This window comes from Podarcis gaigeae (genome assembly GCF_964106915.1).
Source record: "Podarcis gaigeae genome assembly, chromosome: 14".
NCBI classification, from domain to species: domain Eukaryota; kingdom Metazoa; phylum Chordata; class Lepidosauria; order Squamata; family Lacertidae; genus Podarcis; species Podarcis gaigeae.
This window is the reverse complement of record NC_139690.1, coordinates 17770782-17914960: the sequence shown is the minus strand read 5'-3', so window position 1 is coordinate 17914960 and position 144179 is coordinate 17770782. Positions and strand designations below refer to the sequence as shown.

Genomic DNA, 144179 nt, shown 5'->3' with positions numbered 1-144179 from the left:
TGCATTCACTCCATAGGACGCACACACATTTTCCCTTGCTTTTTAGGAGGGAAAAAGTGCGTCCTATGGTGCAAAAAATACGGTATACCATATTTTTTCATGTAGAAGACTATATTTTTTCCTAAATTTTTGAAGTTTAAAATAAGGGGTTGTCTTATATACGGGTAGTGCATAGTGCATTTTCTTAATTTGGGGTTTTAAAAAATAGGGGTCATCTTATACATGGGGGCGTCTTATACACGGGAAAATATGGTAAATTTGAATAACAAATGTAACTTTCTATATGAATTTTTTATGATTATTAAATAAAAGGGAACCTGCAAATTTGTTTTATCTGCATACTGTTGCAGAATTCATTTTCACTTTATCCAGAATGTGGAGTGACTTGGTACAAAATAATTTCAGAGCATATACATGCATGTTTGGGCTTTTCCTGTTGTTGTTTTTAGCGGAGACTGTTGTAAAAAGTACCATATCTGAAAGGTTTGTCATTATCATTGAGACACTGAACACTGTTTGCTTGTCAGTCAGGTATTTCTCCAAACAACGATTTCTACAGTTCCTCTTCAGTAAAGATTTCATCTGAGATAAAATTATAGCTCTCTGAATGAGAACAATTTTCAGTAAACACTTTTGAAAGGGTGATATTTCCTGGGTGAAGACTGGAAGGTCTTTCTCATTTTTCAAAATATGGCATCTCCACCAGTTTTAAGGATTTCTAAAAAGGCCCTTGTATTCAGAATTGCATGGTGTCCACCCCACATGGATGGAGGAGAAATTTAATTTAGTACACATTTAAATCTGAATCTATCAAAATTCACGTTTCCTAAACAATATACGAAGATAAACACAGCTGTCCTTTGACATAAGCACTTATCCAAATGTTGCGACACAGTTCTTCCCCCAATGTTTACAAAAATGCATATATTGGGGCAAGTCTACATAAATTGAAACTAACATACAAGATGTGTTGTATTAGGGGAAACATATACATTAGTCAATCCTGCATATAAAAATGTGTTTAGCAGGAAAAAATCACAATAAGATGGTGATGAATTTTCACGAGATTTTTTTTCAAATGCAAATTGCTGCAAAATGTAGAAAACTGATTTTAAGATAAGAATAATGAGAAACTGGGAGAACCAAAATTTACAGAGCCTTCCATCCCTACCACACGACAACATGTATTGGATGTGTTGACTAAAATGTTAGCCCCCTTCAGTACCTCATTCTTTCACCTTTATTAGAACTTGCCAAAAATTGGGAGCGAAGGGGAATTGCTTTCAAATTCAGTGAAGCTTTATTGACTGACGGCCAATGCAGTTGAGAGAGAGGTACTTTAGATGGCTGTGTGGGAAGTTAGAAGGTCTTTGGGGGATTTGACTTGTAATTCTGGTGTAAACTGAGCTGAGGCCTCAATCCTGGGCCAATGTGTTGACCATAACATAATTATCGTCCAGATTTTTGCACTTCTCTGCATTTTGCAATGCAGTTCTTGGCTCCAACGATGAGCCGGACTATGTCAAAAACACTTATTCTGTGATAAAGCATGCTTAGAAATGCACACGTTGAGATAAAATACATAGTGAAATATGACTCTTGTGAAAACCTATATTTATGAATATTTGTGCAGATTTTGCTTTGTTGTTTTAAACTTTATATTAATGCTGAACAACTGGAAGCACATGCAAACTCACCGCATACTAGAAACAAATCGCTCAGTCCATTCCTGTGGGTATTTTGTCTACCCAAGGGAGTGATCGTCATCCTGTGCTTGACAAAATCGTATTCCCCCCGAAGGAAACAGTTGGTCACTTGGGAGTGTTCCAATACAGCTATACGAAGTCATTGCTTGCAGTCATTAAAAGTTTGGGGTCGAATAGTATTGTGGGCTCACTTTTATGAAAACCCCTTCCATTTGGGGTCAGGCACGCCGTCTCCATGTTAAAAGCCCAGCACACACTGAATATGTTCTTTTTTAATCATCATGCATTTTAACTGGATTCTGATTTATTAAATTTTCTAATTTATATTTCAAAATATTCATCTAAACAACTTCAAATAAATGACTTCCCTTTTTCTCTTTCCTTGGTTCATTTTGCATACCACAAATCCCTGCATATTTAACATGAACCAAACCATTCAGTAATCCATTGTTACATCCATCAAAACTTATTTACACTGTTGAATTTATCTCAATGCTATAATCGTTTTTAAATAAATACAACCCCCCCATATATTCAGTAAACATTTTCCAGTCTTCTTTAAACGTACAGTTTAAGCAGCCATTCTTCTTTAGTTGGGACCTCACTCATTTTCCATTTTTGAGCTAACAAAACGCAGGCGTTTAATGATTTTAACTCACATTTCTATTTATTGTCTTAAGAATTTACACAGTGCTTAGGGATGATTGCGATTAAGTGGTAAATAAATCGTCTAAATAAATAAATAATCCTTGCCAGTAGTCGACTAGACAACCTTCAAGGTCACTTCCAACTCTCTCATTCTATGGGGATATTATGGGTTGCCAGTTGGGTACTTGTAACGTGGAATGGTAGCTTCAGTTGCATGGATTCCATGTGCCTTTTCAAGTGAACAGACAAATCCAGGTCTTGCCTTCACCATTTTGCTACTGACCGCCATAGGGAGTGGGTGGCACTGCGGTCTAAACCACTGAGCCTCTTGGGTTTGCTGATCTGAAGGTCGGCGGTTCAAATCCGTGCGACGGAGTGAGCTCCCGTTACTCTGTCCCAGTGCAACCCATAGTTGCCTTTGACTGGACGTAGCCATCCAGGGGTCATTTACTTTTACCTTTACTGACTGCCATCCATCTTCAGGGCAGTGGTGAAGCTGACAGTAACCACAGGAAGCTGGGTGCTATATCTTATTCATATTCCTTAAATAACAGCCATAGGATGCATAGGACAGGGGTAGGCAAACTAAGGCCCGGGGGCCAGATGCGGCCCAATCACCTTCTAAATCCGGTCCGCGGGCGGTCTGGGAATCAGCGTGTTTTACATGAGTAGAATGTGTCCTTTTATTTAACATGCATCTCTGGGTTATTTGTGGGGCCTGCCTGGTGTTTTTACATGAGTAGAATGTGTGCTTTGATTTAAAATGCATCTCTGGGTTATTTGTGGGGCATAGGAATTTGTTCATTTTCCCCCTTCAAAATATAGTCCTGTCCACCACATGGTCTGAGGGACAGTGGACCGGCCCACGGCTGAAAAAGGTTGCTGACCCTTGGCATAGGATATCCTATCCCAAAGCAACTGTGATTTCACAGCATTTTGGGAGCCCTCAGTGAACTTAAGAAACCCTTAGCACAATTGAAAAGGGTTTTTTTTGTGGGAGGACAGTCATTGAATTCTTTTTTTTTATTATTTCAGTACTCAGGTTTCATAGTGAAATCTGACTTTCATAGGCACAAACTCTACAAACGCATTTCTCCAAATCCTCATTGAATGCATTTTTTTCATTTGCGAATTTCGATGTCAGTTGCTTTCTTGGGGTTCAGCTGCAGCTGTAACTTCAACATCATGTTCTAATACAAAATGATGTCTTCTGCTAATTCAGCTGTTGCTGTGTGACTTGCCAACTTATTCTCTCTTCAAGCTTCTTGCATTGAAGAAATTCACATCCCCCCCTCCCTATTATTTAACTGAAGTTCTACTTGCTGTTAGCAGGGAGCTTTCCCCCCTTTCGTGGTAATTAATTTGCCCTTGGCAGGAACCCAATAGAAATGCCATTGTTTCCGTGGGTAGCTTAATATATAATCCATAATCCAATCTATAATGTAATTTATTGCATTCTTAAATCGATGGTGTGTGTCAGCTGGTATCAGTAGCACTTGCTGCCTTCAGACAGATTCCTTGCTCCCTTCTACTTTGTGGGAGAAGCAGGGATGGGGAACACTTTTCAGCCCAAGGCCTTATAAGCAGCCTTCCAAAGGCTGCATGTCAGTGGTGGGAAGGGCCAGAGGCAAAGGTGGGTGGTGCAATATATGTGACACTTACCATACCTCTGTACAGGAAGGAGGCTACATCCCAGTCGTGCAAAGTCAGAGGTCCCTACAGACACAACTCTCTACTGAGGCCAGCAAGAGCTATTATACAGTAGGGTTACCAAACGTCCCCAGTTCCTGGGGACAGTCCCTGGATTTGCAGATCTGTCCCTGGACAAGTTCCATCCCTGGAATGTCCCCAAATTTGCAAATCTGTGCCTGGGGAATGTGGCAGCGGCAGCCTTAGCAGGCCAGAGCCAGCCTGTGAGCGCAGTTGGCTCTGGCTGGCTTCAGGAGCTGCTTGCTGCGGTGGCACCCGCCATTTTTCCTGCACCATGGCAGCAAGCAGCTCCTGAAGCCAGCCAGAGCCAATTGCAGTACCAGACTGGCCCCTCCTGGGCAATGACCCCCTGCCCGTAACTCCCAAGCCTCCCCTGATCTGTCAAAACAACGGGGGAAGGGGAAAAGAGATCAAGGAAGACTCGGAAGTCGTGAGCAGGCGATGCGCCATTGCCCAGTTTTTTAGAAACTGCGCATTTATGTTTCACAGGGTGCGAAAGAAGGTCTTTGCACCTTTATACAATATGCATGTGTGCTTGGGGTCAGGGTCTTTTGCCTCACCATTCCCACTACTGACTCCCTGTTGTTGTTGCTGTTGTTGTTTAGTTGTTTAATCTTGTCCGACTCTTCGTGACCCCATGGACCAGAGCATGCCAGGCACCCCTGTCTTCCACTGCCTCCCGCAGTTTTGTCAAACTCAGGCTGGTAGCTTTGAGAACACCGTCCAACCATCTCATCCTCTGTCGTCCCCTTCTCCTTGTGCCCTCCATCTTTCCCAACATCAGGGTCTTTTCCAGGGAGTCTTCTCTTCTCATGGGGTGGCCAAAGTATTGGAGCCTCAGCTTCAGGATCTGTCCTTCCAGTGAGGACTCAGGGCTGATTTCCTTCAGAATGGATAGGTTTGATCTTCTTGCAGTCCACGGGACTCTCAAGAGTCTCCTCCTGCACCATAATTCAAAAGCATCAATTCTTCTACGATTAGCCTTCTTTATGGTCAAGCTCTCACTTCCATACAGCTTCAAAAAAAAGAAAAAAAAAAAAAAAGAAAAAAAGGGGACCCCCGGATTCATTGAAAAAAATATGGTAACCATATTATACAGTTCACGGACATGTCTCCCTAGAAAAGGGACAACTGGAGCAGGACCAGTGGCTGTTGTCCAGAGGAGGGAAAAATTTAAACACGTTGCAGGGTTTCTCCAAAATTGTCTAGAGGCAATTGTATTACATCTAGCAGAGATTTACTGCTACTGAAGGCAAATGAGCAGAATGGTCACAAATCCAATACATTCAGGATTGGCACTGTCCATAAGAAATCCAGTTGCAGCAGACCTAACTTAAATTTACAAACTTGTAACAAGACTAAAACTTAACACTAAGCATACTATTTACGGAACACCAAACCAGAAGGAAAAGAGATAGAAAGAAAAACCCAGGCTCCTTCTGGCTTTACTTATATAGTCAGCATGACCTTTGATAGAAGAGATAAGAGAACCAGTTGAAGCCAGCTGTACTCAGCTTCTCTGAAGGAATAACCCAAACATCAGGAACCTTCTGCTGGCTTCTTTCACACAGAGAAGCCTCCAGAACCTTCTTGAACTAAGCAGAACAGGAAAGATCTCTGCACATCAGATCCATAATTTCTGTACTAAGAAATGCAAACTGACACTGGCCTGGGAAGAGGAGGATGTGGCCATGGGATGGGGTGTGGCTTAGGGACAGTCTTGAGGGTCAGCTAAGGAGGCCTGGAATACCACATTTTAAAGCCACACAAGATGGTGGCCATCAACACAGCTTGTGGGGGCAAATTGCATGGCTTAACTATGCTGTGTGAAGCAATATTTTCTTCTGCCTGTTTTGCATAGCAAAAGATACACATCAAATACATAGGCAGGTTAATTAACCTATATTTCTTTGTGGGTCTCTCATTGCAATTCAGATGTCTGAAAGACGTCGTTTCCAGTTTGGTAAAACCAAGAGAGAGGACAGGCTTATTGCAATGGGACACTCAGCGGATAGTTACCCATCTGAAGGTTTATGACATTTCTCCTTGGGCTGGTTTGATGGATGTGCAAATTAATTTCCTTTGGGTTTTCTAATTCCTGTTCCACATATCCTTCTACAGCAGAGATGTGATTATGTTCCAAGGCTGGACAATGAAATCTGCGGAATTAAAAATAGTGTTGAAACCAAAGAGACGTTATATTTGTTTACTGACATTTACGAGGTCATTGGGCCGCCGTGTGCTCAGCCCTTAATGAACTCCAGCTCAATTACTTCCCTCTTTGTAATCAATCCAGTTCCTTGTGCACTGGATTATAACACATGTACCATAGTATTAATAAAACCTTATTTTATCAGATGTCAAGTGTCGCTGTTATGGTTCTCTTGCATAACTCATTCTGTTGTTTGTTACCTTTTTCTTATGGGGGGGGGGAGTCATCCAGGCCTATTGGAAATCCAGTTCTCTGTTCTTCCTCAGCTTCTAAGATACTGTTTATTCCCCGGGTTCAGGAAGGCTAGGGCTTGGGGCTCTTACATAAGCCATGAAGCACCTCAGAACAGGACCTTAAATATGGCTTGGAAGGGGGAGAAATTTAATTCAGTTCCTATTTAAAGGCGAACTTACTAAATCCACACTTTTCAAAAGAATATGTGAAACCAAAGCATAGCCATCTATCCAAATTTGAAATTTACAAAATTTTGCAATGCAGGCCTCCAGTCAAACGATATGTACAAAAATGCCCACCAGGGCAGAGAAACCTGTATTGATGGAAATATCATGTACCAAATGTCATTATATTATGGAACACTGCTTTGCAAAAATGTGTCTGCTAGGAGAAATTTGCACTGAAATGCTAATGAATTCTTATGAGGACTAACAGCAGCAGCAGTAGCAGCAGCAGCAACAACAACAACAACAACAGCAGAAGCAGCAACTGATGTGGAATTGTGAAGAGCTGAAATTAAGACAGGGAAAGGTGAGAGAAAGAGAAACTGAAATTGTTGTTGGCCTCGATCTGTCTCTGGAGACAATGGAGGAGTGTGCCTTTGGAAGTGAAGTCCGACCATAGGAGAGTTACAGCGCCTGCTGTGGCTGTAGACACTGATAAAGGAGACACATGTTTTGTTGCAGCTGAGACAGATGAAGGCATCTGGTTGGGCTGCTGCCGTTGCACCATGGCCTCCCTTCTCTCTGTGCTCCTCCCAGCGGTCGTTCTTCCTCTGGCCCCTGCTATGGATGCGCAACCTGACTGATGGTCCCCAGGCACCGCGGTCTTCTGCAAGGGATTCCCACGCAGTGGGATTGTTGTTGCCAACCTTCATGTCATGTTTGTGGACACCAGCTCCCTATATATAGAAGTTGGAGACTCCACCCCTTCCAACATCTCAGGAAACTGCTTCCATGCTTTCTGCCCCCTCCTTGTGTGTCACGGGATAGCCTCTACAGCTGTGGCCAGAAGTTCCTGTTTGGCTCACTGCCTCCTCTGCTCCTGTGGACATGAGGGAGTCAACTCGCAACCCACAAAGCTGGTGTGGTGACTTCTACATAACACCAGTCCTGAAAGACTTGCATTGGCTCCCAGTACGTTTCTGAACACAATTCAAAGTGTTGGTGCAGACCTTTAAAGCCCTAAACGGCCTCGGTCCTGTATACCTGAAGGAGTGTCTCCACCCCCATCATTCAGCCTAGAGACTGAGGTCCTGCCCTGAGGGCCTTCTGGCGGTTCCCTCTCTGCAAGAAGTGAGGTTACAGGGAACCAGGCAGAGGGCCTTCTTGGTAGTGGCACCCACCTTGTGGAATCCCCTCCCATCAGATGTCAAGGAAATAAACAACTACAATGGTACCTCGGGTTACAGACACTTCAGGTTACAGACACTTCAGGTTACAGACTCCGCTAATCCAGAAATAGTACCTCGGGTTAAGAACTTTGCTTCAGGATGAGAACAGAAATCGCGCAGTGGCAGAGGGAGGCCCCATTAGCTAATGTGGTGCTTCAGGTTAAGAACAGTTTCAGGTTAAGAACGGACCTCCAGAATTAATAATAATAATAATAATAATAATAATAATAATAATAATAATAATAATAAATTTTATTTATATCCCACCCTCCCCAGCCGAAGCCGGGCTCAGGGCGGCTAACAATAATCAAATAATCAAACAATCAAATAATCACACATTCAAAATATTCATTATAAAAATTAATTAAAATCAAATTAATGGCAACCAATTAAGCAATATTCTATGCAGGTTGCCAGAGGAGGGAGTCAGGCTGCGCACTGACCAAAGGCCTGGTGGAACAACTCTGTCTTGCAGGCCCTGCGGAAAGATGTCAGGTCCCGCAGGGCCCTAGTCTCTTGTGACAGAGCGTTCCACCAGATTGGAGCCGCAGCCGAGAAGGCCCTGGCTCTAGTTGAGGCCAGCCTAATTAAGTTCTTAACACGAGGTACCACTGTATCTGACCTCTAGAAAACATCTGAAGGCAGTCCTGTTCAGGGAAGTTTTTAGTGTTTGATGTTTTATTCTGTTTTTAGTGTTGTGTTGGAATATTATTTTTATTGTTGCTACCCCAAGAACAGAGCTGTCTCGTTCCAACAGCTCTTCTGGGTCACTGGCAATGTGGGGATCTTCTGGGGGAATTTAGATCCACTCCTCTTTAGAAACCTCATGTTCTAGGTTTGTTCTGCTCCAAACCCTGACAGATTTTGCTATGCGGTGCTTGCACACTATTTTCTCAGTTGCATGGCAAGTTATGGGCTGTCGGTAAACTGAGCTGCGCACAAGCCTTTGGGGGCTCATGAACTCCCCCAAATAGTAACAATGTAGGATCCTGGGGGACTGATATGGGTAGGAAGTTCAACAAATGGTCAGTGGACTTGTTAAATTAGGACTTTGGGGCAGACGTCTAGGGTCCCACTTCTTGACAGAATGACCAAAGGGCCCCCAACAGCTATATAACAGGCACAAATCAATGTGAGTTTTTGTTTCAACAATGTGTCTCCATGACAGGGAAACTCACCCCTATTGGTTGTTTTTTTTAGAAAAAAAACCTGTCAAGAAACTGTTAAAGGCCCAGAATTATGGTTTATAAGGAAGGTAGCAACTTATGAAGTACCTGTGGGAGAGGTGGAATCTGCACACATATAAAAAAAACACTATGAAAATGCTTTTTAAAAAAGTTTTGAAAATACATTGAATTTGGCGTAGCTCAGTGTCGCCTTGCAGTGTCCCATTTGTATATTGCACTTTACAAAACACATTTAAAACATTTTATTTGTAGCTGCATAGCTGAGTCCAGAGACTGCTTTTCTGAAGCTTGTTGTTGTTGTGAACTCAAGAGGGGGAAGGGGGAAATAAAATAAGAGTGGGGAAGGGGAGGGAAGCAAACCGCGATTGCCATGGTCTCTTGACAAATTGGGCTTTAAAAAATGTCCCTGCACCAGGTGACTTACAATCAAATCATACAAACTGGTGTCCAGTGTGCCACAAAGTAGACCAGAAGGATATATCCTCAAGCTGGACAGCAGGTAATTTCATTTATACTTCAGAGAGATCGGCTGTTATGGTTTTCTTAAAAATAATAAAAAAAAGACCACTTCAGTGTTGCTATTGTGTTGATGGATGATCTGGCAGCTTCATTGAGGGTGAGACCTCTGGCTACCACAATCATTTTATTGCTTCTGTTTTACGGGTTTTTCTCCTCTCCCTTCCGCTGCTCCCTCACACCCGCTTTTACTGTCTGTTACAACTTTGCAGCCTATGGGAAAGGGTCAGAAAAGAAAAAAATGCAGGGGAAATGAAAAAAACAAAAGTAGCTTCCTTTTAAGAGTCGTGGAAGGAGACTGACTAAGAGTATGATAGAAAGCCCTCAGTTCAAATGTACAGTGGTACCTCAAGTTAAGTACTTAATTTCTTTCAGAGGTCCGTTCTTAACCTGAAACTGTTCTTAACCTGAAGCACCACTTTAGCTAATGGGGCCTCCTGCTGCCACTGCGCCGCCGGAGCACGATTTCTGTTCTCACCCTGAAGCAAAGTTCTTAACTTGAGGTACTATTTCTGGGTTAGCAAAAAAAAACAAAAACAAAAAAACCCCGAAAAACTGAGTCAAGAATTTGTAAGAACCTAGTAAAATCTGATATTGCAAGTTCACTTTATTTTAGGTAGTTTGTAAGTCTCCATGGCACTCTGTAAGTAATTGTCTCTTTCTCACATATTTGATAAATGGTGTAAAATTATTTTTGAACAACTGTGTGAATATTTGTCGCCAACGTGCTGTACGAGTTGCACTATCTTTATTAGCGGCACAGGTTTTTCTAGTGTACTGGAAGAAGCAAAGATCACCAGTGTTGAAACAACGATTCTTCAATGTCAACTTCGTTGGACTGGTCATGTTGTGTGGATGCCTGATGATCGTCTTCCAAAGCAACTACTCTACTCCGAACTTAAAAATGGAAAGCATAATGCCGGTGGTCAACAAAAGAGATTCAAAGACTCTCTCAAGGCAAATATTTAAAAAGTAGTATAAACACCGACTAAGGAATGGCTAAGGGAGCTGGGCATGTTTAGCCTGGAGAAGAGGAGGTTAAGGGGTGATATGATAGCCATGTTCAAATATATAAAAGGATGTCACATAGAGGAGGGAGAAAGGTTGTTTTCTGCTGCTCCAGAGAAGCAGACACGGAGCAATGGATCCAAACTACAAGAAAGAAGATTCCATCTAAACATTAGGAAGAACTTCCTGACAGTAAGAGCTGTTTGACAGTGGAATTTGCTGCCAAGGAGTGTGGTGGAGTCTCCTTCTTTGGAGGTCTTTAAGCAGAGGCTTGACAACCATATGTCAAGAGTGCTCTGATGGTGTTTCCTGCTTTGCAGGGGGTTGGACTCGATGGCCCTTGTGGTCTCTTCCAACTCTATGATTCTATGATTCTATGATTCTAACTGGGAAACACTGGCCTGTGAATGCTCCAGTTGGATAACAGCCTTTACCAAAGGTGTTATGCATTTTGAAGACGTTCGAACTCAGGACGAAAGGGAGAAACGCACTAAGACGAAGGCATGCTTGGCACACCCTCACCATGATCAACTCCCGCCCAGAAACCTATGTCCCCACTGTGGAAAGATGTGTGAATCCTCAGTCACTTATGGACTCACTGTTAAAACTATGTTTATGGAAGACAATCTTACTCAGTTATGAGTGATCACCAAAGAAGAAGGAGGAGGAGGTACTGCTTTAAATGCATAGTGCAGATGAAGTCTTTTTCTTTCCTTCTGCCAATAGATTTTATTAAACTTTAGTGCAGATGCCGTCTAAATCTCACCAATGCCCCTTGAACAGCCTGCAAGATCCACTCCACCATCCTTTCACTTTGCAATTTAGTATTCTTAATGAAATTGGCTAGAGTGAGGCGCTTAAATTACAGAAGACAGCTGATCTGGCGCTGTTGTGAAAGTGTGCTATCTTAAACCAATCAAATCCAGCTATCAACATTTTGCCTTCAGTCTCCAGGCTTATCATCAATGATACATGCAAAGTCAGGAAAAGAATATGTCTCACCATATATTAGGGAGAACAAGCAATTACGTATTGTCAGGCCCTCAATCAAGACTTTATAAACAGCTGGTGGTGCAGAACTAGCATATTCATTTCAAATTAGAGAACTGTTTCTTTTAAATCAATCTTCCAAAAAAAAAAAAAATCTCCCATATAAAAATATCTCCTTTCCTTCCTTTTTAAAAAAATTCCTCTAACTGAAGCCCTTATTAGTTTCCAGTAAATAGGATGTATTTTTTTCTTTATTTTAAGAAAGGAATATGCAGAAAGTGTCAGGTTTTTTTAAAGCCTTCTGAGGAGAGCTAATCAGACTAGAAGACTGAAATAAGAGTTGCTCTGCAACATTGTTTACAAAATTATTCTCATTTGAATTCTCCCCTTGATTTAGATGTTTTAAAAATGCATGCTTGAGGAATTTGTTTTTTTTTTTAATGATATTTTATTAAATTTTGAGAGTAACAACACACAGAAAAGAGAAAAAGCACATACACAAAAATATAAAATTATAAAATACAAAAATACAAAAATTTAACTTAGAAAAAAAGAAGAAAAAGCACATTCAATAAAAAAGAACACAAAAATCCCTCTTTTTTTAATTCCTCATCTTTGATTCACTTATTTTCCTGACTTCCTCACATCTCCCTTTTTTGTATCCCTTTTAGAAATGAGTTCAGCAAATTCATATCCAATTTAGTTTATCTATTATTAATCCAATCTTATTTTTTACCTTGTTGCTAGAACCCCTTCAGTTCATTTCAATGCCATTAACATTCAAACATTTTACAATACAATATTTCTGTAGATAAATTTTAAATTTCCTCCAATCTTCTTCCACCAACTCTTCTCCCTGGTCTCGGATTCTGCCAGTCATTTCCGCCATTTCCATGTAGTCCATTACTTGCATCTGCCATTCTTCCAGTGTGAGTAGGTCTTGTGTCTTCCAATGCTTTGCAATGAGTATTCTTGCTTCTGCTGTGGCATACATAAAAAATGTTCTATCCTTCTTTGACACCCATTGGCCGACTATGCCTAGGAGGAAGGCCTCTGGTTTCTTGGGGAAAGTGTACTTAAGTACCTTCTTCAGTTCATTATAGATCATCTCCCAGAAAGCCTTGATCCTTGGGCATGTCCACCAAAGGTGAAAGAATGTACCTTCAATTTCTTTACATTTCCAACATTTATTGTCGGGCAAGTGATATGTTTTCGAAAGCTTGACTGGGGTCATGTACCACCTATACATCATTTTCATAATATTCTCTCTTAGGGCATTACATGCCGTAAATTTAATCCCGGTGGTCCACAACTTCTCCCAGTCAGCAAACATGATATTATATCCTATATCTTGTGCCCATTTTATCATTGCAGACTTTACTGTTTCTTCCTCAGTGTTCCATTTCAACAGCAAATTGTACATTCTTGATAGTATCTTAGCATTGGGTTCTAACAGTTCTGTCTCTAGCTTTGATCTTTCCACCTGGAAACCCACTTTTTTGTCCTGGTTGTAAACCTCTCTTATTTGAAAATAGTGTAACCAGTCTCGCACCTTCTCTTTAAGCTTCTCATAACTCTGCAGTTTCAATTTGTCACCTTCCTGTTCTAAAATTTCCCAGTATTTTGGCCATTTTGCCTCCATATTAAGTTTTTTCAGAGCTTTCGCTTCCATAGGTGAAAGCCACCTTGGGGTTTTACTCTCCAAAAGGTCTTTATATCTAATCCAGACATTAAACAATGCTTTCCTGACAATATGGTTTTTAAAAGCCTTATGCGCTTTTACCTTGCCATACCACAGATATGCATGCCACCCAAATACATTATCATATCCTTCAAGATCTAACACATCCGTATTTTCCAGAAGTAGCCATTCCTTCAGCCAGCAAAAAGCTGCTGATTCATAATAGAGTTTTAAATCTGGCAGGGCAAACCCCCCTCTATCTTAACATCAGTAAGTATCTTAAATTTTATTCTGGGCTTTTTGCCCTGCCAGACAAATCTAGATATATCCCTTTGCCACTTCTTGAAACAGTCCATCTTGTCAATGATTTGTAGTGATTGGAATAAAAATAACATTCTCGGCAATACATTCATCTTAATAACAGCAATTCGACCCAGCAAGGAAAGCTTCAAGTTCGACCAAGTTTCAAGATCTTTCTTCACTTCTGACCAACATTTCTCATAGTTATCTTTAAATAAGTTCACATTCTTAGCGGTCATGTTCACCTCCAGGTATTTCACTTTCTTTACCAATGTTAGGTCTGTCTCCTTCTGAAACCCCTCCCTCTCTATTGGTGTCAAATTCTTCTCCAAAACCTTGGTTTTTGACTTATTCAACTTAAAACCTGCTACTTGACCAAATTCCTGGATTACTTCTAGGGCCCTCTTGGTGCTAGGTACTGGCTCCCATGCTTGAGGAATTTGGGAGTACAGTGGTATCTCAGGTTAAGAACTTAATTCGTTCTGGAGGTCTGTTCTTAACCTGAAACTGTTCTTAACCTGAAGCACCACTTTAGCTAATGGGGCCTCCTGCTGCTGCTGCACCGCTGCTGGGGCATGATTTCTGTTCTCAGCCTGAAGCAAAGTTCTTAACCCGAGGTACTATTTCTGGGTTAGCGGAGTCTGTAACCTGAAGCGTATGTAATCTGAAGCGTATCGAACCCGAGGTACCACTGTATTGCCAACTAACTCTGCTCAGTGTAGATCGATTGAAATTTATAGACCCAAGTAAGTTGTGTACTTTAACTTCAATAAGTCTACTCAGTGTAGGACCAATGTTTGTTATCATCCTCAGCCTCTACAAATTGTGTGGAACAGAACGTTCCACTGAATTTTACACTTTGATGAATATTGTACTGAAGTTCAAAACTTCTTAAAAAGGTAGCAAAATTGCATTATAATATATGACTTTAACCCTTGCCTCACTTTGCCCTGGAGACACTGCAGAGTAAACTGGGCCTTCTGCAAGCAAAGCATATGTCCATTCACTCACTCTCATTTTCCCATGTGTGCGAAAGCTACTTAAAATCCATCACTTTTCCTCTTTTTCCATTGTTGAAAACCTAGATCCTCAAAAACCTGCTGCAGATTCCAAATTACTGCCTGGCCATAGATTATTGCCTTCAATGCACAGGCCATCACAGAGCTTTTTATTTTCATTTTGGCAGAGCGGAAGGGTGTATTTTTCCTCTCGTTGAGCAAATTATCAGTTTGCAAACAAAACAAGACGTATGCCTCCAAGCCTAATAACTGCTTGGCAGCAGACTCTCGCAAAAGCCCGAGTTGTTTTGCTAGCCCGTAAACTGAAGCAAAAAAATATTTGTCATGATAAACAATGGGCATTCTTTTCTTTTTAACCTGCAGGGTAGCGGGATTTTGCCTTGCCTCCTTTAGTTGCTGCCACTGAATCAAAGTCAAATGGAGTCTACAAGGGACATAAGAAGAATGTAACTCCCACATCCTCGGCTCACAGTGACCAAGGAGGCATGGGAGGCGTGGGGCTGAAGGAGAAAGCAGTGGTACAAAGGGGGGCTGCAGGACAGAACAGAGAAATGGCTTCAGAAATGGGGTGGGGAAGGTGAAAAGCAAGCTGGGTAGTTGTATGATGTGGGAAGTGGAAGTTCTAGGGCAGAGCTCCCCAAATTTGGGTCTCCAGATGGTTTTGGACTACAGTTCCCATCATCCCTGACCTGTGAGCTAGGGATGGTGGGAGTTGTAGTCCAAAAACAGCTGGAGACCCAGGTTTGGGAAACACTGAGCTGGATGGACCAATGGGAGTGGAGGTAACGCTCTGCTTTGCGAAGACAAACCTCGCACCAGACGTACAACAGTATGTCAAGGAGCGTTGACATGACATTCCCCTGACATTTTACCTTCCTGGCTAGAAAACAGGGAGTTCCCCCTGACCTTTGGTCCTCTCACAATTTGTTTGTTAGACATATCTCTTGGCTGGAGCATGACTGGGGACAAAGATGTAATCAAGTTTCGGGGGGAACATTTTAGGGAAACACCTGCTGACACATGTACCGTAATTTTCACTCTATAGGATGCACCCGACCATAGGACGCATTTTGTTTTAGAGGGGGAGAACAGGGAAAAAAATTCTCCCCCTCTCTGCTCAGTGCCCCTTCAGCAAAGTGGCAGGAGAAACGGAGCCCCTTCCATTTCTCCTCCCGCTTCACTGAAGGGGCGCTGCCCAGAGAGGGAAAACTGTGCAGCGCCTCTCCAGCGAAGCGAAGCCTGGAGAGCAAGAGGGATTGGTGTGCACCGACCCCTGTTGCTCTCCAGGCTTCAGTGAAGGCAACCCAAAGCCTTTGGAGCGCAGCAGGAGCTCCTGCTATGCTCCGGAGGCTTCAGGCTTCAGGCAGCTTCAGCAAAAGCAACGCGAAGCCTCCAGAGCACGGTGGGAATGCTCCCTCTGCGCTTCAGAGGCTTCATGTTGCTATTGCTGAAGCCAAGGAGCCTGCATTCGCACCATAAGATGCACACACATTTCCCCTTAATTTTTGAAGGGGAAAAAGTGCGTCTTATAGAGCGAAAAATACAGTATTTGCTAATGCTGGAAATGTGCTTAGATGAAAATACGTTAAGTTCAGGGTGGTTTCATTACTGTTTCCAATTGTTGACTTCTAATAAAAGGAGCTTCGGCAAAGCTAGCCGGCAACTTGCTTGGAGCATGTTTGCCAGTGTGCTTCTGCACAGCTCACCTGCATCCAACCTCCTGTCTTCTCCGTTAGTCCTACAATTGGGTCTGACTCTGAATAAGACAGCTTCTGATGAATCTGGGAGAAACCTCCATTGTATCTTATGGCATTCCCTCTCAGGGGCCATAGGATCACAGTCTAAAACAAAACAGCAATTCATTTTTAAAATATCTAACATTTTAAACTCCAATATTGGAAAAATATAAGATGGATTCATTTCATTTCATTTTATTAAAATCGTTTCTGGCATTATTTTGCCATTGCACATGTTCCACAAGCGAAACCAGGATAATTCCATTCCCCATTTTGTGAAATCTCTCAGTAAAACCACGAGCAAATTAGGGAGAATGCTTTCCTTCTTCCTCTGTCCACATCACTCATTTGCCTAGCACATTTATTAGTTTCTGGAGTATTCTTAGAGGAGTACATTATACTGGAAGGTCTTAATAAATATTGCAAATTCTCCTGCAGAACTCATCTGTATTCCGTATAGTTCTCTCTCACCTTTCTCCTTCAGGTGTCTATAAAAATAAGAATAAGCAGGCAGTGTTCATCGTTAAAAAGTGGAGATCCTGGAATCAGACTGCTTCCCAGGAGAATTAGGCGGTAGCACTGCCTTGGCAAACTCATTCGCACATGTGCAAGTGAAAGGCTACAGATAATAAATACCAAATAGTTTCTATTAGTGATGCAAATATTTGATAGGGTTGCAGTTTTGAGAGTCAGTCTAAAATAATGATTTTTTGGGAGGGGGGATTAGAAATGTTTTCCCGAAAGACTTTGTGTGAATATTCACCTTTTCGTTCCATCCTAGCCAGTGCCACTGAGTGCCAGGAGTGGTTTAGTGATCCCTGGGTGCCACAGTGGTTTCCCAACACTGGGTGCCAAGTCTAGGATATACTTCAGGATATCACAACTATGACGTAGTGAATTGAGCAGAGCAGAAAGTGAGAGGCAGGGGCGCTGAATTTTGGCACCACACAGGGCGCCACTGAAATTTGAAAACCAAAGTCCACTCCTGCCTCTTCCCAGGGAACTGTGGCTCTGTGAGGGAAGGAGCAGTCTCTTGACAACCCTCAGCACCCTTAAAAAAACCACAGATCCCAGGATTCTTTAGGGCAAGCTATCACCATTTCAAGTGGCATCATAGCACAGTCGTACCTTGGAAGCCGAACACCTTGGGACTTGAACGTTTTGGTTCCCAAACGCTGCAAACCTGGAAGTGAGTGTTCCAGTTTGCGAACGTTCTTTGGAACCCGGATGTCCAACGAGGCTTCTGATTGGCTGCAGGAGCTTCCTGCAGCCAGTTGGAAGCCGTGCCTTGGTTTCTGAACGTTTTGGAAGTTTAACGGACCTCTGGAACTGATTCTGTTCGGCTTCCGAGGTTCCACTGTCCTTTAAATATATGGCCTTATTTAGACATGCCTTTCAGCAGGATACTTGGCTAAATTATTATTGCTGCTGGTGTTTGTTCTTGGCTATCTGATTTAAATGATAGTTTTACCAATGGTTCTTATCTGCCTAAAGGGTCCTGTTTTTTAGGATGGAAAGGCAAGATGCATATACGGAATGAATTTATGAACAAATGAATGGTTTGCCTCCAGCTTTCTGTTAAGGATGTACTTGGTGGCAAATCCACATTTGCCCTTGTTGGTGCATAGCAATGGGGAAGAAATTTGATTCAGTTCACATTTAAAGACAAAGCTACTCAGTTTGCAATTTCCAAAAACAATGCATCAATAGAAACACAGCTATCCTAGAAAATTCACACTTCTTGGAATTTTGCAATGCATTTCTCCGGCCAAGAAATATGAGCAAAAGTTACTTTACCTGAGTAAACAATGCAATCTCTTAGAGGAAATAACTTACAAAAATGCATTATGTTGGGAGAAATTCCTTTGCAAAAATGTGTATATAAGGAGGAATTCGCACTAAATTTGTGATGGATTTTCATGAGGATTTTTTTAAAAAAATGCAAAATGAAGTGGAAATGTGGAGAGCTGAACTGAAGACTGGGGAAATGAGAAATTGAGAGTGACTGAAATAGAGAGATTTGCTCATCTGTTACCAAGTATGAAGAGCCACAGCTCAGGAGTAGAGTACATGCTTTGAGCACAAAAGGTGTCAGGTTCAATCCCTCAGGCCTCCAAGTAAGACTGAGACAGGAGGCTTGTTCGAGACCCTGGAGAGCCATTGCAAGTCAACACAGAGCAGCCATCTCCAAACTTGTACAGTGGTACCTCAGGTTAAGTACTTAATTGGTTCCGGAAGTCTGTAAGGTAAAGGTAAAGGTACCCCTGCCCGTACGGGCCAGTCTTGACAGATTCTAGGGTTGTGCGCTCATCTCACTCTAGACGCCAGGAGCCAGCGCTGTCCGCAGACACTTCCGTGGCACTTGGCCAGTGTGACAAGCTGCATCTGGCGAGCTAGCGCAGCACACGGAAACGCCGTTTACCTTCCCGCTGGTAAGCGGTCCCTATTTATCTACTTGCACCCGGGGGTGCTTTCAAACTGCTAGGTTGGCAGGCGCTGGGACCGAGCAGCGGGAGCGCACCCCACCGCAGGGATTCGAACCGCTGACCTGATGATAGGCAAGTCCTAGGCACTGAGGTTTTACCCACAGCGCCACCCACGTCCCACAGTGCCACCCGTGTCCCCCGAAAGTCTGTACTTAGCCTAAAACGTTCTTATCCTGAAGCGGACTTTCCCATTGAAAGTAATGGAAAATGGATTGACCCGTTCCAGACGATGAAAACCCCACCCCTAAAACAGCAATTTAACACAAATTTTACTGTTTCACGGGACCATTGATCCATAAAATGAAGGCAATAATTAATGCACTGTACTATAAAATAAATAAGACAGTATTTTAGATGAAAAAAATTAAAATTTATTTCCAAACTCACTGTTTGGAGGGGGCTCAGGATCCTCTTCCACAATCACAATCGGCTTGGCTCCCGGCATTCGTGGAGGTCTCAGAGAGCTCCTGCGGCTGAAGCCCAGTCGCAGAGCCTCTGCAGGCCCCATGGAGCTCCGTAGGCCCCGCCGATGTCCGGGTTTGCCTCCAGGCAGTGGCGAGGCCTCCGAGAGCTTGGACAACTTACTTCTGGGTTACAAGTGTTCATAACCTGAAAAAACGTAAGTTGAAGTGTTTGTAACCTGAGGTACCACTGTACCCTCCAGACACAATGGACTATAAGTCCCATCAGCTCCTCCACTCTCCAAAACAGCATGGCCATGAAGGGCACCATCTTGGGGAATGTTAGAGTAAATCAGTCGTGGGAAGAATGCAGATTGGGACCTACTTGTCGATCTCAGGGCAATTTCCGGGACAGCAGCAAGAGTGCTCAGCCTGGTCTACCAGTGGCAGCAGACCTGAGATCACTGCCATATTCTTGCACCTCCCAAACTTGGTCTTGACTCAGTGCTTACGGTATTCTTTGTATCTTTCCTCTGTCAGTTTTGATGTTCCTCTGCTTTCGTCTCCTCTCGTTCTCCGACCTCTCCTCTGCCCTATTCCTTCTTTCCCTGCCTTCCCTTGTGTTCTTTTCTGAAGCCACCGAGTTAATGAAGCATATGATGGGCTTCAAGTGTTTATGACTTCCTTTGCTTTGGGGGGGGGGGGAGAGAAAAACATTGCATTGGCCGTCGTTTGCTGTAGCTGTTCCCAAGGATCAGTCGTACGTGTTATGGACCTCGTCTTTTTTATATATATACTTATTATTTCTTTTACAGAACTGCCACGGCCATCCATTCAGTAGAGGCACCTCTGCCAGCTCCCTGGAAGGCTCCCAGATTTTGCCACTGAAGGTTGCTAGAGGGGGCACTGGCAGAGGAAGAGGGGTGTGTGGGGAGCACACCGCCCCCAGCAGCATGATCCCGGTGGGGTGCCATCGTGGCTGCCTCCACCCACCCTGGGCACCACTGGGGGGGACCCCAAACATTCCTGGTGAGCACCACAAGATAGAAACTGAACCCTCATGCCAGTTTGCAGGCAAACAGTTGCAGAGTGGGTAGAGTACCCAGGCTGGGGGGAAAGGTGAGATGAGATGGACAGATCTGTCAGTTTTGGATCTCTCAGTTTCCACACACCCCCAGTTTTAAGTTCAGTTCTTTGCATCTATGCAATAATTTGCAAATCACAACAAATGCTAATACAGGCTGGATATGGTCTGAGTTCTGCAAAGGATTGACATAAAACTTGTAGTTAAAAATTTGGATTAAGGAATATTTTAAGATTTATTAAAAATTGGAGGGGGAAATTGTTTGTGTGTGTGTTTAAGGATCCACAAAAGGGGGGAGGGAAGTCAAAGGGGATGTATGTATTATTTTTTTCTTTTACAGTGGTACCTCGGGTTAAGAACTTAATTTGTTCTGGAGGTCCGTTCTTAACCTAAAACTGTTCTTAACGTGAGGTACCACTTTAGCTAATGGGGCCTCCCCGCTGCCGCCGCACGACCACCACGCGATTTCTGTTCTCAGCCTGAAGCAAAGTTCTTAACCCGAGGTACTATTTCTGGGTTGGCGGAGTCTGTAACCTGAAGCGTCTGTAACCCGAGGTACCACTGTATTTGAGGTTTGTAAAACTGAAAAATTCAAAAATAAGGTTATATATTTTAAAAAATAGTCTGAGTCCTGCCTAAGAATGAATGCACTTCTGGGGGAGACCAATCCCCATAGGAAGAGGGCAAGAATAGGCCCAGCTCTAGATGTTTTTTGTGGGGGGGGGGACAGAGAGCATTTGATATTCCTCAGCATCTGCTGCCAACATGCCCCCCTCCCACCTTGATGGTGCTGCTGCTGCCATCCTTTCCCTGCTGCTCCCCATTGAAGCCACATTACAATGTCACCTCTGACACACTGCCCCACTTCCTCAGACACAAAGCCATGAGCGGCATGCAGCCCGAAGCCTCCAACACACAGCTCTGGCTGCCCTGCCACTAAACAGCTGCCGGTATGCTAAAAAGAGGTGCCGGAACACACCAAAGAGGAACTCAGTTCTGGTGAGTTTCGGCTGAAAAACCCCCCTGGTCCTGAGGAAAATGGACCAATGGCCTGACTCAGTACATGGCATCTTCCTATGTCCCTTGTGGGACATGCCCAGGATGCTCAGGAGAGATGTCTGTGAGAAGCTGCCACTGCCACCTCTGAGCATCTACCACCTGAGGCAGCAATCTCATCCTGTCTAATGGTAGGGATGGACATGAAAAATGTGGATGAGGAGAATATTCAAAGCACCCCTACTTCCATGCCAAATGGATCCCTGACGCCTCTTTCTTACCACACTGATCCCAGAGGCACGTACTTCTGAGCAAAGCGTTCCCAGAACCGTACCTTTCTTGGACCATTGCTTTGACTAAAGTATAGAAGGTAGCCCTTCATTATATGAGCAAAACTCAACCGTGGTCATCGTCTCTGCTTGGGATTTCCCTGAAAACCAAATTCACACTGTGCTTAATTCGCAAGTCGAGAACAGCCAAGAGCTTGCTATAAAAGGGGGCTCGGAGCGTGCCATTGTGAGCTATTTTGTCGCTGCAGGATGTGGTTTTAGGAGAAATGGAAATAGATAAAACGCCATTACGTTTTTTAAAGTGCCAATTAATTTATGTTCCCCAATGCTTTAAAAGGAGAAGAAGAAGAATTGGGGGGCGGGGGGGAGGACACACCAGTGGATTAACTGGTTTGGCTTCCGATGCTGCTGGATTGCTTCCGCTGTAGATAATAGCGGGAGAAGTAATAAGAATAGAACGGCTGCTAAATTGGACACGCTTTTAACATACCTTATTGGATTTTGGTTGCACCTCAGCAACAGGGCCTAAAAATAATAGCAAATTACAGCTAATAGGTGTGAATTGGAGTAGAGCCTTAACCAAACTGCAGGAGGTTTTCAGTGTGAGTGTGACTGCATTCTGTTCTAACAGTGCTAACTTAGAACCGTCATAGCCGGCCCTGCCATTAGGCAGAGTGAGCAAGTCACCCCAGGCAGCAGATACAGGGGTGGGCAGCAGCAGTTGCCCAGGTGCTTTATCCTGACCCTGCTGTTGCCTTCTGTATCTTGACTGGGAGAAGGCCTTTGCTTCAGGCAACAAAATATCTCAGGCTGCATAGGGCATAAGGCAGGGACGTCCAATATGGTGCCCTTCAGATATTTCTGAATTCCAGGTGTTCCCTTTGAACCTGCAGACCTCCTGCAGTTGTTGAACTCTGAACTCCCATCAGCTCCAGCTGGCATAGCCAACGGTCAAGGATGATGGGAGTTGTAGTCCAACGCATAGCTGTCAACTTACAGATTTGAAAATAAGGGATCAGCAGCCAAAATAAGGGATTTTAGTCAACCAGCTGAAATACAAAGTTAAAAGGGACCAGATAATTTTGGAGAGCAGCGCCAGTTTTTAACGCTTCGTTTCTAGAGGTTGCTGCTCAAGACACCAGCTGATGAAACACTGCAATTAAATAACTACAAGCAGCAACCACTTTTCGCGCAAAATGAAGTCCAAGTTACGAAGATGCTGCTGCAGTTCTTTATCTTTTCTCTCGTGCTCCATCTGCAGCTCTCAGTTCCATCAGGCGGGGCGGGAGGAAGAGAGGGGGGGGGAATAGCGCCTGAAGTAAACCCGCAGATCAGACCATCTATGCTAGTCTACCACTACAAATCTATGGGAGAAGCACTTGCAGTCCTTCCTCCGCTTTCCCCCTCTATGGTTAGCCCTTGGAACACCTGCCACCTCCTCCTCTCTCTGAACTGCTTTCTCTATGGTTGCCCTCGCTCTCCTCTCAAGGCTCCTCAGCAATTCATAGGCCGCACCAGGCTGCCCATCTCATCCGGGTCCTTCGGCGGCGCAGCCGCAGTACGGCCTAGCGGGAGCGGCAGCAGTGACGGGAAGAAGGGAGGCCCCAGGCAGAGACGCGCAGTTCAGAGGCCGCGAGGAGGATGGCGGCGGAAGGGCCTGAGGCTCCCACCAGTCCTGGCAGGGTGGGGCTCCTAGGGGCTGAGGCTGGTGAGAGGAGGCCGGAGGGGGGCGGGGCAGGCAGCCAAGCAACACAGTTGGAGCCTCCCTCCTCCCTGGCTGGCAAGGAGGGAGGGAGAGGGGATGCTTCCTTTGAAACCCGGGAAATTTAAGGGACATCATCAATAAGGGACAGCAGCAGGACACGGCGCTGGGATAAGGGAGTTTCCCGCCAAATAAGGGATGGTTGACAGCTATGGTCCAACAGCATCTGTAGTGCATTGCATTGGCAACCCCTATCATAAGCCCTCTATACTGTGCCAAAGGAAGCCAGAAACTGTGGCATGTGTATCTGTTCATTCTCATGGGGTGAACTTGCTATCTTCAGACAGACCCACATCCCAGGGAGAAATTCAAATCGCAGCCATTCCTCTGATCAGGAGCATTTCCCATCAATAAATGATGAAATGTTGCATCCTTCGCATGCAAAAGTTCAAAACCAGGTGTCCTTTAAAGACCAGAGTAGTCTCACAGGATCCAATTTATATTGGGGTCTCTTCAAGGGTCTTTTTAATTGCACAATCTTCATCATTACTCGTTCCGCTTCCGAGTTGTTGCCTTTTCCTCTGCTGTGATGAAAACTTTTTTTTCTGTTTCAACTATGAGATGAGGGTGGTGAGTCTGCGAATGCATATTCATAAGCTCTCTCTCTTTTTAAAGGCATCTCACTCGCGATCAAATGTGCTAGTTCGAAGCAGCCTTTCGCCAGATTTGGAAAGATGACTCATAATGTTTATTGCCTCCGTAATTCCATTCATGTTTCATTTCTATAGGGTGTTTTTTATTTTTTTAACCCACTCTCTTGCTCTGCCTTCCTTCACCTTATGGAAAGCGTGAGCCCTGAGTTTATTTGCAGGTCCTAACATTAACGGGGAGGCTTAATCCTAAAATACAACTTATCCTAGTGATAACTCCCCAGAGATGAGCTCTGAGTCAGAGGATTAAGGCTCACATTATATTTAACCCAGGAGATCCACTGAGTGTGGCATAGTGGTTAGAGTGTCACGCTGGGAGTGGGGAGACCAAAGTTCAAATATTGATGCAGCCGCAGACCTTACTGGATGGCCTTGGGCTGGAGATGTGTGAATCTCTCAGTTTTTGTCTTCTCTCTGTTCCTCCTTTTAAAGTTCTGTTCTCATTTCATTTATTGAATTTATAGACCGCCCTATACCCGGAGGTTCACAAAAAAAGATCACAATATATAAAATCAAAATAAAAACCGTCATCCAATAATGTGCACCCCAAAAGAGCCACATTTTAAAGGGTACAGAGTGTTGCTCTAGGCCTGGTTAAAAAGGAACGTTTCTGCCTGCTGCCTAAAGGTGTATAATGAAGGCACCTGGTGAACTTGCCTGGGAAGAGCATTCCACAGATGGGGAGCCACTGCAGAGAAGACCCCGTTCTCATGTTACCACCCTTCAGACCTCAAGTAGAAGAGGCACACGAAGTAAGGCCTCAGAAGATGATCTCAAGGTCCGGGGAGGTTCATATGGGAAGAGGCAGTCCTTGAGGTATTGCGGTCCTGAGCCATTTAAGGCTTTATAGGTCAAAACCAGCACTTTGAATTGGGCCCAGAGACTAATTGATAGCCAGTGCAGTCAGACCAGGATCAGTGTAATATGCTCAAACCATCTTGCTCTGGTGAGCCACTTTCCTACCCATCTTCAGACGCAGCCCTATGTATAATGCAGTTCTGCACATCGGTTTGCAGTTTTTTTGTTTAGTTTTAAAGGGTCCCCATGAAAAGCCATCAGCATTTCATTGCAACAACCCCCCCTCCCATATACACATTTTTGCAATGCAAATTTCTAACATATAATGCATTTCTGTATGTTGTTTTCACAAATATTTGCATTTATAGCGTGTGCATTTTTGGACGCACTACACGGTTGGAGAATTGAATTGCAAAAGTCAGAGAATTGTGAATTTAGAAAGACGGCTGTGTTTCAGCTTGCATATCATTTTGGAAAGTGTGAACTAGGTGCATCGTAGAAGAAAGCTGGAATAGATATGTAATAAATAAATATACCTGCTTCCATGCAACTACAGAGATGGGCAGAAGTGAATTCCTGGTAGAACTCTCACTGATGTCTAGTATATGTTTAGAGCAAGCTTGTAGCTTAAGAAATATTATTAATATTGATCTGATCTTTCATCAGCTTTGGTCAGCGTGCCAGAAAATTTGATACAAGCCATCCCTCAATGAGAAAGGGTGAGAACATTGAGTCTTCTTAGAAAAGCACAAGGAAGTGCAAATAATCTCACAAAACAAACAGTCCTGATGTAATGCTGTACCAAACCATGGCACGGCTCACAGCTGCAGGATTGGAGGAGGAGCAAAATACCGTATTTTTCGCTCTATTGGATGCACTGGACCATAGGACGCACTGGACCATAGGAGGGGGAGAACAGGAAAAAAAAAAAATTTCTTGTTCTCCCCCTCTAAAACAAGGTGTGTTCTGTGCGTTCAAGGTGCATTCCCCCGAAGCCTCCGGAGCCCAGCGGGAGTTCCCGCTGGCCTCTGGAGGCTTTGGGTTCCTTTCGACCTGCTCTTTGGGGCTGGTGGGGCGGGGGGGGGGGGAGAAGCGCTGCTTTCCCCCACTGCCAGCCCCAAAGACCAGGTCGGGGAACAGCGGGAAGGCGGCGTTCCGCCTCCCCCCGTCCCCCAAGCTTGTGGGGCTGGAGGTGCGGAAAGCAGCGCTTCTCCCCACCGCCAGCCTCCAAACTAGGTTGGGGAACAGCGGGAAGGCGGTGCTCTGCCTCCCCGCTGTCCCCCAAGCTTGTGGGGCTGGAGGTGGGGAAAGCAGCTCTTCTCCCCACTGCCAGCCTCCAAACCAAGTCGGGAAACAGCGGGAAGGCGGCACTCTGCCTCCCCGCTGTCCCCCGAGCTTCTGGGGCTGGCGGTGGGGAGAAGCGCTGCTTTCCCCACCACCAGCCTCCAAACCAAGTTGGGTTTGGAGGCTGCTATCCCCAAGCCTTGGGAGCCCAGCAGGAACTCCCGCCCGGCTCCCAAGACTTGCAGATAGCTTCCTGATCCTTCTCGCTCTCCAGGCTTCAGCGAAAGCCTGCATTCGCTCCATAGGATGCCCACACATTTCCCCTTCATTTTTGGAGGGGAAAAAGTGTGTCCTATAGAGCGAAAAATACGGTAGCTAAAACCATGCCTTGGCTTGGCTTACCTGAAAACTAGGGTTACCTGGACACTAGGCCTCTTTGTAAGAAGAACATAATTTTAACCTGAGCTGCTCAATTTCGTTCCTGTTCCTTCAATGAGAAGGACAGCAATGAGATACGACTGTCCCTTGAGGGTCTGCAGAAATCATTATTGCCTATTATGCATTATTCATTAATATAATTCTACATTTCTAGTTTGGCTTTGACAAATGGGCCTAATTTTACCTTTTGTGTGTCTGGACCATTGAGTTGCAAGGTGGAAATGTGTTTATCACAGGAGAAAAAGCTATATGACTGACACCACTGGCTTTGATACTCTTGAAAGGATATCAAAAAAGCTAGAGGGAAATTAATTCAGTCCTAAACACTGGCTGAAAACAAATGCATAATGCTTCTTTGCTAGGGTAAGCTCGGGGGGGGGGGAGGTTTCTGTAGTTTTTCCTCAGCAATTCAAGTTCAACAAAATGGGGGGAAGAGGGTACCTATCGGCTGTTACCTGTGCTGTCAGGAGCTCACCTTTTCTACTATCTTGGAGATAGTCTTTTAAATTTGGTGATTTTGGGGGGTGTTGGTGGGGAATGAAGTTAAGCTAAAATGTGGATGAATATGCAAATTGGAATATGGAGATTGGGAAGGGGGGTGCAAAGGAATTTCTATCTCCTAAGACCTGCCAGATATGTGGAAGGGAAAGGACAGATTTGTTTGCTTTTACCTTTCTTCCATTTTATTCTCAGCATTAAAAAGACATCACCTTGCCAACAAAGGTCCATATAGTTAAAGCTATGGTTTTCCCAGTAGTGATGTATGGAAGTGAGAGCTGGACCATAAAGAAGGCCGATCGCCGAAGAATTGATGCTTTTGAATTATAGTGCTGGAGGAGACTCTTGAGAATCCCATGGACTGCAAGAAGATCAAACCTCTCCATTCTTAAGGAAATCAGCCCTGAGTTCTCACTGGAAGGATAGATCCTGAAGCTGAGGCTCCAGTACTTTGGCCACCTCCTGAGAAGAGAAGACTCCCTGGGAAAGACCCTGATGTTGGGAAAGATGGAGGGCACAAGGAGAAGGGGACGACAGAGGATGAGATGGTTGGACAGTGTTCTCAAAGCTACCAGCGTGAGTTTGACCAAACTGCGGGAGGCAGTGGAAGACAGGAGTGCCTGGCGTGCTCTGGTCCATGGGGTCATGAAGAGTCGGACATGACTAAACGACTAAACAACAAACAACAACAAAATCCCTTCCATTGTTTGCAGGGACATGTCCAGGGAAGAAGGAGTCATGGGATCTAGACATTTCAAAGATTCCCCTGGCTCCCAGTTGTCTTGGAACACTGAGGGCAGGCCAGTAACAGCAGATGAGCTTACCATGGTCACCACCAGAGTCATCTCTGACTGCAAACTTCCCTCTCCAACCATGGGAAAGGGAGACCCACAGTAGCCTATGGTTCTTCAGATTCTCTCCAAAGGAGCTCAAGATTGCCTCCTAAATGTACATGCTCTATTTTAAGAATTGAAATTTAGAAGGCAGACAGTCCACAAGATGGTTAAAGCAGGTGGCTCCAGATGCAGGAATTCAGCTCCACCCAGTATAGCCAATGTTCAGAATGATGGAAGCTGTGGTCCAGCAACATCTGGTGTGTGTGTGTGACAAATTCCGCATCCGTCGGTTTATTTAAGATCAGATCCAGCATTTGACTTACCAGTAAAGGTAAAGGGACCCCTGACCATTAGGTCCAGCCATTCCGACTCTGTGGTTGTGGCGCTCATCTCGCTTTATTGGCTGAGGGAGCCAGTGTACAGCTTCCAGGTCATGTGTCCAGCATGACTAAGCCGCTTCTGGTGAACCAAAGCAGCACATGGAGATGCCGTTTACCTTCCCGCTGGAGCGGTACCTATTTATCTACTTGCACTTCGACGTGCTTTTGAACTGCTAGGTTGTATGACAATGCTAATTGCCAAGTCAAGGTCACACACAAGTTGCAAAGGGTTTTTTTTTTTTTTACATGTACACACTGAATTGAAAATTGTGCAAATGCCTGCAAAAGTGATGCTGAATGATTACCTGATAATTAAACAGATGGTTATTAATTCTATTATTTAATTCATTTATTCCAATAGTGACCGCTCCCCATATCAAATGGAGGGCGCATTTTGTGTGGTTGGGCGCAGCCCCCCCGATCCCAGTGCGGCTCCTGGTAGTTCGGGCTGGCTTCATCCTCCCCAGGCTGGATACCTGGAGGTCTCCGCCTACCTCAGCCAATCGCCCAATCCCACCTGGGGAAGCGTTGCCAGGGGGTTGGCCCGGTAAGGGGAGGGACCACCTTGCCTACACAACAGAAGCTGAATCTTACCTGCAAAGCATCAGTTGGCTCCAAAGCTTCTCCTACCCTGCCCTCCTTCAGTTAAGTCTTCTTTTGCAGGTAAACCTCTTCTCCACAGGTACGCAGGCGCTGCTATGTCAGGGTTACTGTTGAAGGGCCGGAAAGAAATTTTCCTGCATTGGCACGTTTTACCTTTCCTATAGCAAAACGTCACAACTTTGGCTGTTTCAGGCCTTGGGCAGAATCCTTTAGTCTATCTTCCTAAATGGGGGGGGGGTGAAGCGGTGACCCACGCCCCCGTTGCGGCGGTGATACCAGGGTTCCCTGTTAAAGGGGTCTTGAGGGGAGACATTGGCCATATGCCAAAAGGTTGTCATTGCTCTCCCCTCCAACAGTGGCAAAACAGGGGGTGGGCTCTCTGCTTGAACATATGTTCTCCAGAGTCAGCCCAATCCCCACACATTCTGGATAATCCTGATGTCTCCCAGATCCCCGTCTGGGGAGTGGGAAGGATAAACGCCCAGTGCCTGAGCCAAGGTCTCCCTACATCTGAAACTTAATAAAGTTGTGGCCAATTTTAATCCCATAGCACGTTGTCTTGAGTCATTATTCTGCTCAGGGGTTGCCTGGGGTTGGGGGGACTCCGCCTGTCCACGCAAATACATTTATACCTCTACTTTCCTCCAAGAGAGCAATTCTAGGCAGCCACAAAAGGCTTTTTTTTTTTAAAAAAAGGAAAAAGTCATTAAAATAGTTGACATCACATAATGAAATGTCAAAAACAGCAGCTATCAATCAAATCAATATAATGCTAGCAACTACATCATTGCTTCAAGCTTGCCTACCTTTCATCTGCACTTTTTAATATTTTTACACCATCCGTTCTGGTTGTGTTAGTCGTGGGGAAAGCCCTTTTTAAGGCAGGGGAGCCTAACCCTCAAGGCACTGAAAATCCCCCCCCCCCCCGTCACATCTCTGTCTCCTGACATTTCAGCAGGTATTGCCTAAACACTTCACACTTATTCATGCCAAACTTAGACCCCGAGAGCCCTACAAACAGAGGGTGTCTTCAAACAAAGGACTCCTTCCAACACACAGCCTTTCTCAACCTGTGGGTCCCCAGATGTTGTTGAACTACAACTCCCATCACCCCTAACTAACAAGGCCAGAGCTCAGGGATGATGGGAGTTGTAGTCCAACAACATCTGGGGACCCACAGGTTGAGAACCGCTGCAAGAGAGGAATGCCTTATGCCAGTGGTGTTCAAGCAGGGATGCCTTGAATGACAGTCAGAGGTGCTGTGGGCAACAGTGGCCTCTGTCCCTCTTTCCTTCCCTCCTTCCTGTGATGCCCTCTCACATCTCTGCCTCCCAAAGGCTTGTACAGCTGTTTGCTGCTGCAGCCCTGGCTATAAGCTCAGCAGGCAAATGGTGCCTCTGGGGCTGGCCAATGGGTGCTTCCCAGGCCTCTGTGGGGCAGTGTGAGAAGGGACCTCTCTTTGGGGCTAGGGGGGCAGCTCAGAGACCGGGGTGGCAGCTGCAGCTGCCCAGAGGACTCCCAAGGAGAGAGGGGAGAGGCTGAGGGAACCCTCCACAAGGGAGGGTTTTCAAAAAAGGGCGAGAGGCTGCCAGCTCTGCAGGCAAGGGGTAAGATAACTGGGCTTCTGAGCCCCACTGAAGAATGAATGTAGTTGGTCATGGGAGCCATGGACCCAAAAAAGTTGACAAGCTCTGCCTTATATAAAGTAGGATGCACAGCAAGCCTAGTTGCTGCATTCTGCACTGGCTGCAGCTTTCAGACGAAGCCCAGGGGAAGCTAGCTCCACACAGAAGGCATTGCATTATGAAGGCACCTTTTATCATATGTGGTGTAAATGTAAGGTAGTAAAAGGATTTCGGGAAATGACATCTTATGAATTGGAAAAATAGTAATGTTTAAAATAACCTTTTCTAAAAAACAAACAAACCCTGAAGCCTTTCTTTTAGGAATTCTACTTGCCGAAATCCCAAGGGAGCAGAAAAGACCTTTTATGTATGCAACCACGGCTGCGCAGATGTTACAGGCCCAGCGATGGAAAGAAGATAAAATCCCAACCAGAGAAGAATGGCAGATGAAGTTAATAGATTATGCTGAAATGGCTAAGATGACTGGAAGAATCCGAAATCAGGAAGACCAAAATTTTAATAAGGAATGGGGGGAAATTATAACTTATCTTTAAAACCATTGTAAACAGTTAAAATCGTTAGTAGGATTGGAATAACACTTGTAGTTTAATGGTGAATTTTGGATACAACAGAGAGGTAAAATTATTATAAAAGATGCAGGAAGAAATGATTAACAATGGGACCCACAAAGGGGAGGAGAGAAGTCCAGGGGATTCTCTGGAGCCTTGTTTCTATGATCTATGTTGGATATGTGACTGTAAAATTTTTATCTGAAAACCAAATAAATAAATTTATAAAAAACAAAAAACAAAATGCATTGCATTACTCCATTCTTAAGCTTACCAAGACCACAGTTGCCAAGCTATCTTGGCCAAGGAATGGCTGGAACTGGCAAAAGACACTGAGGTCAGAGACAGGAGCATCCCTGGACTTCATCCCATGTTTCTTCAGAGAGACTACAACCCCATACAGAACAGGTAACTAACCTGATTCCCAGCATCTCCAGACAGGACTGGAATAGCCCTCTGTCTGCAACTCAGGAGCTTCTGCCAGTCAGTGTAGGCAATGCTGAAATAGGTAGACCAATGGCACGACTGACAATAACGAGACTTCTTCTGTTCCTGTCACTGTGGCACAGACAACTTGGAATGGATCAGGGCCCATGCCTGCCTTGCAAAAGAGCACAAAGCAAATTGTGTTTTGAAAGCAAGTCAACAGCTATGGTGGAGGAAGAATAAATTGAGCCTGGAGTGGAAGCAGATTGGCAGGCGACCCCAAAACTAGGCTTTTAATAGCCCTGCCACAACTGCACCCTCTTCACAAAGCTCAGTCTCCCCCTTTTCTCTCCTGCTCTTGAAATCCTTGGAATATGTAGCGGCTGCTCCAGTGGGACTTGAAGAACGGGTGTGCAGCTGTAGTCACACCAGCGCCTGGAGCACATTGCAATTAGGGCTGCCGTTCTGGCTATATTTGCTGATTTAGAAATGTAAATGTTGGAGGTTTTCACCAAGAATCTGGATCCCTTTCTAAAAGCAATTAATTGTCTGCTAAGGAGCCGCTGCCACCTCTCTCATTTCCCCTCATTAGACCAGCACTGGTCCAGACAACAACAGCAAAACGTCACGCACGGCGTTCTGGTAATGGAAGGGATGACAACAATCACCTTTCATTAATCAGCGGGAAATTTCTCCCAGTTGCCTGTAGAGCTGGTTTTATGCGTTTCCTTTTCAAAGATTTCTCACTTTCCAGGACAAAAATCTTCCCTAGGAGGTTCACTTAGAAAGCCAGACCACCTGATTTACAGGCCACGAAAGTCGCAATCAAAAACTAAGAGCGTGACGGTGACAATCTTATGCCCACTTATCTGGGAGCAAGTCTCAGTAAGCTCAACAGAACTTAGGTCTGAGTAGGCATGGTGCCAGGCTTCAGGGAATCCAATTCCCCTCCCTCATGGCTGGCAGCCAGAAATGGGAAAACAATAAGTTCTTACCATGGTATTTTATTCAATATTCACAGAGAGAGATGGATGATACCGGCTCTCAGATACAGTGGTACCTCGGGTTAAGTAGTTAATTCGTTCTGGAGGTCCATACTTAACATGAAACTGTTCTTAACCTGAAGCACCACTTTAGCTGAAGCAAAGTTCTTAACCCGAGGTAATATTTCTGGGTTAGCGGAGTCTATAACCTGAAGTGTATGTAACCTGAAGCGTATGTAACCCGAGGTACCACTGTAATGGCATTGCTCCAAGTAAAGTCCCACCCACTCACTCCCTCTTTTCCTATGTCATCCATGCGATGGCTGATCTGTGCTTTCTGCCTCTGAGCTTTCTGTTCTACTACCCTCAATGCCTGTTGTCTTTGTCCATGGAGTTTTCTTGGCAGGGATACTGGAGTGGCTTGCCGGTTCCTGCTCCAGGTGGATCACGTTTGGTCAAAACTCTCCACTATGACCTGTCCATCTTGGGTGGCCCCTCACGGCATAGCTCATAGCTTCTGAGTTATTCAAGCCCGTTCACCACGGCAAGACAGTGATCCATGAAGGGGAAGTAAGAGCTGGACCATAAAGAAGGCTGATCGCCAAAGAATTGATGCTTTTGAATTATGGTGCTGGAGGAGACTCTTGAGAGTCCCATGGACTGCAAGAAGATCAAACCTCTCCATTCTTAAGGAAATCAGCCCTGAGTGCTAACTGGAAGGACAGATCGTGAAGCTGAGGCTCCAATACTTTGGCCACCTCATGAGAAGAGAAGACTCCCTGGAAAAGACCCTGATGTTGGGAAAGATGAGAAGGGGAGGAGATGGTTGGACAGTGTTCTCAAAGCTACCAGTGTGAGTTTGACCAAACTGCGGGAGGCAGTAGAAGACAGGAGTGCCTGGCGTGCTCTGGTCCATGGGTTCACGAAGAGTCGGACACGACTAAACAACAACACCCTCAATGCATGCCAGGTCCTAGGAGTGGGTGGTTAGGAATGCTTTCCAAGGACACCGAGTCTGTCAGCTGTCTCTCCCCTGCTGCTGCGTCTTCTTCCTGCTGCTCTTCTCCCAATATTTCCCAGCTTCTGCCCTCTGCAGCCTCTGAACTATGCCCTTCTGCAAACCACTGTTCTAAATCTATACTGTCCTTCTGTTCTAGGGAAAGTTCAGAAGGAGTGGCGAGTGGTCCCCAGCATTCCTCTTCAGTCCAGTCCCTGACACATAAGTAAGATTGCGCTGTAAAACATTAAAACAGCAGCAGTTCAAATAATACAGACAGTCACACAAATGAATTAAAATGAACATGTAAAAGTTATTCAGGGTACACGTAAAAGCCAATCAGGTAGGGGCCATGTGTTCTTCTGTTCTGCAAATTGGTCGTAGAGCATCTGACTTGCATGCAGACATTCCCTGGTTCAATCCCCAGCATCTCCAGTTCGGACTGGGAATGTTTCTCATCTGAAACTCTGCATAGGCGCTGCCCGTCAGCATAGACATAGACAACATTCAGCTGCATCCTATGTTCCTTAAGGTGGAAGTTCCACAGATATGGGGACACCACCCAAAAGGCCCTGCCTACCGATTAAATCTTATTGGTAGGCTACAACTAGAACTTCTGAGGCTGTTTCCAAATATCATCCCCAAATATCAACAACACTAGCTGGGACTGATGGGAATTAACATCCAATTAACACCTGGGGTGAGCATATTCCTCTGCCCTGATATAGGTTAGGCAATCCTTCAAATAAAAATGGATCAAAGGGCAGGAAGCAGCCCCGCCTTTGTCTTGCCTTGAATAGCTCCCCTCCCCTCCACCAATAGGGGCAAAGTTGTGACATAGAGCACCTGATTTGCACAATATTTGGCCTCAGAGAAAGACTAGCCCAAGATCACCCACTGAGCTTCACAGCAAACAACAGATTTGAATCCAGTTCTCCTACACTATAAATACTGCCTAATAGCTCATTTTGTTAGAGCATGGTTTCCCACCCTCAGATCTCCAGCTGTTTTTGGACTACAACTTTCATCATCCCTAGCTAGCAGGACCAGTGGTCATGGATGATGGTAATTGTAGTCCAAAAACGGCTGGAGAACTAAAGTTGGGAAACCCTGGGCTAGAGCATGGTGCTGATAATCCCAGGATTGCAGGTTTGACCCACACACGGGACAGCTGCATATTCCTGCATTGGAATGAGATGATCCTCAGGGTTTCCCCCAGCTCTACAATTCTATGATTCTTTGACTAGACTACTCTGGCATATGGTTGCTGAATCAGTTTCCAGAATCTTCTCTCCAAAGACCTGCAGGTAGCAGGGATTGGCAGAACCTGAGCTCCCGATAGACTCATAACATTAGCTCTCTCAGGTGCCCAATGAAGCTGAACGTTTGAAGATTCAGGCTGGATGCAAGATAGGACTTCTTCACTCAGTTAAACTTTGGAACTCACTCCCCCAGGAGACGGGGATTGGACAATTTCATAGGCATGGTTGCTATATTCTTCCCCCATGGCTAGAGGCAGTTCTGATTCTGAATACTGTACCAGTTGTTGGAAGCAAAACAGAGGCGAGTTCTGTTGTGCTCAGGACCTGCTTGAAGGTTTACCACAGGTACTGGGTTTCCACTGGGAGGACAGGATACTGGACTAAATGGGCCACAGTATCCGTCCATCCCCCATGCTAATCAAGCTACTGTATAGGCAGGGCAAGATCCTGTTTGAATAGTCAAGATCACTAGAAGGGCACTTGCAGTGACTGGATTTAACCCTCCCTTCTTTTCTTATCTCTGCCAACCAGCTGAATACCATGAGTCACAGCTGATTATAGAGGGATACATACATCTATTTTGCCGGGCAGAGAGCCAGAGGGTTGGGTGAATGTGTCAATTTGAGTTTATCTTGGTGTCTCCTTTCCCCCAAACTTCGGTTCGTTTTGCCACCTTTCCATATCAGCTTGTGGGGTTGTTGTTTTTTTGTTTGTTTAAAGTCCTCACAAAAGCATGCCAACCTGTAAAGGTAAAGGGACCCCTGACCATTAGGTCCAGTCATGACCGACTCGGGGGTTGCGGCGCTCATCTCGCTTTATTGGCCAAGGGAGCTGGCGTACAGTTTCCGGGTCATGTGGCCAGCATGACGAAGCCGCTTCTGAAGAACCAGAGCAGTGCATGGAAATGCCGTTTTCTAAATGCATGTTCTTCTTGTTCTCTTATTCTATGTGTTAAGTCTGCAGGCTGCGCATATTCTGCCAGCCAAAGTGCACATATTGAAGGATGGCTGTGCTTCGGTTCTTGCATTGCTTTGGAAAACGTGGATTAGTTAGGTTTGCTTTTAAATGCGAACTGGGTCAAAATTCTGCCCCCATCCCTAGAAAGCACAGGCACCCCTACACCTCTCAGCCACACTGCATGAGAAAAGGAGCATCCCTCTCTCATGGTTTTTCAGGGTCAAGAAGCACCGTGGAGATGATCCATCTAAAAAAGAGGTCTCTGAGTCAGATGATGTTTCAACAGCATGTGCATCGTGACTGATGATCTTGGGAGACGGCCCCTTTATTTTATTGCAGCCCGAGCAATTTCTCTTGGAGATGTACTGCACTTTGAAAGGACTGATACACAGAAAGGGAGTTGGGTGGTGGTGGGGTTTCAGCATCAGTCAGCTAAAAACTGATAAATGTAAAGTAAAAAAACCAGCATATATTTGGCGATTATTCTTTAAAATGCCTCCACCTGTACTTTATTTTTTAAAGCGTCACTCCTTGTTCTTGGTGTTTGCTTGCTTCTCACTTAGGTACCATTATGCTCATCCCAGTTCTCCCATCATGGAGAAGTTCCATGAGCATGGTGTTTACCCTGGAGAGTTTCCCTTTGGGGCTTACTGGCATTCTATAATACAGTGATACCTCGGGTTAAGTATTCAATTCGTTCCAGAGGTCGTACTTAACCTGAAACTGTTCTTTTTTTAAAAAAAAATTATTTATAAAATTTTCAAATTTAACAATAAAAGAAAAACATTCCATTTGAATTATACATCCAATTCTAATTTTTCCACTTTCAGACTTCCTTCAGTCTTTCTGGAAATTTTCATGTTTTCACAATTATTCACATTTCTTGCATCTGTATTGTTGTTGTTTTTTAACCAAATTAATCTTAACAATTATTATAAAACAATATTTATTTCCATTATTATCACAGAGCTTCTTGAAAACCTACAAATGTTAATTGACCTTCACATATATTCTTAATATACTCTGTAAATTTATTCCAGTCCTCGGTAAATCTCTGGTCTCGCCGGTTCCGAATTTCCCCCGTAAGCTTGTCTAGTTCTGCATATTCCATCAACTTCATTCTCCATTCTTCTTTCGTCGGGATTTCTTCCTGTTTCCATTTTTGTGCCACCAAAATTCTTGCCGCTGTTACTGCATATAAAAACAGCTTCTCATCCTTCTTTTTTATGTCATTTCTTAGTATTCCTAACAGAAAAGTTTCTGGTTTTTTAACAAAGGTATATTTCAACATTTTTTTCAATTCATTATAAATCATTTCCCAGAAACCTTTCATTTTTTTACATTCCCACCACATGTGATAGAATGTTCCTTCTTTCTCCTGACATTTCCAACATTTATTACTCACTTTATACATCTTTCCAAGTTTTACTGGTGTAACATACCATCTATATAACATTTTCATAACATTTTCTTTTATTGTCGTACATGCAGTAAATTCCATTCCTTCTTTCATTGTGGAAAGATTGTGGAACCTGAAACTGTTCTTAACCTGAAGCACCACTTTAGCTAATGGGGCCTCCTGCTGCTGCCACGCTGCCGGAGCACGATTTCTGTTCTCATCCTGAAGCAAAGTTCTTAAGCCGAGGTACTATTTATGGGTTAGCAGAGTATGTAACCTGAAGCGTCTGTAACCTGAAGCGTATGTAACCCGAGGTACCTCTGTATTTCCACTTATTTACAAGTATACAGGCTGAACGAAGGCGAAGGCACAGCTTAATCATTCCACACAGATACCATTGGCTCAAGAATGGGATGAAATGGCAAAATTAACTGGGAAGCTCAGAAACCAAGAAGACAAGAATGTTAAAAAAAGAATGGGTTAAGTTTATAATTTATCTACAAGACCACCGTAAGCGGGTTAAAACATTATTAGCAGTATTTTAACCACACTTGTAAAGTAATGGAAAGTATGGATAATTTAGAAGGATTTAGAACTCATAACCATGAGATTAAGAGCCACTTGCTCTACTGGCTAAATTCTCTATTGTTGGACTCCAACTCCCATCATCCACAGCCAGCATGGTCAATGGTCAGGGGAGATGGGAGTTGTAGTCTAGCAACCTCTGGAGGGTCACCCTTGCCTCAGACTCTTGCAGAGCCCAACTTCAATTCACTAGATAGGGGACTTGTTCCAGACCTTCCCTGACAATTCTCTACAATGACCTTGTTAACATGCAGAACTGTACACAATACGCCAAGTGTGGTCGCACTATATAGTTGCATAAAAACATTATGATTTTGGCAACTGGACTTTCAATATCTTTCCTCTTTTTCTGAAATAATTGTTATTTGATTTACAAATATAGAATTACAGTGGTACCTTGGTTCTCAGACTTAATCTGTTCCGGAAGTTCATTCCAAAACCAAAGCGTTCCAACACCAAGGCGCGCTTTCCCATAGAAAGCAATGCAAAATGGATTCATCCGTTCCAGAGTTTTAAAAACAACCCTGAAAACAGCAATTTAACATGAATTTGACTATCTAATGAGACCATTGATCCAAAAAATGAAAGTAATAAACAATGTACTGCAGTCACACAATCAATCAATCAGTAGCTGAACTGGGTTCCACACAGTCAAAAACAAAACGAAAAGGGCCACAAAAACACAAAATAAATAGGAAAAACAGACAGACCTCAGTGTAACACTCAGATCGGAAGCATAACACTCAAAACGGAGCATGTTCAGCTTCCAAGAAAAGTTCACAAACCAGAACACTTACTTCCAGGTTTGTAGTGTTTGGGTTACAAGTTATTTGTGTACCAAGGCATTTGAGAACCAAGGTACCACTGTATAACAATACAAATTACCGGTATATATCCATATTTAGAGTTTTCCACAAATCTTTGGACTTCCCGCCTTCCCCTCCATGAGGCCTATTGTCCACCTTCTCAACTGCATCTTATTTCATAGTCCATATTTTATATCTCTCTATATTGCCCATAGTATTTGCTACATTACAAGTGCTAATGTTTTCATCTGCTTGCAGTGGTCTCCCAGATAACTTAGAAATTTTCCCTATTCTTACTGAAGTTTTGGTCTTCTTGGTTCCTGAGCTTTCCGGTCAGTTTTGCCATTTCGGCGTAATCCATCAGCTTGGTTTGCCGTTCCTCTCTGGTAGGGACCTTATCTTCTTTCCATCTCTGGGCTAACAGCATCCACATGGCTGTTGTCACATACATTAAAAGTCTTTTCTGTTCGGATTTTCAATACCTTTCCTAACAATCAATAATACAGAATTAACTTTTTTTCCTCAGCAGCCACACACTGGTGTTCACTGAATTATCCACCATTATTATGAAATTTTATTATTTTGTCATCATCAGTATTATCATTATAACCATCTTGAATTCTTACAAATCCCTCACCATGAGGTGCCAGAATGGCTTGCAACAATTTAAATTTAATTTTTTTAAAGCAGTTAAAACAGATCAAGATAAAACAGATCAAGATAAAAACAGATCAAGATAAAACAGATAAAATCAAGAGAATAGGGTGGGTCCTAAAAGGTATATTTCAGGTATCAGAGGCAATGGTTAAAAGGTGCATTTTCAGCATACAGTGAAAGATCCCTTTCCTGGTCAGCTGAGGCCAGCTCAGATCCCATCAGTGTAGAGGTGGAGTACAGATTTGTTTTCGTACATTGCTTTCCCCATTCTCGGTCCAACAAACCAAGATTTATTGGAGCAGGAATGAGCAATGAGCTCGTGGGAAATGGCTTTAAGTGCTGCTTCCAAACCAGGATTGCAAACTGAGATTTGATACTGCTTTGCAATGCTCATTGTAGGGAGTTGGTAAATCACAGTTTCCCAGTTTGGATGGGATAGGGAAACTGTGGTTTAACAAACCAGGGCATTGGAGCCAGGCACTTGGGAGGAAAAAGGAGTGGCGGTGCTTGACTTATCATTCGGTCATGCTCATACAAACCATGCTTTGTTGGACTGGCATCATTGATGTCTGAACTGGACCTATTATGTACAGTGGTACCTTGGGTTAAGAACTTAATTCGTTCTGGAGGTCCGTTCTTAACATGAAACTGTTCTTAACCTGAGGTACCACTTTAGCTCATGGGGCCTCCCGCTGCCGCCGCCGCGCGATTTCTGTTCTCATCCTGAAGCAAAGTTCTTAACCAGAGGTACTATTTCTGGGTTAGCGGAGTCTGTAACCTGAAGCATCTGTAACCTGAAGCGTCTGTAACCTGAAGCGTCTGTAACCCGAGGTACCACTGTACAGCTGATCTCACCAAGACAAACAAAACCCAAATAATTTTGGCAGCAGTGGTGTAGCCACTGCTGACAGCTTTTTATAGGAAATCAAAGTTGTTGGTTTGGGGGATAAATCTCCAAAACTTCCATAGCTGCCATTTTTGAGGGACTGGCAGTGGCACCACCCCCTGCAGCGTTCGAGATGCCCAGGCCCCGGGGCAACTCTACAGCTCCCCCACCCAGCCAGTGCGGTGGCCTTCCCACCCCACCACTGCCTAGCTACTGTTTGGCATTTTTGACCTCTCCCTCACTTGATAATATCGGGTGCTATGAAGGCAATTAATGAAATACTTCATCTATTTTCATTCTGTTGTAGAATGCTCTTTTCATCACCCACTCACCCTAGTCTGCTTTCATGAACTGTTTTGCAAAATCACCAGAGCTTCTTCTCTTCTCCACTTTGCATTTAGAGAAAGCAGAGATTCAACCAGAGATGAGTACCACACATTTTGGAAGGTTTCTATACCAAGAGGAGGGCTCAGGGATTAAGTACACGTACAGTGGTACCTCGCAAGACGAATGCCTCGCTAGACGAAAAACGCGCAAGACGAAAGGTTTTTTTTGTTTTTTGAGTTGCTTCACAAGACGATTTTCCCTATGGGCTTGCTTCACAAGACGAAAACGTCTTGCGGGTTTGCTTCCTTTTTCTTAAAGCCGTTAATACCCAGGGAATCCGCGCTCCGCAAGACGAAAAAATTGCAAGACGAAGCAACTCGCGGAACGAATTAATTTCGTCTTGCGAGGCACCGCTGTAGCATGCAATGCAATAACAACAACAACAGCAACAACACGGGGATGCGGGTGGCGCTGTGGGTAAAACCTCAGTGCCTAGGACTTGCCGATCGTATGGTCGGCGGTTCAAATCCCCGCGGCGGGGTGAGCTCCCGTCTTTCGGTCCCAGCTCCTGCCCACCTAGCAGTTCGAAAGCACCCCTAAGTGCAAGTAGATAAATAGGTACTGCTTTATAGCGGGAAGGTAAACGGCGTTTCCGTGTGCTGCGCTGGTGCTGGCTCGCCAGAGCAGCTTCGTCACACTGGCCACGTGACCCGGAAGTGTCTCCAGACAGCGCTGGCCCCCGGCCTCTTAAGTGAGATGGGCGCACAACCCTAGAGTCGGACACGACTGGCCCGTACGGGCAGGGGTACCTTTACCTTTACCTTTAACAACAACAATTTATTTATACCCTGCCCATCTGGCTGGGTTTCCCCAGCCACTCTGGGCAGCTTCCAACTGAATATTAAAAACAATACAACATCAGACATTAAAAACCTCCCTAAACAGGGCCTCCTTCAGTTGTCTATTAAAAGTAAAATAGTTGTTTATTGCCTTGACATCAGCTGGGATGGCATTCCACAGGGCAGGTGCCACTACCAAGAAGGCCCTCTGCCTGTTTCCCTGTGACCTCACTTCTTGCAGCGAGGGAACCACCAGAAGGCCCTCGGCTCTGGACCTCAGTGTCTGGGCAGGATGATGGTGGTGGAGACGCTCCTTCAGGTATATAGGACTGAGGTCACAATCCACACCATGCATTTAAAGCGGTATCATGTTACTGTAACAGTCAAAGCTCATTCCGCAAAGAATTCTGGGAACTGTCGTTTGTCAAGGGAGCTGAGAGTTGTTATGAGAACTCTCACAGAGCTATAGTTCCCAGTACCCTTGACAAACTACAGTTCCTAGGAGGGAACCCCAGTTCCCTGGGGGAAGTCACAGCTGTTAAAATTAGTATAAGAGTGCTTTCAATGTACCATGTGACCTAAATCTATTTACTCTTTCCCCGACACACACTCAGAGAAGCTGCTGCGGGTGGAGGGAGGGAGTGTAATTTGGAGTGCAGAAGTATAGAGCAGTGAGACCTCTTAACTTCCTAATCATGGGAAAACCACAAAAACGCAGCATGAGCAAAGCAACCTCCTCCCCTCACCTGAAGCGGAGTCCAAATAGTGCTAGAGCCAGCATCCTTAAAATTCTCACTTCACCTGTGTGTGGCTATGATGCTTCTGGCTACTGAGAGTAGGTGGGCTATGAGTTCTTTGTGTTGTGAGTGGGCATTATTGTCTTGGAAGATATTTAGTAGGGCCAGTTCTGGGATGACTTCCACTACTTGCTCAGTTATTTTGCATATTTCTTGTATGATTGATGTCCAGAAGAGTTGGATTTTAGGACATTCCCGCCACATGTGGAGGTATGTGCCTGTGGAGGTGCATCCTCTCCAGCATTTTGGTGAGGTTCCTGGGCGTATTAGCACTAGTTTCCGTGGTGTTAGTTACCACCTGTAAATGAGTTTCAGAGTGAATTCTTTTCTTTTTGCTGACATGGATTTAAAGGGAGGTTTAGACCACATTCTGGTCCATTGGGTGAGGTTAATTTCATAGCCTATGTAGTCCTCCCATTGTTTTTTGATTACGCACCCAATCCCACCCCACTCACCATTCCCCCCTCCACCTCTTTCCCCCTTTTCTTCCTAATGCAACACTAATGTCTCAACAAATGAAACTGATCTGTAGAAAATGAAACTTGAAAAAAGAGACATTGCACATACTTTGTAAACCAAGAAATCGTTAATAAAAATATATTAAACAAAGAAACAAAAAATCTTGATTCACCACCCAGGCACTGATTCCTACCTTCTGTTTCTCCCTCCCTTCTGTTCACAGTTCATGCCTGAAGCAGGTTGCTTCATCAGAAAAAGAAGAAGCAGAAGAGTTTGGATTTGATATCCCGCCTTTCACTCCCTTTTAAGGAGTCTCAAAGCGGCTAACATTCTCCTTTCCCTTCCTCCCCCACAACAAACACTCTGTGAGGTGAGTGGGGCTGAGAGACTTCAAAGAAGTGTGACTGGCCCAAGGCCACCCAGCAGCTGCATGTGGAGGAGTGGAGACGCGAACCCGATTCCCCAGATTACGAGTCTACCGCTCTTAACCACTACACCACACTGGCTCTCAGCACTGGCTTAGCATGGCCAGCCCTGTTATTAATGGTCCAGCTTATCCCTCACCATCATGAGGACTAGAAGTTTGATTTCTTAGCTTGAAAGAACTGCAGGATAATGCAGTGCTCCTTGGATCAGTGTGGTAACTACTAAGGATAAGTATGGTAAGGCTATACAGTGGTACCTTGGGCTACATACGCTTCAGGTTACATACGCTTCAGGTTACAGACTCTGCTAACCCAAAAATAGTACCTCGGGTTAAGAACTTTTCTTCAGGATGAGAACAGAAGTTGGGCTCCAGCGGCCTGGCGGCAGCAGGAGGCCCCATTAGCTAGCGTGGTGCTTCAGGTTAAGAACAGTTTCAGGTTAAGAACAGACCTCCAGAACAAATTAAGTACTTAACCCGAGGTACCACTACACAAGCAAAGTGGTTTATGAAGGTGACTCCTGGACAAGGAAGAAAGGCTGAGAAGGTTTCCTTTTCCTACAATTATGTATGTATTCATTTCCCTTCTGTAAACAAACTCAATGAAGCTTCTTCTAAAAATATCTGGAGGGGGAGAGAAACGGTGCTTAGCTCCCCCCTCCACCCCACCTGAAAAAGACAGCCAAAGCCCATTTTGGAGCAGAAAGACTCTCCTCCCTGAAAGAGAGGGGAGTGGTTGTGGGCGGGAGCCCGAGCACCGCCCAGCAGGGGGGCATTTGCCCCCTGCCTCCAGCTCACCTGGCTGGTGCTCACGCCCCCTCCTGTGGCCATCCAACCAGGTGCCACAGAGGGGGCGTGTTCAGCAGCCTTTTGTGGCAGCACTAGCCTCTCCCTGGCCTCATTCCTCATCGTCGTCCCGTGGCGAGTCATCTCATCAGGATCTCCTCTTCCACGTGCCCAGCTGAGCGACCATGTGGAGCCTGTACTTTGAAGAGGACTTTTTAAAAGGGAGTTTTCGCCATGTGGTTGCTGTTGTCCAAGCTAACCCCCCTTGCCTGTACCTTGCATTTCCCTAATGCTTCCCCCTCATTCTTCCTTATTTTCTCATTTAGATTTCCAAAGCCTATTCTCATTGTTTCCGTCTGCTGAGCTTATTTAGTTCCGGAAATTCTACGTTACCCTTTAAGACTTTACTTCTAGTGTTCTCTGCCTCCCGACTATACTGCCTAAAGTCCTCCTTTTCTTTTGGGTACTTGTTGCTGGGTTAGCGACTTTGTTTTTTTGCCACAGTGCAGTATTCTTCACTGCCTGGTTACTTTCCTTTTATTTGTATTATTTAGCTGTCTCCTCCGACCTGTGGATAGCCACTATGTGTGTGTGCTGTTCCTCAGCGCCCTGGCGATCTAAGGAGGGACAGTCTGTGTGTGCGCCTGTGTGCTTGCAGTATCACTGTGCTTGCTGTATTTAAATTTTCCTGCCTGTGAATGTATGGAGCTGTGAAACGTCTTTTGAATCTCAGCTGCTAGTCAGCTGTTATGGGGCACCGCTGCCGCCCTGGGGTTTGTCACGGCGTGTGTGTGTTTGTGGTGGGGTCAATTATATCAACTAATACATAGCATCGAGGCTAGCTCTGCTCCTTACTTTGCCATTGCTGCACCATTTATAGTTGTTAAAGTGGTTTGTGCGTGGTTGTGAACAACGTTGCTTATCCTCTCCCAGTTTCTCCAGCTGCATTTCTGCCGCTCCTCCCCCTTTTGCCTGCCGACTCTGTGTGTTTAAACCCAGCCTCTCTTTGCCTTTTAAATAGTATTTTGTTGACGGGCTTTGCCAGGCAAAGCTGCTTCTGCCCCTTGGGGTTTATTTAACTAAAATCATGTTGTTGCACCATTTTGCTTCTGGCACACTCATTCAGGATTGGCACCGCCATAACAGCTGCACGCTTGGGCCTGCCAGTGGATGAGATTAAGGATATGGGCCGGTGGAATCCGACGCTTATAAAGGTTACATTCGTTAGAATGCGCCTTGCTCCTTTACCTCTACTTATCCGTAATTTTTTTTTTCTTCCCTCTTTTCCTTTTTCTTCTCTTTTAACCTCGGATTGCCACCTGGAGTGCGAGTTTCCTGGTTTTCGTGACGAGGCATTGCTTATGCCATTGCTGAGAGGGAGTGTTGCCACGTTTGGCCCTCCTGACACCCACTTGGAGTGCGTGTTTCCTGGTTTTCGTGACGAGGCATTGCTTATGCCATTGCTGAGAGGGAGAGTTGCCACGTTTGGCCCTCCTGACATACTTATCCTTCAATTAGGGGGAAATGACCTTGTTAACAGAAGAAGTGTGAACTTGTCGTGGCACATAAAGAGATTTGGATGAGGTGGCTGCCTTGTGTCCCGGAACAACGGTGTTCTGGTCCTCCTTCCTGAAGAGAATTGTGTGGCACGGTGTGCAGAACTGTATGGCCATTGAAAAACCCAGGAAACTCTTAAATCATGCAATAGCCCGTTGGGTGCACTTTTTGTATGGCCGAGTCATTTATCATGACCGTATCCGGATCGGCAACCAAGCTTTATACCGGAATGACGGTGTCCACCTATCGAATCTGGGGAACAACATTTGGTTAGCTAGTGTCAGCAAAGCATCTGGGATTGGTTACAGCTTTGAGGGTATTGGCGGCGAGCCTTTCGGCTCGGGTGGCGGTTAGGCATTGGAATAATGTGTTGTGGTGTGTCGAAGTGCTAGGTGTGGCCATCGCCTATGCCTTCAATGTTTAGGGGTATTCCGTTAAAGGAATCTGGCGGTCGTGTATTCTGTCCGATGCCTGCTTGGCGGGAGGCCATGGCACGACCCTCGGTGACAGCAGGAGGTGAGCCTATAGTTGGATCAGCATCAACTGGCTCCACCTACTGGTGAATAAACCCACTTGTTTCGATCCAATGCCTAAGCCAATACCTTTTCATTGCTGTAATCAATAAAGTTGTGGCCTTTTCTAGCCCATTAACCTTATATCACGTGTCCTTGTGTCTTCATTTCACTTCGCGGGGTCGGGTCCTCGAACCACAAAGACTCTCCTCCCTGAAAGAGAGGGGAGTGGTTGTGGGCAGGAGCCCGAGCACTGCCCAGCAGGGGGGCATTTGCCCCCTGCCTCCAGCTCACCTGGCTGGTGCTCACGCCTCCTCCTGTGGCCATCCAACCAGGTGCCACAGAGGGGGCGTGTTCAGCAGCCTTTTGTGGCAGAACTAGCCTCTCCCTGGCCTCATTCCTCATCGTCGTCCCGTGGCCCCATTAGCTAGCGTGGTGCTTCAGGTTAAGAACAGTTTCAGGTTAAGAACAGACCTCCAGAACAAATTAAGTACTTAACCCGAGGTACCACTACACAAGCAAAGTGGTTTATGAAGGTGACTCCTGGACAAGGAAGAAAGGCTGAGAAGGTTTCCTTTTCCTACAATTATGTATGTATTCATTTCCCTTCTGTAAACAAACTCAATGAAGCTTCTTCTAAAAATATCTGGAGAGGGAGAGAAACGGTGCTTAGCTCCCCCCTCCACCCCACCTGAAAAAGACAGCCAAAGCCCATTTTGGAGCAAAAAAGGTCTTCTTTGACATTAACCATGATGTATGGAGGCTGCAACTTGAAGCAGATGAACACATGATGAAGTGAAGGAAGGAAAAGCTCTCTCTGCAGAGGTGGTTGTCTTAATCAATTAGTTTCCTTTCTTGAAATGGCAGCCAAGACAAATGACATCCTCTGGGCAGTATTTTGAGCTGACCCTCTTGAGTTCAGTTGCCAATAATGGCCAGAAATCAGAAAACCTGATCTATTTATTTTTTTAAAAATGAATAATTTGAAAGCAAATGTTTCCAAATAACCTCTGCTCCTTGTTTACATTCCCACCTTGAATTTATTCTGATGTTCATCTTCTACCCATTGGAGGCAAAGTTACAGACTGATATTTAATGGGCTTTAGCAAGTTTTGCAACTGCAGACTCCCTGGATCTGTAACATCCAGCCAAAGTCAAGCATTTCTGTGTATTCCCATCTATGCACGACAAGTCTGATTTAAGACCCACTGTAAATTATTATTTTTACTTATTGTTTACAGTGGATCTTAATAACAATTTATAATAAATTGAAAAAAAAATGTTTTAAAGCACTTAAAAAACACCACAGAGTCCTTTTTGTTGGGGATAATTCAGATGGAAAGGTTATTTATATATGCCACTACAGCAGCCCATGTTTTGTTAGCTCCAAAATGGAAAACGAGCGAGGTCCCAACCAAAGAAGAATGGCAGCTTGAACTGATGGAATATGTGCAGCTTTTGGATCTAACATATAGAATAAAAGAACAAGAAGAACATATGTTTAAAGAAGACTGGAAAATGTTTATTGAATATATGGGGGGAAATTGTGTACACTTGAAAATGTTGGCAGCATTGAGATAAATTCAACAGCGTAAATAAGTTTTGATGGGTGCAATATTACTGAATGGTTTAGTTTATATAAAATATGCAGGGATTTATGATATGTAAAATGAACTATGGAAAGAGAAGAAGGGAAGTCATTGATATTTTAAGGTTGTTTAAATGAATATCCTAAATTGTAAAACAGAAAATTTAATTTAAAAATTATATATATATGAATTAAGACCCACTGAATCCAACCTGTGTAGGTGTTTACTCTCACGATCCAAAACAGATGAGGACCTGAGCAGTGAAGAGGGAGCCTGTATGGGTTCCAGTGGAGACTGGGATCCTGGGAAGTCAACAGCCCCTAAAAGACGGCCTGAGTTTGCTCCCCGACTCATGAAACCCCATATGCAGAGGAGGAAATATCCAGCATCTCAGTGCAGCCGCCTCTCAGAACTTCAGCATCACAGGGGCCATCAGCAAGTCTGGTTTGAAAACGTTGTTATACCCTTCCACTTAACATGGCTTGAACTGTTCTGACTCAGAATAATAATAATAATAATTTATTATTTATAGTCCGCCAATCTGGCTGGGCCTCCCCAGCCACTCTGGTCGGCTTACATAAAAACCAGAAATACAGTAAAATATCACACGTTAAAAACTTCCCTGAACAGGGCTGCCTTAAGATGTCTTCTGAATGTCAGGTAGTTGTTTATCGCTTTGACATCTGCTGGAAGAGCGTTCCACAGGGCGGGCGCCACTACCGAGAAGGCCCTCTGCCTGGTTCCCTGTAGCTTTGCTTCTCGCAATGAGAGAACCGCCAGAAGGCCCTCGGCGCTGGACCTCAGTGTCCGGGCTGAACAATGGGGGTGGAGACGCTCCTTCAGGTATACTGGACCGAGGCCGTTTAGGGCTTTAAAGGTCAGCACCAACACTTTGAATTGTGCTCGGAAACATACTGGGAGCCAATGTAGGTCTTTCAAGACCGGTGTTATATGGTCTTGGCAGCCGCTCCCAGTCACCAGTCTAGCTGCCGCATTCTGGATTAGTTGTAGTTTCCGAGTCACCTTCAAAGGTAGCCCCATGTAGAGTGCATTGCAGTAGTCCAAGCGGGAGATAACCAGAGCATGCACCACTCTGGCGAGACAGTCCGCAGGCAGATAGGGTCTCAGCCTACGTACCAGATGAAGCTGGTAAACAGCTGCCCTGGAGACAGATTTGACCTGTGCTTCCATGGACAGCTGTGAGTCCAAAATGACTCCCAGGCTGCGCACCTGGTCCTTCAGGGGCACAGTTACCCCATTCAGGACCAGGGAATCCTCCACACCTGCCCGCCTCCTGTCCCCCAAAAACAGTACTTCTGTCTTGTCAGGATTCAACCTCAATCTGTTAGCTGCCATCCATCCTCCAACCGCCTCCAGACACTCTCACAGGACCTTCACCGCCCCCACTGGTTCTGATTTAAAAGAGAGGTAGAGCTCTGATTTAAAAGAGAGGTAGAGAGGTAGACAAGTTCGCCTGCAAAGATTGAGCACTGAAATAGCTCAGTCAGCTGAGCACAAGACTCTTACGTTCAGGACCATGGATTTGAGCCCCATGTTGTGTAAAAGACTCCAGCATTTCAGGGAATTGGACTAAATTACGCTTGTGGTCCCTTCCACTTCTACAAGCTTATGAAATGGAAGAAGGCAGCCTGTCCTTTTGTTTAAATCCCTGAGGATGGGAAGATGCAAAGGACTCTGGAATGCCATGGAATATCACCAGGCCAATGGGCTTGTCCTTCTCCAAAACTTGCAGGCGCTTGTCCTGGAATTTTGGCATCCCAGACAATTGCCTAGATCCCCTCTTGCTCAAGCCAGCTCTATCAGGAACTAATGTGGGAGCTAAGCCAAATTGACGAGAGCTGGAAAGGTAAGACCTGGCTTTTTTGTGCATGAAGTTTTTCTGGCTGCCTTTCTATACTTTTACTTTGGATGCATGAATTTTTAAAGACCGCTTGCTTGAATGGAGATAATACAATGAGGATCACGGCATTAGACTGCCTTGATTGGTTGGTTGTTCTGTAACAGTTGCACCATTAACAGCCACAGTTATGGATCCTGCTTGACGGTAACATTGTCACGGTTCCAAAAAACTACTCAAGAGCTCAGACTTCCCCATGTGGTTTTAGGATTCCTTCCTTTAAGGAGAAGACTCCTATGCAATATTGCAAATTTTCTGAAACTACTCTCATGTGTTGGGTTGTTGTTTTTTGAACTGCAAATTGAATATGAACTGAGCTAGCTTGTTATGTAAAAAAGGTAAAGGTACCCCTACCCGTACGGGCCAGTCGTCTCACTTAAGAGGCCGGGGGCCAGCACTGTCCGCAGACACTTCCGGGTCACGTGGCCAGCGTGACTAAGCTGCTCTGGTGAGCCAGCACCAGCGCAGCACACGGAAACGCCGTTTACCTTCCCGCTATAAAGCGGTACCTATTTATCTACTGGCACTTAGGGGTGCTTTCGAACTGCTAGGTGGGCAGGAGCTGGGACCGAAAGACGGGAGCTCACCTCGCCGCGGGGATTCGAACCGCCGGCCATACGATCGGCAAGTCCTAGGCACTGAGGTTTTTAGCTTGTTATGTAGAGTTGCCATATTTCAAAATGTAAAAACCAGGACCCCCCGAAATTGTTGAGCTTTTTTTTAGGATAATTTTTGGTTTACTTGCTGAAGATCTGCCACCTTCCAGAAATACCCCCTGGACGTCACTTCTAGTAATATCTGGGATATGGTGAACATGAAATAGAACTTGCTCCTTCTTAAACTTTCCAAACTCTTGTTATCTGCTGCACCCCCCTTCATGATGAGCAGGACTTCTATGCTATGACAGGAAGACAAAGAATAGAGTGTAGTTTTTGTGGGGATTATGGAGGCAGGAGGTGATATTTTATTTAATGATATCCTTCCTAACTTGCGCTAGCAAGTTCCATATCCCAGCAGAGTTCCAAACATCCCCCTTTTTGAATTACACAGTGGTTAGCTTGTTGTTGGCTCATCTGAGCATCACTACTTAAGATTCCTGGTGTGATCCCTTGTAATCCCTAATAGACACGAGAATCTGATTAAACTTAAAAAGTACTAAACTAAAAGTAGTTTACTCACAGATTCATTCAGGTTCACAGATAGATCCCTGAAGGCAGGCTTAGGTTACACAACTATTTATCTACATAAACTGTCCCATAAGGGAATTAGTCCCAAGTGATTGCAACTGAGCAGTCACTTCTCCTAATACACAGGAACACAAAATGGAGAAGAAGAAGAACAGAACAACACGGAGGAACGTCTGCTCCTCTGCCCAGAATAGGCCACACCCTCTTCAAGTCACATGCAGTGGAAGTCTGTCCCATCTCAGGAGGAAACAGGAAGTTTTCTCCTGAGTAGTACAAAACATCCCCTAACATGTCCACTGTAGAAATGTTGTAAAGGGAAAGGTAAAGGGACCCCTGACCATTAGGCTGACTCTGGGGTTGCAGCGCTCATCTGGCTTTACTGGCTGTACAGCTTCTGGGTCATGTGGCCAGCATGACTAAGCCACTTATGGCAAACCAGAGCAGCGCACGGAAATGCCGTTTACCTTCCTGTCGGAGTGGTACCTATTTATCTACTTGCACTTTGATGTGCTTTCAAACTGCTAGGTGGGCAGGAGCTGGGACCGAACAACAGGAGCTCACCTCGTCGCAGGGATTTGAACCGCTGACCTTCTGATCAGCAAGTCCTAGGCTCTGTGATTTAACCCACAGCGCCACCTGCGTCCCACAGAAATGTTATACTTCACTGCTATAAGTTTCACACCCCACAGTTTCCCCCCGAAGGATGCAAGAAACAGCTGTCCTAAGCTCCAAGAGACCAGGGACCATGAGACTGTGACAATACACAGACACACGTCTCATATGCCAAGAAAGATCATAAGAAATGATGATGAGAACTTGAGGAATGCCTTCTCCCATATATTCCTGGGTCTTTATTGAAAGCCCTTCTTCAAGCTGTCCTTCCTAATGTGGCAAATGCAGAGAAATGTCAGGCTGTAGTCATCAGCTATGACGCCTCACACTAATGAACACTTGAAGGATGTTCACGTTACATTCAACAAGTGTACAATCTGTGTACATGTGCACAAGCTTAAAATTTGTGTACCTGTGCACACACTAGTTGATCTATGTGAATCGGCAAGCATACACTCCTCCAGTGTAATGTATGAATAAGCCTTTGATGAAGGATGTAGGCAGTCTGAATGGGACCTATGTGAATGATGTGTAGATTTCAAATCGGACATAGATCCTTCTAAGATTTGTTGATAAACTGAGATGTCGTAGGACATCCTTATTATGCAAACGTCTCGATGCTATTTTTTTTTTTAAATACACCTTGATCATGTTCATGAATTTACTTATTAATATTTCTATTTATGTCTCTCTCTTTTTGAAGCTGCTCTGGGAACTTAGGAAACCTCTGGCATAGCTACAGCACCATGGACAGGTCACTGGGAATGACCCATGAGCTCTGGGGTCTACTAGTGAGGAATATCCAGTGGTGGGGAGAATTTCAAAGTGAAATAAAACTGTGCCCCAAATTCTTATGATTCTACTTTACCAATTTTAATGTCAATGGCAGGCATCAGAGGATACAACCCCCACGGAAGGTTGCCAGGAACGGATCTTACCAAGGCTTTTTATTCAATATCCACAGAGAGAGGCTTAGAAAGGCAGCCTCTTGGAGTAATGGTGTTGCTGCGAGTGAAACTCCACCCCCTCCGTCTCTCCCACTTCCTCATGAGTCAGCACTATAGGTGCTGGAAAGGGACTTTTGCCTTTTGCTCTCCTACTTTCAATACCCGCTGGGTTCTGGGAGTGGGGGATCTGGAATGCTTTCTAAAGACCCTGAGTCCGTCAGCTATCTCTTCCCTGGTGCTTCTTCTTCCTCCTCCTCCTCCTCTCCCATAATTTCCCAGCTTTCCCCCCTCATTTTCCTCTGAGCTGTGACCTCCTTCAAACCCCTGTTGCAATTCTGAACTGTCTCCTTCTGCTCTGGAAGGGTCAGGCTGGGGAGGTGGTCTTCACGATTCCTCCTCTGCCCAGTCCCTGACAGTCATATAGTAATGTCAATTGGAGTAATGCCAGATATACTCGGCACACTCCAAATAGCCAGAGTGGTGCCATGGTTAGAGTGCTTGTCTATGACATGGGAGACCAGGGTAGGAGTCCCCACTCAGCCATGAATCCATGAAAGTCGTGACCTTGGGCCAACCATGGCCTCACAGACTAATCTACCCCACAGGGTTGTTGTGAGGATAAAATGGGGAGGAGGAAAAGTGCGTAGGCCACCTTGAGCTCCTTGGAGGAAATGCAAGATAACAATACAGTGGTACCTCAGGTTACAGATGCTTCAGGTTACAGATGCTTTAGGTTGCAGACTCCGCTGACCCAGAAATAGTACCTCAGGTGAAGAACTTTGCTTCAGGATGAAAAGAGAAATCACGCACCAATGGCGTGGTGGCAGCAGTAGGCCACATTAGCTAAAGTGGTGCTTCAGGTTAAAAACAGTTTTAGGTTAAGAACGGACCTCCAGAACGAATTAAGTTTTTAACCCAAGGTACCACTGTGGGACGCAGGTAGCGCTGTGGGTTAAACCACAGAGCCTAGGACTTGCCGATCAGAAGGTCGGCGGTTCGAATCCCCGCGATGGGGTGAGCTCCTGTTGCTCGGTCCCTGCTCCTGCCAACCTAGCAGTTCGAAAGCACGTCAAAGTGCAAGTAGATAAATAGGTACCACTCTGGTGGGAAGGTAAACGGCGTTTTCGTGTGCTGCTCTGGTTCGCCAGAAGCGGATTAGTCATGCTGGCCATATGACCTGGAAGCTGTACGCCGGCTCCCTTGGCCAATAAAGTGAGATGAGCATCACAACCCCAGAGTCGGCCATGACTGGACCTAATGGTCAGCGGTCCCTTTACCTTTAGTTACCACTGTATAACAAACAAGCAAATAAATATTGGATATGCATTTGACATCCAACGCTGTTTGATTTCCTTAGTTGACAATGAGCACCGGTCGCCATTGGTAGAAAGGCACAGGATTACACAGTTAAAAGTCCTCTAATGCCTTTTCTTCTGGACGGCTGGATGACTCTACTCTCCAAAGCTCTCCAAGATTAACCTTAGTCTTCAAAACCTGCCACCTCTTTGATGGAATAGCCATGATGACATAAGTACTATCTGGATGCTAAACGAATGCATTGCTTCAAGTGCCAAGGCAGTGTCGATCCAAAAAAAGAAAAAGGGGGAGGGAACCCCACTCTATAAAAACATAGCAGTCTGAGCCAAGATCAATGACTTTTATGGCTTTTGGCTGCGGGAAATCGCACAAAGCACCCATTTTGCAGGAGATAATGAGGTTAAGACTGGGAGAAGAGGAAATAAGTGGAATATGTGCAATTAAATATAAGAGGTTGAAAAGAAGAAACAGGGGTGATCATAAGCCTTTGAAATGGACAGCGTTATCCTAAGGATATTTTTTCAACAATCCCATTTGAATTAATTGTGACCTGCTTCTCAGGGTGTTGGTTATGATTATAGTCTTAGTCGGGTGTTTGCAGGATTGTCAGAAAGGGGTGGGTGGATTGGAAGAGAACAGAGCCCTTCCAAAAATGATCAAGGGTTGGGCTGGCATTGGATCCTACGCAATCCTCAAAAATAAAAAATAAAAAAGATTTGGGAGGAAAACTAAATGTACCTTTTGTGCTGTAAAGGTAAAGGGACCCCTGACCATTAGGTCCAGTCGTGACTGACTCTGGGGTTGCGGCACTCATCTCGCTTTATTGGCCGAGGGAGCCAGTGTACAGCTTCTGGATTATGTGGCCAGCATGACTAAGCCGCTTCTGGCGAACCAGAGCAGTGCACGGAAATGCTGTTTACCTTCCCTCCGGAGTGGTACCTATTTATCTACTTGCACTTTGACATGCTTTCGAACTCCTAGGTTGGCAGGGGCAGGGACCGAGCAACGGGAGCTCACCCCGTCGTGGGGATTCGAACTGCCGATCTTCTGATCAGCAAGTCCTAGGCTCTGTGGTTTAACCCACAGCACCACCCGTGTCCCTGCTACAGGCAGAGCAGCGCTCTAACAGCAATGGAGGCTGATCCCTTAGGGCTGATCCCTTTTCAGAAGGAGCCGGTCTACTGTCCCTCAGACCTTGTGGGGGGCTGGACGATATTTTGAAGGGGAGGAAATGAACGAAATCCTATACCCCACAAATAACCCAGAGGTGCATTTTAAATAAAAGCACACATTCTACTCATGTAAAAACACCCTGATTCCTGGACCGTGCCCAGGCCGGATTGAGAAGGCGATGGGGCCGCATCTGGCCCCTGGGCCTTAGTTTGCCTACCCATGCCTAAGGGAGAATGGGGAAAGGTTGCAACATTTGGGACTTTTTAGTTTAGAGAAAAGCCAAGCAAGAGGTGACATGATAGATGTTGATAAAATCATGCTCTACTAAAGAGCTATGGCCCTTCCTCAAAGCTCCTGCACATTTTTCACAACACAAAATGCCATAGGCGAAGCTTTTCCTGATGGGGAAATATCAAAGAAGGGCCACTCTCACCATGCAGCTGTATGTTCCTGTGAGTTCAGAGGAGGCAGATGAGTGGGGAAATACACAAAGAGTTTGGGGCTTTTGCACTTTTAATAGTTGTGATTTCAGGAGGTGTGACCCCTTTCTACCCATTTATTAAGGGGGCAGGAGCCCCACCCTCTTCTGCATTTGACCTTTATCCAGGGAGTAATAACAACATATTTTGGGTCCATTTTCCTTTGCTTGTCATTTGAGAACACCTATCCAAACGGCACTGGATGCCTTCAAAAGCATATCCGAAATGAAGTCCTCATCTAGACATTACATGTTAATTTCTATATCAATTACCTAGCGTTTAGACTATAGCTTGGGCTGAAACCTCCATTTCTTCTGTTAAGGTTCTTGCTTGTGTTTGCACCAGCTGGCGCACTTCCAATTCCGGAAGATCATAAAAACGATTTTTGTTAATCTCATTCCAAGAATAAAAGGAACACATTTTTCCCCCTTGCCATTCAGTGAACCCTGCTTCTGACATTTCTAGCAATAGGAGACTTTATGCAGATTGTGATCTTTCCCCAATGCATTTCTATGCAAAAGCTAACCATGCTTCAGAAAATCCAATACATTTAAATTGAAACATTCCAGATTTTCTGTGGATGAAAGCTGATTTGATTTCTGCAGCCATCAAACACCTGGGAAAGGGGATGTGTCAATTAAAATAGCAATGCTGTGCATCTGGTGTGTGTGCGACTATACACAGAGAAAATGTCCCAAATTTTAAAGTTAAGCCGTATGACTTTGATACCAGCAGGGCAAATGGAAGAGTTCGGCCCACCAGACTAAGGGGGAGGTTCAAGCCTTTGGAGTCTCTTACCTTTTGAATCTTAGGAACTTGGCAAACTACCTTCTACTGATTCCTGACCAAAGGGAGCTAACTTGGCTGCTCTGTTTGGGAAGGGACGTAGCTCAGAGGCAGAGGTTAAATCCCTGGGATTCCCCACGTGAGGGTGCGAGACATTAACTGCCTAAAACCCTGGAAAGCCATTGCCAGCCAGTGTAGAAAATACTGTAGATTCCCAGAATAGTTTTACAATCCACTTTTTCTTTGAGCTTTGGGAATAGGGGGTCTCTTAACAACTCTCAGCACCCTTCACAACCCACAGCTTCCAGGATTCGTGGCTGCTTAAAGTAGTGTCAAAGTATTCTTTATATGCTGTGGATGTGGCCTCCGTCTGAATATATTATTTGTGAATCTGGACTGAGATTATAAAAGCAAACCAACCTCAAGCAAAATTTCAAAAGCCATCAGCACGGCAAGTGTTTTTTCAGAGAACGGTTGTTCCTTCTGAAGTGTGTTCTGTGGGCAAAACTTCACTTTCCTACGGTTTGATGTGCTCTGCTGAGAACAAAAAAATAAAAATCGATATTTTTATCAGAAAGGATTATTGTAGAAGTTAGGCCATCACAACTTGTCATTGCTTTTGAGATATCTGTCACTCACCATTGTATTTTCTAACCTCATGTGGCGCTCCACCAACTTTTGTCAACACCTTGAATGTTGGTCGTCATGGCCCCAGCTCCAAGCAAGAGATCCAAACCAGAGTAGATCCAGTTTAGATCCAGATGCATGTGCCACATGTGCCAAGCCCCTTTGAGATCGGGAGCTTCATTTCTTAGATTTCATGACATCCCAAGTACTGTCAGTTCAGTGTTCATTCCAGATGCAGGGAGAAGAGGGGAGAGAGAGACAATCTTCCCTTCCTCCCTTCCTCAGCCATAGCCACCTTCTTCTTTGGCAATCCCTTGTAGCCAAGTAAGATTGTCTTCCATAAACACAGTTTTAACAGTGGATCCATAAGTGACTGTGGAGGCCAATTCTGGATCCACACATCCTTCCACAGTGGGGACATAGTTTTCTGGGTGGGAGTTGATTATGGTGAGCGTTTTCCAAGTGCGCCTTCCTCTTAGCACCTTTCTCCCTTTCATCCCGAGTTTGAGCATCTTCAAAACCCATGGCACCTTTGGTAAAAGCTGTTCTCCAGCTGGAGCACTCGCAGGCCAGTGTTTCCCAATTGTCGGTGTTTATACTACATTTTTTTTAGATTTGCCTTGAGAGATTCTTTAAACCTCTTTTGTTGACCACCAGCATTAAGCTTTCCATTTTAAAGTTTGGAATAGAGTAGTTGCTTTGGAAGACGATAATCAGGCATCCGCACAACATGACCAGTCCAACAAAGTTGATGTTGAAGAATTATCGCTTTGACACTGGCGATCTTTGCTTCTTCCAGTACACTGGCATTTGTTTGCCTGTCTTCCCATCAGCCATAACCACCACCATGAAACCACTAGCTAGGAGATGCCTTTATTTATCACCCAAGCAGTAAAACAGCACAACAGTAAACACACCAAATAAGCAAAAGACCCGTTGCTGATTATAATAACAGTTTGCAAACAGGGCAGAAAGCAATTGTTTAACTCAGCTAATGTTGTGGATTAACTTGAACAAATTCCACTGCCGTCACCCAGTCTCCCAGAGGAGAAAGGGGCAAGCAGCAGGAAGGAACAGGCGAACCTCCTTTGCCTTTGGAAGGTCCCAGTTTTAGTCCTCAGCATCTCCAGGTATTTATGGGAAAGACCCCAAAGAACTGCTACTAGTCATTGTAGACAACAATGTGTAAGATGGACGACTGGTGTAACTTGGTCAGTGGTGCAGCATGGGTTGTCAGCTCCCAGGGCCACATGGAGGGCTGGTTGGGTGGGAGAGAAATAGACAGAGTACACATGCACATTCAACTGCCTACCGGTGTCCATGTCACCCAGAAGATCACAGCTGCATAGATAAGAAGAATTGTCCCTGGATCAAATATATGTTGGAAATGCAAGGGAAAAGAAGGCACCTTTTATCATATCTGGTGGACATATAAGGCAGTAAAAGGATTTTGGGAAATGATATATTATGAACTGAAAAAAATGTTTAAAATAACTTTTTCTAAAAGACCAGAAGCCTTTCTTTTAAGAATTTTAGGTGCCAAAATCCCAATGGAGCAGAAAAGACTATTTATGTATGCGACCACAGCTGCACAGATGTTATTGGCCCAAAGATGGAAAGAAGACAAAGTCTCTACTGGAGAAGAATGGCAGATGAAGTTGATGGATTATGCCGAAATGGCAAAAATGACCGGAAGAATCAGAAATCAGGAAGACCAAAATTTAAATAAGGAATGGGGGGAAATTATAATTTATCTTAAAAACCATTGTAAACAGTTAAAATTGTTAGTAGGATTGGAATAATACTTGTAGTTTAGCGGTGAACTTTGGAAATAATGGAGATGTAAAGGATTTGGATTATTATAAAAGGTGCAGGAGGAAATGATTAATAACAGGACCCACAAAGGGCAGGAGGGTCTTTGGAATCTTGTTTTTATGTCAGATATATGACTGTAAAACTTTAATCTGAAAAATCAAATGAATAAACTTAAAATAAAATAAAATAAGAGTTGTTCCATTGTCTGGAAAGGTCAATTCCTGGTTCGCATGGAGATGATGGAAGCATGCAGCTGTATTGAGGCAGCACTGGGTGTTGACATTTTCTACCTCTAACAATTTTGCACCTGGGGCAACCACACCTGTGGGCCTCACCCCCCGCTATGCCACTGCTTAGCATGCAGTTTCCTGTGTCTGCTGTCTCAGATTCAAGACCTAAACACAATTAACACACTAGTCCTCAGTAAGAAGATTTCAGTGGATTTGGAGATCAGGAGGTTTAACATGCTCTGTGTTAGAAATGCAACCAATCTGTGCTTGCTATATAACACCATGTCGAGGATTATTATGGTTACATAGATCAATGGGACTAAAGCATCTGTTGTGACTACAGTAGAGAATCATTTGGGTGTAACCAAAATGAGTAAGGTTTTTATTTAAAAAGAAATAATTTCTTCTTCTTTGCCATAGTCACCTTCCTCCTGGTCTTTGAACAAAACAGGATGGCACAATGCCAGGAAACAAACTGTTTAATACCGCTGTTTGCAACCATGAACTTATTTTACTTTAAAGAAATCCCACTGGTCAAAATGGCACTTCTCCAAAATGACTATGTAAAAGCTATGCTGGCTTCGATACCACATTTGAAATCTGGTTTTTCTGAATTTCCCAACTCTGTGATGTTCTGGACACATTCAGATAAGCTTCTGTTTAGATACTGAGCCAAACAGCAAAAAAGACTGAAAGCTGGGGGGGGGGGGGGGGAGTGAATTTGTGTATGTAGAAACTGTTACTGTTTGTAACAGAAATTAGCTCATAAATTTGATGATGTACATTGTTGTTTTGTTATTGTTGTTATTGTTGTTTATTGAATTTATATACCTCCCTATATCTGGGGTCTCAGGGCAGTTCACAGAATCAAGACATAAAACCACAAAACACCCAACAAAAATAAAACAACAACCCAATAGCCCCCCATCCCCCAAAAAAACTCATTTTAAAAGGGCATAGGATGTAAATCGGATCAACCAAAGGCATGGTTGAAAAGGAATGTTTTTGCTTGGCACCTAAAGGTGTATAATTAAGGCACCAGGTGAACTTTCCTGGGGAGAGCATTCCACAGATGGGGGGGGTCATGGCTGAGGAGGCCTGTTCTCATGTTGCCACCCTCTGGACCTCTCAAGAAGGAGGCACACGAAGAAGGGCCTCAGAAGATGATCTCAAGGTCTGGGTAGGTTCATATGGGAAGAAGCAGTCCCTGAGGTATTGCATTCCTGAGCCGTTTACTATGTTACTATGCCATAGGAAGACATAGATACCCAGTGCCTATTTTGTGCTTGGATCAATATTCTACTGGTTTGTGTTAGGATGTGATTTTGCACTGATCTATCGCTCCGATAAGGGGCGTGGGTGGTGCTGTGGGTTAAACCACAGAGCCTAGGGCTTGCTGATCAGAAGGTCGGCAATTCGAATCCCCGCGACGGAGTGAGCTCCCGTTGCTCAGTCCCTGCTTCTGCCAACCTAGCAGTTTAAAAGCACATCAAAGTTCAAGTAGATAAATAGGTACTGCTGTGGCGGGAAGGTAAATGGTGTTTCTGTACGCTGCTCTGGTTCGCCAGAAGCAGCTTAGTCATGCTGGCCACATGACCCAGAAGCTGTACACCAGCTCCCTCGGCCAGTAAAGCGAGATGAGCACCGCAACCCCAGAGTCGTCTGTGACTAGACCTAACGGTCAGGGGTCTCTTTACCTTTTTATCTCTCCAATACTATAGAGCAGAGAATTTCAGCCTGTGTGCCGCCTCACCTTTGGGTGCCATAATGACTGATCAGGGGTGCCATTGGTCCACCTTCTTTCTCTCCCCCTCTTCGGGTCAGCTGTCCTTCCAGGATATCTCCAAATCTGCACCCTCCCTCTCCATGACTCGGCCAGGGCCCTACTGCACATCCTCCTGCTGTTTGCTCCTGGGAAGGAGTTAATTCTGCAGAGCTGGTGAGAGGCGCCTTTCCAAACCCAGCTTGTTGTGGTGAGTTTGTTTGAAGCGGGAACGTACTGCCCTCATGCCTACTCCATGTGGCCTCGTCCTCGTTCCTCCCTCCCTCCTGCTCAATTCTGGGAAGGAGCAGGACGAATCACTCTAGGGACATCCACAAAACACCCTCCCTATCCTGAGTAGGCACATACAGAACTGCACAAGGATATCCCCTGGTGAGCTCTCTAAAATGACTATCAATCAATTGATCGATTGATTGATCGATCGATCTACAGTGGAACTTAGGTTTCCGAGCGTCTCAGAAGCTGGACATTTCGGAACCTGAACTCTGAAAACCTGGAAGTAATTGCTTCTGTTTTTGAACACACCTTGGAAGTTGAATGGCTTCCGCTGCATGTTTTTCCATTTTCTCAATGGAAATTGCCAACAGCCCTTTGCGCCTCGGTTGTCAAACGTTTCGGAAGTCGAACAGTCTTCTGTCTCTATCTATTTTAAAAAAGAAATGACTCACTCAGGAGATCCATTTCCAGACTGCTCTGGTTAACCTCAGAGAAGAGAGATAGTGAGATGCTAGAAGCAAGGATGGCTTTGAGATGGGGAAATATGTTTTCTATTATTGGCTATAGTGCTGGATGCTCTTCAAAAAGCCACTTAGGTCATAATCCCATAAATGTTTTTCGTTTTTCTTTTCTTTTTTAAATAGCAATGCAGCCTAAATGCTATTACACACAGATAATGCTCCCAACCTTCTGAAGCCTAAATCATATCAAATGCTGGAGGGATACAGTTTAAATCCACTTACGCTATCATTTATCAGAGTCATGGGCACCACAGGAATGGTGGTTGCTTGGTCCCCAAGTGCTCATCATTCAGAGTCCATCGCTGCCAGAAAAGCAGAAGATAAACAGGCTCACCTTTTCCAACATGGAAACGCAGTGCAAGGAAAAGGCATAGATCTTGAGTTTATTCCCAGAGGGGCAGGTGCGTCAGTCTCTTTCAGCAAAAACAGCAGACAGTCCTTAGTCAAAGAATTTATACACGTTCATGGTGTGTGTGTGTGTGTGTGTGTGTGTAGAATTGTAAACAGTGAGGTGAAAAGGAAATGAAATGCAGAAAAGTACAGATGGTGATAATTACATTATTAACAGTATGCATCCACACACAGAGAGAACTATGTTGATAACACCGACATCCTGACACTGGTAAGCCAATTACAGTCATACCTCGGGATGAATACGCTTCGGGTTAGGCAAATTCGTGTTGTGCTCCACGGCGACCCGGAAGTAACGGAGCGCATTACTTCCGGGTTTTGCCGTGCGCGCATGCGCAGACAGTCAAAATGATGTCACGTGCATGTGCAGAAGCACCGAAACGTGACCCGCACATGGGCAGACGCACCGTCGCGTCTTGCGTTCCATTCAGGATGCGAACGGGGCTCCGGAACGGATCCTGTTCGCATCCCGAGGTACCACTGTAATGTATGATAAAACCCATTGTATCGATCCATTCCACAAGTGACAGCACTGAACCTCTTGAATTGCAATTCAGTGGTTTCATGCTGTGGTCTCTCTTTGAAGGTAAAGGTAAGGTAAACTGGGATGCTGTTGGCGCTGTGGTCTAAACCACCAAGCCTCTTGGGCTTGCCAATTGTAAGTTTGGCAGTTTGAATCTGCGCAATGGGGAGGGCTCTTATTGTTTTGTCCCAGCTCCTGCCAACCTAGCAGTTCAAAACCACACCAGTTCAAGTAGATGAATAAGTACTGCTGTAGCAGGAAGGTAAATGGCATTTCCATGCGCTCTGGCTTCTGTCATGGTGTTCTTTTGCGCCAGAAGCGGTTTAGTCACGCTGGCCACATGACCTGGAAAGCTGTCTGTGGACAAACGCAGGCTACCTCATCCAAGATATTAATGCAGCTGGGATTCCGCCACCAGGATCTTCACCCCTTGCAAAGCAGCCCTGCCAGCACTGAACATGCTCAGTGAGCATGGATGGTTGGGGATAACCCCCCCCCCAAAAAAAAAAGTGGAAAGAGGATAGGATATTAGGGTCTGACTGGAATAAAAGACCAGATCAGACTAAACACTCAATCTAATTCAGTTTCCTGCTCTCACAGTGGCCATCTGAATGCCCGTGAGAAATCCTCAAGCAGGACATAAGCACAACACTCTCCCCACTTGTGGATGCAGGTGGTGCTGTGGTCTAAACCACTGAGCCTCTTGGGCTTGCCGATCAGAAGGTCAGCGGTTCGAATCCCCGTGACGGAGTGAGCTCCCGTTGCTCTGTCCCAGCTCCTGCCAACCTAGCAGTTCGAAATTATGCCAGTGCAAGTAGAGAAATAGATACTGCTGCGGCAGGAAGGTAAATGGCGTTTCTGTGCACTCTGGCTTCCATCACGGTGTCCCGTTGTGCCAGAAGCGGTTTAGTCATGTTAGCCACATGACCCGGAAATCTGTCTGTGGACAAATGCCAGTTCCCTCGGCCTGAAAGCAGAGATGAGTGCCACACCCCATAGTCGAATTCAACTGGACTTGACTGTCCACGGTTCCTTTACCTTACCTCTCTTTGATGTCCCAGCATGGACACCTCAAAGTCAGTTTAAGTTTCCCTCCCCACACTAACACATGCACATCAGACCTAATTTCCATTTGCATCCACACAAAAAATACATTGCCTGTTACTTTTTTGACATCTCTCATCTTGTTCTGCTCTCACACTTCACACACATCCCCCAAAGCCCCCCACACCATCCACCCAACTTCTCCAGCATTTCCCTTTCAGACACCAAACTGCTATCCCCAATCACTACTTCCAGTCTACCTAAAATATCCTGCAATAAATAACAGGACTGGAACTTTTCGACCCAGACTTGGACCCAGACAGTCCTTCATTCGATGGACTGTTTCTATATAAAGTAAGTGGGACCAATGACCGCCCTACCGCTCTATCACAAATAAGCTTGCCGGAAATCTTTGGATTTGGTGAACGTTTGAAAAGGATTGTGGATATACTGTTGACTATTCATATGCAAAGAATGAAATGCACAAATTAGGTCAATGAATCTGAAAAGCCTCGTTCATTACAGCTCAAAAAGAGGCCGTCAAATTAGCCTGGGCTCCCTACTTAGCCATCTGTCTGCCTCTCCACTAAACAGTCCTCTCTCCATATCTGCTCAGAAACTTAATTATACTTGCAAAGTTCTCTACTCCGAGTGATTTACCTCAAGTTTGTGCAACTTCTCATTCAACATCTGGGGAATCACCTGAGCTCTACACATAAAGACGCAGGAGTGTGCATGACCAGATGACTTTATCCATAGCAGTCTTGAGCCATGTGATAGTTTAGAAGCAAAAAGCATTCCACCCAGCAACGAAGAGAAATGTGGTGGTTTTTATATTAGCAAAGCCAGTAAACACACACACACACACACACACAAACAGTTGAAGTTAAATTAAGGAGTTTGATCCAGTGGTTAGAGGGAATGTACTCTCAGAAAACAAAGTCCCATATTCATGGCAGCACAGGAATGCAGGTTAAAGGTAAAGGGACCCCTGACCGTTAAGTCCAGTCTCGGATGACTCTGGGGTTGCGGTGCTCATCTTGCTTTACTGGCCGAGGGAGCCGGCGTACAGCTTCCGGGTCATGTGGCCAGCATGACTAAGCCACTTCTGGTGAACCAGTGCAGTGCATGGAAACACCGTTTACCTTCCCGCCAGAGCGGTACCTATTTATCTACTTGTACTTTGACGTGCTTTTGAACTGCTAGGTTGGCAGGAGCAGGGACCAAGCAACGGGAGCTCACCCCGTCATGGGGATTCGAACCGCTGACCTTCTCATCAGCAAGCCCAAGGCTCTGTGGTTTAGACCACAGCACCGGCCATGTCCCTAGGAATGCAAGAAGCGGCCTTAAATCAGACTATCGGCCATCTGGCTCAGAAATGTTTCCACTGACTAGCAGAAGCTCTCCAGGATTTCAGATAGGCGTCTTTCCCAGTCTACCTTGAACCCAGGACTTCATACATGGGAAACAGGCGTTCTGTCAGTGAGCCATAGACTATGCAGCTCAGCTCTGAATGTGTTTTCTTCTTTTTGTTTTGTTATGGTTTATAACTAAAGAAATAAATAGCTCTGGACCTTCCTCCTGAAGATAGATTCTATTGCTTTTCATGCAGTCCATATAATCCTCTTCTTCCAGTTCAGAATCCGTCTCTTGAGAAGCCGGAATTTGTGCTCTTCAAGTCACACAGCGTTTTTAATTTAAAATGCACCGATTCAAGATGGCGTACAAATAATAAAGGCCGAGCTATAAATCAAATCGTATCACTAAAGCTTTGTCTGAACCTTTGACTGGCGTCGCTGGGAAAGGGGTGGGGGAGGGAAATAAGTAGGATACGTTTGAAGAAACCCACGGCAGCCCCCACTTTTCATATCACCCACAAGGCCAGTAATTAAAGCAGAGCAGCCCATATGCACACACAGGCCTCTGCTATTCGTCAAACGAAAGCTGTGAGCCAACCAAGGCTTCGCAGACCTGGTGTGATAGATGAGCACGTTGTAATTGAATTAGTCGAGAGGCATTGACCTTTCTGATGTATCATGCCCCGAAAAATGAACAACAAACCCCAAGTAATGCTTTTATGAATGTGTTGGCTAAGGCAGTCATCAGTTGGCTGATGATAAATAAGGGGGCACACATTTTCACAAAAAACAAAGTGTAGTACACAGGCAGCAATACGCTGAACTGAAAGTTTCGGGGCTTTCTCTGAATCTGAAATTCATCCACAGGAACTTTTGACAGGTGAAGGTTATCTAGGGCTGTGGCAATCAATTAAAGGATTTTTTTAGTTGATGAGGATGGCAATCATATCCTCTGTGGGAATGTTCACGGATGCAGGAGAGGATATATTGTCTGATTATATCCTTATCCAACTTGTGTTAACAAGTTCCACAATTTCAGCAGAGTAACATTCCCCTTATTTTAAACTTTGCAGCTTCTGTGTTTGCTCAGGCTCGCTAAAGCCTCTATAATAACTGTTCTGGTATTTTTCCCTTTTTCCCTCATAAAAGATAAGACATGACACAGTCTTCTACAAAAATATAAAAAGAGTTTACTCACATTCTGTTCACAATCAGTTACCAGAAGGCAGACTTAGCTTAACGAAGTAACATACACTTGGAATCTATCTCATAAGAAGACAGTCCCTTTGTCCTCTCTTGGCTGGAAGCATCTTTGGCTTAGTAGATGTTGTTTCTTTGATGCATGTGTTGAAAGAGAGAGAGATAGCTGCCCTGCCCTGTGCTTTTGTCATTACCTGGACAGGTAACCACACCCACCTCTAGCCACATGCAGAGGAAGTCTGTCCCAGCCCAGAAGGAAACAGGAAGTTTACCTGCTGGCTGGACAAACATTCCTCCCCATGTGCAAACATGTTCACTCTAGGAATGTTGTACTTGACTGCTCTTGTGTTTCACATCCTACATCCTCATCCCCCAGGAGGGCGTCCTAGGGACCCTGTTCCATTGGGTCTCCCTCTCTGAGGTGGGAGAAAGAACTCTGATCTTGGAGAGAAAGATCTGATGTGGAGTTCCTCCTTCTTCACTGCTGTGGCAAGGTCTGTAGTTCTGGCCTTGCTGGTGTGAGAGCTTAGTTGGGCATGTTAGGAGTGGGTTGGGAGTGTGTTTGTGGTGGAAGGGCCATGGTGGAGTGGTAGAGCACATGTTTGGTGTGCAAAATCTCTAGCATCTCCATGTAGGGCTGGGAGAGAACCCTGCAGAATCAGCGCTCATCCATTAAAAACATGTTCCATACCCTCCAAAATCTGGGGTGTCATCTTCCTGGATGCCATCTTCCCTTTTTTAATCATGAGAGTACGGCAGCCATTTTGGTTGCCGTAATCTCGCGCTATTTTGTACTTCTGTCCCGCCCCCCGAAAAAGTGCTTTTTCTGGGCATGGCGCTCAAAAACATGTGTCTGGGGGCACTGCACAAGATTGCAACACTTTTTCAGGGGGGGGGGAATCATGCCGTGAGATCACAGCATCCAAAATGGCTGCCGTTCTTTCATGATAAAAAACAGTATGTCCTAGTTTTTGCAGGACACTTGTGGGGTATGCATGTTCTCAGGGTGGTGAGAACAAAATATAAAAAATATGACAGGCATTCATTCTTAAATCTATAGCCCGCCCTTCCTCTCAAAAAACCCAGGGCAGAAAAGAACAGAAATACATCTTTTTAAAAAACTATTCCAACACACAGACAGACTGGGAAAGAATTCTGCTTTAATAGGCTTGCTGGAAGAAGAAGGTCTTAAGTAGGCACCAAAATGACAACAGAGATGGCACCTGACTAATATTCAAAGAGAGGGAATTCAAAAAGGTAGTTACCACAACACCAGACCTTCTAAGTGTCCCTATTTTCCAGGGACAGTCCTGGATTTACAGAAGCCATCCTGATTTCTGATTTGATCCTGTAATGTCACACTTTTCCGTAGGACGTCCCTATTTTCATCGAAGAAATGTTGAAGGCTATGGAGTTACGTGACCTCCGAGCCATGGAAATAAGTAATGATTCAACCTTTAGAATACATCTGTAGAGGGAAGTTTTTAATGTTTAATGTTTTGGCATGTTTTATTATATGTTAGAAGCTGCCCAGAGTGGCTGCAGCAACCCAGTCAGTTGGGTGGGGTATAAATGTTGTTGTTCTTATTGTTGTTGTTATGGAATTGGACATCCCTATTTTCATTGGAGAAATGTCAGAGGGCATGCAACACTAAAGGCCTGATTCCTACGTTATGGGTTTATAAGGGCTGAGATGATCTTTCAGGTATCCTGCTCCCAAGCTGTATACAGTAGTACCTTGGAACTCAAATGGAATCCATTCCGAAAGTCTGCTTGACTTCCAAAACGTTTGGAAACCCAAGCATGGCTTCCGATTGGCTGCAGGAAGCTCCTGCAGCCAATCGGAAGCTGCGGAAGCCCCGTCGGACATTCAGCTTTCAAAAATAGTTCGCAAACCGGGACAGTCACTTCTGGGTTTGTGGCATTTGGGAGCCAAAACATTCCAAAACTAAGCTGTTCAAAAACCAATAACAACAACAACAACAACAACAACAACAACAACAACAACAACAACAACTTTTTTATTTATATCCCGCCCATCTGGCTGAGTTTCCCCAGCCACTCTGGGCGGCTCCCAATCAAGTGTTAAAAACAATACAGCATTAAATATTAAAAATTTCCCTAAACAGGGCTGCCTTCAGATGTCTTTTAAAGATAGGATAGCTGCTTATTTCCTTCACATCTGAAGGGAGGGTGTTCCACAAGGTGGGTGCCACTACCGAGAAGGCCCTCTGTCTGGTTCCCTGTAACCTCACTTCTTGCAATGAGGGAACCGCCAGAAGGCCCTTGGCGCTGGATCTCAGTGAACGATGGGGATGGAGATGCTCCTTCAGGTACGACTATACACAAAAAAGCAGGACCTTTAACATAAAATTGAAACTCATCGGGATAAAACCAAGAGGGTGGAAAACAGGAATGCAGAGTATACCTCTGGGCTTATGAATTTGGACTCAGATATCAATCCACCTTGCAAGAGAACTTCACACTTCCCAGCTAATGATAAGGAACACGGTCAGAAATCTAGGTTCATAATTTCTCCCCGGCTGAGTTGCCATATTAGCTGACAGTGTCTCGGTGGGGCTTCTGATGCTCTGCGAGCATCACTACATGTCAGAATGGATGTTAGATCAATAGGTGTTGCCTTCCCAAGCAACATACGGAACAGAATTAGATGGAAGATGTAATTAAAGGAGATGATAGCGCACAGGCCACTGTTGATCCTCCATCACTGTCTCCTCTTTGATCTATTTGGGATGCAGCCACAGAGTAGCAGAGGGACAGTGGAGGAATTTGATTTGGTTTGACTTTTAGTGGGGAAATCACCTCACTCTCACTTTTTGAGCCAACTGGCAAACAAAAACACAATTATGCCCGAAAATTCATGCATCTCTGAATTTTGTGGTGTTCTCTGTAAGTCGACATGAGTTTTCCTGTCAGGGGGAAAAGGCTGGGTATTCATAATCATCATCATCATCAATCAAACAATGTGGTAAAATGCATGTATTAGGGGGAATGTGCATAAAGGTGCATGTATTATAGTAACAAACAAATATGCATTGAATTAGGGACAACTGCTTGCAGAAATATGCCTATTAGTCAGAACTGCATAAAACACACATATTCAGAGAAAGCTGCACTTAACATTGACATTTTATCACGATAGGTTTTTTTTTTTAGAAAAGAAAATAGCAGATTGCTGCAGAAACATAGCTGAATTTCAGATCGGGGAAATGTGAAACTGAGAGAAACTGAAATTGACAGGTTCGTCCGTCTCATTGCTACTATGAGCCTGGAAAAGTGTAAATACAACATACTAAGTGCTTGCTTGTGCCTGTTCCCCTTAGGCTAGTGGCTGATCTTGCTCTGTGGGATCTATTAGCAGTTAGTGGATTAACCCTAGGCTTGCTGCCTTGGGAATCCAAGGCATCTTGTTTTATAGCACCAGAAACCAGCTCTCAGTTGTTTGGCCCAAAATCAGGCACCCTCCCTCTAGTAATCATTTGACACCACTGAGATCAGGAGAAGGGCAGGAGGAAGAAGCTCTTCCATTGTGCTCACATCCAGCTCCATTACTGGCTCCATTTCCACTTGCTGGCCTTTATAACTAAGAAGTAGCACGGGGACTTTGCTTTCTCCTTCTCAGGGGGGTCAGAAGTGCTCTCCAGTGATAACGTGTCAACTGACTGATCTGGCTCTGCCTCCCCGCCTCCCCCCTTCCAGCACCTCCCAACACTTATGTTTGCCTGTGTCTGAACTGTGACCTTCCTCAAACCACTACTGTAATTCAATACAGTCATATCTCGGTTGTCGAACGCCTTGGTACCCAGACGTTTTAGCTCCCGAACACCGCAAATCCAGAAGCCAAACATCCAACGCGGCTTCCATGGCTTCCAATGGAGTGCAGAACGCTCCTACAGCCAATTGGAAGCCATACCTCAGTTTTTGACTCCTGGAATGGATTAAGTTTGACAACCAAGGTACGACAGTACTGCCAGGAGTTCAGCCTACACTCGATTAGGACCCTGGCAGAGACACATGCCCGACTGGCATGTTCCCTCCCTCTTGGTTGATCATTCGGGAGCTTCAAAAGCTTTCTTCTGCTCGAACATCACAGCAACCGATGCCAACCAACACCGCACACTTAGGATCCGCAGAGTTTGCACATTTCACATGACAGACCTCAGCAACTCAGCATTTTGGCTAATCTACTTTATTTACATATAAACACACACAGAGCACTGCAACATGGCTCCCTCTCTCTCTAGCATCAGACAGCAAAGAGAATGAACTAAGGACAATAGTCCCACTTCATGAAACACAGTAACACAAACATCCTGTCTTTGTCACTTCCCACTCTGTGGAGTCAAAACATATACCGTCATGTGATAGACAAAAATCCCATGACTGCAATCATGGAGCAGGAATTCTAACAGGCACTGCCTTCCACTTCTCTGGAAGCTTCAGGAGAAGGGTGGAGCAATCTCCACCATTCCTCCTAAATCTTGCCCCCTTCAGTTTAGTCCCTGACAACATGTAATGTCAGGACGTTGGGAGGAGCCACAAGCGGAGCCGGGTGTGTTTGTCACATGGCTTCAATGGCTGGTGGCTCCTCCTCCACCTCCTCTTGGTGCCACCAATGGTGAGAGGCTGCTTTGATCCTCCTTCCCCTCTGCAGCTGCAGGGGGAGGAAGGGAAGTAGCCGGCAGGGCATAGCGTGGGTTGTCAGCACCCGGGGCAAGGCAAATAATTTGCGCCCCCTAACCCGTGGATTTGTGCCCCCTAACCCGTGGATTTGCGCCCCCTAACCCTAACCCCCAGATGTTGCGCCCAGTGCGGCCGGCCCCCCCTGCAGCCCCCACGCTACGCCACTGGTAGCCGGCCACAAGAACCAAGATGCGCTCAGCTCCATGCTTTGCCTCTGTGCATTTTGGATGTTGGGGGACCCAGCCCCCACCCAAAAAATATTTGGGGGCCAAAAGGGCTTGGCCCCCAGGAGCTGGCGCCCCTGGCCCCAACCCACATTAACCCAATTTATATTTATGGCAAACGCTCTTCAGCTGGCTTTTAGCTTGCTTGCAACGTTTGTCGAACCAGCTGGAAGTTCCCATTGATCTTCTTGAGCCACCGCTCTTGATCTCAAATCTGAAGAGGTCTTGCAACCTGTCAGTCAAGATCTTAAATAAATGTGTGGCCTCAGCAGCAGAGGTAGCTGAGATAATAGCAGTATGAATAGCCCTTAAGTCACCTGTATGAAGAAGGCGAGTCAGTGCTAGATCGAGTACTGGAGTCCACTTACTCTGTTGCCTGCAGTCAACACCTAAGTTTGCATTAGAGATCAATGGCGTTTTGGGGGGAAGAAGTGCTAAATACTGGGCCTACTAGTACCATTGTTAGAGGTAAATGTGAGGGCGATCTGGCTGCAACATCTGTCACCTCATTGATCGCCAGGGTTGAATCGGCTGATTTTGCTGGCTAGGCAGGTGTCACCACTCTCCATGTATGTTTGTCCTGAAGCTGCACACTCAGTGGAAGAGGAAACCCATCCCAGACAGCAGGAGTGTACCATTCTTCGGTCAAGGATATACGATAGCTGCGCTCCCCTGCTAGAACCTCCAAACAAGCTCAAGGTCCACATTAACCCTCCTTTAACCTAAGAAGAGAGGGACGCGGGTGGCGCTGTGGGTTAAACCACAGAGCCTAGGACTTGCCGATCGGAAGGTCAGTGGTTTGAATCCCCATGAAGGGGTGAGCTCCCGTTGCTCGGTCCCTGCTCCTGCCAACCTAGCAGTTTGAAAGCATTTCAAAGTGCAAGTAGATAAATAGGTACCACTCCGGCGGGAAGGTAAACGGCGTTTCCGTGCGCTGCTCTGGTTCGCCAGAAGTGGCTTAGTCATGCTGGCCACATGACCCGGAAGCTGTACGCCGGCTCCCTCAGCCAATAAAGTGAGATGAGCGCCGCAACCCCAGAATCGGCCACGACTGGACCTAATGGTCAGGGGTCCCTTTACCTTTTAACCCAAGAAGAGCCCAGTGTGGTGTAGTGCTTAAGAGCAGTAGAGTCGTAATCTGGTGAACTGGGTTCGCTTCCCCGCTCTTCCACATGTAGCTGCTGGGTGACTTTGGGCTAGTCACACTTCTTTGCAGCCCCACTCACCTCACAGAATGTTTGTTGTGGGGGAGGAAGGAAAACGAGAATGTTAGCCGCTTTGAGACTCCTTCGGGTAGTGATAAAGCGGGATATCAAATCCAAACTCTTCTTTTTCTTCTCTTCTTTATCAGTCCCAAGACCCATCTGGTCTACTTCTCCCAGTGGCCAACCAGATGCATATGGGGAAACCCTTAAGCAGCACCCAAGTGTAGCAGCACTTCCCCATCCTAACAGAACTATAATCCCCAGCTTTCCCTGGAAAGAAGGGGAAACCAATTAACTGGTGTGATTCATATATGCCCAGGCTGTTTGTGTAAAACCACAATATCTGGAGATGCGCTAGAGATCTTTTCCCTTCTCCCCCTGCAGCCAGGAAGGAGGGAGGGGTGCGCAAGAGAGACCCATTTGGAAAACTGCAGCCACTCATTCCTTTCTGAACTCTTGCCGGATGCTGCTCTTTAATTTTGCAGGGTATCAGCGTTCAAGAATCAATGGCATGGGGCCCATAAAGTGCATGGAATAGGGCTGTAAGCAAGAAATACAGTGGACAGGGATTTTAAGGCAGTTTCAGAAAAAGGCTACTCCGATACATAATTTAAAAGGGCACTCTGCAGTCGATCGGTTTGAGATGGCTTCTGCCGACCACCAAGCCTCTTAGAACTACTTAGCTCCATTACAGGCCTGGCTAATATGTCAAAAGACAATAAGTGGGTTTGAATTTCTTTATTCTGGGTTTCCGGGGATTTATTATTATTATATATATAAGTTCAAATTTCTTTGAGATGATGTTTAGCAACAGCACTAGACTACAGCCCAACCATGGCAGGGGGCGGTGATGGGGGAGAGGGCATTTTATCCAGGACTGAGATCATAAAAAGAGCCTGCTGGTCGGGTCAATGGCCCATCAAATCCAGCGTCCTGCCACACACATGCCTATGTGAAGCATCCATCCAGTTGCAATTGCCAGCAACCGGCATTCAGAGGCATACTGTCATCAATAATGGAAGCAGAACACAGCCATTGTGGCTAGTATAGCATTGCCCCCTTTGTTCTGGCAAAATACAGGGCAGGGCGAGGCAATATGGGTAGGGCATGATTTTGTTTTCATCTGGTGCTGAAGTGACTTCAAAGCAATCTATTGCAGCACAACAGGATGACCTCTCTGGAATTTGTCACACACGCTGGAAGCAAGAAGAATTACCGACGGAAGAAGAATGGTGGATGAAACTGATGGACTATGCGGAATTGGATAAATTAACAGGAAGGAGTAAATATATGAACAATTTGAAAAGTAACTGTAATGAACAGATCACGCTAGTAGGGCTGCAAGAAGTTTTGTAAGGAGGACTATTTGAAATATTGCAAGAAAGACTATGAGGAGAGTTATTAGTTAATTATAATTAAGAGTAATAGAGAAATTCAGAAATGCAGAATAAGTGATAAAGAACAAAAAATCATCAGAGGTGTTGACGGAAGTCTAAAACATTGTATAAGATAAGAAGTTATGTTATATGATTGTTGGAAATGATATGTTAAAATACCAGATAGATAGATAGATGATGATAGATGATAGATAGATAGATAGATAGATAGATAGATAGATAGATAGATACATGATAGATAGATAGATAGATAGATAGATAGATAGATGATAGATAGATAGATAGATAGATAGATAGATGATAGATAGATAGATAGATAGATAGATGATAGATAGATAGATAGATGATAGATAGATAGATAGATAGATAGATAGATAGATAGAGATAGATACAGAAAGATATAGATAGATATAGATAGATATAGATAGATAGATATTGATAGATAGATGTAGATGTAGGTGTAGGTGTAGGTGTAGGTGTAGATATAGATGATGTAGATATAGATGATATAGATATAGATATAGATATAGATATAATAATTTGTCATACACGCACGCACACATACACAAGAATTTGTAAATCTGTCTGTGTGTCAGGGAATGGTCTGAAGATGAGGACTGGGGAATGCATTCCTTGGCAGACCAGCTTCTCTCAGATGGAAAGCTGGAAGGGAAGAATCACCCTCCTTATCCACAGCGTGTTCAGAAGCAGAGAGAAGCTGAACAGCTTAGGGAGGAGTTGCTCAGTTATGATATAATGACAAGGGAACCGGAAGGGAGGGAGCAGCTAGATGAGACGTCATTTGAGAGTGTGGGGGACCCTCCCACCACCACGGACTCGGAGATCTGAACGTATCAGAGAGCAAAGGAGTCAGAGGGAGGGAGGAATTTCCCGTTGGTGCCCCAAATGCTGGAGAAGTCAGGGGAAGGATTTAGAGTAGCCAACTGCCCTCCTTGCGGAGAGCTGAATATTTGTGCTTGCAACATGACAATGTAATAAAAAGACTATAAATCTATCAATTGCTCGTTAATTCTTATCTGTGAAGACACCAAAGGGAGAGGAGGACTCTCCACGCCTGACACTGTGCTTGGCTACCCAGACTTTGGCTACATGACTTTCACACACCCTTTCAAAGACATGCATTTGGAGAAGATCATTAATTTGGCGGGGGGGGGGGGGGGAGAGACCAAGAATACAGGACAAAACTGTATTATTACAGGATGTAGCATTTTACATTGAAATACGGGACAACCCTGTATTATACAGGACAAATGGCAACCCTGGAGTACAGCCTTGTTGTTGTTGTTGTTTAGTCGTTTAGTCGTGTCCGACTCTTCGTGACCCCATGGACCAGAGCATGCCAGGCACTCCTGTCTTCCACTGCCTCCCGCAGTTTGGTCAAACTCATGCTGGTAGCTTCGAGAACACTGTCCAACCATCTTGTCCTCTGTCGTCCCTTTCTCCTTGGGCCCTCCATCTTTCCCAACATCAGGGTCTTTTCCAGGGAGTCTTCTCTTCTCATGAGGTGGCCAAAGTATTGGAGCCTCAGCTTCAGGATCTCTCCTTCCAGTGAGCACTCAGGGCTGATTTCCTTAAGAATGGAGAGGTTTGATCTTCTTGCAGTCCATGGGACTCTCAAGAGTCTCCTCCAGCACCATAATTCAAAAGCATCAATTCTTCGGCGATCAGCCTTCTTTATGGTCCAGCTCTCACTTCCATACATCACTACTGGGAAAACCATAGCTTTAACTATACGGACCTTTGTTGGCAAGGTGATTTCTCTGCTTTTTAAGATGCTGTCTAGGAGTACAGCCTTATCTTCCAGCCTTTGAAGTTGGTGACCATCACTACTTCTTTTGGAAGTAAACTGCATAATTTAACTACGCACTGTGCAGAAAACTTCTTTCTTTCTTTCTTTCTTTCTTTCTTTCTTTCTTTCTTTCTTTCTTTCTTTCTTTCTTTCTTTCTTTCTTTCCTGAATCTTCTGACTTGCAGCTTCACTGGACACCCCAACTTCCAGGGTTATGAGAAAAGCCCAACCACTTTCTTGCCCTTTCTCTAAGCTGAAACCGGCCCAAATGCCATAGCTGTTCCTGATGGGGGAGCTTTTTCATTTCACAGGATGGGAGAGAAGGCTGGGAACACCAACCTCTCATTTGATTTAGATATCATCACATAATCAAATCTCATAAAGTCACAAAGCCGAAGCAGAGCAAGGACATTGCTTCTCGCCCTCACTCTGACATGTTGTGGTTTTTATTTATTTATATTTTTTTATTAAAAAAAGAATAATAAGAATAATAAAAAGTATTCAGCAGTAGTGTAGAAGGTGATCATCACTCTGCCTTAAAAGAGAATGTTATGAAAATGGTCTATCGTTGGTATCTCACTCCCACCAAATTGACAAAAATGTATAGGACAAGTAGTAAAACTTGTTGGAAATGCAAGGAAAAGGATGGCAACTTCTACCACATGTGGTGGTCATGTAATAAAATAAAAGAGTTTTGGGATTCGGTCTATAATGAATTTAAAAAGATGTTTAAGTATAGTTTTTCCAAAAAGCCGGAAGAATTTTTGCTAGGGTTGGTGGGAGAAGATATTAAGAAGATAGACCAAAGACTATATCTGTATGCAACAACAGCAGCTAGAGTTTTGATAGCCCAAAAGTGGAAGCTACAGGAGATTCCAGCGATAAGAGAATGGCAGATAAAGCTGGTTGAATACGCTGAAATGGCTAAATTGACACACAGAATTCGCAATCAGGAGGAGACGAAGTACCAAAAAGAATGGAGTAAATTTATGGTTTATATAAGTGAGAACTGTACAAATATGAAAACGTTGGCAGGATTGAAGTAAATCTTATGTCATGGGGTAATTTTTAATTAATGAAACTGTGAATTATAGATTGGAATAGGAAAACTTGTGGAAGGGAAGGACGGAAGTCAACGGCTCTATGGAGCATAAAGTAGGATATATGTAGTAAGACCTGATGTTTTTGTTGGTTGGTGTTGGTGTTCTTAAATCTCAATAAAAATCATTTGGGGGAAAAAAGAAGGTGATCATCACAACCACTGCCAACACAAAAAGTAGCAGGGATTGGGGAAGGAACTTCAAAAACGCCCACCTACCCATCTCTCTTTTGAACCGTATCCATTAAAAAAATGTGCTTACAAAATGAAGCAGCTCATTGCTGACTTAGAGGTGAATTTATTTATTGTGTGGCAACGGCAGCTCCTGAGGGGCTAAAATGTGGCATCCGTCAAGTGGGGTCAGCCACAAATGTCGAATCTCTAGCCACCAAAAGGCCAAATGCGATAAATCAGTGGCTCAGTGACAGATGGTCTTTCGCTGACTTGGCAACTTTCCACTGGCCACGGCACCTCAATTAGTGTCAGTTTTCTTGCAAGGCAGTTGTTACAGACATATTGGTTGCCGACTAGGTTTCTGGAAGTGGTTGCTTTCCATGCTGTGAACCGGACAGAGAGGACACAGGGGCAAGCTGTGCAAAGTATATGGACTGACATCTTGATGAATCCTTTTGGATATGTTTTCCAACATGTCATGATGTTGGAAGAAAAGAATATGTAAAAAAAAAGAATGCTGGTGGAAATGAAAATATGGGTTGCTTTTATTCTTCAGGGCAGCTTTTCCGTGGTTCCAAGAGCTTTTCCTATTCTTTATTTATCTGTTATCGTCTCTGCAAAATCTGATTTTAGACATTATAAGGTCATGGTCCAAAGAGGGATGGGAGAGAAAGAGGGTTTGGTTTGGTTTCTAATGCAAACCTAGCTAATTTGCAGTCTCTGTGAAACGTTATTTGTATTAAATAATTTGCACTAAACAATGGAGCAGAAAAGAATTTTCATGGATGGAACAACCGCCGCTTGGATATTATTAGCCCAGAGATGGAAAGAAGACAAAGTCCCTACCAGAGAGGAATGGCAAACCAATCTAATGGACTATGCCGAGACGGACTGGAAAACTCAGAAACATAGAGGACAAAAACTTCATAAAAGAATGGGAAAAATTTATACATTATTTAGGAGACCACTGTAAGCAGATAGGAACATTAGCAGGATTTTGATTCTACTTGTAGTGTAACAATTACCATGGATAATATGGATTGATATAAAAATTAGAGTATGGAGGAATATGCAGTTTTAAATGTTTAAAATGGGACCCCATGGAGGGTGTGGGGGGGGGAGTCCTGAGATTCGGAGGAATCTCTATACAGTGGTACCCTGGGTTACAGATGCTTCAGGTAACAGACGCTTCAGGTTACAGACTCCGCTAACCCAGAAAAAGTACCTCGGGTTAAGATTTGTCAAATTTATTTATTTACGGCTATTAGCCCATAAAATATGTACACCTCGGGTTAAGAACTTTGCTTCAGGTTGAGAAAGGAAATTGTGCTCCGGCGGCGCAGTGGCAGCGGGAGCCCCCATTAGCTAAAGTGGTGCTTTAGGCAGGTTAAGAACAGTTTCAGGTTAAGAACGGACCTCCAGAATGAATTAAGTTCTTAACTCGAGGTACCACTATATATGGATATATATATATATATATATATATATATATATATATATATAGGAGTGAACATAGACCACTGGGAGCAAAATGAATGATAAACTGCCCCAGGTGTCATCTCTGAGGGGGGTGACATTCGGTGCGCCGCCCACCTGCCAAGCCTCCCCTTACTCCCGAGCTGCCGAGTGGGAAAGGGGGCGGAGCTTTGCCACTTTGCGAGTAGGTGGAGGCAGCCCAGCAGCTGCAATTTAGGGCCCCTGAACCACCTCTGAGGTAGCTGCCAGGCTGTCTCCACCTTCCGTGACCCCAGCAACTATTCTGCCTGGCTGCCTTCAGGTGGTGCAGGGGCTGTGATGCTGAGGTGGGGGCTCCTTTAGACTTCTCCCTGGAGGGGAGAAGTTTAAGGGAGCCCCCAGCCGTGAACCCCGTAATGGAAAGTGTGACGGCGCCTGCACCTCCACAGCTGAGCAGCCTCGATCGAGCTCCTACTCCCGTGCAAGCAGGAGCAGGGGCGGGATTGGTTTAGCACAGGCTCCCTCAACCTCGGCCCTCCAGATGTTTTTGGCCTACAACTCCCATGATCCCAGGAGTTGGTCAGGGATGCTGGGAATTGTAGTCTCAAAACATCTGGAGGGCCGAGATTGAGGAAGCCTGGTTTAGCACTTCCTTCTTTTAATAATTTCAGTGTGTTTTAGGGGGTAACAAGAAGTTATTCTCACCGGATACCACCTGACCTTGCAACATCACTGTCACCAGCAGCTCCTTCAACCCTTACCCATGTATTGTTGAGATTTATGCATTAAAGAGTTTTCCAGAAACGAAAACCTGAGTTCGGGTCCGTCACCCAGCAGTGAGGACCAGGACACACCAGCCTGACCCAGCAAGGTCTTTTTATGCTCCTCTTAGCACTGACGGGAGAGGGGTCACCAAAGGTCATTGCGCATCATTGCGCAGAACCAGGGCATCCCTTCCATCAGTGATGGGACGGCAGAGAGGTGGATCAGCTCAGAAGATGTACAGCATGAACACACCCCATGCCTTGCAGGGTCGAGAAGTCAACACAAAAGCAGCATTAGGAAACGAATGTTAAAACAATGACTTTTTTAAAAAAAGAATCAGCATTCATAAGAGAAAGTCCGTTCCCCCCGCCCGCTGCCCCATTACCTGCCCAGCCTGAGTTCGAACTCCCGTGTTGTTCATAAACCAAGCTCAAAAACTCATTCGTTTCTGCCTAGCCCTGGCACCGAGTCCTATAACTTTCCATAATTTGGTGTATTTTTCATCAGTACATCTGGTAGGGGAGGATTGATTTCTCCCAGGCAACCCTGTGCCAAAAAGCGTTTAGCTGAACAAGAATTCGTGCCCATAATCAGTCATCTGCTGATTGCCACTGCCAGCTGAAAGGCACACCTTTCCGGGCACACAGCACTCATACAAACTGGCAGCAAAAGCATATTTAACTATACCTGATATACCTTAAGCAATAGAATTTGGAAGAAGCGCATATATGAAATGATTGCTAAAAAACTCCAGAGGGCAGGATGAATCAGGAAGTGCAGCTTGCCTCTGGATGAGCGAACCCTTCTGTAGATTCATGAGTTTGCTCTGCCTTGAGTTTCAGTCTTTATGGGAATCTTGTCTAACTTGGATAATGTCTAAAATTAAGTCTGGAATTAGAGTATGCCCAGTTTGCCACAGTTTTCTTTTGCACCTTTTCTCTTCCCCCCTCTCAAAGGCTGTATGTTTAAAGCACACACCCCAAGAACCCTGGGAACTTTAGTTTGTTATGGGTGCTGTGATGTGTAGTTCTGTCAGGAATAGACAGTTTCCAAGCTTGTGTATGTATTTTAAATGTGCTTTTAGCAAATGGAATCTTTGAAGCCTATGTCGCTGATTGCACACCTGCTTTGGAAAACAACAACAACATTCCCCACACACAATCCTTATGCATCAAGATTGCATCAACATTCTTTCAGTGGTGTTTTCCTGCGCCTTCGTATGGCACGTCAAAAAAGGGATTTTCACAGCACTTCTACCCTAATCCCCTTTCTCTGAGTAGTGAGAAATTCCAGAGGATGCCACACAATTTTGGTTTCCTTTGGAAGGTCGCTGGAAGCTTACCGGCATTTTATAACAACTGAATTTACTTACAAAGGTCATATCCACCCATACCTTTAAAGCGCATGGCGTCCCCAAAAGATTCTTGGGAACCATAGCTTAAGAGTGCTGGGAATTGCAGCTTTGTGAGGGGTAAACTACAGTTCCCAGAATTCTTTGGGGGAAACCATGACTGTTAAAGTGACATTGATGTGCTATAAATTTATGGTGTGGATGGGACCAAATATATAGGTGAAGTGGAGCTGGAGGCACAGCTTAAACCAGCCTTCTCCAAACTAGAATCTTCCAGAACTTCCATCTACCCCTCCCAGATGTTTGGTTAGAGCCAATGGTAAAGGTAAAGGTAAAGGGACCCCTGACCGTTAGCTCCAGTCATGGCCGACTCTGGGGTTGCGGTGCTCATCTCGCTTTATTGGCCGAGGGAGCCGGCGGACAGCTTCCGGGTCATGTGGCCAGCATGACTAAGCCGCTTCTGGCAAACCAGAGCAGCACACGGAAACACCATTTACCTTCCCTCCAGAGCAGTACCTATTTATCTACTTGCACTTTGACGTGCTTTCGAACTGCTAGGTTGGCAGGAGCAGGGACCGAGCAACGGGAGCTCACCCCGTCGCGGGGATTCAAACCGCCAACCTTCTGATTGGCAAGTCCTAGGCTCTGTGGTTTAACCCACAGCGCCACCTGCGTCCCTAGAGCCAATGGTAGTCATAGCCCCAAACATCTGCTGATCACTAGCCGGACAAGCTCTACCATTAGGCAAAGTGAGGCAACTGTCTCAGGCAGCAGATGCTGGAGGGCAGCAGTAGTAGCCTCCTGGCTCTCCTTCCCATCTATTCTTTCCTGTTGGAGGACAGAAATGTGCACGCTACATAGCCTGCCCTGGGCTCCCTAAAGCAGCCTGTCAAGGATCCCATCACCAGGGCTGAAGCACAATCCTACCGCCAGTCTGGCTGGCTTCTGTACAAGGGATGGCAAAGGGGTGCCATCGTGTCCTCTGCCACAGGTAGCAAAATGCTTTGGGAAAGACTGTATTAAACGTCCAAACAAGCGGTTGATGTCTGCTGCTTTCGCATCAGACTTCCCCAGCCTGATATTTCCTTCAGATGTTGCTCCCTTGGGAGGCAGCGATGGCCACCACCAGCCAAGATGGCTTTAAAAGAGGATTTGACAGATTCATGGAGGGCTGTTGGTGTCTGCTAGCCATAACGATTGTGCTGGGTCTCCACCATTGGAAGCAATGCTACTGAATACCAGTTCCTGGAAACCAGGGGCGAGGAGGAAGTGCTCTTGTGCTCAGGTCCTGCTTCTAGGTTTCCCACAGTCATCTGGTTGGCCACTGTGAGAACAGGATGCTGAACTACCATAGATGGTCCACTGGCCTGACCTAGCAAACTCTTCTTATGTTCTGACACTGGACTACAACTCTCATCCTCCCTGACCATTGGCCATGCTGCCCGGGGCTGATGTGAGCTGTCGTCCAAAACTTCTGGAGAGCATTAAGTTGGGGAAAGCTGCTCCAGGGAGACAGACTTTACTCAATGGTGCTACTTATAGAGCCCAACAAAACAACACAACACAACAACAAAACAACCACTGCAACCACTACTACGCTATAAGACCCACTATCCTGTAACGTTACATATGAGCCTGTACTACTGATGAAACCTAGGATGGCAAAGCAAGGCTAATATTCTGGAAATCCTTGTCTTAGACTCTGTGAAAGGATTCTGTGGAACTGTAACAACCCTTCATGTGGATTATTGGACTCTATGAACAGACAGGTGGAATAGATACTTATACACATATGGACCTTATGCATGAACGGAATATAGAATGAACTGATCCACTGGGTCTTCTGCTTTTTTCGTTGAACTTTATGAGACTTCTGTTGAAATCTACAATTTGATACAATTAATAGTATACCTTATATATTCAAAAGTACAGCCGGTTATGTCTTGTGTGTTTATTGCTTACAGAGCCCAAGCACAACTCATTCTGTTTGTGTGCATACCCCCAAAAACCCTGCTGTTTCTTTTCACACAGACACCTGGGTTACATCATCCTTAGCTGGGATGTGGGAAGAGTCATGCCCTGATTCCGAAATGGCTCTCAGGAGACTTTCCAACTATTTCCTTAGTCATCATGGGCCAGCAGTTGAGAGCAATCCACCATTCTCTCCAACCTTAAGATATTCACCAACCATGTCCCTGGATCCATTAACCTTCTGCTATCTAACCCCCACAAAACTACAATCTCACTGAGACTGCAGACCCTCTAAGTGTCCCTGTTTTCCAGGGACAGCCGCGGATTTACAGAAGCCATCCCGGTTTCTGATTTGATCCTGGAATGTCCTGCTTTTCCTTAGGATGGCTCTATTTTCATTGGAGAAATGTTGGAGGGTATGGAGTTACGTGACCCCCGAGCCAAGGAGATAAGTAACTATACAACCTTTAGAAGACATTTGAAGGTGGCCCCATATAGGGAAGATTTAACTGTTTAATGTTTTATTATGTTTTTATATATGTTGGAAGCTGCCCAGAATCATTCAAGTAAGGTATGAGCCACTGCCTGACTTGAAAACGACCCTCCCTGTAGTTCCGCAAGACTTTCCTTTAGTCCACATACTATGGAAACTCTTTTATTTTAATTTTCCCGCAAAGTAAACTTTTTTCCAATCTCTCTCTCTAAGGGTTCTATCCAATGCCAGTTCCACCAGACGCCATTAACTTTTGTGATGGCTTCTCTCAACTATTGGGTTGTTGCTGTTGTTTTCTGAAAGCTACACGAGGCCACGATTTGACTAAAATTGGGGTGGAAACAGAAGGTGGTGTTCGTGGCTTTCTAGCATTCGATCCCATCATATGAGCACTGGATAGTTTTAAAAGCTTTTTTAAGAAACCTCATTTTGTAAAGCCTATATTAACTTAAAGACAGCGTCCGGTGGTCTCCTATCCAGCACTAATTGATGTCCATCACATGTACCTTCTCAGCCTCACCACTGCCCTAGAATAAAGGCATCCCAAGCCTTCCTTTTGTATCATCCCTGATAGTAGAAATCAGCTGTAAAGCTGCATATTGTCATTTAAAATGCATCAAATAAGAGCACAGCATACAGGTTTTGGACGACCTCCAAGCAAGCCGTATCATACATCAAGTGCATTGGCAATTTAATTCTGCAGAGGAAGTGACAGGGAGTGACAGAGAGAGGATGGGGCAGCTGCAATACTGTAAGAAAGTAAGAAATGCCCTACCGGATCAGGCCAAAGGCCCACCAAGTCCAGCATCCTGTTCTCACAGTGGCCAATCAGATGCCTCTTCAGGGAAGTCTGCAAGCTGGACCTTGATCCTTTGTTTTCCTAGTGGCACATTCTCCCAGGCTATCACCTTATGAGGAAGTTAGCTTTTAACATCTGCTGATTCCAGGGGGTTGGCATTGTCTAACACACAGCTTAGAACAAAAGGGTCTGGCTTAATACACACGAGTCTGGCATCCAGTTTTAACACTCCAAGCATTAATTAAATTCTAAAACCCAGGATTATTTCTCCACCACCAGCACCAATTGCAAATGGGGCAGAGCGGGACAGAGACTGAGAGAGAATATGCTTGCAACAAAATAAATATCTAAAAACCAGAAAATCCAAGGAAACCAAGATTTATTGTGGAGTAAACACTGTGGTAGTGGGACGCGGGTGGCGCTGTGGGTAAAACCTCAGCGCCTAGGACTTGCCGATGGCATGGTCGGCGGTTCGAATCCCCGCGGCGGGGTGAGCTCCCGTCATTCGGTCCCAGCTCCTGCCCACCTAGCAGTTCGAAAGCACCCTTAAGTGCAAGTAGATAAATAGGTACCGCTTTATAGCGGGAAGGTAAACGGCGTTTCCGTGTGCTGCTCTGGTGCCGGTTCGCTGGAGCAGCTTCGTCACGCTGGCCACGTGACCCGGAAGTGTCTGCGGACAGCGCTGGCTCCCGGCCTCTAGAGATGAGCGCACAACCCTAGAGTCTGTCAAGACTGGCCCATACGGGCAGGGGTACCTTTACCTTTACCTTTTAAACACTGTGGTGCAGTTAGGCAATTTTCATTACATCCTAGTTTAATGGGGAAGGGGGTCTGCTGAATGTTGGAAGATTCAGGACAGCCAAATGTACTTTTGCCTAGTTAAAATATGGAACACTTCCACATGTGATAGTGATGGCTATCAACCTAGATAGCTTTAAAAGAGGAATAGACAAATTCAAGAGACAGATATTGAGGGCCAGGACAGCTATATTCTGCCTCCGAGTCCACAGTTGCTGGAAATCACCAGAGGGCAGAGCGCTCTTGTGTTTTAATACTGCTTGTGGGTTTGCCACAGATATCTGGGTGGCCACTGTGAGAACAGGACGCTGGACTAGATGGGCCTGATCTAACGGCGCTCTTCTGATGTTCTTACGGATGGGAATGTGCATGTCTTTCCTCAGCCCTACCACCACGTTTTTAGGGGCAGCCTTCTGCTGCGTGGGCCCCTGGCCCCACAAAGTACCGCTTCCCGGAGTTGCACCATGGGAGTAAACGCGCTGAGCATCGCCTTGTGCGCCCTGGGGAGTTTGCAGCGGTTCCAGAGCCTGGGCTTTTGCCTGCCCACCCCCCACCTACCGCGCCTATATCCTGTGGGGCTTCTTGGCCAATGATTTACGAGCCACTCTTGCAGGGGGAGCTTTGGAGACGGGAGAAAAGGCCCCGGAGAGAAAGAGAGAGAGGATGAATGAATGAATGAATGAACGAAGGAGCGTGCATGTGCGTGCTTTGCTGGCTTGCGCGCAAAGGAGATTGTGCAGAGCAGCCTTCCTCTTGCTCCTTCTTCCGGGCTCAAACGAGGGTCCTGACGTCTCCAGGCTGTTGGGGAGCGGCACACCCACAGACCCAGGAGGCGGGGGGTGCAGAGAAAGAAACATCCAGGAGGGAGCGACCCCCAACAGCAGCAGCAGCAGCAGAAACGTCCCGAGCCGCCCGCAGTGTGCGTTTTGCGTCGCTAGTTTGCAACGACGGGGGTTGACCATTGCAGTTGCGCCCCCTCTCCAATGCCGGAGGAGCGCTGGCCTTTTCTTGCTTTGCCTTTTTTTATTGGATTGCAAACCGACGCTTCGGGGGGGGGGGACTCTGCTGGGGGGGTGTTGCTTCCCGTTCGCTCCGCTTTCCCTCCTCTCTTCCTTCTTCTTCCTCCTCCTCCTCCTCCTTGCAAGGTCCCGGCTGCAAGAACCGCGGCAGAAGAAGACCCTGACGTGAAGGGGACATTGAGGGGAGGGGAGGGGAGGGGGGAGAAGCAGGCGCCGATCATCCCTCCCCAACTCCGCCACAAGACAACTTCGAGGTAAGAAAGAGAGAATCCGGGATCCTGCAAATCCAAATACGTAAATAGCCCAAACCGCCACAGTTGGCTTGGACAAGGCTTGGTTTGCTTTCCTGAGGAGTGCTCCCTCCTTCCACCCACCCCACCCCAGACCGCATTTATAAAGTAGGGGAGAGAAATTTGGGAGAGGTTGGAAAAGGACAATGTCAAGGAAAAGCCGTGTGGGAAGGCCAGGGCCCCCAGTTGGCGAGGAGAGGGGGACAGAGGTATTCATGAAGGGATCCTTTGCCTCTTATAGATGTTTATTTTGGAAAGAGGATTTTGGCAGGTATGGGGCTGGGAGAAAAGCTATACCTGCTGAAATTCCCCACTCTTAAAGGTACAGGAGTCTATTTCCTCCCTCCTGATTGAGCCACCCAAGCCTGAGTCTGGCTAGATCAAGTAGGGAGACTTTTCAACTGATACGGAATAGATTTGGAGTAGGAACACCGGGCTGGCTCTGCCGGCTCCTGCCAACCTCTTCCTCTTTTTATCCTGGCTTCCCCATGGAGCTGTGAAGTGGGGTCCTGCTGTTTATTGGTGCTTCAGACTCCCAGGGAGGCAAAGAGAGGGGGGGGGTACAAAATTGTTGCAACAACTTCAGCTTTTGTTGGTGATACTTCTCTGACTGCCTGAGTTCCGTAGAATCCCAGCAGAGGCTGGCGATAAGTTGATGGCAAGAGAAAAACAACAACCTAAACCCTGCCGCCACCGCCTTTCCGGATGGGCAATGGCAGTACCAGAAATCAAGGCGAAAATTTGGGGGCTGTAGAGGTCTGGGATGAGGAGGTAAACATTGCAAAAGAACCTGGCTGCAGGAATGAAAAGACTGTTGTGGATGGGATAGTCAATTCTGGCAAAGTCATCTTTGTTTTGCTTTGTGAAATGGAAACACGGGGAAATGGGCTTCAGGGAGGAGGGGGTGCAATGTTTTGGAATCTACGATGGGATTGTATGCTTTTCCACTTGTTCCATGCTGCAGATCCTCAATATTAAAAACAACAACAACAACACAGAATTAAGGTGACTGTGTTTTAATATCTGTGTGAGCAGGAGAGTCATTCTTGTGCTGAAACTGTGTATATCTGTGACAGCGATTGTGGAAGGATTGTTCTCAGGGTGTGAGGGAGTCAGGAACCAAATCATAACATTCTGTGAGGTTTTATTATGGTGTTTTTTTACTATCATAATTTGCCTTGCTTCCCCCACCCTCCCCACACATGTAGATCACTTACCTAATACTGGGGGTTAGTTGCATAACACAATAACAACAGGTATTAATTTAAAGTGTTCTGTAAGCCATTAAGCATTCTTTGAACTTGTGCAGAGAGAAAGCACTAGAGAGGACGGAATGCTGTGTGGATATACAATGCATCCTTCTTGGAATGTGTGTGTTCAGTCGTGTAAGAGGTGGTGTGTTTGACAACATGGCAATCAAGCCAGCACAACCTTTTTTTCCTGTGTAGGAAGCCAGGTTTATATAGAGGGTTTTTTTTTATCACCGTTCCTATATCAGAGGAGAGACATAAACCTCACAACTTCCTTGGCATCCACGTATGTTTTTTTGTGATGGATATTTGATGGGAGAGATGAGGAAGCAGATCCACCGAGTGTTGTTCTGTGCAAAGCTTGCTTTTCTTCCCCTTTTCTCCTGCTGCGGAGAATGCAGACTTGCAGTAAATTGTTTGCTGATGAATAAGCCTCTAGCAAATTGCATTGCTTTTTGCTTCCAGGCTGCAGGGCATTGTCCTCACCACCACCCCGAGCTCCCAGTTGGCTTGAGGAGAGTGAATAAAAATCACATTAAGGAGGCGCCTTGCCAGCAAAGTATCTCATACCTGCCCCATGGGGTGGGGATTTGTAGAGAAGCTGAAAGCACAAGCTGGTGGCCCTGGCATTGTGTTCCATTGTGTGTCACACAAGGCTGGCTGGAAGCAAAACTCAACCCCCTGCCCTCCACCTCCTCGCTTTGTAAGAGAATGGGACAGGTTGGATTGGAGTGAGCCTGCATGGGGCTCTCTGCCTCCTCAGTGCTTTCTTCTCTTTTTCTCTCCCGATTCAGAAAGCAAATGGGCAGGGGCATTGTTTGGCAACATGTGAAGCCACTGAGTGGTCAGGTCTAAGAACTGGCTTGCAGCCTGGTCTTTTGTATGTTTACTCTAAGTATTAATGCTTATTTTAATGGGGCTTCTTCCTAAGCAAATATACCCAGGCTGTTTCGATCACGTTTGGGAGAACAGCCAAGAGTCTTGTGGGATCTTAAAGGCAGGGTTAGAAACTCAGATATATAAGCCAATCACCAAATGGTACCTCAAACCTAGGTTACACTTGCCACAACAGAATGTCTAGGCACCATTTTTCCTCAATGAATTTTATTATTATTATCTTTCATTCCTGTACTGCTTTATATTTTAAAGGGGGGATCTCAAAACATTTTACAACATATTAAAGCATCAAATAAAACAATCCAGGATAAAATAAATTCAGCCTTCGAGAGAAATATTTCAAAGTAACATTTTGCTTTCCCCATATTTATTTACCTGCTTAATTTATATAGCTTCCCCCTAGCAAAACTTGAGGTTTATTGCGGCATATGTTTTCTGTGTAGGGCTTGTTTTGTGAAATGCTTTGGCTGTTGTATCCTTATTCATGGATACAGTATATGTGTGTGTGTGTGTGTGTGTTTGTAAATAGTATGACCAAGAGGCTATGGCATAAAAGGGACTCTCTAGGAACAGGAGCAACCCCACCCAACACAACGAAGCTGCACTCAGAGTAGGCCAGTTGGAGTTAATGGACCTAACAGAGTCATGTTGATTAATGCCACTGGGTAAAACTTGGTTGAATGCCACCCACTCACTGTTTAAACTCCTGTTGTTTTGGCTATTTAATTTATTTATTCTTCCATTTATATCCTACCTTTCCTCCCAGGTAGCTCAAGTTGGCTTACATGGTTCTTCCCCCCCCCCCTTAATATTATCCTTGCAACAACCTTGTGAGGTAGGTTAGGCTGAGAGTGGGTGGTGATTGGCTCAAGGTCGTCCAATCAGCTTCATGGCTCGAGTGTGGGATTTGAACTCATCTCGTCCGACACTCTAACTGGTTCTGTGCTGTGTGTATTCCTAACTGAGGAGAACGCTCCGTGTATCTGGCAGAGTGGACTGTCGTCAACAAAGGCTTATGTTGCAGTAACATCTTTTGGCTGCAATCCTAAACACAGTGACTGGGGAGGAGGCCCCATTGAGCACAATGGGAGTTACTTCTGCTCAGGCATGCTTGAGATCGCACTGTCCATCTCTAGGGTGCTACAATACCAATTTTATTTTGCTTCCACAGACTAACATAATCTGAATTTTGGAGATAAGGATTGATGGCAAATAAGAACGGCCCTACTATTGGTCGGAGTGGGGCAGCCACCTCAGGCAGCAGATGCTGGGAAGTAAGGAGAAGTAGTGAAATGTTGGAGATATTGCCGTTGTGGTTGACCCTCTGCCCTTTAAAGCTAACCTGCTGCCTTCACTTGTCATGCAGGATGCTATCCCATCACTTGCACTGAAGTAAGATTCCGTTGCCAGGCCCCATCTCTGCTGTGAATTTAAAGCATTACAGTGGTACCTCAGGTTACATATGCTTCAGGTTACAGACGCTTCAGGTTACAGACTCCGCTAACCCAGAAATAGTACCTCGGGTTAAGAACTTTGCTTCAGGATGAGAACAGAAATCATTCAGCGACAGCGCGGCTGCAACAGGAGGCCCCATTAGCTAAAGTGGTGCTTCAGATTCAGAACAGTTTCAGGTTAAGAACGGACCTCCGGAATGAATTAAGTTCTTAACCCGAGGTACCACTGTATTATAAAACTGTAAACAGTTATGGCTTCCCCCAAAGAATCCTGGGAACTATAGTGTGTTAAGCGAGCTGCAGGGAGCCCCCTATTCTTCTCACAACTCCTAAAGTTCCCTGGAAAGAAAGGTTGACCGTCCAACACTATTCAACCAGCATGGTGTAGTGGTTAATGCATCAGACTGGGACCTGGGAGACCAGGGTTCGAATCCCCGCTCAACCATGAAACTTACTGGGCGAACTTGAGCCAGTCACTCACTGCCTTTGAGCCTTGTTGTTGTTGTTGTGTTGTTTAGTCATGCCCGACTCTTCATGACCCCATGGACCAGAGCACGCCAGGCACTCCTGTCTTCCACTGCCTCCCGCAGTTTGGTCAAGCTCATGCTGGTAGCTTCAAGAACACTGTCCAACCATATTGTCCTCCGTCGTCCCCTTCTCCTTGTGCCCTCCATCTTTCCCAACATCAGGGTCTTTTCCAGGGAGTCTTCTCTTCTCATGAGGGGGCCAAAGTATTGGAGCCTCAGCTTCAGGATCTGTCCTTCCAGTGAGCACTCAGGGCTGATTTCCTTCAGAATGGATAAGTTTGATCTTCTGCCCCTGAGCCTAGCTTACCTCAAATGTTTGTTGGGGGGGGGGGTTGAATGAGGAGGGGGGAAATCATTGATGCCACTTTGAGCTCCTTGGAGAAAAGGGTGGGGTATGAATTAGGTATATAAATAAAGTGTAGCTCTGTGAGGGGAATAGAGGGTCTCCTAACAACTGTCAACACCCTTAAGAGACTACAGTTCCCATGATTCTTTGGGGGAAGACACAGGTGTTTAAATCTGTATGATACTGCTTTAAATGTATAGTGCAGATTGTGCCTCGGCCTGGTTGGCTTCTGCATGTGGGATTGGAAGGGGGGCTTTTCTGAGGCAGCAAAATGTATTGGGCCGGCCCTCAGCCTACCTCTCTGCACCTGCAAAACATGCTACATGAAAGTCAATTCTTAGGATTTCTACAATTTGATTCCGTATTGCAGTGTTGTGAACTGCTTTAGGCATCCTTGTGTGGCAAATGTTCCCCTACAAGGTGCAATATTGATAATAGTGTTAGTAACAATATGGCAAAAATGGGGCTAAATGATCTGAAACCCAAGTATGCTTTTCTTGGTTTTAAGACCACCTGTCTCAAATGCCAGATTCTGAAGAGTTGCAGCAATTCTCAAACAATGATGGGTGAATATTGTGCAATAGCAAAAAAAACTCTGAAGATCAAAGTAAGAGTGAAATTTTTAACCAGAGATGCTTCTCTAGTATCACAGTATTAGCTCTGCATGTTTGAAGGTGATTGCATTATTTTTGTCCACACAGTGAAACGCTGGTATTTTGCATTGAAAAAATAATGTATGTCATGCATATTGGCTAAGGTTTCCTTAATATTGCCTAGTCCTGCAGGGTGTTTTTGGTTTTTTAAAGATAATTTTGTGTTGCTTTTCTTTTTTGAAGACAAAATAATCTCATTGCCTCAGAGAAGGTGGTCTTGGGAAGGTAAAATGGAATGATTAATGCCACGGTCTGATCTCCCAACAGCTGAAATGCTGGGCTAAGGCTTTTTCCACCTTCACACAAGGAGTATGAAGTGTAGTCAACCTGCTTTTGTAGAGGTCATGAAAGGATTGATCGGTAGGGAGCCCGTAGCTCGTCCTAAAGACCAACCCCGGTAGACTCTGGCAAGTTGTCAGGTGGTGTTCTTGTGTGTGCGTTTTCACGGCAGTGTGATTGCTTTGTTCCAGTTGGGAAAATTGAATCTGAGGAAGACTGATCTCTCTTCAAAGACAAAGCATTTCCTTGATTGTTAATTGAACAGTCACAAGGCATTTTGTCTTGAAGGTGGCATGGAGCAGATAAGAGAATTTCCTTTGCTAAGTCCACCTCTTTTGACGTGTAATTCTGCAAGCTTTTAAGCTAATACAGGACTCTTTGGCAGGTAGACTAGGTAAAAGTAAAGGGACCCCTGACCATTAGGTCCAGTCGTGACCGACTCTGAGGTTGTGGCGCTCATCTCGCTTTATTGGCTGAGGGAGCCGGCATACAGCTTCCAGGTCATGTGGCCATGTTTACCTTCCCGCCAGAGTGGTACCTATTTATCTACTTGCACTTGACTTGCTTTCGAACTGCTAGGTTGGCAGGAGCAGGGACCGAGCAACGGGAGCTCACCCCGTCACGGGGATTCGAACCGCCGACCTTCTGATCGGCAAGTCCTAGACTCTGTGGTTTAACCCACAGCACCACCCGCGTCCCTATCAGGTAGACTAGGAAGGCATTTAAATGCCCAGCTGTTCAAAACCGCCCAAGTTAATTGCAATGCGGGAAATGCAAAGGTAACATACATATTATCTTTGGAGATCAGATCAGCACTTGAGCTTCCTCTGATGCTTTTTTCTATAGTCTATTGCTTGACTCACTTGCTTGAGATTTGGGAAAGGGCCATTGCTGAAGTGGTAGAACATCTGCTTTGGATGCAGAAAGTTCCAAGTTCAATCCCTGGCAGGGAGAAGCCCCAGAAGCCGGTAAATTTATTTGGCAGGGGAGGTGGGCAGCATTCATGCCTTGGTAGTAGCAGGGGCAGAGCTGGGTGCTCTGGCACCGCGAGTGGCACACATGCCGTGTGCCCGGAGGCAGGGCGATCTACCCACAGGCCGATTGACGTGGCTGCACGATCCTCCCGTACAGAGAGCCAGGGGAAGGTGGAGAGTTGTAGCTTTGCCGCTCGCCGGGCTTGGGGGAGTTGCAGGCGGGGGGGGCACACCGAATGTCACCCCCCTTCAGGATGACACCCAGGGCGCACATACTTCCCAAGGTCAGGCCCCAGTCAAAGGATTCATACTACAGTGGTACCTTGGGTTACAAACACTTCAGGTTACAGACACTTCAGGTTACAGACTCTGCTAACCCAGAAATAGTACCTCAGGCTAAGAACTTTGCTTCAGGATGAGAACAGAAATCGTGCTCCAGCGGTGCGGCAGCAGCGGGAGGCCCCATTAGCTAAAGTGGTACCTCAGGTTAAGAACAGTTTCAGGTTAAGAACGAATTAAGTTCTTAACCCGAGGTACCACTGTATAGAGCAGGGGTAGGCAACCTAAGGCCTGTGGGCCGGATGCGGCCCAATTGCCTTCTAAATCCGGCCTGTGGACGGTCTGGGGATCAGCGTGTTTTTACATGAGTAGAATGTGTCCTTTTTATAAAAATAAAATAAATTATATTAGTATTTTCCACACAACAAGAACAACACGAAAAATATCGAAAAATAACAATACATAACACACAAAAACCAACATTTGAAAAACTAAAAAAGCAACAACTAAAAAAACCAAACAAATCCATATCTTACAAGTAAATAATATAAACACTATAAAAGCAACAACAAAACTTAGACTTCCACCAATCCCACAGCACCTCCTTTTTCTCTCATTGTGTCTTCCTGTTTTCCTTATCATCTCTATCCTAACATCTAGATATAAATCCCTCTTTCTTATCCTTTCACTTCACAAGGTTATTCGAGACTCAGCCAGATTTCTGTCCTCGAACCTTGACTTTTGAGGTATTCATTTAGGCACTCCCATTCTTTTTTTACTTCACCTTTTGGTTTTTGTCTTATTATGTCTGTCAATTTGGCTAATTCTAAGTATTCTGAAAGCTTACATAACCACTTAGAATGTGTCCTTTTATTTAAAATGCATCTCTGGGTTATTTGTGGGGCATAGGAATCCGTTCATTTTTTCCTTCAAAATATAGTCCGGCCCACCACATGGTCTGAGGGACGGTGGACTGGCCCACGGCTGAAAAAGGTTGCTGACCCCTGCTATAGAGTATCCTGTAAGAATGACACCGCAGTTTCTTTCCTTGGTGTCTTTGTTTTCCGGCTTACCTGCTTTGCTCTGAGATCCACCTTCCCTGAATTCTGCTTTCAGCTAGAATCCCCACAATTAATTTTGGAATTGGGCCATTTAGAGATCGACAAAGCAGAGGGAACGAATCGCTGAAAGAAATGGATGAAGGCAGGACACAGGCTGCATAAAAATGTGCAGGCGCTAATTTATATGGATAGATGCAAATATGAAAAATAATCACTACAGTTCGAATAGAGATGGCTGTTCAGGTATTAACTGTTGATGGGCAACTTCAAGGCCCTTCCTCTCTGCTCTTATGGTCCTTTAATCTGTCAACTAGACAGGACTTCAGATAGAAGACTTCTTCAAATACAGGACCGCCCTCTGTAGAGTAGGATGCATGGCCCTTCCTGAAAAAAGGCTGCAGGTATTGATGCCTTTCTTCTGCTCGTGTCATTTCCCCCTCGCTCCCCATGGGCATCGATAAAACGCTGGGGAAAGTCATCCTAAGGTGATGTACGGTCAAGATTCCTTTGATGCAGTTTTACTCAGACGTATGTACACTGCAAGCATGTTAGTAAAGCATATCTTGAAAAACATCCTGATGCAATCATATTTTTTTAAAAGTTTTTATTTATACTTTCCAAGTTGGTGCATTTCATTAGCATTACAATCAAATTAACATTTCAAAGTGTGACTTCCTTCCCCCTCTTTCTGCGATTCCTTAAATTTATTTTTTAACATCTTCTGCAGATCCAAATTCAGTGCTTTTTTTCTGGGGGAATGCAGGGGTACGCATACCCCTAAACATTTTGTGAATCTAAGTTTGGCCTCATTGAGGGGCAGTATTTCAATCTGACTAGGAAAATGAGAGTACTCCTAAACTTTTTTTTTAATAGAAAAAAGCACTGCCCAAATTCATTTAATTTGCTCATTTAATTATCTACTTTACATATTCTTATGAAACTGCAGGTTATTACAATAATCCTGCTAATGTTTTTCTCTGTTTGCAATTTATCTGTAAATATTCAATAAACTATTTCCATCCTTTTATAAAAAGTTTGTTATCTTGATTTCTCATTCTTCCAGTAAGTTTTGCCATTTCTGCATAGTGCGTAAGTTTTTGTATCCATTCTTCCTTTGCTGGGACTTCTGCTTCTTTCCACTTTTGGGCAAGTAGCATTCTTGCTGCTGTAGTAGCATACGTAAATAATTTTATATACAGTTTAGGTAGTTCTGTCCCTATAATTTTCAAAATTTTGGGAATTGATGCAATCATATTGCCAGATTGCTGACTGGGGTAAGGTATTCCGAGGACATAACACCAATCCTGGCATGGCTGTAATGGCTACCAGTTATATTTTGGACCACAGTGGTACCTCTGGTTGCGGATGGGATCCATTCCAGAGCCCCGTTCGCAACGTGAGCAGAACATAACCCGTGTCTGTCCGTGCGCTGGTCGCGATTCGCAGCTTCTGCTCATGCGCGTGACGTCATTTTGAGTGTCTGCGCATGCACGAGTGGCAAAACCCGGAAATAACCCTTTCCGGTACTTCCAGGTCGCCGCGGGATGCAACCTGAAAAGATTTAACCCGAAGCATCTTTAACTCGAGGTATGACTATAATTCAAAGTGCTGGTTTTGACCTATAAAGCCTTCTGGAGCTCAGGGCCTCTATATATCATGATGTCTGGAATAAGGATGGAGCTATGTACAGGCATTGGCTGGCTTCGCGGTTTCCCCCTCATCGTGATTTTTGCCTGCTGTAGTGATTCCCTGCCAACCTAGCTCCTGCGAACCGAGCAACCTGCTCCTGCCAACCTAGCAGTTCAAAAGCACGTCAAAGTGCAAGTAGATAAATAGGTACCACTCCGGCGGGAAGGTAAACGGCGGTTCCGTGCACTGCTCTGGTTCGCCAGAAGCGGCTTAGTCATGCTGGCCACATGACCCAGAAGCTGTACTCCGGCTCCCTCAGCCAATAAAGCGAGATGAGCGCTGCAACCCTAGAGTCGGCCACGACTGGACCTAATGGTCAGGGGTCCCTTTACCTTTACCTTTACCCTACACCCAGCATGAGGTCAGCTGGGGCTGCAGGGAAGAGACACATTGGCTGGCTTCAAGGTTCTCCCTACAGCCTGTTAACTAGTCATGGCTTCCCCCAAGGAATTATGGGAACTTCGTTAAGGGTGCTGAGATGTATTAGAGGGGCATCCTCTTTTCTTCTTCCAGAGATGGGGGATTGAATGTTATACCGCTCTGGGAATTGTAGCTCTGTGAGGGGAGCAGAGGTCTCTGTATTGTGAACACTGACTGTCAACAATTCTCCAGGGTCCTCTTCCAAACCCACCTGGAAATGTTGGGGATTGAACCTGCACCAAAGCAGGTTCTCTTCCACTGAGCTATGTCCCTTCCCTACTACTAATCAGAGGCATTAACTCTATGATTGTATGTAATTGTGGTTATTTATGCTTTTAAATTTGCTATATCATTGTTTATTGGATGTTGTGAGCCACTCAGGGCACATACAAACACAAATGTGAATTAACAAAAGAATTCCCAGTGTTTGCTACAGTGTGACTGAGAAATACAGTGGTACCTTGGTTCTCAAACCTAATCCGTTCTGGAAGTCCATTCCAAAAGCAAAGCATTCCAAAACTAAGGCGCGCTTTCCCGTAGAAAGTAATGCAGAATCAGTGGCGTAGCGTGGGTTGTCAGCACCCGGGGCAAGGCAAGTAATTTGTGCCCCCTAACCCGTGGATTTGCGCCCCCTAACCCTAACCCCCAGATGTTGCGGCCGGCCCCCCCTGCACCTCCCACGCTACGTCACTGTGCAGAATGGATTAATCCATTGCAGACTTTTGAAAACAACCCCTAAAAGAGCAATTTAACATGAATTTTATTATCTAATGAGACCATTGATCCATAAAAGGAAAGCAATAAACAGTGTACTGCAGTCACACAATCACTCAATCAATCAGTAGCTGAACTGGGTTCCACACAGTCACAAAAACAAAAAAGAGCCACAAAAACTCAAAACAAATAGCAAAAGCAGCTTAAGACTCAAAATGGAAACGTGGCACTCAAATTGGAAGTGTAACACTCAAAACAGAGCATGTTTAGCTTCCAGGAAAAAGTTCGCGAACCGGAACCGGAACACACACTTCCGGGTTTGCAGTGTTTGGGTTCCAAGTTGTTTGTGAACCAAGGCATTTGAGAGCCAAGGTACCACTGTACTGAGATAGATGACATGGTAATAGCTTCTCGTGCTCTTAGTGTACATCATTTTAAAAGAAAAAATCAACCCATAGAACACTTAATGACATGAATAAAAGAAAGTGTGATCATTATTCTTATTACCGTATTTAAAAAGTTGCTGTTTTGTTTTAGAGATTTCAGGTGGCTTACGAAACACAGCTTACTTTGTTTCTCTTTCCTGTTGTGTGTTCTTTTAGAACTGGAATAACGCGACTGGGATAAGCAGCAAAGCTTGATCTCCACCAGCCATGGAAACCAGTCAGGACTCTTCTCTGTTCCTTGTGAACATTTTGGAGGAGCTGGATACCAAACAAAACTCTGTCTCCTATCAGGATCTCTGCAAATCGCTATGTGCTAGGTTTGATCTGTCCCAGCTGGCCAAGCTGCGGAGTGTGCTTTTCTACACTGCCTGCCTAGACCCTAATTTCCCCGCCACCTTGTTCAAGGACAAAATGAGGTGCAGCGTGAACAACCAGCAGTCGAAGAAGATCATGGTTGCAGCAGACATTGTGACGATATTCAACCTCATACAGATGAACGGCGGGGTGGCCAAGGAGAAGCTTCCTGTTTCGCGGGGAAAGATGGGGAAGAAAGAGTCTCTGGAGTCCTGCCGATCAGACACAGAAGTGTGCAATATGGTGGACTGCGTGCTCAACTGCGAGCTGAGGGATGGAGAACTTAACAGGGGGTATTCGAACAGGAGGTCGTCCAAATGCAGGAAAGGGGATTGCAAGGACTGCCCGCAGTTCGTACCTGCTTCCGAGCCCAACTTTCTGCTTGGGGTCAATAAGGAGATGAAAGGGCGAGCGGCTTCCCTCGACCGGCTGCAGGCCTTGGCGTCCTACACCATTGCCAGCTCTCCCCCCTGCGAAATGCAGAGCACATATTTCCCCATGAACCTCGAAACCGAGTCTATATCTGACCAGGACTCCTTGCCCATCAGCGGGAGCATCAAGGAGGCGTTCATTTCGAACGACGAACCCTTTGTGATGCAGTCGTGCGTGCAGAAGCGGAACATCTTCAAGGAGGACTTCCACAACCTCATAACCATTTCGCCCAGCTTAATGTCGCCCACTAGCAAAGCAGAGGATGAGCTTGTCGAACCTCCGGGCAGGAAAGAGACCTCCAAGCAGGCATTTTTCAACCACAGTTTTGAGATGCCCTACAGCAGTCAATACTTGAACCCAATTTATTCGCCTGTGCCTGATAAAAGGAGGGTCAAGCATGAAAGCTTAGACGATCTCCAGGCTTCTACTTACTTTGGCCCGACGACCGTTCTCGGACCGCAAGAAACCAAACGGTGGCTGGGGAAGCCGAGCAAACAAACTCCGTGGCCGGTCAAAAGCTGGAGTTTGAACACCGAAGAAGTACCTGATTTTGAAAGGTCCTTTTTCAACAGGAAACAGTCTGAAGAGAATCCACGGTACCAGGGTTCAAACAGCCAGCCTTCCAATTTCCCAGCCACGGAAAGGCGCCAGCCTTATCTTAACCCCAAGGATCAGCAGTCAATGATGCAGTCTGGCTACGCCATGAAACCGAACGGGCATAAACCCAAAGACATCCCCTCCATCTTGGAAGTGGAGAAGCACGAGCCCATGAAGAAGTTTAAAGACAAGAGTATTAACTGCACCTCCGTCCAGCTTCTGAGCATTGACAAAACAAACAGTGTTGGGACACAGACAGACCAAGAGGGGCTGGAACACAAGAAGTGCAAAGAGATGTTCCACCCCAGTCAGAATAAGTACGGAGAGAGACATTCTCTTAAGCAGTCCGACGACGACTCTGAAATTGTCAGCGACGACATCAGCGATATCTTTCGGTTTCTGGATGACATGAGCATCTGTGGGTCTACCGGGGTGATGCAGTCGTCGTGTTACAACAGCACCGGCTCGCTTTCTCAGATACACAAATCGGACTGCGAAAGCTCCCCTGAACACCACTTAGCTAAAATCTCCAACGGCAATGCCGGCAACAAGCTGGAAAAAGTCTCGCGCCTGGAGATCAGCGGCACAGACGACGAGCTGAAAACCAGTGTCTGCAAACTGGTTCTAAGGATTGGGGAAATCGAAAAGAAACTGGAGTCTCTCTCCAGCGTCAGGGATGAAATTTCCCAAGTCCTGGGGAAGCTGAACAAGTTGGATCAAAAGCTTCAGCAGCCAGAGAAAGTGAGCGTCCAACTGGATCTCAATTCCTTGACCAGTGAGGTTCAGTCTGAAGAAAGTACCTCGCCCAGGATCTTTTCGTGCCATAATTCTTCGCACGGAGGCAAACTGGAGAATAATCCGGACTGGTGTTGTTCGGATGCCAGTGGCAGCAATAGCGAAAGCCTCCGGGTCAAAGCCTTAAAAAAAAGCTTGTTCACCAGGAGGTCTTCGAGGTCACTGACAGAAGAAAACAGTGCCACAGAATCCAAGATAGCTAGTATATCTAACTCCCCTAGAGACTGGCGAGCTATCACATATACGAACCAAGCTGGCATAACAGAGGAAGATATGAAAGACAGGGGTGGAGGCGAGAACAAAGACTGGCACAGAAAATCCAAAGAGGTAATTTTTCAATTTCTGCTCAGTGAATTATATTTTTAACTTGACTGCATGAAAAGGATCTGGTGTAATTCGTGAAAGGCTCTGAGGATTACAACATCTGCCTACTACTACATTACTGTTAGAATTGTTTTAATGAATTTCCGTCTGTTTTCTTAACCCACTTGTTTTTTTTCTTCCCCACGGCAATCTCCAGAATACATAAGGAGCTGCAGTCTAAAAACAACACCGATCGTATCATTTGAGATTGCCCCAAAATGTAAATTTTTTAATTTACATGGTATACTTAGAATCATAGAATTGGAAAGGGACCCCATGGAGCATCCAGTCCAGTCCCCTGCAGTGCAGGAATATGCATCCGTACGGGGATCAAAATCGCCACCTTGGCCAACAGAGCTAACCTGAAAGCAAATAGACTTGTTTGGTTCATTTGACAGTTCAGTTTGCATGTTAATTCTTTACAGATAGGACTCACCTATTGGTGAGAAATGCCTTTAAGAAGTGTATACTCACATGTGCTCTCCCTCTGTTTAAATATCTATGTATTCTGACATTATATTATTATTATTATTATTATTATTATTATTATCTGATGTTAGTCTGTAATTATAGGGTCACACTCATGGCCTTATGTTAAGGGTAAATTGGCTGTATTAAATCCCACCATTATAATGAGAAGTCAGATTTCCAGGGGGTAGTTAGAAAATGGTTCATCGGACTGATTTGAAACTGGGCAGTGTAGGAGAAGCATTTTTCAGGATGGTTCAAACCAAATTTGGGGTAGAAGGGGTAAGAAATGGCTTATTCTGAAGAAGATTTTAAAAAACCTAGACAAAATACCAGCTTCTTGATGGGTACTTTATGTTTTTATTTCTTAGACTTTGCTCAGGTGATTTTTCCAGAAATATTTCTCCATTTGTACTGCATCTTTTCTGTTAGGTCAAAAGGAATGCCTAGAGAGTGTGCTTTTGTCGAATAGTAGTGTAATATGTTTGTAGATTGGGTTAAAAATAAATAAACCAAAAAGGCATTTTTGTGGCCAGTGTTGGTCAATGGGATTTCATACGGTTGTTCCTTGCACATGCTCAGTCCAAACTTGTTGTGAGAGAAGGTTAGGTGGAGGAAAGTTGGGTGGAGTGAGAATGTCTGTCAGACCGGTCAGTTGGAACATGCCAACACGGATATGTGAAGGACAGAAAAGAACTGTGAGAGGGAAATGAAAGTTTATCGTTATTTTTAATTATAGAGCCACAGCGGTTAGGGGTATGTGTGTTGACTGAATCGTGTTCCTCCATTTATGATGAGAAATAGGAAGGGCGGTAGTAGGTTCTACGACTTACAGTATGAGCGTGTCTCAGCGGAATGATATGAAACTCAGCAGCATAGGAGAGACAGCTTTGAGGGCAGCCCATGATGAATTTGAGATGGACAGGATAAGAAATGGCTTTTTTTGGATGAATTCAGCATTTGGTGAGAGACTTCAGCTTGTTGACAGGTTCTGTGCATTGTTCTTTCATAGATTTTGCTGGGGTGGTTTTTCAGGGAAAAAAATTGTTTGTAGTGTGTGATTTGAGGAAACTAGGGATGGTTTAAAGATTAAGAGAGTATGTAACATGTGCTTGTCACATTGTGTAACATGTTTGTAGTTTGTGGGCATTTTAAAGCAGATCCTTCTTGGTTGAGCGGTACAGAACTTTATGAGTATATTAAATAACTTATACAAATAACGTTCTTCTTGTTTTTAAACAGGCTTTAAAGTCTTTCTCGTTCACAAGGCTTTTATGGATGATAAAAGCCTTGCTTGCTCCTGTGTATACTATTATGCTTATGGGTTTTGTTTTAGTTATTTATCCTGTTTTGAACTGTAGAAGTTTTCTTTGTTTGTTTAGTTATGTCAGGTGCCTTGAGAATTTATTTTATTTCGAGAAATCCAAAGAAGATAGTTTCAATTTGGATATTATTTCAGAAGGTGCAAAATTGGTAAGGTAAAGGTAAAGGGACCCCTGACCATTAGGTCCAGTCGTGACTGACTCTGGGGTTGCGGCGCTCATCTCACTTTATTGGCCGAGGGAGCCGGCATACAGCTTCCAGGTCATGTGGCCAGCTTGACTAAGCCACTTCTGGCGAACCAGAGCAGTGCACGGAAACACCGTTTACATTCCTGCCGGAGCGGTACCTATTTGTCTACTTGCACTTTGACGTGCTTTCGCACTGCTAGGTGGGCAGGAGCTGGGACCGAGCAATGGGAGCTCACCCCATCATGGGGATTCGAACCTCCAACCTTCCGATCGGCAAGTCCTAGGCTCTGTGGTTTAACCCACAGCGCCACCCGTGTCCCCAAAAAATTGGTAGATTCATATTAAAATGTGAACGGTATTTCTTACCCTGTTTCTAGTCACTTTCAGAGTCACTTCCCTCCTTCCGCACATAGGAGGCAGAGTTTTAGGGAAGAGATGGAGGGAATCAACCCTCCCTAGCCAGCCAACCGACTCACCTGTGTGGAGTTTCCTGAGCTTTTCTGCATGAAATTCCTGGGGGTGCATTCAGAAATGGGGAATAGTGCATGGGACACGGGTGGCGTTGTGGTCTTAACCACTGAGCCTCTTGGGCTTGCCGATCAGAAGGTCGGCAGTTCGAATCCCCGCAACGGAGTGAGCTCCTGTTGCTCTGTCCCAGCTCCTGCCAACCTAGCAGTTCAAAAGCATGCCAGTGCAAGTAGACAAATAGGTACCGCTGTGGCGGGAAGGTAAACGGTGTTTCCATGCACTCTGGCTTCTGTCACGGTGTCCCATTGTGCCAGAAGCGGTATAGTCATGCTGGCCACATGACCCAGAAAGCTGCCTATGGACAAATGTCGGCTCCCTCAGCCTGAAAAGCGAGATGAGCGCCGCAACCCCATAGTCGTCTTTGACTGGACTTAACTATTCAGGGGTCCTTGGCCTTTTTACCTTTAGTGCATTAGTTTTCCTGATTATAACAGTAGTGCTACTGCCCCGTTCTCTCATGTTCCTTTCACACTGCAGTACCTGTTGTGTTATGGAACTGTAGCTTATTGACCCATAAACCAGCATGTTTGCATTGACTTTCATTCATACCACTAGACATGGGGTGACACAACCAACATCATTGGACAACGTTTCTACAGAAGCTACATGTGTGTTTCTGTTCCTCCATGATAATGGCAGGAAAGAACTATATGCTGGTTTACTGCCCCAAATTTTGCCACTTTACCCCCACAATTTTTCCGGGTTAAGGGCTGCAAATGGTGCCCCCCACCCCACAATCAAATAACACAGAAATGAGCACTAAACAGGTACTGGATTCCATTAGTTTTCCCATAAGTGGCTTCTGCGTTGTGTATAATGCAGAAATAAACAGCAAGGGAAACATTGGGGAAATGGAACAAACCAATAATTTAAAGCATAGCTTTGTTGTACTTCCGTTAGATCAAGGTCCTGAATGATGGATGTGTATGTATATTTTGATGAACTGAATTGGCGGGGAAGTGTGTGTGTGTGTGTGTGTGTGTATGAAAATAGTAGTATTTAGCTTATTTTTTAGTAGTAGTATTTAGGGCTGAGCGATATCTGGTTTTCAACAGCAGCTAAACATCATGATTTTTATTATTATTATTTATGCCCCGCCCTCCCCAGCCAAGGCCTGGCTCAGGGTGGCTAACAAGCAATAATGAAAACAAGTTGAATGAATACAACTTAAAAACAAGATACAACATTAAAATAGTGAAACAGTAAAATGTTAAAATGCAGCCTCATCACAGGACGAGAAAGAAAAAAGAAAGTGATATAGATGATATAGTGATATAGCAGAATGTCTGAATGGTTTTTCCTGCATCGTGATGTTTGCGCAGCACAGAACACACACACATCGTGATTCACAATAAAAAAAAATTGAAACCAATATCACAATATGGACTTCAAACCAGTCTTGAATGATATATTGATATATCACCCAGCTCTAGGTGTAATACATATAGTAACCATTTTATGGATGATATATAATACGACTTGTGCTGTACCTGTGATGTTCTGTTATGTAATTGCCATTTGTGGCAGAATCCGAGACCAAGGTGAAGAGTTGGTGGAAGAAGATTGGAAAAAAATTAAAATTTATTTACAGAAACATTGTAAGATCCAGGAATGTTAGAAGGATGTTGGAATGAAGTAATGTGGTTTTAGCAGAAACGATATAAAAGATTAGGTAAAAATTGATTTTTTAATTGGTGAAATGAGAATGTAAAATTATAGTACACTAAGATAAATTATTAGGATAAAAACCAAGCTGGAAAGGATTTACTGAAATATTTAATTGAACTAGAATACAAAAAAGGGAGGTGTGAGAAGGTCAGGGAAACAAGTAAATGAAAGACAAGACATGGAAAGAAGGAAATGTTTTTAAATTGATTTTATTTTTCTGTATTTTGTATTTTCTGCTCTCTTTTTATTTTTTATTTTTTTATTTTATTTTCTCATTTTTGTAACTTTTTTTTTTTGAAACTTTAATAAATATTATTCAAAAATATTATGTAATTGCCATTTGTTGTTTGCAAGCTGCTTTCGGATTTGTTTGAATGGAAAGCGGCATAGAAACACATTGAATGAAATTAAAAATGAATCGAATAAACAGCCATCTGGATGCAGCCAAGTTGACTGAGTTGTTGAACACAAAACTCCTTTCTTCTCTGAACTCCTTGTATGACTCCCTGCAGGCAGATAGGCAATATGAAACCCCACACGCCCCAAGGCACTCCAAGCAACCCAAAGATGGCTTCTTGATTGAGCAAGTCTTCAGCCCCCACCCTTACCCGGCGTCGCTCAAGTCGCACATGAAGACCAACCCCCTCTACACGGACATGCGGCTGATGGAACTGGCGGAAGTGAAGCGGGCTCAGCCGTCGTGGACCATTGAGGAATACACGAGGAACTCGGGCGAGAAAGGAAAGTTGGCCGCTCTGGATCTACAAGTGAGTCATGTTGGTTTCCACCGTGGGTGGCCTGTGCCAAAGTGGAACCTACCCAAAAGAAGGGGAAACCTGAATGTTGAAGGGTATAGAGATTCATATTGTCAGTAAGTATGTCAGACCCTCTAAGTGTCCCTGTTTTCCAAGGACAGTCCCGGATTTACAGAAGCCATCCTGGTTTCTGATGTGATCCCGGAATGTCCCGCTTTTTCTAAAGACGTCCCTATTTTCATCGGAGAAATGTTGGAGGGTGTGGAGTTATGTGACCCCCGAACCAAGGAGATAAGTAACTATACAACATTTAGAAAACATCTGAAGGCAGCCCTGTAGAGGGAAGTTTTAAAATGTTTAATGTTTAATTGTGTTTTTTATATATATCGGTAGCCGCCCAGTCAGATGGATGGGGTATAAATATTATTATTATTATTATTATTATTATTATTATTATTATTATTATTGAATAGGACGTCCCTATTTTCAACAAAGAAATGTTGGAGGGTGTGGTAGGTTTGGGTTGCAAACCTGTATCTGAGAGGTGCAGGAGCTTTTTCTTCCTATGAGCTGCATTTCCTCGGGAGAAAGTGGTCAGGGTCTACATACCAGAAGTGCGCGGGGCCCATTCCCATATTAATTAATTAATTAATTAATCTCTATACCTGAAGGTCTCAGGGTGGTTCACATAAAGCAGGCATCCCCAACCTCGGCCCTCCAGATGTTTTTTGAGACTACAATTCCCAAAATCCCTGACCGCTGGTCCTGCTAGCTAGGGATCATGGGAGTTGAAGGCTAAAAACATCTGGAGGGCCGAGGTTGAGGAAGCCTGACATAAAGGATCACATACATATAATCCAAAAACAAACGACAACCCAATGGAACCGCCCTAAAAAGAGCCAGCATTTTAAAAAGTGTGTAGGATGTCAATCAGATCAGTCAAAGGCCAGGTTCAAGAGGAACGTTTTTGCCTGGTGCCTAAAGGTGTATAATTAAAGTACCAGGTGAACTTCCTTGGAGAGAACATTCCACAGATGGGGAGCCACTGCAGAGAAGGCCCCGTTTTTGTGTTGCCACCCTCCTGACCTCTCGAGGAGGAGGAACATGAAGAAGGGCCTCAGAAGATGATCTCAGAGTCCGAGTAGCTTCATATGGAAAGAGGTGGTCCTTGAGGTATTGCAGTCCTGAGCCGTTTAAATCACATTCCCTGTGTCTAGGGGCGGAGGGAATAATGCAGTGATATCAATTGCAGGAAGCCACTGGAGGGGAGAGCACTGTTGTGCTTGGCTCCTACTTGAGGATTTACTCCTGCAGGCATCGAGGGGGGGGGCGGGCTGTGAGAACAGGATGACTAGATGGGTCATTGGCCTGATCCAGCAGGTTCATCTCATGTTCACACAAATTCACACACATGTAAGGTGTGTGCAGGTGTTTGCATGAACACCTGAATGATCTCAAGTGTGGATTGGGGCACATCCTGGCTGCATGCCCAATGTCCTTGTGTGCATTGCCTGCCCCCACTCAGTCCAGGCTTCCGCATGCCCTTGATCATTCAGAGAGTTCTACTAGCATTCAAAGGAACACAAGAAGAAGCCACACAGAGAGGTTCCTTGGACAACACAGGCAAGATCAGGAGCCAAGCAGGGAGAAGAAGTGTACACAAGGACATTGGGGTGGGCCTTGTGTGTGCACCTGAACATGCCTTACATGTGTGTGAATTGGGTGCGTGCAATGATTGGGTCTCCCATCATTTAGCTTGGTCCCTGAGGTTGAACACTGAGGGCCTTCTGATGGTTCCATCACTGCGGGAAGTGAGGTTATAGGGAACCAGGCAGAGGGCCTTCTTGGTAGGGGCAGCCTTCCTATGAGACGCCCTCCCATCAGATGTCAAGGAGATAAAGAACTACACAACTTTCAGAAGACATCTAAAGGCAGCCCTGTATAGGAAAGTTCTTTAATGTTTTATATGTGCTGGAAGCCACTCGGAGCAGCTGGGGAAACACAGCCAGATGGGTGGGGTATAAATAAAATAATAATAATAATGAAGATGATGTTGTTGTTGTTGATCCCTTCTAGTTTTGGTATTACTTTGGACCATTTGCACACTCAGGCGCACAGCTGACTAGATCTCTAAATCCACCCACACTTAAGTTCACTCACAACCCATTCTCAACCCATTCACACCAACTGCTTGGCTTCTATGCTACAGTGCTTAGAGGGGCTTCCTTTCTCAGCATGCAGTATGGAAATGTAGCAAGCTGCCCACAGAGATCAGGAGCCGTCTCTTACTCCATGACAGCCTCAGCAGCAGGAGAGCAATGGAACAAGTCCATGCTAGATAGGATTTTGCAGTCTAGCAGCAAACCGCAGTGCAACAAGTTCCCCATCTCTCACTTTGCCTATTCTAAATCCTCAGAGCACGTCATGCATATTATAACTAGGGTTGTAGCGTTCAGTCAATTATCTGTTTTAGAAACTGACCAACTGGAAAGGTGCAAATCAGGTAGCAGAGTTGCTGCTGCTGCTTAAAAATGTTGATTGTTTTGTTTTTGTTTGTTAAAACTCATTTATTCAAAGGATACAATCCAGCTTTGTTCCCTGCCGTAATATCACAGAATGATCACTGGATTCCTCAATCCCTCGTCACTGTCATTTTGGCTCGCCGGATGCCCTCAGTAGGAACCCAACTACCAATCTGATTTCAATTAATATATTAATTGTTTTTAATAAGATACTCTCTTCTAGCTTTGAGAAGCACCCAAATGGACTTTGCATATGGCGGTCAGTAGTCACACTCCAAATCAGCACCAGATGCCATTTTAATTTCCCACGATGCCTGGTGTTGAAATAGCTCTTGTCTGAGATGTTGTGTGGGAAGCTAAATTGACTGTTCCACACCACCTGGCCCAGGAGCCTCAGAGCTGGCAAATAATATTATGGTTGGTCCCTGGCAACTGACCGAGGATTACGAATGCAGGTGTCAGGTCTGGTCGGCCTACGTGGCTGGTAGGCTCCCTTCGGTTCTGTGGGTCGCTTCTTGTGCAGGCCTGCCCTCCCTCAGAATTTTACACATGAGTTGTATTTTAAATAGTAATTTCCCCACCACCACCAGATGCTTTTCGCAGTTTCTGTCACACACAGGTGGCAAGATTCAGGAATAAATCAGCCGTTCTGAGACCCAAGAGACTGGAGGAGTTAGAAGATTTCAGTCACAAGGTGTTGCTAGGACTTGACTTAAGGACATCTTGCAGTCTGTTTTTAGAGATGCTGCCGAATTGAGAGCAGGAAGCGTTGCAACAGGGGAGCGTGAGGCAGCCACTTTATAATAAGCTTTGTTTCGTTGTTTGTTGCAAATTTGAGAGCGTGGCGACAGAGGAAGCCATCTTTGGGAAGCTGCCTGTCAGCCTGAATTTTTCAGCAGAGCCAATACACTCTCTCTTTATATTCAGTGGATTCTCGGGTTGCAAACGTGATCCGTGCAGGAGGCACGTTCACAACCCGCAGTGTTCGCAACCCACAGTGCCGTGTCTGCGCATGTATGAGTCGCGATTCGGCGCTTCTGCGCATGCAAAAAGCGTGATTTAGTGCTTCTGTGCATGTGCGATTGCCAAAACCCGGAAGTAACCTGTTCCAGTACTTCCGGGTTCGGCACGGTGCGCAACCTGAAAACATACAACCTGAAGCGTTTGTAATCCAAGGTATGACGGTACAGTCATACTGAGGCATCTAATCATAAGCCTGCATTTTTTATCAAAGCTTCTATATTTTGATCAGGGCCTGAATCTTAAAATGAGCTTAAAGATTTTCAAATGTTTCATGCCAGGCAGAAGACTAAAAAACCTTGGCAAAATGTTTTTCCTCCTAAGACAAGGGGACCCCCTGATTTATAGCAGAAAACAATTCTCAAAGTTGTAAAAAGGGAATTACAGGCTGAGAGCGGACACTGACCTTGCATGTTACAGAAGATAAAAAAAGCAGAGATAAACAAATTAAGGGTTGGTAAATAGTAAAATAACACCATGTGCCTCCCAGTAAAATGAGCCATATCTTCTTCCTAAGGTTAAAAAGGCCAAGAGCAGTGAAAAAGGCAACTGGCTTGGCTGGAGAAGAAGAAGCTTCTTTCTATTTTTATTTTGAGGCTGGAAACTGTTCCTTCCTTTTCACTTTGAGAAGGTTTAATTCTTTTAAAAGGCTACCTATGATAATGTATGAAATATATTAGCTTAAATGTAATTATGCAAAGGATTTAAGAAATGCTAGATTCTTATTTCATAGAGTCATATTGCAATAGGAGACCAGAAGGGCAAATGAGCCCAGCCTCCTGCCAGACAGGAGACGCCATCGAGCACTCCTGATATATAGTTGTCAGGCCTTTTTGTTTAGACACCTTCAAATGAAGGAGATCTTTCAATGTTGATGTGAACTAAAGATCCTTGAAGATAAAAATTTAAGATTAACCATCTGTTTTGGAAGGCAATAGGGCAAGGAGGGCAAGAGGTGAGCTGGTAATTAAGATTCCTTGTTGAGACACATGTAAGATATATTACTACTTATTTGTCATTTATAGATATAAGAATATATAGCTCTTTGTGTTCCATAAAAGGACAGAAGGAAATGGGTGTATCTTTTGTGATTGGTTCTAGCAAACAGCCAATAGGAATTTCAACCAGGCTGATTGGACAGAGGCAGCCAAAGGAGGAGCAAGGGGGGCTGGATTAAGGAAATATAAGTGCTGGCCAGAATGGCAGGAGGGCAGGCCAGAGCTTGGTAACCATATACCACTGTGCCTCTCATTTATTTGTCTGACAAATAAATTACTATTTTAATTTCTCTATTGCTGCGTTGAATATTTCATTCCAGCTAAGCGTTAACCACAAGCAGGGTGCTACAATACTTCAGCTCCTGAATGCCTCCCTTTATGTACTTTTCGGCTCCCAAATGCCAAAAACCCAGAAGTAAGTATTCTGGTTGTCGAACATTTCGGAAGCCAAATGGGCTTCCAGAACTGATTAAGTTTGGCAACCGAGATTTGTCTGTAGATGGCTTCAAAGAAGAATCGCTTCTTGCCCGTGTCCGCTTCGCTATCACTAGCCACGATGTCTATGTTTTGCCTCCACTGTCAGAATACTGCTTACTGGGAATCAAGCAGGAAGAGTCTCCTCACAGAACTACAATTCCCAGAGTGGTTTAGCAATCAAGCCTTCTTCCAGGGAACTCTGGGAATTGTGGTTCTGTGAGCAGAATGGCGGTTTCCTAGCAAACTCTCAGGACCCTTAACAAACTACGCTTTCCCAGAATTCTTTGGGGGAAGTCGTGACTGTTCAAGTGGTACAGCAGTGCTTTAAATGTATCGTGCGGATGTGGCCTAAGTTGTGCGTGTCCTTATTTAGAGCTGGAATTTAGAGAAAGAGAATCTTAATGGCTTTATTTTTCTTTTTACTTCCCAGACTCAAGAATCTTTAAACCCCAACAATTTAGAGTACTGGATGGAGGACATCTATACCCCAGGCTATGACTCGTTACTAAAGCGCAAAGAAGCTGAATTCAGAAGAGCAAAAGTTTGCAAAATAGCTGCCCTGATTGCAGCCGCAGCCTGTACTGTTATCCTTGTCATTGTCGTTCCCATATGTACTATGAAATCGTGAATTTGACGATGGATGAATAAATCCATCCTGTAACATTTGCTTCAGATATTCCATTCAGTCTTTTAAATAATCACCTTATGGCAAAAACTGTAACCGTGAACTGGGAAGGATGTGCTGAGCGATTCCAGCGAGGGAGCATGTAAAGACATTTGGGGTTTGTTTGTTTCTGTTTCTGTTTTTTTTTAAAAAAAAAAGAAGAAGAGTTTTTTTAAAATAGCAAAGCACCTGGCAGACTTAACGCTAACTAGGTTTAAATTTTTACACATTATTACAAGTGGAATTCTTTCCCCCCCCCCCCACCCTTTGAAGAGAAGATAAAATATTTTGCAAGACTGGCTGTGGATGAAGAAAGAGGTGCCTCTCCCTCCTCTGTACCGAGAGAGATTTTATACTAAAGTTATCTAGATTGACTGCTAACCATCCTGTACAGACATGCATCTCGTCAGACAGATAAGAGCAGTGATACTGCACTCCAAAGTATGAACAACCTGAATGTATTTTTGTGCTGGTTCTGTTACGTATTCCTTGTTTGTCCAGTTTTGAAAGCAGATTGGTTGCCATGGGACGGGTGCGTTCCTACATTTGGAATCGATAAGGGCTCTTTGTAACAAGGTCTTCCCCTCAGACCCTCCTTTGTTATCACTGAGTACTTTGGTGAAGCATCATCTGCTGTAGACCAAAAAGATCCAAAAGGGTTTTTTATTGCTTGCATTAATAATCACATTTCCAAAAAAAAATAGCCGGCATGTGCTTCCAGCCAAAAAAAAGGTTGCATTGTTGTTGTTTTACCTCCACCAATGGCGTACAAATGTTGCTCTTTTGTTCCGTTCCAGTCATGGCGAAATCCAACAAATTCAGGAGGTGTCCATTCTTCTTCTGCGATGGTTGGAATGCTTATAACCAGAATGGTTGTAACTTTAGAGAAGTTTGCACAGTTGCTGTTGGTTTCTTGGTGTGGAGAGGAAAGGATCCATGCACAGGCAACATAATTCCTGGTGACATGCATGTTGTCTGTGCAGTCCTATCACTTGTGCAATCGGTACACATGAGAAAGGCCATGTGCATGTGTCAGATGTTTGCACATGGAGCTCCAACACATGAAGGCTAGTCTTGGACCCATCAGGATCCTCCATTGTGTGGAAAAGCTCTGTGCATGTGCATTGATGTGGCACATATGCCCAATGTACCTATGGGTGGCGGGATCTAGCCGGTTCAGTGCATAGGCAGTGGGAGCTGGCTATTGGCTGGATCCCCTGTCACTCTTCTCTATTGAACTTGTGAGGAGGTTTGTCAGAATGTTACTTTCGCAACAAACATTTTGTGCCTTTTTAGAATGTAAACAAACAGGATGGGTCATTTGTGTTTTGTGGTGATTGGGTTGTCGTTTTAATACTTTTCATTTCATAACAAAGCGCTGCATCGGGCGGGCAGTGCAAATCCTGCATTATGTTTTTCAGATCTAGAACTAATACAGTATTTTCAGTGCATGCTTAAACGTGCAAACCAAGAGTTGTCTCCAACTAGGTCCTGCTCAGAGTAGACCCACTGAAATTAATAGTCCTGCATTAGTCATGTTCATTAACTTCGGCGAATATACTCTTGAGTAGAAATAGCACTGGCTACAACTCCCAAGTGTTTTGGGAGAAGTATTGTAGAAAGATGCTGAGAGGTCTTATGGGATCCCCATTCGCCTCTACAATTCTCTGTGGAAAGGAATTGGTTATTTAACCACCCTGTGGAGAACAGGGTTCTACTAACAACTCTCAGCATCCTTAATGAACTACAGCTCCCAGAATTCTATGGGAAAAACCATGACGGTTTTAAAGTGGTATCACAGTACTTCAAATGTATGGTGTGAATGTGGCCTAACTTAGGTTCATTGTTTTTTGTGGTTCTACTGTGGATTCCTATTCCTCTCAGAAAGCTACGTTTCCCAGAGTTCCCTGGGAAAGAGCATGAGCTGTTAAACCATTCTGGGAATTGTAGATCTGGGAGAAGAACAGTGGTCTCCTAACTACTCTCAACAGTTCCCAGGATTCTTTGGGGTTGGGAAGCCATGATTGAAGTGCAGTGCAGTGAACAGTGCAGATGGGACCATTGTTTTTAGGGGTGGATATTGCTTTCAGCTGTCTGTGGTAAGTGTTCCTCATATTTTGAAATAGTGGGTGCTATTTAGCCCCAACTACAGCTGCATATCATGCACCCATGCGCTGTAATGTTTTGACAGTGCTCAGATCAGCCCGGAAACAAAATGTCTCCTTTTGAAGCAATGACTCCTCTATGACGACTGTGAACCAACCAGTGTCTGGATCCGAGTGTGCAAATTTCAGCATATGATGTTTGCTCTGCTTGTTTCTTTTAGTGCTGGTCAGTGTCTTTTCATGCACTTCTTCAGGTCTCCCTTTCCAGGATATGGAATGAGTAAAACCTAAAGGTTGCTTCAGACATTGTGACAAGAGGCTGTGCATTGGGGAAACCACAGAATCAGGGTATGGTGTTTGTAGGGATGGTCAAATCCTGTCAATTTCAATTTCTCTCGCTTTCTCATTTTTCCCATCCTAAATTCACTTCAGGGACGCAGGTGGCGCTGTGGGTTAAACCACAGAGCTTAGGACTTGCCGATCAGAAGGTCGGCGGTTCAAATCCCCGCGAAGGATTGAGCTCCCGTTTCTTGGTCCCTGCTCCTGCCAACCTAGCAGTTCGAAAGCACGTCAAAGTGCAAGTAGATAAATAGGTACCGCTCCGGCGGGAAGGTAAACGGCGTTTCCGTGTGCTGCTCTGGTTCGCCAGAAGCAGCTTAATCATGCTGGCCACATGACCTGGAAGCTGTCTGCGGACAAACGCCGGCTCCCTCGGCCAATAAAGCAAGATGAGCGCCGTAACCCCAGAGTCGGTCACGACTGAGCCTAATGGTCAGGGGTCCCTTTACCTTTAAATTCACTTCCCCACATTGCTGCATCAGTTTATTTGCAAAAATTCAACAATAGTTCAGTGTCCGTCCCCATCCTCAATGCACACATTTTTGATGCAATTGTGTGTCATTTCCTCCTTTTTTGCAAGCAGTTCCCACTAACGCAATGCATTTGTGCATATTACTTTCACTGAGATTGATCCCCCACTTCCCCCTGGTAGATGCATTTTGGCTTAGATCATTTGGTAGGAGAACTTCACTGCAAAATTCAGAGGAGTGGGAATTTTGAAGGATAGCTGCGTTTTTGGTTTGCATATAGTTTCAGTAAGCACAGATGGTGTGTATTCACCTGCAAATGCAAGCCAAATCAGATTTCTCCCCCATCTTTAGGTGCTTAGGCCTCTGAAGCTTCTTCAAGTGTAGGAGAGAATAGGAATGTTCAGCAGAGGCTCCTGCAATTGGCAGGCAGTAAAAAATCCTGGATTGATTAAAACTGGGATAAGTACTAGGAGCCAAGTACTCCACACTTTCCTTGCCAAAAGGTGTAAGGTACTGAATCTGGGTGCAGCCACACACAGTCCTGACCTGGCTCTGACACATGGCTTAGAAAGGCCACCTATACATTGCCAAAATTAAAATAGAGAACGCATCGCCATACGAAGCGCAAAAGAGGACACTGATCTGCATTACCCTCACCTGGTAATTTATACGCAGAGATGCCAGTTTGGAGAGAATTGCTATAATTTAAGTAGAAATACCATGCATCTCAGCATAATGAGGGAGACTGTGATCAGGAGACCCATCTGCTTGCTCAGTCTGCTGTCCAGATGTTAACTCTTGGTGGGCAACTTCAAGCACCCTCCTTCCCTTTTTCATGGTTCTTCCATCTTGAAATGCAGACCTTGCCCCGGTAACCTTTTGTATAGAGGACTCCTTCAGCGAGAGCAGGGGTGGCCCACTCCCAAGAGACTGCAATCTACTCACAGAATTAAAAACTGGCAGTGGGGGATACAGTTCAAAGTTGTTGACCTTTCTGGGGAAGGAAAGCCCTGTTTTGGGGGGATTCAGGTCAAAGTTGTTGACCTTTCTGGGGAAGGAAAGCCCTGTTTTGGGGGGATTCAGGTCAAAGTTGTTGAGCTTTCTTTAGGGAGGAGAAAAGCCCCCCTTTTTAGGAGTTCAGGTCAAAGTTGTTGAACTGGAGGAAGGTCCCTTTGGGGGGGTGACAAAGAGGAACAGCCACTCACCAACAGATTGCTGGGGAAACAAACAATCTCATTGAGGAAACTCCGTCTTCCATTCTTCAGATCGTGCAACAATGGAGGGCAGGGCGAGGGGGCAGGGGCGGAAAGGGACTCAGCAATCGACCACGATCTACCAAAACCTCGCGGGGATCTACTAGTAGATTGTGATCGACCTGTTGGACATCCCTGAGTTAGAGGATCACCCTCTATAAAGTGGGACACATGGCCATCCTTCATGCACTGCCTCTTCTGCTGCTTGTACGTCATCTTGCCGAAAGGTCTGACGCCTCTCTCTTAACTGGCAGCATGCAGAAGAAGACCTGCTGGATAAGGAACAAAAAGAGCAGATCAGCAAAATGCCAAACTGACTCCCTCCCCCCCCCCCCCGTGTTGAGAATCCATCAGGTTTTCGTTGTTTTTATTTGCCTCTTTTAGCATCTCACTTTGCAACACTTCTTAAGTGAACTGAATTCTTCACTTCGCAATAAGTTATGTGCAGCGCTGACTGTAGAAGGTTGTTGTCTCAAGCATGCTTTTTTGGGCGGGGGGAGTTGTCCTTGATTCCAGGATATCTCATGTCACGTGTTCTAGTTCTATTTCATTTTGGCGTTTTGCTGTTTTGGAAAATTCATTGTAAATGTTAGCTGGGTGTCATGTGGAGGTTGTTCCAAAGTGCATCTTCATGGGCATGATGCCCAGGGCACCTGCCGTGTTGAAATGCTTTGGCATCAGCCCAGACTCGTGCAACACCTCTATGCCAGGACGGTGCCTCCCTAGTGGCTGTTGGTGTATTTAGGTTTGTAATGTAACATGCCGCATGGCACATTTCCAGCAAGACCCACAGAGTGGCTGTGCCATTTAAATTGGCCCTTGCCAGAATGGCACAGAACAGAGGCAAACAGTGGCCTTGAATAGGGTCGATTGCCAGTGGAACAGACAGTCTCCTGACCTGATCACTGGTATACAAATTCTGGCCACTTACTTTCCTGTGGATTTCATACATGGCCAGAGATGTTACGTGGCAGTAGCTACCACAGATGAAAAGACACCAGCAAGGACTAGGCCAATTGGCTTGGAGAGACCCTGGAAGTTTGCTCCCATTGAAATTAATTGCTTTATTCCAGCGTTAAGTAGTCGAAAACTGCAAATTCTGCCAAGGTATTTTTATTTTTATTTTAGTTCTCCAAATAGTCAGCTGCTGGGTGCTTATATTAAGGACCCAGGTTTTAAGCACAAATGGGAAACATTGATATTCATGCAATATATACTTCAGAAGATGCTATTCTGTAATTTAAGTTAAAATGCTGCCAGGTTCCTGCAAATTTGCAGACCTTTGTATAGTGGGTGTGGATTGTTGCCTGTATCCGCTCTGCTGCTCAGATGATACATAAACAGGGTGTTCCATGGGGACGGCTGGTCTTGTGGAGGGTGCTGCTTGCACAATTTCTGACATACACGCACTAAAAAGGAGGCGGGGGAATGGGGCACTGTCATAGATCCCCTGGCTCACACATGGGTTGTGGGCAGGGAGTGTAGCACAGCTCGTCCTCCATGAGATGGCCTTGCAAGTTGTGTGCATTGTAACCGACTCAGCAAGAAGTTTTGCCAAAAACACTGGCCACTTCCAGACCAATTCAGGTTCAGCGGTTGAAGTGAATTTGGTGTTCTTCCTCAACAAACCCATTTCCATTTACAACACACACACACACACACCATTTTGCAGGAAGGTCCACAATGGCAAAATGTGCTCGGAAGTGTGGGGTAACGATTGTTTGCCTTATCCTCTCCACAAATAAATGGGAAAGAGTGATGAAGAAGCCACTGGCATATTATTATTATTATTATTATTATTATTATTATTATTATTATTATTATTATTAAAATTTGTATGCCACTCTATACCCGCAGGTCTCAGGGTGGCTCACGGGATAAAACCACAATATAAAACCACAAAATACATGATTGAAATAAAAAAACAAGAACAACCCTATAACACCCCCATATAACCTCCCTGCTAAGGTTCTGCAAACAAATCGGGATGAAGGCTCAATCAACAGATTGTCTGGAAGTGACCAGTGGCTGCAACCACAATTGCAATCATTGTGCATAATCACTGTAGCACAAGACATAGGCCTCCCCTTGAATGTCGGTGCACCGCATCTTGGACCCAGCCCCGAACATAGGGGTTGATCAGGGAGGTTTTCTTGCCCCACGTTGCAGTTGGCTTGTGGCAAAAGGGGTTGCATGGACGGTGTTTTAAATATCAGAATATTGCAGTGGCATTCATCCAGCTGCTTCATCTAGTCCATTGTAGAAGCCATGTTCATCAATGTCCCATCAGTGGCCAGCTTCCCATCTTGTCTCTATGCCCTATTAACAAGCTTCCAGGACATATATGCATCGACTTCAAGGGCATTTCTCCAGGTCTGTCAAGCAATATTTTGATTCCCCCTCCCCAATTCCCTAAAAAAGGTTACTGCTTCTGATCCAGCTACACCTGTGGGCAATTAGCATAACAAATTATGGCCCCAGATGGGGATACCCCTCCCCTTTCAAATTCCTCCAATCACTTCAGAAGGGAATATATGAACATCATGATACAGGTGAGGGGGGTTGCACTCATGTTGACTAAATATGCAGGCATCTGCACACTTGTGCAGATGTCCTTTGCTGGATCAGGGTGGTGATATTTAAAGAGTTGTAGTGTGATTCAAGCTCACTGCGAGCGTTGAAATTCAGGGAAGGTGGATCCTTATTATTTTTTGTATAGTAGAAATAATCTGGCAGCAGTAGCTGGCAAACTATACTGTGTTCAATCTTGTGTAACAGTTATTTTAACAAAAATGCTATAAACTGTATTCTACATTATAGACTTTTATATGGAGATAACTACTACTACTACTACTATTACTACTAATAATAATGCAGCTATAGGTACATTATAATCCTTAGTGTGACTGAGAAAAAAAAATGTACTAGATGGTATTACTTAAAATAATAATGATGACCGTTATTTCTTTTTGTATTTATGCCTTATAAATAAAATGGTTATATACACAACGAAAGGGTACTGTGAAAATTAATAAAGTCAACAGACTGTTTAGAACCGATCCTACTTCTCTTAGTGTGTTTTAAGGGTTGCACTTGACTCAGCTGGTCACAATAAATGTTCCATCGCAACTAATTCAAGAAATTAGAATTGTAAATAACTTTGGTCCCATGGCTTGCCATGGGATGTGGTTCACACCAAATTCTTGCTGGGTCAGTGCCACCATATGGAAATCATCCGGTTTACTTAAAAGAGTAAGGCAAGAAGGATGTCTCCATCCTTCTCAGGTTTTTAGGGTACATCTGTTTTAATTTAACTGGGGCATTTGGTAACTGTCAGATGTAATGATGCCTTTCTTTTACAAAGTTACTGTACAATGTGGCCTTTCAGTTCATTAAAATGTGACATCCAATAAACTTTTAAAAATGGTGCACATCCTTCGAAGTCCGCTTAATTAAACAGAAATATTAATTCATCCCTCGGTCATGTTTCCTCCTCCCAGGGACATCCAAGACAAAGCTGTAAGCCTGTATTGCAACGGATTGGCTTAACAGCACGTTAACAACACATTGGCAGGGTTTTTAATGGGACCTGCATCAAGGAAATGAGAAGATTGCTGTTGCTTATGGGGGAAATGGATTTTTTTTTTAATTATAGGTTCTTGACAAGGGATTTGCAGGTCTGCAGGAGGGATCACCTCTTGAATTCTCATTGGAATATTTTATAGGTTGTTCTGCAATTTGAGTGATGCCAAGTCAGTCATGAGCAGAGCCAGTGTGGTGTAGTGGTTAAGAGCGATGGACTCGTAATCTGGTGAACCGGGTTCGCTTCCCTGCTCCTCCACATGCAGCTGCTGGGTGACCTTGGGCCAGTCACACTTCTCTGAAGTCTCTCAGCCCCACTCACCTCACAGAGCGTTTGTTGTGGGGGAGGAAGAGAAAGGAGAATGTTAGCCACTTTGAGACTCCTTTGGGTGGTGATAAAGCGGGATATCAAATCCAAACGCCTCCTCCTCCTATCCTCAGGAGAAGAGGCCATGCAAACAGAGGACATCTTTGACCAACCTGTATAGCAGAGTGTCTTATACCAAGTCAGACCACTGGTCCTCCTAGCTCAGTGTTGTCTACACTGATTGACAACAGCTCTCTAGGGTTTCAGATGGGGACTCTTGCCTAGCCCTTCCTGGAGACGCTGGGGACCAAACCAGGGACCTCTTGCATGCAAAACAGATGCTTCACCACTGAGCTACAGCCTGTCTTCATAGAGTGTTTAGGACCATAGGAAGCTGCCTTACACAGCTGCCATGGTCCACCTACAGTGACTGGCAGAAGCTCTCCAGGGCTTCAGACCAGGAGGCAAATTGGACCTTCAGAACTAGTCTTCAATGCCCCTGCTTCTTCAGGAGTTCTAACACCACATGGTGCCGGTGGTTGCATTGTTTACTGTGGACTTCAGAAGAAATAGCAGAACCACAGCCTCCTCCTCACCACTGGAGTCAATGGTACTAAAATAGGCTGGGTCCCTTGATAGGAGTAGAAGTTTCAGTCATCAGGAGCTGCAGTCCTACTTATAGCCAAGGCTTGGTTTGGTCGCTTGCTGGAGCCTTAATCAAACTGGCCTTGTTTTGTTGTTTTGTTAGCTAGGCCCACCTCGGAGCTGTCCAGGGTGCTACCTGCCTTGCTCTCTTGCCTTTTGGATCCTGAGGATGGCTTTGCTTGACCTCACTTACCGTATTTTTCGCTCTATAAGACGCACTTCCCCCTCCTAAAAAGTAAGGGGAAATGTGTGTGTGTCTTATGGAGCGAATGCAGGTGGGAGGCTCTGCTCAGCTCTCCCTTTAAAGAGCCGCATGGAGCTCCCTCTTTAAAGGGAGCACAGCTCTTGGGGGAGCCTTCATCCCGCTGCCTGGGAGAGGCTCCGCGCGACTATCCCATAAGCCAGGACAGCTAGAGGGATCACTGCGCAGCGATCCCTCTTGCTGTCCTGGCTTCTGCCTTAGCCGCACGAAGCATCTTGAGGGCAGGGGGAGCCTTCATACCGCTGCCCTCTTGCTGTTCTGGCTTCTGGGGTTCAGAATTTTTTTTTTCTTGTTTTCCTGCTACGAAAACTAGGTGCGTCTTATGGTCTGGTGCGTCTTATAGAGCGAAAAATATGGTATGTGGAACTACCCTCTGCTTACAGGAACCTGATTTGACTTTGTTTCCAGGATTCTGAAGTGGGAGTGGTGGTATGTGACCTTGTTTCCCAGCCATGTGCACCTGGCATGGTCTCCTGCCCCCGCCATTTACCTAAGCCATTTATCTCCCACCAGTTCTATTCAAATGAACAAAGGTACTTAGGATGCCTGCCTGGGAGAAATGGCATCCATTGTAAATTGACTATGGCTCTCATTGGTCAGAAAAGGCCAGAGGCCACTCCCTCCACGGAGAGGGAAAAGAGCCTTTAAAAGTGGAGCTAGCCTTACAGCTTTGTCCTTTGCACCAGATCTGGGCCAGATTTCCCACGCCACCAGGAAGCTGATTGTCCCCACTTGTCTTGACGCTTGGAATCCATTCTACGAAATGTTTAAGAGCAGAGTCGTAATAAACCAGCATGTTCTTCTGGGAGAGTCTCGGGGAGGATGGGCTGCCTTTACACACTGAGCAAACTGGGAGGGAGTTCTCTGGGAAACTCAAGGGGCATTGGTCTCAGAGTTCCTGGACTTTAGTATATCTGAAGGAGCTTCACCCCCATCATTCTACCCGGACACTGAGGTCCAGCGCCGAGGGCCTTCTGGTGGTAACCTCACCGTGAGAAGCCAAGTTACAGTGAACCAGGCAGAGGGCCTTCTTGATAGTGGTGCCCTCCCTGTGGAATGCCCTCCCACCAGATGTCAAAGAGAACAACAACTACCAGACTTTTAGAAGACATCTGAAGGCAGCTCTGTTTAGGGAAGCTTTTAATGTTTGGTGCATTACTGTATTTTAATATTGTGTTGGAAGCCGCCCAGAGTGGCTGGGGAAACCCAACCAGATGGGCGGGGTATAAATTTATTATTATTATTATTATTATTATTATTATTATTATTATTATTATTATTATTGAAGTTGGTTGGGGTCCGCAAGCTGCTTTGATCTCTTGGATGGGATAAGGCAGCTGGAAGACAGCCCCGATTCCCTCAGCAAGTTGTGAGCAGGTTGGGCCAAGGAGCGGAGGTTGCATTAGCATAGAGCAGGTGTAGGCAAACTTGGCCCTCCAGCTGTTTTGGGACTACAACTCCCATGATCCCTAGTGAACAGGACCAGTGGTCAGGGATGATGGGAACTGTAGTCCCAAAACATCTGGAGGGCCAAGTTTGCCTATGCCTGGCCTAGAGCTTTTTTAAATTTTAAGTAATTGCTTCAGTGCAGCCCAGTCCTTTTCCATCTGGGCTGTGAGAGTTGAGTGAGAGGGTGGTGGTGGCTGCTACTGGGTAGCAAGGCCCAGCAGGCAGCACTGCAGGGCTGTTGTGCAGCAGCAGGGAAGGAATGTGCTAGGAGAGGCTTAGCTTAGCATCCTCTGTTCTCTGCATGCTACCTGTAGGCTGCAAACCTGGCTGGTGGCGCTGCCTGGCACAACAGGCACAGTCCCGGGTATGCCAGTCACTGACAGCTCTAGGTGTTGGATAAGCAGGAGAAATGAGTCTACCCCGAAATATATCAAATGCACTGCAATAAGATATAACAGATTGGTTTCAGGCCAGCCAAGGATTATCATTAGCTGGCAAGGTGCTTTGCTTGAACAGTTTTGACTCTGATCCAGCTCTGCCTTGCTTCGCTGGCTCTGGAATCTCCATTTCATTCATCTGCAGCAAGGAAGGGGAACCTCTGGGTGATGTTGGGCAGTAACTCCCATCATCCCTGACCCTTGGACAGGTGACTGGGGAGTCCGACAACATCTGCAGGGCCACAGGTGTCCTGTCCCAGACCTCCAGGAACCATCAGTTCATTCTGGCTTGCATCCAGATTAACTTGGCAGCATTTAGGTCTAGTTGAATTCACTGGGGCAAGTTATCCATGACTTAGTCCCATTGATTTCAATGGGAACCAGGGGCATCTAGCTTGGTCTGGATCCAAGCTTCTCTGGGCTGTATTGGAACTTCACATGTGCTTAAAATTCTTATGTATTCTGTACAGTGGCACCTTGGTTCTCAAAAGTCTTGGTACTCAAACACCTTGGTTCCCAAATGCCGAAAGTAAGTGTTCCAGTTTTCAAACGTTTTTTGGAAGTCGAACATCTGATGTGGCTGTCGGCTATTGTTTCCAGGGCACCTGCACCAATCAGAAGCTGCGCCTTGGTTTTCGAACATTTCAAAAGTCAAACGGACTTCCGGAATGGATTAAGTTTGGTGCTTTTGTTTTAGCTATTATTTTGCATTTTTGTTTTTGAGGCTTTTTTGGTTAATTTGTTTTTGTGACTGTGTGGAACCTAGTTCAGCTACTGATTGATTGTGTGACTGCGGAAATGGATAAAAGCCCCCCATCCAAACAATGACTGTCATCAGTGCAGGTAAGAAAATAATAAGAATTTTATTTTTCATCATCTACAATACTGTCTTCTTTATTTTATAGTACTGTACATTGATTATTGCTTTCATTTTATGAACCAATGGTCTCATTAGATAGCAAAATTCATGTTTAGGGGTTGTCTGGAATGGATTAATCCATTTTGCAATACTTTCTATGGGAAAGTGCACCTTGGTTTTAGCACGGACCTCTGGAACAGATTAAGTTTGAGAACCAGGGTATCACTGCATTGCTTTTTCAGGCATCTCCAAGTAGGGCTGGAAGAGGACACTGTCTGAACACCCCTGAGAGCTTCTGCCAATCCGTGTAATCCATGCTGAGCTAGATGGACCAATGGTCTGTCTTGTTATAAGGCAGCTTCCCATTTTTGCATGTTTCCATTCATCATTCCAGGCCTCCATTCCCCATTCTGTGGGTGAGTGGATATCTGCAAAGGCTGCAACTTCCCTTCATCTAGAATCAAAATAAAGTGTGTGAACTTCTGGTACGGGGATGTTGCTGCCTTGCTTCTCATTCTCAGCCACCAGAAAAGACTACTCAGTCATGTTGAATAATTACACCTTGGAAAACACATGGGCGATTCTGGGTCGTGCTAGCGACTTGAGAAATGATTAAATGGCTGCTCCGAAATAAGTTGCTCTAATTAAACAGTGTTGACTCAGAGTTAAATTTCAGAGTTTTTAGTTGTGGGCTGACCTTCAGGAGAACGGCAATGGCTCCATGGGGAAGTATGCTTTGCACTGGGGACATCTGGCCAGATCTGGCGACAGCGTACATAACTAAGATCATTATGGAAATGTATCATCCAGGACTCTGGGTAGTTAGCCTCAATTCCATGGGAGCAGCAGAAAAATGCAGAATTCAGGTCCTTGAGAACTGCAGATTCCGATAAAACAAAAAACCTAAGATGCTACTCCTTATGACACCTGAAAATAAATGGCTGTTACCTGCTGGAATCTTGGGAGCCAAGCAAGTATACAGTTACCAGTGAATGATCCTTGGGGGGGTCCAATGATTTATCTAGCAATCTGTTCTAAATTATGAAATAGTAAAACTTGCAGACCACTGGCCCCATCACCTCCTGGCAAATAGAAGGGGAAGAAATGGAGGCAGTGAGAGATTTTACTTTCTTGGGCTCCATCACCGCAGATGGTGACAGCAGCCACGAAATTAAAATGCCTGCTTCTTGGGAGAAAAGCACTGACAAACCTAGACAGCATCTTAAAAAGCAGAGACATCACCTTGCCAACAAAGGTTGTATAGTTAAAGCTATGGTTTTTCCAGTAGTGATGTATGGAAGTGAGAGCTGGACCATAAAGAAGGCTGATCACTGAAGAATTGATGCTTTTGAATTATGATGCTGGAGGAGACTCTTGAGAGTCCCATGGACTGCAAGAAGATCAAACCTCTCCATTCTTAAGGAAATCAGCCCTGAGTGCTCACTGGAAGGACAGATCGTGAAGCTGAGACTCCAATACTTTGGCCACCTCATGAGAAGAGAAGACTCCCTGGAAAAGACCCTGATGTTGGGAAAGATTGAGGGCACAAGGAGAAGAGGACAACAGAGGACAAGATGGTTGGACAGTGTTCTCGAAGCTACCAGCATGAGTTTGCCCAAACTGCGGGAGGCAGTGGAAGAAAGGAGTGCCTGGCGTGCTCTGGTCCATGGGGTCACAAAGAGTCGGACACGACTAAATGACTAAACAACAACAAAACTTGCAGAAGGATTGATGGAAAACAAGAGATATCACTTGTATTTCTCAATTTGCAAAGTGCATTCAGGTTAGGAATGCAGGAATCTGTCTTACACAGAGTCAGACAATTCGTCCAACTAACTCAGTAGAGTCTGCACTGACTGGCAGCAGCTCTCCAGGCAGGCTCTCAGACCAGGATCTTTCTGAGTCTTACCTGGTGATGCTGGGGATTGAAGCTGGCCCTGAGATCTCCTGCAATACAACGCATAATTTCTCCACAGAAGCACCCTTTCCTTGAGGTGGAATTTGGATTATCTGCATAAATCATAAAATGTTTATTTAAAGCAAACTACTTTAAAAACCGGATAAGAAAATACACTGTTTGATCTCATCAGACCTGCATCAACTCATTAGCTTAGGGTTGAGGGCTCAAAACTCAGTTTTAGAACTGCTACTGTAAGCTTCTGTTCCACATTTCTCCTTTCTTTAATTCTCTGATTTGGACTTGTGAATGTCGATTGGTTAAGGAGAGCTGTAGAGCAATCACCACAAAGGGATTTGCATAATCATGACACTCTTGTTTCTCAGCTCTCCTGATTGGCTATTGTCACTTCCTTGATTGGATGGGCTATTATAATCTTCCTCTTCCAACTGGTTCCATTATTAGAATCTCCCCGTTTCCCCCCTCCTTCTTAAAAAAGAACAGTTTTGCTAGCAGCAGCAGTAGCAACAACAAAAAGAAACCTTGTTTTCATTCCCCGAAGCTTAGACAGGAAGGTTAAAAACATACAGAAAGAGGGAAGGTGTTTAATACCAACAGAAAATCACCAGTTATGGGGAACCTTTTTCAGCTTGAAGGTCGGATTTCCTCTTGGAGGACGTACTGAGGGCCGAGCGCCAGCGGTATGCAAGGCCAGAGACACTGAGGGTTAAAAAAAATAAACAAGCAGTGTATAAATTTTATTAAACAAACAAATCAAATAAATAAAGGTGGGCATGGCCAGAGGCGAAAGTGAGTGGAGTCAAAGAGGGAGGTTTTTATGCACCCGCCAAATACATTTCTCCACATGGGTACCGTAAACGCTTCTTTGCGTTCTAGTAAAAGCTAATTGCTTCCCCCAAAGAATCCTGGGATGTGTAGTTTGTTAAGGGTTCTCAGAGTTGTTAGGAAACCTGTAGCCCCTCCCTGAGCAACAGTTCCCCGAGTGGCTGAACATTAATTCTCCCTTCCTAGGGAACTCTGGGAATTGTAGCTCTCCACACCCTTAACATCCTGCCAACCTAGCAGTTCGAAAGCATGTCAAAGTGCAAGTAGATAAATAGGTACCACTCTGGCGGAAAGGTAAACGACGTTTTCGTACGCTGCTCTGGTTCGCCAGAAGCGGCTTTGTCATGCTGGCCACATGACCTGGAAGCTGAACACCGGCTCCCTCGGCCAATAAAGTGAGATGAGCGCTGCAACCCCAGAGTCTGTCATGACTGAACTTAATGTTCAGGGGTCCCTTTACCTTTACCTTTACACCTTTAACAGACTCCAGGGTTCTTTGTGGGAAGCCATTACTTTTTAAAGTGATATGATACTGCTTTAAATGTATAGTGAAGAAGGGGCTTGTGTGTTTGTGTGTTTTCTATTTTTTGAATCAGTGAAGCTGACAAAAGAACCACTGGCCAGTTCCTGAGACTCCTGTGCCTCTCTTGGTGTTTTTTTAATCAGAAAAAAGCCCAGAATAATAAAATTGATGGTTATGGCTGACCACTCACTTGCTACCACAAAGCCCAAGGTGATGATCAGGGCAAGCCCTACCATTAGGCAAAGTGAGACAACTGCCTCAAGTGGTGGATGCTGGAGGGAAACACTGACAGCCTACCCACCAGCCCTTCTCAATCCCCTGGCTTTCCTTCTGTGCTGGAGGTCAGAACTGTGTGTACTGCATGGGCTGCCCTGCCCCATCTCAGCCTCAAGTGCAAGGAGAGACACTATCTTGACACTGTGGTTCAAGGAAGATTCAACTGCTAGTCCACTTGGCCTTTGTTCGTGGGAGAGGGTTGCCATCTGGTCCTTTGACTCGGGCTGCAAAATGGCGTGTGCTTTGTCGATGAATATTCAGTGACCTCCAGCAGAAGATTCGTTCATCCATTTCTTTTAAAGAAATGTTAGGGACTTCCCTTTGCAATGTATATACCTAAAGCCTTGTTTGTAAGCAGAGCGGTTAAACCAGAGTTTCCTGGTTCTGGTGCAATGGGAAATAATGGTTTAAACAAACCACCACAGAAGTACCCAAGCTGCCTAGGAAGGGACAGAGCATACAAACACAAGGCTCCTGGTGTTTTACAACATGGTTGTCACATCTGAACTGGTCCCGCTGTGTTAATGCATGTAAGTAAGGTAAAGGGAGCCCTGGCCATTAGGTCCAGTCGTGACCGACTCTGGGGTTGCGGTGCTCATCTCACTTTATTGGCTGGGTCTTGTGGCCAGCATGACTAAGCCGCTTCTGGCAAACCAGAGCAGCGCACGGAAATGCCGTTTACCTTTCCGCCAGAGCGGTACCTATTTATCTACTTGCATTTTGACGTGCTAGGTTGGCAGGAGCAGGGACTGAGCAACGGGAGCTCACCCCGTTGCGGGGATTCGAACCACCAACCTTCTGATCGGCAAGTCCTAGGCTCTGTGGTTTAACCCACAGCGCCACCTGCGTCCCAAATGCATGTAAGTACACACCGATAAAGCATGGAGATAAAGAAAGCATGGAAGCATTACGAAATGTAGGAATTGAGTAGTAACAGAATAGTCATTAGAAGGTAAATATAGAATGAGAATGAGATGGCTGTTACTAGGGCAATAGTCCCCAGATAATAAAGGCGCTTTATATGAAACTATCCATCTGTGTGTGCTTTCTGTGCAAATACTATTTAAAGAGTTTCAGTTTGCTGGGGAATCTTTCCTCTTGGTTCAGCAAAAAAAAACCACATGGCACTTTTGAAAAACTAAACTATTTTCCACCCTCCTCGTCTGTCATTTTTGCAAGGAAGCAAGAGAAGGCACGTTGCTTTTCTGATATATTGGAACAACACATCAGTTTCTTCAATTTTGTGAGGTAATAGAAAACCTCAGCCCTGACTGTGTCCATTACCTGATAAAACCCATCAATCCAGTTGAGGATCAAAAATCCTCAAATGGCAGAGCTGCACCACAGAACTTGATGCTGTTTTGTGTTACTGAGATGGGAAGGGTGCGGGAACCTGAGGTGCACCTGCTACAGGGGTGTGCCAAAATTATTCCCCCAAAATTCACAACTCAGTTCACATTTCAGACTGCGGGGCATCCATTTCACCTGCCTTTTGTAAAGCAAGATACTTCACCCTTCTCACTCTACACAGTATGCCAGTGTGCTGTAGTAATTAGATTGTCAGACCAGGAGCTAGGAGACATGGGTTCAAATCACCAATCAGCCATGAAGCTCACTGGGTGACCTTGGGCCACAGTTACTATTTCTCAGCCTACCCTACCTCAGTGGGTTATTGTGGGAATTAAATAAGGAAAAGAAAAACCAGGTATGCCAAACCCCTCAAGTGTCCCAATTGAATGCAGAATTCAGCAGCCAGGTTGCTCACCAGAGCAAGATGGTTTGAGCATTTCACACCGATCCTGGTCTGACTGCACTGGCTACCAATTAGTTTCCAGGCCCCGTTCAAAGTGCTGGTTTTGACCTATAAAACCTTAAACGGCTCAGGACTATACCCAGAGATCATCTTCTGAGGCCCTTCTTCGTGTGCCTCTTCCTCCATGTGAGGTCCGGAGGGAGGCAACACGAGAACAGGGCCTTCTCTGCAGTGGCTCCCCATGTGTGGAATGCTCTCCCCAGGAAAGTTCGCCTGGTGCCTTCATTAGACACCTTTAGGCACCGGGCAAAAACGTTCCTTTTTAACCAGGCCTTTAGTTCATTTGACTGACATTCTATGCCCTTTTAAAATGTGGGGTTTTTTGGAGGAGGGGTTATTGGGTTGCCGCTTTTATTATTGTTATGTATTTTGTGGTTTTATATCTTGCTTTTATTCTGTGAACCGCCCTGAGACTCCTGGGTATTGGGCAGTATACTACTACTACTACTACTACTAATAATAATAATAGTGACAACCCGTATTTACAGAACCCACCCAATGTGGGATGCTCCATTTTCCCAGAGGCCGCTCTAGGCCAAGTGGCAACTCTGGGCATGGCAGGGACTAGCGCAACCTTCCCGAGGCCGCTCTAGGCCTCTGAGCAGGAAGCCGAAACAGCAAAGGTGAGAGAGAAGAAAAATGGAAGGGGCGAGTGGATGAGCAACGAAGGGGTCAGTAGCAGGGAGGGGGCAAGCGATGGAGATGGGTGGGGGAGGGGTGCCCCATTTTCTCTCTCTCACAAAATGTTGGAAGGTATGGTATGCTGGGAAAAGATTGGGATATCAATGCAATCCATCAATTGTGGCACCCACGCTGCACTTGTACAGTGGTGCCTCGGGTTACATATGCTTCAGGTTACAGACTCCGCTAACCCAGAAATATTACCTCGGGTAAAGAACTTTGCTTCAGGATAAGAACAGAAATCGTGCAGTGGTGGCGCAGCAGTAGCAGGAGACCCCATTAGCTAAAGTGGTGCTTCAGGTTAAGAACAATTTCAGATTAAGAACAGACCTCCGGAACGAATTAAATTCTTAACCCGAGGTACCACTGTATAGAGAAGCCTGTCTTCCTTAGGCATCATGCGCAAACTCTGAATGCCTAATTGCTCAAAACTGTGTAGGATGTAGAGGTGCCAGCTTGCAAGGGCAATCGGGGAGGCCAATGTCGTGCCCGTGATGTCAGGGCATTGGGAGGAGCTGGGGGCGGAGTTGAACATGGCGGCCTCGTGGCTTCGATAACTGGCGGCTTCCTCTTCCACTGGCGGAAGTCTGCTTCAACTCTCCTCCTCCTCCACAGCAGGAGAAGGAGCTGGCCACTTCGCTTCATGCTTCTTTCATTGAAATTGAAATACTTTATTGTCACTTGTACAACTTGTATACAGTGAGATTACACGAACACCCCCCCCCCAGCTCTCTTAGTCTCAATTCCCTTCGTTTACTGACGCACACCCACCAAACCCGAAAGCCAGTTGCCCTGTTGTTATCTTTTCCTTCAGCCTCCTAACAGCCCACGGATAGAAGCTGTTCTTTACCCTGTTGGTGCGACTAATCATGCTTCTATACCTTCTGCCTGAGGGCAGGAGATCAAGAAAGTGCCGGCCAGGGTGTGAATCATCCCTGAGAATTTTCCTCACTCTCCTGAGGCAACCTTCTTCCGCTATTTCATCCAGCAGATTCATGAGACAGCCCATAATATCTTGGGCTGTATTCACCACCCTCTGTAGGCATTTCCTATCAGTTGATGTCAAACCAGCGTACCACGCCGTGATGCAGTATTGTGGACCGATAGAAGGGGATCATCAAATGTTGATTTCTTGGACTTGGGGGAGGGGCAGCCCCTACCTCCAAAATATAGGGGGCCCCCAAAAGGGCTTGGCCCCAAGGAGATGGCACCCCTGGTTGGGTGTGAAGTCAGACCAAGCATTCAGGACTCACCAACTTGTTGTTGGTGCACATTTGGAATATGTCTTTTAGGGGAAATTCACATTAAATTGCAGACAAACCTCCACAATTTTTTAAAAAATAAAGATCATAAATTGATGGATGACCTTCTATCATATGTGGTAGAATTGTAAAATGATAAAGGAATTCTGGGAAATGACATATAATGAACTTTAAAAAAACAAACGTTTAAAATAATGGGGTTTTTTTTGGAAAAACCAGAAATCTTTTTGTTAGGAATTGTAACCAAAGGAATTGAAAAGACTGTTCATGTACGCTACTAATGCTGCAAGGATGATGCCTGCCCAGGGTTGGAAAGATGAGAAGATACCTGTCAGGGAACTGCCATCGCAACTAGAGGAGGAGGAGGCGAGGCTCCACAGCGATGCTGGAGGGGGCCAAGCAAGGAGAGAGGCAGGTCTCTGGCTGGGGAAGATAATCAACGCTACACCAGGGATAGAGGGGGGCCGATGGGGGAAGCAGAGAGGAGGCTCCAGGACTCTTCGCAGGAGACCAGCGAGGAGAGCACAGGTCCCCCGCTGCCCAAACCCACCCTGCGCAGAAGACTTCCGCACAGGGAAAGTAGGCGGCGACTTGGCGTCAAAGAGCTTCTTTGCTGGAAGAGGTTCAAGAAACACCCACAGACGGATTCTGCCAGTGACTGAACAGCCACGAAGTGAAGGGCTGTCCAGCCAGGAAAGGTTTAACCAGGCCACCTAGCCAGGAGTGGCGGCAACTTACGCACGAGCAACCCCATATAACCATTACAATACCTACAAAAGCGGATTGGCAGATGAAACTATTGGACTATGCAGAGAAGGCAAGATTGACCGGGAAAATTAGAAATCAACAGGATCAAAGCTTCAATAGAGAATGGGATAAATATAGACTATATCTAAAAGAACACTGTAAACGTTTGAACTCTTTGGCATGCTTTAAATAACTCTTGCAATGTGACAAAGACTTTGGATATTATGGAAGACTGAAATTTGGGTGAATTTATAATATGCAGTTGACAGAGGTATTTAAAGAACCCACGGAGGGGAGGAGGGAAGTCCTAAGATTCGGCAGAATCTTGTTTTAATTTTAATATTTGCAAGAATGTTAGTTGTGTGAACGAACTTGTAAAACCAAATAATCCTTGCATCCTTTCTGCCCAACTTTGTTTCTCTCATCCCATCAGGGAGTTTACTGGCTTTCCTAGATGCTGATCACAGCTCAGCTTCTGACAACAGAAATTCCTTTGGCTCGCAATTACTGTACTTACGATAGAAGAGATCCCTTCTGGCCTGACCCAGATTTTGGCTTCCATCTCACACTTGTAGGTATGTATTCCTATGCGGAATCCAGGCTCCTGGAAGGGGGCAGAAGACTGGTCTTTTTTCTAGCTTAGCCAGAGGCATCAGAAAGGGGGTGAAGTGGGGGCAGCCCGCCCCAGGTGACATCCTGAGGGGGGTTGACATTTGATGTGCCCTCCACCCACATGCTGTTGCCCCCACTTCTGGCTGAATGAGCAGGCAGGGGAGAGTACGAGCTGTGCGATGTGTTCATCCCCGAGCCCCTGGCAATGCTATTCCAAGAGTTTTCTCCTGGATTCCAAGTCCTACTACAGGGGAGGGACAATCCAGGCCTTGGGAGCCAATCCTGGCCTCCTGCCCCCAAAACATGGCTCCCCAGGGAAGGTGCCCCTCCTGCTGACAACTACCCCCCACCTTGCCCCGCAGCCCAGCCCCCTGCTTCCTCCATCGGACCCCACAAAACAGGGTGGTTGGGTTTCCAGACGCTGGCCCAGATGGACCTTGGGTCGGATCCAGTCTTCTGGCTCTGTGCATCTTTTGACTAGCTGCTCCCCTAGCCCATTCCTGCCCTCCTGTCCCCCCAAAAAGGGGCCACTTGCTCACCTGATGCCACCGGCTGCTCCGGGCCTTGCGGGGGGGGCACTCTGTTGCTGCGGCCGATCAGGAATCTTAAGCACCTGAACCTAGAAGAGACGAGCAGAGAGACCGACTCAGAAGCTGGCAGCCCCAATTCTTGGGGGGTGTTTGTGTTTGAGGAGGGGCGGTTGGCCCAATTCCTTCCATCTCTCTGCAGTTCAGTAACCTGAAAGAGAGCTGAAAGAGGAAAAAGGCAGCCCTGAGGGCTGGCAGAGAGAGAAAGGAGGCCCCAAGTGCTATGGGTTCAAGAGCTCCAGCCCAAAGAAAAGAGAAGCATTGCCAGCTGTTAAAGGGCTGCTCTGCCTCGTCTTCTTAGGACAGACCTACCCTTCCAGGAGAAAGGGATGCGGGTGGTGCTGTGGGTTATACCACAGAGCCTTGGGCTTGCTGATCAGAAGGTCGGCGGTTCGAATTCCCACGATGGGGTGAGCTCCCGTTGCTCGGTCCCTGTTCCTGCCAATCTAGCAGTTTGAAAGCACAGCAAAGTGCAAGTAGATAAATAGGTACCACTCCAGCGGGAAGGTAAACGGCGTTTCCGTGCGTTGCTCTGGTTCGCCAGAAGTGGCTTAGTCATGCTGGCCACATGACCCGGAAGCTGTACACCAGCTCCCTTGGCCAATAAAGGGAGATGAGCGCCGCAACCCCAGAGTCGGTCACAACTGGACTTAATGGTTTAGGGGTCCCTTTACCTTACCCTTCCAGGAGAGGGAGGGTGTTATGTATTGGGTTTAACACATTTTATGTTACAAGGCACGTTCTAACCAATCGCATAAGCGTTGGTAGACAAGCATTCTAATGGCAAGTAAGCACATGCACTTGCAACTATCAACTGTCAATGGTCAGTTCATGTTCCGGCATTATTATTGTGTTGTCCAGTCAGTTAGGTTCTTGTTTTCCTATGAGTGAGCTGTTGTCACTGACAAATGTTGAATAAATGTAATTGAGGAACTTATGCTGCCTTGGGCTTCTGACATTTCCTGAACATTTAACAGAGGGAGACCCCTAGGAGGGTCCTCCAAGCATCAAGGTGTCCCAGAAGAGGAGCAGAACATGAAGAAGGTGGTGGAGTCTTCCTTGAAGCCAGAGAGACCCCCAGGAAGGGGGAGAAGGCCGAAGTCGTAGGGCAGCTGGAGAGATGCAAAATGGATCCAGGCAGCGGTGTAATGGTTGGGGCGCTGGACTAGGAGGACCTGGGAGAGCAGGGTTCGAATCCCTACTCAGCCATGAAACTCCCTGGTGGACCTTGGGCCAGCCTAGCCTACTTTGCAGGGCTGCTGTGAAGATAACAGTTGGTGGCAGGGAGAATCATAAAGGCCACCTTGAGCTCCTGGGAGAAAAGTGAGCTAGGAATGTCCTAGTAAATGTAAATGATGAGAGGGGATAGAAAAGGGGAAGGCAGCGAAAGAGTGTGGAGGAGCTGAGCTCTCTGGAGAAGACTGGCCAGGTTGATTTCAAGAGAGCTAAGGCTGTGCAGGGGACCCCAAGACTCACACCCTGCCCCCAGGAGACCAGGAGAAAGCAAAGGAATGCTACTTACAGTCTGCACATTTTGTTCACGAAAAATTCCCAGCCTCCTCTCTAAACTAGCTATCTAAAATGCCCACCCAAGCCTACCTCTGACCCCAAACCCAGCCCCAGCCCTAAGCCTAAGCCTAACCCTACACTTAACTACTCCTCTATGCACAAAATAAATATATACAAAATATATACAAAAATGTGCACAAATGTCCACAAAATGTAAAATAAAAAAATATGCAAATAGAGAAGAAAAAGTAAAATCAAAAAGTAAAATAAAAGTGTTAAAATAAAAAAGTAAAATAATAAAATAAAAATTAATAAAATCAAATAAAAGTAATACAGTGGTACCTCGGGTTACAGACGCTTCAGGTTACAGACTCTGCTAATCCAGAAATAGTACCTCGGGTTAAGAACTTTGCTTCAGGATGAGAACAAAAATCGCACAGCGGCAGCGGGAGCCCCATTAGCTAAGTGGTACCTCAAATTAAGAACAGTTTCAGGTTAAGAATGGACCTCCAGAACGAATTAAGTTCTTAACCCGAGGTACCACTGTAAATCAAATCAAAATCAAAATAACCATCAAAGAACACCTCTCCTTATCATCTCTACTACTCAACTCGCCTCACTACTAACCCACAATGGCCTCCTGCAAGTCTCTGGCTTTTAAGGGAGAAGCAAGAGATGTCACACAGGAGGGCAGGTCCTTGTCACCGTGGCAACCCCCTCATCAGGACCTGACCCCTCCTGAGAGGTGATGCTCCACCGTCAGAACTTGGAGGCATCTGGTGTTACGCCTGCAGCTGATTTAAAGAAATTTAAATCAATTTAAATCAACTGTTGTTGAGACATTTCATTCCGAATCTGCTAGACAGAGCCAGACACAGGATGATGACAGGTGGGTGTCCTGCCCGCCCCCTAACATAAATCCTGGCTACGCCCTTGCCTCCATGTGGGCATTCCAGGTCTGGTTTGTATGAAAAATGTAGCTCTTCGATCGTACAGAGGATAAATTTCTGGAGATATCAAATTGAGCAAGAGTATTCTTACCTCCTCTGGGACAAGAGATGTCCCTATAGACCTACATTAGCTAAGCTCTTCTGGCACTATTGACTGATGTTCATAAGAGAGATATCCTGATTTGATTACATCATCTGCCGAAAAAGCATTCACTTTTACCCAACCATACAGAATAAAATCCCACAGAGTGGCACATTATCCATTACCTCACGGCTGTTGCAGAGAGTCTGCCAAGTTCATCTCCTAAATGACAAGCGGGGAAGAGTCTTTGCTCTTGGTGCTACAGAACCATAAAACAGGTTAACAGCGGAGAAAGATAGCTCTGGAAGTGATCCCGACGATCTTTTGTTCATCATAATGGAATAATTCATGACCAGCATTTCCAGTTGCTATGGTACTGGAATTTTAATATTATTGTTCTAAAAGATGTCAAATAGCCATGTGCAGAAGATGTCAAAAGAGTGGAAGCTGAGACCGTACTCATAGTTAATAGATAAACAGCAATAATCTGGAATACATAAAGTCAACATGCTTAAATTTAGCTAGACGTTTGGAAATTGATGGGGTAAATCAGTTCATAATAATCTATTTCAGCTAAACTGGGGTCAACAGACTTTTTCAGCAGGGGGCCAGTCCACTGTCCCTCAGACCTTGTGGGGGACCGGACTATATTTTGGAGGGGATGTGGAATGAAGAAATTTCTGTGCCCCGCAAATAACCCAGAGATGCATTTTAAATAAAAGGACACATTCTACTCATGTAAAAACACGCTGATTCCTGAACCATCCACGGGCCGGATTTAGAAGGCAATTGGGTCTGATCCAGTCCCTGGGCCTTAGTTTGCCTACCCATATGCTAAAGGGTGCTCTGCCTGAAGTCACTGGGATTTAAGAAGCTTAACTGACATCCAACTGACTCATGAGAAGAACCACGATTTTTTTTAGCTGGAACTCATCAGAACTCAGTTCCGGCACCCCTCAGGTAGGCGCCACTGCCATTCTAAGAGAACAAGGTTCATGGTAAGTTCTTGGACAGGAATGGTTCTTAAAAGGGAAGGAAGGGCTGTAGCCTAGTGTAGCTCACTGATGGAACACCTGCTTTTCATGCAGAAGATGTCTGATTCAATCCCTGGCATCTCCAGGAAGACTCTTCTCTGAAACCCCAGAAACCAGCTGCCAATCAGTGCAGACAATGCTGAGCTAAATGGGCTTTCGGTCTGACTTCAGTGTAAGGAAGCTTTGTATGTTTCTTAAGAGCTGGATAGGCCTTATGTATAGGAGAGGGTCCTTCCACACCCATTCCAGATGTTGATGCACAGTGCTGGATGTGGAAGCTGCTATCACCTGGCATCCACATCTGTATCTGATGTATGGAGAAGAGCCTTCATGAGCGAACAGGGCTACGGTTTTGTAAGATGTACAACTGCTCTGATTGCTTTATCTTTTCTTTACTTTTTTATATATAATTTTAATTAGATTTTCTGTTTTACAGTTCTAAATACTCATTTAAACATCCTTACAATATCAATGACTTTGCTTCTTCTCTTTCTGTGGTTCATTTTGCATACCATAAATCCCTGCATATTTTACATAAACTAAACCATTCAGAATTCCATTATTACATCCATCAAAATGTGTCTACGCTGTTGAATTTATCTTAATGCTGCCCACATTTTCAAGTGTACACAATTCCCCCCCCCCCGTATATTTAATAAACATTTTCTAATCTTCTTTAAATGTATGTTCTTCTTGTTCTCTTATTTTATATGTCTGCAAGCTGGGCATATTCCATCAGCTTAAGTTGCCATTCTTCTTTAGTTGGGACCTCAGTCGTTTTCTATTTTGGGGCTAACAAAACACGGGCTGCAGTAGTGGCATACAAAAATAACCTTTTTTGACACCTGGGAATTTCTGTTTGAATTATCCCCAACAAAAGGAACTCTGGTTTTTTTGGGAAAGTACTTTTAAACTTTTGTTTTCCAATTCATTATGAATTATTTCCTAATACCTTTTTACCCAGATTGCTTTATCTTTTCAAATCTCTTTTATGAATGGGTGTTGTTTATTGGGGAGGGGTTGTTTTAAATTGTTCTTAAGCGTTATATGTTAATTTGTATTTGTAGGCTTTATAAGGCTGGATCATATTCTGGTGTAACCTTAAAAAGGTAAAGGTAAAGGACCCCAGTCAAGACCAGTCAACGGCAACTATGGGGTTGTGGCACTCATCTCGCTTTCAGGCCGAAGGAGCTGGCATTTATCCACAGACAGCTTTCCAGGTCATGTGACCAGCATGACTAAACCGCTTCTGGCATAATGGAACACCGTGACGGAAACCAGAGTGCATGGAAACGCCATTTACCTTCCCGCCGCAGCAGTACCTATTTATCTACTTGCACTTTGACGTGCTTTTGAACTGCTAGGTTGGCTCTCTCTCTTTATCAAACCTTTATTAGGCATTATGGAAATAAAACCTTAAAAGAGAAAATAACATATAAAAGCCTTGAAATATATATAAAAAGGCAGCAGTTTGCTAAATGCATATATATATATACATATAGAGTCAGTGGTTTTCCTTGTTATCCTGCTCCTTGGAGGACTGCTACCAAAAACTCGGCTACCCCCGCCGTTACCCTTTGGTCAACGTCGGATAGGTAGAAACCCACACATTCACCTTGCTGCAGTTCCAGACCACCCAAAAGAGGGGACAGCACGCGTTGACGGAGCGTACTGTACAATGGGCAATGAAGGAGAATATGCTCTACAGTGTCCGGGACATTCATAGAGCATCTGCAGAGTCTCTTGTTCTGCTAGGTTGGCAGGAGCTGGGACAGAGCAACGGGAGCTCACCCCATCATGGGGATTTGAACCACTGACTTTCTGATTGGTAAGCCCAAGAAGCTCAGTGGTTTAGACCACAGTGCCAACCACTCCCCTTACACCTGCTTAACACACACTGGTCTGCTTAATGCTGACTTTCTGTGTATAGGAGGGTTCCCTAAACCTGCCACATCAGCAACAGATCTGCCTGTCTGCTGTTCTTTCTTCTCAGTGTGCAGATGAAAAAAGTATTTTGTTTTTGTGATCTCTGACCCCCTAAATAAACCAAATCACCCACCCTCAATTCTTCCCTATGACTGAGGCAATCATTTCAGCTCACCTCTGCCAGACTTGCGCAGGTGTTCCATGAGGTTGGGAACTCTGCACACTCTGAATTTTCTGACCCCATGAAGCATCTGTGTATACATGCATTTGTGTGTCAAGATGACAGAGAGGTTCAATTCTGTTTGCATTTTAATGACAGGCTACCAGTCCTACTTCTTGAAGCAAATACACAGCACCGTTCTCCTCGAAATTCACACTTGTCCAAAATTTAGCAATGCAGTTACCCAACCAAACAGTGTGTCTGAAAATGCTAGGCAGAAGTGCTCATAAAAATGTGCATATTGATGAAAATTAGGGGGAACGGCTTGCAAAAAAAAAAGTGTTTTTATTTAAAATTGCCTGCAAAAATGTGTCCATTCACACTAAAATGCACACTAAAACATTTTCACAAGGAACGTCTAAAGAAAATCGCACGCTGCTGTGATAATGTGGAGAACTGAAACTGAAGGACATTGTAACCAACAAATGAGGCCATCTCTAGCTGCATCTGCCTTTGCCGTGCCTTTTCAGACATGCCGACTACACCCATGTTGGGGCAAGTCTAGGGGGCTGTTGCAATGATGGAGCAGAGTGAGTGGGTGTGAATCTTCCCCCCTCCAAGTGTAAAGGTAAAGGGACCCCTGACCATTAGGTCCAGTCGTGACTGACTCTGGGGTTGCGATGCTTATCTCGCTTTATTGGCCGAGGGAGCCGGCGTACAGCTTCCGGGTCATGTGGCCAGCATGACTAAGCCACTTCTGGTGAACCAGCACAGCGCATGGAAACACCGTTTACCTTCCCGCAGGAGTGGTACCTATTTATCTACTTGCACTTTGATGTGCTTTCGAACTGCTAGGTTGGCAGGAGCAGGGACCGAGTAACAGGAGCTCACCCCGTCGCGGGGATTCAAACCGCTGACCTTCTGATCGGCAAGTCCTAGGCTCTTTGGTTTAACCCACAGCAGCACCCATGTCCCTTAAGTGTAAATTGCATACACCCAATTTAGTAAAGGTAAAGGGACCCCTGACCATTAGGTCCAGTCGCAGATGACTCTGGGGTTGTGGCCTCATCTCGTTTTATTGGCCAAGGGAGCTGGCATTTGTCCGCAGACAGCTTCCTGGTCATGTGGCCAGCATGACTAAGCTGCTTCTGGCAAACTGGAGCAGCACATGGAAACGCCACACCCAATTTAAAGCACACCAAAACTGGGTTTCTTAGGTCCCAATTTTTTGACCTTCTGGGTTTTCATATAGGACAAGAAACAGGCCATGAATGGTAGATCTACCAGTCCTTCCATTTAGCATTAACAACACGCACCAAGAATTCTCAAAGCACAGCAGAAAATGCTGCAGCGACAGGGCAATTGTTTGCCTCTATTGTGTTGTGCAGTATGTTTGGGGGGGGGCAGTGGCGTGGCGTGGGGGGGTGCAGGGGGGCCGGCCGCACCGGGCGCAACATCTGGGGGTTAGGGTTAGGGGGCGCAAATCCACGGGTTAGGGGGTGCAAATCCACGGGTTAGGGGGCGCAAATCCACGGGTTAGGGGGCGCAAATCCACAGGTTAGGGGGCGCAAATCCACGGGTTAGGGGGCGCAAATTACTTGCCTTGCCCCGGGTGCTGACAACCCACGCTACGCCACTGGGGGGGGGGGAGAAGCGCGGTGTTGACAACAGCAGAGAGGAGAGCTTAGATGATGAAAAGGAGCCAGGAAAAGATTACCCTACTGTTTCTGGACTCATTTAGGAGATTAATCCAGCAAACCTTGCCTTGCAGCCCTAATGCCATATTGCACACTCTTTTCCTTTGCAAGCACCGGTGCGGAATAGCACAAGCCGTTTAAACACAAAAATAGCAGAGGCTTATGTTGTTGTTGTTGTTGCTCTTTCCACAGTCCAGGGAACTCCTAACTTCACGGCTTTCTGTCATGGGGCTGCTCTCCAGCTTGAACTTTTCTTGATTAAGGTGAACTTCATTTTATCCTCTTTCCCGCATTTGTACTTCCGTGTTTTCCTTCCTGATCATATGCCATCAGTGAATGAGAAAAGAAACAACATGCCAGTGATCAGTGGGGCAGCTGAAATGGATTTATGAATGAATACATGGAGAACTGACAGTCTGATCCATCCATCCTACTGAATGGCCCCGAAGAGCTAGCAGAGCTGGAAAAACACAACGCACATATTTCAGACAAGCCTCCAGCCGCCCCAGGAAGAGTTGGAATCGCACAACACTCGCTTTATTAATCTGATTTACACAGCTGAGAAACCCCTTCTCAGCAAAACAGCAACTTGTTAGCTTTCCTGAGCGGCTATGACAAGTGATTTGCAGCGGCATACAATAGCATTTAAAGATGTTTAAAACAAACTTACTGCCACTGGAGAGAGGTGAGCTTTTCGTTTGTTTGCCTGTTTTTACTTGCAGGCAAAGCAATCAGTGATAATATATTGGGGAGTATCAAAAATAGATAAAAATCTACCAGGAAAAAAGCAAAAGCCCATCCCTACAAGTAATCTACTGTCAGGGGCTGGACTGAGGAAGAATGATGGGAACTACCCCCGCCGAGAAGGGGGCCTGGTAAGCCCAGCCCCAAATAATAGTTCACAAGATGTGTCACATGAATACCACTTGAACGGCAATGCCTAGTGTTATGTACTGAAGTTCTCACCCTAGGCCAGCAGGGGAATACTGTAGATAGTTTTCACTCAGGTCCGCATATGCAAACAAGGAATTGAAAATGACGTTCAGTGATTGGATAGTTACAGAAAGTTGTTACTGTTGCTTTGTAGTTGAGCTCTATATAAGCAGGTTGACAGAACCCTTCAGTTCAGTTCTGTTCTGGCCTGTGAATAAACAAGAGCTGTCTGAAGAATCCCTGTGTCGTCTGATATGTTCACCCACAACTTAACACCCAGTAATTTGGGGAGGGGGCTCAAATATTTTATTTTGGGGGTCAAAGGAATCTCGCACCTCTCCTGACTCAGTGCCTATGTCCCTCACTATAATCTATGTTATAAATATCATTTCCATTTCCATCCCTCCCTTCCATCAAAGGAGCCCAGAGCGGCAAACTTGTTAATACTTAAGCAATGCAATTAAAACTTCTTAAAAAGTTTAAAATAATCTTCTGAAAACAGTTAAAAAGATAAAGGACCCTTGACAGTTAAGTCCAGTCATGAACGACTCTAGGGTTTCGGCACTCATCTCGCTTTACTGGCCGAGGGAGCCGATGTTTGTCCGCAGACAGTTTTTCTGGGTCATGTGGCCAGCATGACTAAGCCACTTCTGGCGAACCAGAGCAGTGCACGGAAACACCATTTACCTTCCCACCAGAGTGGTACCTATTTACCTACTTGCACTGGTGTGCTTTCGAACTGCTAGGTTGGCAGGAGCAGGGACTGAGCAACGGGAGCTCACCCCGTCGCGGGGATTTGAACTGCCAAGCTTCTTATCGGCAAGCCCTAGGCTCAGTGGTTTAGACCACAGCGCCACCGCATCCCCACAGTGCCACCTGTTTCCCCTGAAAACAGTTAAATACCTGTAGAAGCAATCACTTGTTTGCTGGGGACAGGGTAATGTCTGGGTAAGCAGGAATGTTGATAAATTTCTCCTATCTGTCATTCTCTTTTTCTTTTTTTAAAAAAAATTATTAAATTTTCCAACATACATTTATAGTATCCAATCTAAATTTATCACATATTTTCTCTTTTAGACTTCCTTCAACCTCTATGACAATCATCCATTATTCAAATTTTTTAAATACGCATTTCCTAATTTTATATTGCATTTTATAAATCTCCACACACTTAGTTTTCATCAATGCAATAGTCCTCTATCATTTACAGAACCTCTTGAAATCCCACTAGCGTTATTTGCTCATCACATACACACCTATCGGTCATTCTCAATGGGGCTGATGAGAGTTGGAGTGCATTGGCTTCTTCCTGCGGGCAATGGATATTTCCTCTGCTAAAGCCCATGCATGTTGCATCTAAAGATGTTGTGCATGTGCAACGTTAAAGAGCACAACGCTGCCAGCCAGAGATCAGTTGCAGCCACCGCCGGAATGTGCTTTTGTCACCTCAGTTGTGACAGGCAGGGAAAGTCGCAACACCAGACGCTTTGTCGGGAGCTGTGACAAACACATCTAATTTCAGATTCCTCTACCGATCCTTCAAGTTGTTTTCATAAAGCTTTCACTCACAGTTGGCCACACTGCGCTAGCTTTGTTAGGCAACATCTCTGGGTAATATACTTTCCTGGCAGGGCTGCAAAATGTCAGCCGATGAAATTAATCTTGCTTTCTCCCTTTCGCTGCAATCAACAGCAACAGCAGAACAAATAATCCCATTTCCCATTGTGCCTCAGAAAGTGCAATGCTCTCTCTGCCTCTTGGCTCCTCTTTTTCAGGGTCACTCAGCTAACATTTTTCCTGCCCTCAGATGATCTTTGCACCATCCAGGGGAGCTTGCTTTGCTGAATGTCAACCTGGAAAACCCACAGAAGATATTAAACTCATACATTTATGTCGCAAAAATCACTCGGCCATTCCTACAGCCTCCAAACAGAAACTCCAGAAATTGTTCTTTCAGTCTTAATTGAATTTGGACAAATCAATCTATTTCCAGTCTACAGTCATTCATAAGTACATTTCATTCCATTCCTCCATTGATTTACATTTGGTTAAAAAAAAAAACGGCATGGAAATTTGCATTTAAATATGCATTTTTGAATGTACCTCCTCTCATCTTTAAAAAAAGAATCTGCATAAAAATTTGCATTTAAATGCATATCTTTGGGTTCATTTTCCTCATTGTGATTTATTTCTTCAGCTGAGAACTGCAATAAAAAGATCCCGGACGTGTAAAAGCTGGAAGATAAAGCTGCAATCCTAACCCCACTTGCTTGGAAGTAAGCCCTGTTGAATCCTGGTGTAGCCAGGGCCGGCCCTACTGTAAGGCAGAGTGAGGAGGCTGCCTCAGGCAGCTGATTTTAGATGTCACAAAAGGGCAGCAAATTATTGGTTATTAAATTTATTAGTATTGCATTTTTACTCCCATGAAAAGGCACTTGTGGGATTTCCTGCTTTGGGGGCCTGGATAGCTCAGCTGGTTAGCACATGGTGCTGATAATGCCAAGGCTGCAGGTTCGATCCCTGAATGGGATGACTGCATATTCCTGCATTGCAGGGGGTTGGACTAGATGATCCTCTGGGTCCCTTCCAACTCTGCAATTCTATGATTCTATGGAAAATAACTTGGCCAGTTTGGGGGACTGTGCATCTTGCCTTGCAGGTGGAGCACACGCTGCCTTAGGCAGCGAAGTCCCTTGAGCCAGTCCTGGATGTCGTGGTTAAAGCAGGGATGGAGAAGCAGTGGTTCTCTAGATGTTGCTGTACTGGTAGATCGTGATCTACTGGTAGATCACTGGACGTCTGTGGTAGATCAGTGGTAGATCAGTGGCTCCTCCCAAAAGAAGCTCAACAGCTTTTGCTCCTCCATCAACTTTGACCTGAACCCCTAAAAATGGGCCTTACTCCTGCCTAAAAACAACTCACCAACTTTGACCTGAACCCCTAAAAATGGGCCTTACTCCTTCCTAAAAACAACACAGCAACTTTGACCTGAAACCCCCCCCCCAAAAAAAAAGGGGGTAGATCACTGCCAGTTTTTAACTCTGTGAGTAGATCGCAGTCTCTTGGGAGTTGGCCACCCCAGTAACTCCAACTGTGATCAGCCCCACTAAGCACAGTGTTGGATTTAAACTGTGCCATTGAAGCGTTTTGATCAACCTGTGTACATGCATCAGTGGTGCAGAGCAGGGGGAAAGGCAAGGAGCTAAACTGAGCCTGAGTGATGCTCTGTACTAACCGCAGAAGCATGACCGGCCTGGAACAACACAAAATCCCCCAAAACATCAGTTCTATTTCAGAAGCAAGGCCAGGTAACCAAGAACTGCAAAACTGAAGCAGGAATCGATATGTGGGTGATTTTGGAGGCATCGCTACCTGCCAGGTGAATGGTCCTCTCTCACAGTGGGAAGGCAGGTTGTCTTGGTTTTGTGCCTTGAATGGGCACAGGTGCCACCACCTGCCGTAACCACAGCTCCGCACCTGCCTTGGCATTCAGTTGGTGACAGTTTGTTGGAGCAAGAGATGGACAACAGGCTGCTGAAAGCATCTGGGAGGGCTGTGGCAGCCAGGGATAGGTTGCCAAGAGAGAGAGAGAGAGAGAGAGAGAGAGAGAGAGAGAGAGAGAGCTTGAGCAAAGTTGTGCCAACAGCTCTATATCAGTGCCACAGCTCATTATGAGCAAAGCCTATAGCTCTGAGCACTTCAGAAACCAGGCGAAAGGTCTGCCCATCAGATGGAGCATCAACACACTGAAAATTTGGTGACTGGCAGGTGTGAGGTCCTTCTGGCAAACCTGGAGGCATGCTGTTCTCATTCATATATTTACATTTTCTGAAAATTACATTTTCTGTTTTACAATTTAGAATATTCATTGAAACAACCTTAAAATATCAACGACTTCTCTTCTTCTCTTTCCATGGTTCGTTTAAATCCCTGCATATTTTATATAAACTAAACCATTCAGTATTCCACTATTACTTCCATCGAGACTTATTCACACTGTTGAATTTATCTTAATGCTGCCAATGTTTTCAAGTGTACACAATTTCCCCCCATATACTTAATAAACATTTTCCAATCTTCTTTAAATGTATGTTCTTCTTGTTCTCTTATTCTATAAGATAGATCTGCAAGCTGCACATATTCCATCAGTTTAAGTTGCCATTCTTCTTTGGTTGAGACCTTGCTCCTTTTCCATTGTTGGGCTAACGAAACACGGGCCGCTGTGGTGGCATACATAAAGAACCATTTTTGACACCTGGGAATTTCCATCTATATTATCCCAAACAAACAGGACTCCGTTTTCGTTGTTGTTGTTGTTTTTGGAAAGGTGCTTTTAAACCTTTTTTCCAGTTCATTATAAATTATTTCCGAATACTCTTTTTACCTTTTACAGGTCCACCACATATGAAAGAACATACCCTTGACCTCATTGCGTCTCCAGCACTTATCTGATTCAGTCTTATACATCTTAGCAAGTCTACTCGGTGTTAAATAGCATCTGTAAATCATTTCTGAGTAGTTCTCCTTCAAGGAATAACATGCTGTAAACTTTAGATGGCTCTTCCAGATTTTCCCCCGGAAATTAAAATCTATATTGCTGTTCCCCTTTACACTGAAGATTCAGCTGCTGTGAGATCATTCCTTCCTCAGGCCCACCAAAGTCTTGACTCTTCCTGAAGATCTGGCTACGTCCAAATATGATTTAAAAGCAGAAATGCCATGGTGACAGGTGCCCATTGGGGCTGGTGGGACAAAAGCAGAGAAATCGACAGTAGGGGAAGCCAGAGCCAATGACAGGCAGAGCCATCTCATACTAGTTTTGCTCCCATTCTCCTCCCTACTGAATTATATAATGTAAACACAAAGGTTGAATTCACATCAAAGCACTGTGGTACCACTCTGAACAGTCATGGGTTCCCCCAAAGAATTGTGGAAGCCGTTTTTCGTTAAAGGTACTGAGAGTTGCTAGGGGACGCCTATTCCGAGACTGGTTTAAACAATCAGCCCCTTCATGTTGTTGTTATTCTTGTTTAGTCATTTAGTCGTGTCCGACAATTCATGGCCCTGTGGACCAGAGCATGCCAGGCACTCCAGTCTTCCACTGTCTCCCACAGTTTGGTCAAACTCATGTTCATAGCTTCGAGAACACTGTCCAACCATCTCGTCCTCTGTCGTCCCCTTCTCCTTATGCCCTCCATCTTTCCCAACATCAGGGTCTTTTCCAGGGAGTCTTCTCTTCTCATGAGGTGGCCAAAGTATTGAAGCCTCAGCTTCAGGATCTGTCCTTCCAGTGAGCACTCAGGGCTGATTTCCTTCAGAATGGATCGGTTTGATCTTTTTGCAGTCCATGGGACTCTCAAGAGCCTCCTCCAGCACCATAATTCAAAAGCTTTGTTGGCAAAGTGTTGTCTCTGCTTTTTAAGATGCTGTCTAGCCCCTTCATAGGGAATTGTAGTTCTGTGAGGGGAATTACAACACTTGGCACCCTTAACAGACAACAGCTCCCAGAATTCTTTGGGGGAAGCCATGATTGTTTCAAGTGGTTTCATAGCACTACTGTGAACGTGGCCTAAGGAGGAGGAAGCTTGCAGACAGAGCTACTCATTGGATTCATAAACAGGAAGGCCAGAACGTGGGGAATAGCTGAAGGGTAGCTGGGGTTGGTGGTGCCGTGCCCCATTTGCCCTAGTAGATCAAATTCCAGTAGTATAGAGTTTCACTTTTTCCAGTTGTTTTGTCTCCTCCTATGGCTGAAAGGAGGACGCAGGTGGCGCTGTGGGTTAAAGCCTCAGCACCTAGGACTTGC

The 144179-nt window shown here is 45.1% G+C and overlaps 1 protein-coding gene and 1 long non-coding RNA gene across 3 annotated transcripts; one reads left to right on the top strand and one right to left on the bottom strand.

Moving 5' to 3' along the window:
- The first annotated feature begins 84792 nt into the window (after positions 1-84792).
- MINAR1 (membrane integral NOTCH2 associated receptor 1) lies at positions 84793-109270 on the top strand. Its single transcript, XM_083712563.1, has 4 exons — positions 84793-84953; positions 96135-98483; positions 103207-103461; positions 108897-109270. Exons 2-4 carry the CDS (start codon positions 96186-96188, stop codon positions 109092-109094), a joined length of 2751 nt encoding a protein of 916 aa, XP_083568689.1. The 5' UTR covers positions 84793-84953; positions 96135-96185; the 3' UTR covers positions 109095-109270.
- A 3458-nt stretch (positions 109271-112728) lies between these two features.
- Positions 112729-133222, bottom strand: LOC310831809. Of its 2 annotated transcripts, XR_014557977.1 has the most exons (6): positions 132809-133222; positions 130035-130114; positions 129401-129487; positions 122748-122848; positions 121536-121715; positions 112729-113860 (listed from the first exon to the last, which is right to left on the bottom strand). It is a non-coding gene; the product is annotated as an uncharacterized lncRNA (long non-coding RNA). The 2 variants fall into 2 exon arrangements; XR_014557978.1 differs by lacking the exon at positions 132809-133222 and having other exon boundaries at positions 130035-130330.
- Positions 133223-144179: the final 10957 nt, after the last annotated feature.

What these genes read in the sequence shown, in the direction of transcription:
- MINAR1 (XM_083712563.1), top strand. Translation starts at nt 96,186, where the DNA reads ATGGAAACCAGTCAGGACTCTTCTCTGTTCCTTGTGAACATTTTGGAG. An exon ending in GGCACAGAAAATCCAAAGAG is followed by an intron (nt 98,484 to 103,206) that starts GTAATTTTTCAA and finishes GACTCCCTGCAG; the next exon opens with GCAGATAGGCAATATGAAAC. An exon ending in TGGCCGCTCTGGATCTACAA is followed by an intron (nt 103,462 to 108,896) that starts GTGAGTCATGTT and finishes TTTACTTCCCAG; the next exon opens with ACTCAAGAATCTTTAAACCC.